Genomic DNA, 144,179 nt, shown 5'->3' with positions numbered 1-144,179 from the left:
GGGGAGCCAAAGAGGTCGTGGTGGATGGCAAAGAGACCAAAATGCAAACAGTAATGTTGAATGCTATTACTGTGGTAAAATGGGTCATATGGCTAAAGACTGCTATAAAAAGCAGAATGACATCATGAATGGAAAACTGCAACAAGGGAACTATGCATCTTCTAGTAGACAGGGTGATGACAGAAATGAGCATTTGTTTATGGTGCAGCACATGAACAATTATGTGACAAGTGCTGAAGAAAGCAATGATGTATGGTATGTTGACTCAGGTGCATCAAACCACATGACAGGTCATGCAAAATGGATGGAGGATGCAAGGAAAATGGAAAAACCAGGATTTGTGGAGACTGGTGATGATACTGCACATCCTATTGTGCAGATTGGAAAATTTCCTTTGTCTATGCAGGATGGGAAAAAGAAATACATGTCTGATGTATTTCATGTCCCGAATATCACCAAGAATCTGGTTTCAGTTGGTCAAATGGTTGAACAGGGCTTGCAGGTCAGATTTAATCCTCATGGATGCTTTGTTGAGGATATGAAAAATAAAGGTCGCTTGATAGCAAAAGGAAAGAAGAAGGGCAGAATGTTTACATTGGATGCAGACATGTCTGAATTGAGTGCAGCAATGTTTGCACATGGGACCGGTGTAGTTGCAGATATTGATATCTGGCATAAACGCATTGGTCATGTTAATGTACAGCGACTTAAATCAATGCAGGCACAAAATATTGTTGCAAGATTGCCAAAATTCAAGGTTGGAGAAATGCATAAGGTATGTGAAGCCTGTCAGTTTGGAAAACAGGCAAGGAAACCATTTCCTAGACATGTTCAAGAGAGTGACAAGCCATTGGAATTAATCCACTCTGATGTGTGGACTACTAAAGCTGCATCTCTTGGAGGCTGTCATTATTTTGTCACTTTTATTGATGACTATAGCAGAAAAGTTTGGGTGTATTTTATGAAAAAGAAAAGTGAAGTTTTTGGGCATTTCAAAACCCTTAAAGCTATGGCTGAAAAAGAAACAGGTCTACAAATAAAATGCCTAAGGTTAGATGGAGGGGGAGAGTACCTCTCAAATGAGTTTGCAAAGTTCTTGCAGGAGCATGGCATAAAGCAGCAATATTCATGCAGCTATACCCCACAACAAAATGGAATTGCAGAAAGGAAAAACAGGCATATTGGAGAGGTATCTCGTGCCATGTTCAATGAAAAAGACTTGCCAGATTTTTATTGGGCTGAAGCAGTTGCTACAGCAGTCTATATAATGAACAGGACTCCCACTGCAGCAATACATGGAATGACTCCAGAGGAGAGGTATACTGGTAGGAAACCAGATATTTCTCATTTGAAAATTTTTGGTTGCATTGCCTATGTACATGTGCCAGATGAGTTGAGATCCAAGTTGGATCCAAAAGCTGAGAAGTGCATCTTTATTGGTTACTCTCTGCAGCAAAAAGGGTATAGATGCTATAACCCTTCTACTCGGAAGTTTACAGTGAGCAGAGATGTTGTTTTTGATGAGATGAGTAGCTGGTATAAACCAGTAAATGTGATTGATGATGTAGATGCACAAAATGGTAATGCTGCACAGAATCCACAGCAGCAGTCACAAAATATTAGTGGACCTGGAGCGTCTCCTAGCAGTGGTTCACATTCTTCGCCATGGATAGGCAGATTGAGATCAGGAGAATCTTCTCAAGGCAGTGCAAATAGTGGTATGCAAGTGTCACGAAAAGGAAAAGAGAAGGTAGATCAGCCCATGTTTGATGTGAATGCAGGTCACTCTTATGTAGATGGTGAATCCAGTGGCTCAGAATAGAGCATTGATGATGAGTTGGGTATTCCTTCTATTGTTACACCTGGAGTAAGGAAGACCAGGGATGCTTTGAGAGCACCTGGGAGTGAACCTACTTTGCGCAGGTCTACGAGAGCTAGGTATCCTGTGGATAGGCTGAAATATGATGGATTTACAGCCATTTACTATGCATATATGGTTAAAGTGATACAGGAACCAGAACCCACTTCTTTTGAGGAAGCCATGGGAAAAGAAAAATGGGAGAAACCCATGGATGAAGAAATGGATGCCTTGGAAGCAAATGCTACATGGGAATTGGTACCCTTGCCGAAAGGTAAAAATGCAATTGGCTGTAAGTGGGTTTATAAGGTGAAGCACAATGCAGATGGTTCTGTGAATAGATACAAGGCAAGATTAGTAGTCAAGGGGTATGCACAAACATATGGCATTGACTATGAAGAAACATTCAATCCAGTTGCAAGGATGGCAACAGTAAGAGCAGTCATTGCTATGGCTGCATCAAAGGGATGGTCTTTACATCAGATGGATGTAAAGAATGCCTTCTTGCATGGTGATTTGCAAGAAGAGGTCTATATGGAGCAGCCACCAGGTTATGTGCATGCTGTTCATCCTGAGTTTGTTTGCAGGTTGAAGAAAGCCTTGTATGGCTTGAAGCAAGCACTTAGAGCATGGTCTGACAAGATAGGACAGTATCTTGTCACTATTGGCTTTCAGATTTCCAAGGCAGATTTCTCACTTTATGTGAGAAAAACAGAGAAAGGTATTATGCTACTTGTCATTTATGTTGATGATTTGATTATGACAGGTGACAGTGATGAAGATATCCTTCATGTGAAAATGCTATTGAAGCAGAAGTTTGAGATGAAGGATTTGGGAGAGCTGCGTTATTTCTTGGGCATTGAGGTGATTAGATCACCAAGTGGGATACAGCTCTTGGAGAGGCAGTATGGATTGGACATACTGTCCAAATATGGGATGACAAGCTGTAAGCCTATTTCAGTTCCTTTGGAGCAAAATGTGAAGCTGAGCACAGATGCAGGTGAGCTTCTAGAAGACCCTACTATGTACAGACGCATAGTAGGAAGTTTGATTTATATGACTATTACCAGGCCAGATTTGAGCTATGCTGTTGGATTGGTAAGTCAGTTTATGCAGGCTCCAAGGAAACCACATTTGGATGTGGCTAGACGCATACTTAGGTATGTGAAGTCCACATTGCAGTATGGACTATTTTATGAGACTGGGGTTCAGATACAGTTGCATGGATACACTGATGCTAATTGGGCTGGTAGCATTTCTGATAGACGATCTACCAGTGGATATGTGTTCTCTTTTGGGAGTGCTGCAGTCACTTGGAGCAGCAAGAAACAGCCTACAGTTGCCTTGTCGAGCACAGAGGCTGAGTACAGGGGTGCAGCAATGGCAGCATGTGAGGTAGCTTGGTTGCATAAGCTACTTTATGATATGCATCAGTCTACAGATGGGCCAGTTGTCATTTATTGTGACAACATGAGTAGTATACACTTGGCAAATAACCCAGTCTATCATGCTAGAACAAAGCACATTGAGGTGCACTATCACTATGTGCGAGAGAGGGTTTTACTAGGTCTTATTGATCTAGTTTATGTCAGCACAGAGGATCAGGTAGCTGACATATTCACGAAGGCATTGGGCGCAGAGAAGCTGCGCAAGTTCAGAGACCTGCTTGGTGTGTAGGAATTGGGATTGAGCTCGAGGGGGAGTGTTGAGATATCGAGCTCCACTCGTGATACGCCAGGGTGACCGTTGTGTATTTATGTCACCGACTTGTCAGTTGCAGATGCGGTTGGTACACCGTCCATGAATAATAGCTACATGATAGCTATCCTTATCTACTCTAGTTCGTGGCTCAGTTAGTATGCCACCTTAGTTAGTTGAGTTTGGTTTGAGACCCATATATAGGGTTCTTCTATTTCTTTGTAAGTGAGTTCTTTTGGCTTACACAACTAAGAAGAGGAAAACTGTTTTCAGCCTCCACCCTTGTGTGTATTCCCCCATTGTGCAAGTAAGAAAGCTTCAAGTGAGACTCCTTCCTTCTCTCCCACAATCTTGACATTGGTTGAGTGTGTAAGGTGGTTGGGTGAGTTTAGAGGGTCGTAAAGGATGCCGTCAATTGTGAGATGGGTTGTTCATATCTGGTCAACATCTTGAGGACCATCATTTCTTGAGTGATTGTGAGATTTTGGATGGGTGTTGCCATGAGCTTATTGTTCCAGTCAGTGCATGAGGTGGAGACCTACTATTTCTAATCCTCCTATTCCTCTTGTTCCAAGACTGATGCCGGCTCCTTCTGCTCCGAAATCATCCGCCCCTTTGGTTCCTTCCTCTCTTGATGACATAATCAAAGGCATAACGGATTTGACACTGGAGTCAATTAAAGCGGAATTGGTGGGGAAATTAAAAGAGCAGTTTGCCTCGACCGTGCCTACTATTTCTTCTAGTGCTCCTAGTGCTCCTAGTGCACCTAGAAGAGATCGAAGATGTATTTGGTGTGATAGTACGGACCATCAGCATTGCAAGGATTGCGAATCTTTTCAAGATGCAAGGAGGAAGAATTTGGTATTTTGGGGACAAGATGGCAAGATTTGGTTGACTGAAAAAGGAGCTCCGCTTGCTACCAATTTTGGGAAAGGCGGAATGAAGAAATTAGTAGATGACATGGCTGCGTGTACTTCTTACGTGGCAGCTAGAGGAGATGCCTGTGCATATGGAGTCCAGATAGAGAAAGGTTCAGACAGTCAGTTAGCATTATGGATCTATGCTATAGAGACGGCAAACAAGGGGAAAATCCAGTAGATTGTTTTGACTAGTGCACGTTCTAGCATCAGATCTGAGACAGGTTGGGATTCGCCTATTGACAGGTACACTATTTATGCCTACTTGGCTAAGTCTCAGGGAGCGGATGTACTTGTTGAGGAGAAGCATAAGAGTGATGAAGAGAATCCAAATGCAGCTAAAAAGACCAGAGGGGGTGAGTTTGTTACTCCACCTATTGCAGGGCCGTCTTCGAGACCAGGGCCAGAACGACAAATGGAGGATGCTTAAAAGAAAGAAAAGAGGCAGGAACCTAGACAGAGAAAGCATGCAGGATTTAGATTAATGTCCAATATTGAGACATCTACGGACATGAAGAAAATCTTTAATGACAAGATACTTGGGAGTGAGGTGACTTTTACTATTTCTGAGGTTTTGGGCATCTCGAAAAGAGAGTTTTAAGATCAGTTCCAAGAAGTCCTGAAGAGAAAAAGACATACATTGCCTACTACTGATACATAGGGAGTTTTGATTGGGGAGTTGGATGAAGGTGAGGATGAGGTTATGGTCGAGAATGCTTCTATTTTTTCGCAGACAAAGAAGAGATTTCAGCCTATGCATTATGCTGAAACTGATGAGCCTATCTTGGTACCACGCAGTCACTTTTCACGGAGTCATTGGGCTAGGGCAACTACAGAAACAATGGTAAAAATTGGAGAGAAACAGGTGCCTTATGTTGCTTTGGTGGATCATGGTTCAGAGATTAATCTCATAGTTCGTGGAGTTTATGAAAGTAATAGATGGCCTATAGATGCAGAGCATGGGTGGCGTATGAGAGCCGCCAACAACACTGTAGGTGATTTGTATGATGCCTATCCCAGTGTCAGGATTTCTATTGGAGATGTAGAGGAGAATTTCCATTTCTTTGTGCAGGATTCATGCTCTTATCCCATAATCCTAGGACAGCCATTCATCACAGAGATGTGCATGGAGACGAAAGTAATGGATGATGGATGTGCTTAAGCATGGATTCGCAGTAAAGATGGTATGAGAGCAGTTCAGTTTATGACTCTATGTGTAAATCATGTTAGAAACAGGGATACTCTTCAAGATGCATCTTTGCCCACTGTAAGGGATTTGGGTTTTCATTAGGTATCGTTGTTCCGCGAGACGACGGTGGTACAAAGTAGAGGAGATTGGAGTTCTCTCCTCCTAGTAGCAGTGTTTTCTCCTCCAATTTTGTTGGAATTTCAGCAAACAGTTCGATGAGTTATCAGAAGATTTCTAAGTTGCCTAGAGCTGCCAGGCAGTACATATGCAAGAAGGACAAATATTTGAAAAATGCAGGTATTTTAGAGGATGATGAGCATATAGATGGGATGTATGATAGTATGGTTTGTGCAGATATGATGACAGAGATGGAAAATGTGCTGAAAGCTGATATGCAAAGTTATCTCAGTAACGTATCAGTGCAGTCCCTAGACATGTTTCATGAAATTTCAGATTTTGTGTCACAGATAGAGTCAGAGGCTGAGGTGACTCAGCAAAAAGTGTTGAGAGCTGAAGAAATTCAGCAAACAGAGTTTTCGACTAATTATGATTAGTCTATAGAGACACAGAGGGCTGAAAACTTTCAGCCAACAGAGTTTACTACTGAAATATTTCAGCATCTAGAGTTTAGGGCTATTTCTATGCAGTCCATAAAGCAGAGAGCTGAGGATATTCAGCACACCAGAGGGCAGAATTGCTAATTTACAGCAAGATTTGAGTAGTGCAGAGGATCATAATGAAGCCAGGGTTGACATGAAATACAATAATGTGGATAAGAAGGTGAAGCTAGTAGCTGGACCGCTTCCACCTGACAGTGATCAGCAAATAGAGAGCAGATTGTTTATATCAGCTACTTCGAAAGGGGTAGAAAATTTATTGGGATGAGAGCCACACTAGAGCCATGTGGAAATTGAAGAAGTTATTGCAGATTGCTCCTACTCTCAGGAAAGCAGATTATAATTGTGGAAGGCCTATTGTATTGACAGTTGACACTAGTCCAATTCGCATAGGTTGGGCTGTGGGTCAAGATGATGCAAATGGAAACAGGTACGCTATTCGGTTTGGGGCGAAAGTCCTAAATGAGAGACAGAGGAGGTATCCACAAATCAAGAGGGAATTACTAGGAATTGTTACGGCTCTAAAATGTGATGAGGAGTATTTTATTAGAGTCCCAGTTGTGGTAGAGACAGATTGCTTTCCATTGATAGGTATGATTACGAGTTGCTCTACTCCGGATATAGCTATGCTCAGATGGATCGCATACATCAAGTCATTAAATCCAGAATTTAAACACATAGCAAGGAAGGATAATTCAGTGGTGGATATGCTGTCTAGGGCCAGATATGATGATGAGGAGACACTACTTGCAGAAGAGGATGATGCAGAAATTTCAACCGTTATGGTTGATCATGTTTGCCATGTCTATGATATTGTGGCTTTCATAGAAGAACTCTATGTTGGAGATTGGTTGCAGATTGGCAAGTACCTTAGTACACTAAGCAAAAGAGATGAATGGACAGATGAAGAGTTCAAGAAGATCAGAAGAAAAGCCTATGGTTATTTTCTCAAGGACGGATTTCTTTACAAGCACCCGAAGAAAAGAGGTGGATTACCCTTGCGGATTGTCTGCAATAAAGAGACCCAGTTATAGGTGATGAGAGAGTTTCATGAGAGTCCTTGGGCTGGTCATAGAGGAGTGTGGGCTACTTATGAGAAAATCAAGGAAAAATATTGGTAGAAAGGCATGTACACAGATGTTTTTTGCTTTTTAGAGACTTGCAGAGACTGTCAGATGTATTCCGTAGTGCGTCATCGAGACGAGCTTCACCCGACCTATCCGCTATGCATTCATTATAAGTGGGTAGTTGACTTGGTTACTATGCCGATGGGTCTATGGCAGATGAGATATATTGTATTGTCTAGAGAGGATCTTACCAATCATGTTGAGGGCAGACCTTTGAGAACGAAGACCACTAGTGTAGTGTGTAAGTTCTTATTGGAAGAAATTTTTTGTAGGTATGGCTATGTGGGTAAGATCACTGTAGATCACAGTGAATTAGATGCAGATGAAGCTAGGGAGTTTTTCTCTCAACTAGGAATTAAGTTGGCTCTAACCACAGCATACAATCCAGAGGGAAATGGAAAGAGTGAAAGAGGGCATTCGTCGATAGTGAAAGCATTAGACAAAGCATGCAGAGGACAGATTGGAGAATGGCCGAGACTTCTACCATTTGCTTTGTGGACTGATCATACAACTCACAGTGTTACCACATGATATATGCCCGTAGAGTTGATGTATGGTCAGAACCCGGTCATGCTGACTGAGACTTGTGCTTTGACTTGGTCAGTTTTACCTTGGCAGGAGGATTTGAAAAGAGAGGAGCTCTTAGCTCTTCGGATCCGACAGTTGGAGAGAAGACCAGAGGATATTCAGCTGGCTATTGACAGGTTGAAGGTTGCTAGACTTAGAAATAAGGACATGTTTGACAGCAAGCATCGCTTGCGGTCTAAAGCAATAGAAGAGGGAGACTGGGTATTAGTCTTTGATAGCAGTCTTGAAAATCAGTATACTGCACTTCGGAAGATGGTGAAAAGATGGTTTGGGCCATACATAGTCAGACATGTCTTTGACAATGCAACATATGAGCTGACAGAATTGGATAGGACTGTGCTTAGGGTGCCCATTACAGGAAAAAGAATCAAGATTTTCAAGAAAAGAGATGAGGATTATGCATTGGAAGAATTTGCAAGAGAAGAGCAACGAGAAGAATCTCCAGTAGAAGAGACAAATGATATGAGAGATAACCTTGCTGATATATCGGAAATAGTCAATGAAGAGATTGATCTGTTCGTGGATCTTGATGATAATGATAATGGGTAATTGGCCCATTCGGAGGATGCGCAGGATCAAAGGTGGATGTCGTGCTACTGCGCATCCGAGGTGTGGAATCCACCAAAAAGTTTGTGTGTGTGACATTTGTTACTTTGTGCGTACTTAGTCTTTGTGTTTGCATTTTGTTCTGTGTGTGGCTTACATGTTTGTGTGTATATGAACCCTAGTTTTTTCGTAAGTGTGTTTTCATTTATCGTCTCAAAGGGTATTTCTTAATATCCTTTGAACGCACATTATATAGATGATTTCTTATAGGTGGACCTCCCGCGACTACCACCTACTATCACTATCTCTAGTGTCCCAACATTTTAGAATAACTGAAAGAAAAATAATGAGTGCAAATGGGCAACTTAGACCCCTTAGTTGCTAGTATTTAAACTCACATATTCTCTTTAGATTACTAGTACACCTTATGGCATGTATACCTCTTTACATATTGTGCCAATTTTGATAAGTGTGGAGATGTTTATTAGATGGTAAATAACATTTGAAAGCTACTAAATTTCATAAGATTACTAGTACACCTTATGGTATGTATACCTCTTTACATATTGTGCCAATTTTGATAATTGTGGAGATGTTTATTAGATGGTAAATAAAATTTCAAAGCTATTAAATTTCATTAGAGACCTACATAATCAATACAAGGCATAAGGAAAATAATAATGTTGATTTCTGTTGCAGTTCTAAGAAAAATAAGAATGCAATACAAGCACCTATGGGTGTGCTCATATGCACTTGATGTATGTCTCAATATTTCTTCATGAAAATGCCAATGCACATTTGGATATGCATATTGATGCAACTTAAAATTTTTCCCATTAAAAACACGTTTTATGCATATTCTCACACTAGTTAAATTTACTTTTGGTTAAAAGATCCTTGTTCTCCTCATTTTTATGTTATCAAAACTTGAGATACATATTTAAACCCTACTATATTTTGTGTTTTTCCTATTTTCACTCCCATGGTTAATTTTAATAAGCTTAGAGTATGAACATTAAATCCAACTAGAAATTGGTAAAAATTGATTTAGTTTTTCAAAGCATTGGTTTGGATTAATAAAGAGAGAAAGAGAGGTGAGGGATTAGAGAGAGGAGGGAGAAGGGTAGAGGAAGAAAGGGAGAGGGAGAAAAGAGACAGAAAGGGAGTAGAGAGAGAGAGAGAGAGAGAGAGAGAGAGAGAGAGAGGATTATAAATGTAGGGAGAGGAGAGAAAATATAATAGAGAGGAGAAACTAGAGAGAAATTCGAGTAGAGAGGAGAGAGAAGAGGGTGCAGTAGAGACACTATCTCCTTTGGTGGACCGAAATGGCAAACAATTTGCTCTATAATGAAATAGGATGTATTCTTAGCATTATCATTCATCATTGCTTGAGCTTCATACCACTTTGTAAAGTAGTCCATTGCTACAATAATATATCGCTTTTGCGTAGATGATGAAGGATAGATTGGTCCCACAAAATCAATACCCTATTATTCCAAGGGTAATGTAGCTAAAACAGGGTTTAGAGGTCGCTTACAATTTTCCCTGGCATAATGTCTTTGATAGATATCGCAGCGCTTAACATAATTGAAAGCATATTGGAAAATCTATTGCTACCAATAGCTAGCACAAAGAGCTTTTTGGGCAATAAGCCGACTAGCAAAATGTCCCCCACGTACTGAATCATAGCACTCTTCAAGAATGAATGGTACCTCATCAAGTACTACATAATGGTGATAAATATCATCTACAACTCTCCAATACAAGACACCAACTATAATCGAAAAGAGTAATGCTTGTTGCTTGATCTTTCTCATTTTAGACTTCGATAAAGCAGCCCTAGATCCTCATGTATATAAATAATACATTATAGTTGCATACCAAGAAGGGATGGAAGTTGTATCAATCTTAAAATAAACCTTTAATGTCACTTCCTTCAACCAGAATTTCCTTTGGCTCCCCAAAATCCACAAGGCATTCCACAATACCTTGCATCTTCAGTGGTTTACTCCTAATCTTATAATCGAACTCAAATAACCACTTTACTAAATGGTCAAGGGGCTGCAGTTTTTTTAGCAATGGTCTAAGTGCTTTCGCCTTCGTGAAAAATACCACCTTCTCATCGAGAATATAATGCTAAAAATTTCTTCTTGGTGAAAACCATTACAAGGCACAATTTCTCCATGTACATACAGTTGACTTTAGATATTCCCAACTTTTTGCTAGCAAAGGCAATTTAATGATACCAATTATCTTTCCAAATTGGATTAAACAATAGCTGATACTATGCGTTGTTGCTATTGAAAATATATAGAAAACTTCACCTCTTCTAGGTGCTTTTAGGATTAGCACTTTCACTAATTCATGCTTCACATCCTCAAAGGATACTTGATAGGCTTCATTCCACCCACGTAAGTTACTCATGAATATATGTGTGCATTACGTGGATTCAAATAAGGTATTTTTAAAATACAATTTTTATACATTTTTTACATACAGAAGGGTGTAATATAAAGGAGTTATTTATAGATTGAATAGAAAAGGGTTATGTTTTATTCATGAAAATTCCACTCAAACAGATAGTTAAAGGATATGAGGTTCGTCAATGGCAACACTCTATCTGCCACTGCGTTGATAAATCTTCAGTAATATCCTAGTGATAATAGAAAGTTGTGCACCTCTTTTAGAGTACATGGTGGGCTCATAGCAACCATAACCTTTATCTTTTCAAGGTTAGTCGCAATACCAACAAAACTAACCACATGGCCTAGTAACAACCCATAGGGTACCCCAAAGGCGTACTTTCATGGGTTAAGGGCAATGCATAATTGTCTACAATGCTTAAAGCATTTCCTTAGAATGACGAGTTGTCTTTTCCTTGTGGTGGCTACCCCAAAATCATCAATAAATACTTTTAACTCCTCTAGGGAGGTATCACCAAAAGTCTTATCAATCGTTGTTCATTGCCAAGAACCAGGCGCATTGCATAGACCGAAGGCCACCACATGATATGTGAAAGTACTTAAGACAGTGATAAATGTTGTTTTCAACTTGTCTTTCTTATGGAATAGCCATTTGGGTGTATCCAACAAAGCAATCCATAAATTAATTACTCTCCCTACTAGCTACTAGTTGATCCAAAATCTGATCAATAAATGGTAATGGATAGTAATCCTTAACCATCTACTTATTGAGCTCTCTAAAATCTACGCAAAAGTGAATGTGATTGTTCTTCTTTTTTATTATAACAAGTGGTGAATACCATTTTGTGTGTTGAACAGAAAATATTAGGCCATCTTTTCATAGTTTATCAATTTCTCGAATAGCCCATCCCTTAATTCAAAAGGCATATGCCTTACTTTTTGATGCATAGGACATCCACCTTCCTTTAGAGGAATTGTATGAGCAACCACGTTGGGAGGAATATCTCTCAGCTCATCATAACTCCACACAAAGATATCGTGGAATTTTTGAATCAAGGATACATAGTCCTTTCTCTCCTCTAACCTAAGCATGGACCCCTAATTTTATTGGTCATAAATCATTCAACGTGGCAAGGTCTAACTCAATTACATCCGCAGCTCTAATCCTCTCTTGAGATTCTATTGGCCCATTCAAAGTTATTTGATAAATATCCTCCTTGATGGACCCCTTATTGGATTTATCACCTAATGATGACTCTCTAGAAAATGGATCATCTAATCTGTCTAACTTTGATGAGGATAAAGGAACTCTCTCACTTTGAAGAGATTCAGAATAGGCATATGCTACTAAAAATTTTGGCACCTCTGCCAAAGATGAAATGACCAGTGGGTATATCAACCTGATAGTCTACTTGTAACATCCATGGCCTACCTAGCAATACTTGATAGCTAGGTCACCCTACAAACCTAATGACTCTAAAGTCCAAAATGCATTCCACACTCGCAGCGATCACATGAACTTTAGTGATGCAACCTTCAGGTTGTCTTAAACTATCATCAGCCATTCGAAGAATTGTGGGGGCATCTTTCTTGATTTCTAATCCAAGCCTCTCCATCAATTCCAAACTCATAATGTTGATGGAGGATCCTATGTCCACAATAGTATAATCCACTATTATTCCATCAACCTATGGTGCTACCCTTGAAAAATGTTTTTCAGCATGTTCAAACCAATCATCTCCTACTCACGCTATTCCCAAGGGTTCAAGGATATACCATGTGAGAAGAATCTTCTTAAATTTTGTATGCACTCCTGCAGACAACTTAGTTAAATACATGAGGTTTACATTCGGCTTAACTTTGCAACAAGAACTCACTAGATCAAATTCATAATAGCTAGTAAGAGCCTTTTTTTCTCACCAGACCATTCTCTCCTTTGGTCTTTGAATCGGGTTTGGTGCCTATTTCCTATCTTTTGCCTTATTCTTTGGTAACTCCTTATCCTTGTTGGGGTCAGCTTTACCATCTACAGCTTTGACACGCCCACTGTCATATTGGGATTAAGGACTTGTGTCCCCTTATTGTCTTGCTTAGCGTTTCCCCCCTTGACAGGTGTTATATTGTCTTTGTCAACTTCATTTGACCTCTCATAATGACCCATAGGTTAGAAGCTTCAGTGCCATTGGTGCAATTAACTTCTATAAGGCTAACTCCACTGCCACTAGGCAGCTCCTCTACCACTACCCTCTCTGTAGTATTTGTTTCAGTCCCTCATCTTGCTAGAGATTATTTCCATCTGCTTGATGATTGATCAAGCCTGGCTATTTACTTTCTTGTTGGAGAGAACTAATCTTGCTCCCACAATAGGTACTAGCTAAGTGGCCACACTTCCCATATATGTCACATTTAAGATTTGGACAATTCTTAGGGAAATTTTAACCATCACACCACTTAACTATTTTTTGAGGGGGTATCCTTTTCAAGGCATTGAATCCCTATCAGATTCTACTGCTTTTTAAAAAAATTGGCATCAAGGACTATTTTTCTATATTATTCGATTATCATGTCAGTATAGTGCTTCATCATATCCTTAGCTTCACCAAGGACATTCGAGGAACTTGACTCATAACCATGATCGTGTACTTGTAGTTCCATTGGTCTAAGCAATTAATTAGGAATTGGATTTTGATTTCTTCTAACATTGGTAGGATTTATTGTTTGGCTTGGAACATTTGGTGGAGGCATTTGACTAGCCATATACATGATCACACTAGGAGGAGCTGGCAACATAGGCGCATTTTGGATCATGCTTCCTCTACCATTAGGAGGAATCATGGGTATCCCTTGACTGCTATTTGTCAACGCGAAAGTATTTCCAACACCTAGACTTGAATTCCAGTTTTCCCAAGAGGTATAAGATACTTGCAATTGTGATTCTATATCCTTTACTTTTGTAATAGTCGTATCAATGTCAATAAGAGCAACACTACTCAACTACACTTGAATGTTAAAGTATAGCCCATTCAAAAAGTATTGCAACTGAGTAGCAGGAGCTGGAATGGGAATATAGGTTTACAACTTACAAAATGCTTCCTTCAGTTTCTTGGCATATCAACGAATATTTATGTGAGGTTCTTGACATGTTACGTTGATAACATGTAGCCAATACTAACCTCCCCTTTCAAGGAAAAATTCTCTTCGAAGACCACAAAGAAAAAGTCAATTGTAGTTATGGTTTCAACCTTTAGGCTGCGATACCATACTATAGCTCGTCCTTTCAAAGACATCTTAAAGAACATCATCAAGCATCCTTCATCTTGAATTCCACAGTTAAACATTAACTTTTGGAATTAATTGATATGAAGTTCTGCATCTTCCTTTGCTACACCATTAAAAATGGGTAGAGGAAACCCTAAGACTGGCAAGTTCGGTATTCCTACTACAATTGCAATGGATTGCACCGTGGTTACATTTGGATTCGCTAAAGGAGTTTAAACTATAGAAACTATTACTCCACTTGAAGTAGACGAACTGACTAGAATGGAGGAAGTACTAGAACTATGTTCTCTTAACAAATTATGCGTCAAGCTAGGGTTACTAAGATCCCACCCCCTTGTAGAGATATTGAACCATACCTTTGCAGAGAATATCTTCAAATGATTTTGGCCTGCTGTCTAGCCCTTTGAGCTCTTTCTTATTTCTGAAGTTTGGCTTGATGATCTTTTGAATCTATCTCACTAGCTTTTGGAATACATTAACAAAATAGTCCCTATTGATTGAGATTCGAAAACCCCCACTTATTAGTGGCTCGTGAAAAATGCACCACCTCTCTAGACCTAAAATGGGCTAGACATTGGCTCTAAGACACTAGCTAGGCCTCTACTACTCATCTAAAACCATCCCACATGGCCTTACGGCTAGGAGCATCTTATAAAAGCTTTGTGTTTGTCCGATTTTGTAGTCCAACAAATAATTACCTTCCCACTCCTCATAGGGATTCCCTAAATATCTTGGTGTTATACACACCACGTAGCACACATAGAAAGCACCTCTTAGTAGATCACCGTGCTCTCCTACACCTCGGAGATTGGTCCCGAGATGGGTTGTGAATATAAAACACATTAGAAACAAAGTCCACTCTTTCAATTAAATGATCTAGGAGATGTTACATAAACCTCATCAAGTAACTCCCAAGGAAAGGAATATCTAGCCTTATGCATTGGGATATCTCACACTCTTAGCATCAAGTAATCACTCATATAAACAGGTGCTATGCATCCACGATATGATACCATGCGGTGTATCAATGCAAGTGCGTATATGATCATTGTGCTAAAAAAAATCTATTCTTTGAAAATCAACAACATGAAAGTGCGAAGATAATTATTTTCATGATTTTCTTTCACTACAATAGTGCTTCTTTGCTTAGGGCCAACACCAAGTGTAATGTGTCCCCTAGTATCATTCAGGACACGTCTTAGCAGTCCATCGGAAAGGATGTCTAGAAAGCTCCACCCGACACTCCCATGGAATGTTACGGGTTTTGCGATCTAGTTCTTCCCGCGTTTGCCACGTAGCGGAAGTATCCTGGCCGTTCCCACTTAGGATCGACCGGAATTTAGGGTTTTCCTAATGGGTCACTAGCTAACAGCAACTAGCGTCAGACCCGAGCAAACAACTTTACGCAGAAACGCCAGGTCCGAAGCGGATTCACGCTGCACTTGGTTCAAGGAGAATGGGAAACAAGAGGGATGCAAAGCTCAACCTCTCTGCCATAAGACATAGTCCCATTCCGTTCCCCTAAAACAACGTAAATCGGGTAAGACGTAACTCTAGGTCATTATTCTCATTATTCTTTTTGATGATGATGATTATTTCGCTGTTCCTCGAGATTTTTGAGAAAAGTTCCCGGCTAACCGGGACCAGCCAACCGTAGGACGGACCCATGGCCCATCCTCCGCACTTTCCTCGGTTTGTTTTAGTTATGTAATTATCTAACACATTAATTTGGCATATAACAATTAGCTTCTTTAATTAATCTTGTTTAAGCACTGGTTCCTTCACGTAATCTTATCACGTGACATATAAAAAACAATATCAAGCAAGCTCTTTTAACATCTCATCATTTTATTTTTGAATTACAAGAAGTTTCGCCCGTAGGCTTATCCATAATCTACCCGGAGGCTAACAAGTAATCTCCAGGGATCACTATTCCAAGCTTCCGCCCGTCAACTAGTATGCGCGCCTTGGGATCATGTCCTGAGTCACGTTAGCCTCTTGTGCAGGACCCGAAAGGCGAGGAATTTACGGCCAGAGCCCCCCCTGGCACCCAAGCGTCCTCCTGCTCCAAGTAGAACTCAACGGAGAGACCTCTCGCAGTGGGTTCGGTCCACGTTCCCGGCACGGTCAACAACCCCCTTGGTTAGGGTCAGGCAGGCAATCGGGGGTAACTGAAGCTGCCTCTTCCTTCAGGCCTTTAACCTGAAGTATAGGTACTTGTTTAATCTATAATTCATAATTCAAACAGAGCCCTAAAATCTCTAGCAAGCACAAACATTTCCATTAATCAACCCAGTTGTATGGCAAATTGCTAAGGAAGTGTTCTTTCCTTTTTGAGTGTATCAACAGTCGTTCTCAAGATGTCTTGTAAACTTGGCAAGATCCCTCATATTCGGGTGTAGGGTATACCCAACTTGGTTAACCCTAAGGTACCTTAGATATGCTAGTTCCTATTTTACAACTTTCCTTATTTAGAAGGATATCCAAAACTACGTCTTTTTGCAAGATAACTTGCGTAAGGATCTGTCGTCCTTGTAGAGGGTTTTTCCCTTTTCTCCTTGTGAATCAATCACAAAATGATTTCATACATGTTGCGCAAGTCCGACGATGGAATAATCTGTTTAGATTTCTTAAGCTGACGTATGTTAGGGCTAGGGTTTCATCATTTAAGAACCTTATGGACAAACCCTAGTTTCTTATCTTTATGAATTTATTGTCCCTATGGTAAGGAAAGTAATCAAGTGTTTAGGGTATGAATGTTTCTATGTTTAGATTGGTTCGGTTATCTTTTGGAAGGTAATCTCACTTGTCTTGTCATGGTTTTACTATCCTTGTGACAATTAACCTTCCTAATCAATACAATTTAATTTGGCATATAGCATAATGCCAAGATGATACAAAGATGACAATACTCCTTGGGACAAAAGGCCTAGCTGAGGAATTTGTGTATACACACTTTATTAGTTCCAAGTCCTCAAATAGCAGGGGAAAAGTGTTAATAGAGTGTCATCCATCAATTCCCCACTACATTTTCTTCCCAAATGAGTTCGTATATCTAATTTTTATACTTGTTAATTCCTAATATCTAACTTCCGTTTTTTTAAAGATGAACTCATGCCAAATAACAAGAGTTGCTAAGATGTGCAATTAGCAAAGATAACTCCCTAGTAATTTGAGCATCGAAAGAAGCCTTTCATGAATTTAACCATTTTACCATGATTCGTTGCGAAAGGAACAAGACTAATGGTGCAAGATATAATTTCTACACTTTAGGAATATATTACTATAGTAAATGGTTAATCTTGCCTATAATTTTATAATGCTTGATGCAATTTGAAGAAAGCTAATTTGTATACATTGTCATTCATAAGCTAACTCCTTCATTAAAAATAACTTGATCAAATATATATATTTCCTTAACAATTTTTTTCCTTGCATGATTGACTAAAACCCGAATTAACATCAAGAAGAAAACCTGGCTTTGAGGTGAGATATCCACATGGATACCGGGAGATGACCCTCCCGCAGCTACTCCTTGGACTTTCTTAGGAGGCATCGCAAGTGTGGTCCGTCGAACGTGGAAGCAGCTTTACAACTTCTCCTTTAACTCCACCGTCGCTCCTTGCACCGTTCGTCAAAAGTTGTTCTTGGAAGGTTTCCTCCTTGAATTTGGGAATTGAAAAGGGTATTTTAGAAACTTTTACAACTAAGACCCATTGAAGCCATGGGGAAGGCTTAATGGCCTTTGTAAGCTCGCACGAACAGAAATAACAAGGTGTGGAGAAGACACAAGGTGTAGGAGAGTTTTAAGGGAAAATAATAGTCGTAAAGGTTATAAGTAAGGGTCTAAAGACCCTTAGGTCAAACTTGGAGAAAAAGGGCTTATGGGGGCTTACACATGGGGGAGGGTGAAAGGTTTTTGATGCCAAGGTAAAGGCTTAAGGGGTGATCACGGGAGAAGAGGTTTTAAGAGGCCACAGGCAGGGGGTGATTCCAAAGCCAAGGGAATAGGCCTTTTAGGGATTATACACAGGTAAAGAAGTAATAAGACCCTTAAGGCCTTTGTGCTCATGGGGGGAAGTGACTCCAAGTGAAAGGAAAGGGGTTTTAGTATGAGGGTGAAAGGGGACTTAAGGGATTTTTAAAACCCGGCAGAGGGGGGGTCTAATACCCATGGAAAGGGGTTTTAGATATGGGGGTTAAAAGAGCTTCATACAGTACAAGGAGGGGGTGAAAGTTTTTGAAATCCAGGGGAAAGGGTTTTAGCACGGGGGAGGGAGGGATGAAAAGGGGCTTAAGGGATTTTAAACCTGGGGGGAAAAAAAACAAAGGGGGTAGTAGGGTATAGGAAGGGGGTTTAAAGAGGCCCCCCCTTTGGAAGCTTCCAAGCTTCCAGAAGCTTTGGGGGGGGGGGGTGGTTATGGCCGTCCGTCCTGATGGCGAATTGGAGGCGGCTCCTCCCTCCCTCGACGGCGACTCCTATCTGCTGCCCTGGCGGCCAATCAACAGCATCCCTTCCCCTCTCTCTCACAGCATTATGGTCTTCGGCAGCGGCATTCAATTCTTCTCACGCCACCCCCCCCAACCTTCTCTGTCTTACGGCCCCTCCCCTCCCCTCGTTTAAATAGTGGAGGGAGGGGGATCTTCTCCTCCTGCATGTCGACATGCATGCCCTCCCTCCCTCCACAAGCTCCACCAAGGAGCTTCGTAACTCCTTCTATTCCCCTCCCCCCTCCAGCTCGTCAGTCGGCTGGAGGGATAAAGGGGGGGAAATAAATAATAATAAAAATTTTTCAAAAGCCCAATCAATTATTTCCCATGTGTACTTTTACATTCTCTCCCCCTTGGAGGAATCGAGATGTCCTCATCTCGAGATAAACTGGGGATATTGATGGTTGAGAGTGCCTTCATTTACCCAAGTGGCATCCTCTTGGGGATAATCTTCCCATTCGACAAGGCATTCTTTCAAGGTTCTAGATCTTAACTGTCTTTCCCTAACATCTAAGATCCTTTCTAGCCTTAGTTCAAGGACTCCTTGGCTAGGCATTACAATTTGTTGGTCATTAAGTACATGATTAGGATTGGGTATATATTTTTTTAATAGGCTGATATGGAATACGTTATGAACCTTTAGGTTCTCAGGGAGTTGCAATTTATAAGCATTGGGTCCTAGGAATTTGAGGATTTTATACGGCCCACAATACCTTGGACTTAGCTTCTTGCATTCTCCTAGGGATAGAGAACTTTTTTTAGGGCGTACTCGAATGAAGACCATGTCTCCTTGTTTGAAGACTCTTTCTTGACGTTTCAAATCTGCATACGCCTTTTGTCTATCCTTGGCTGCTTGTATGTCTTGTCTTATTGACCTTATTTGATCATCCATGTCCTCCAACATTTGTCTTGAAGCTTCAACTCTTAGGGTTGGATCAGAAAAGTTTAGGGGACTTCGACAATCATGACCATACAATGCCTAGAAAGGGGTCATTTGAATGCTCTGTTGGTAAGAAGCATTGTAGGCAAATTCAACTAATGGCAAGTATTGAATCCACCTCTTCGGCTCTCGACAGCAGTATGCCCTAAGCATATCTTCAATGATTTGATTCACTCGCTCTGTTTGTCCATCCGTTTGGGGATGGTAGGCGGTGCTAAAACAGAGTTGAGTCCCAATAGCTTCAAAGATAGCTCTCCAGAAGTGTGAAGTGAAGAGAGAATCTCGATCACTAATGATTCTTTTAGGTAACCCATGTAGCTTGAATATTTCCTTGATAAACAATCTTGCAATGTCAAAGGCTTTATAGTTTGTCTTTACTGGAATCAGGTGTGCAACCTTGGTAAGCATGTCAACCACAACCATAATGGAATTGTATCCTCCTTGGACTTGGGGTAAGCCCACAACAAAATCCATACTGATGAATTCCCATTTCATTTGGGGAATGTCAAGCGGTTGCAGTTTCCCTGGCATCATGACATGTTCGGCCTTGATACATTGGCAAGACAAACATTCAGTGACATACTTGAGAACGTCACCTTTGAGCCTCTCCCAATGGTAGCTCTTCCTAACTGCATTAAGAGTTTTTGCATAGCCAGGATGTCCTGCGAAAGGGGAATCATGAGCTTTCCATAATATCTTCTGCTTAAGTGACTAGCTTGTTGGTATACACAGCCTTGTTCTGTAGTAGACAAGTCCATTATCAATGGAAAATTCCTGATACTTAGCTTGTAACTTCAGATTCTGCTCCTTGGTAGATATTTCTTTTATCATTGTTTGGTAGGTCAAATCATGGCATGCTTCCTCTCTAGCTAGTTCCAGTATAGGGTTGCTTGGCATAGATACCTTTGTAGCCAGAGATCTAGCCGTTGATGGATTCTGCAAGATTAGGGAATTTAGGAATGCCTTGCGACTGAGTGCATCGGCAACTACATTCTCTTTCCCTGGTCGGTACCTGATTTCAAAATCATACTCCTCCAATACTTCAATCCACCGACGTTGCCTCATGTTGAGCTCGTTCTAGGTAAAAATCCATTTGAGACTCTTATGATCGGTTACTAGAGTAAACTTGTTACCCAACAGGTAGTGTCTCCAAAGCTTTAGAGCATGGATGACAGCTAATAATTCCAAATCATGCGTGGCATAATTCTTTTCATGACTCTTCAATTTCCTTGAAGAGTATGCTACTGGATGACCTTCCTGTATAAGTACACACCCCAAGGCAAGAATGCTGGCATCAGTTAATACCTCGAACTCCTTATTGAGGTCAGGAAGTTTTAGAATAGGTGCTGATACCAAACTTTGCTTCAATTTGTCGAAGCTATTTTGTTCCGGAGTTGACCATGTAATAGAAGTCTGCTTCTTTAGTAAGTCTGTAAGAGGTGCTGCAATCAAAGCATAGTTTTTGATAAAGACCCTATATCATCTTGTCAAGCCAAGAAAGCTACGTATTTCTTTGACGGATACTGGTATTGGCCATTCAAGCACATCCCTGACTTTGGCTGGGTCTACTGATATTCCCTCTGATGATACTATGAATCCCAGATATTCAATCTGACGCTTGAAGAATTCACACTTCTTCATTTTTGCATACAGCTTATGAGACCTCATTGTCTCAAGGACAATCCGTAGTTGAGGTTCATGATCTTCTTCCTGTTTAGAATAGACTAAAGTGTCATCGAAGAAGACAAGCACGAAATCATCAAGATATGGTCTAAAAATATCCTGCATTAATCTATTAAAGGTGGCAGGTGCATTTGTAAGCCCGAATGACATAACCAAGAACTCAAAGTGCCCATATCTTGTATTGAAGGCCGTTTTTGGAATATCTTCTTCCTTGATCGTTATTTGATAGTAACCTGACCTGAGATCAATTTTGGAGAAGATCTTTGCACCTTGAAGGCGATCCAGAAGCTCATCTATTCTAGGAATAGGATACTTGTTCTTGATTGTTGATTGATTCAACCCTCGGTAATCAATGCATAGTCGAAGTGTCCCATCTTTCTTTTTTTGGAATAGTACTGGAGCTCCCCACAGTGAGTTGCTAGGCCGGATGTAACCCTGATCCAACAGTTGCTTGAGTTGTTCCTTCAACTCAATAGCTTCTGGTATGGACATTCTATAAGGTCTCTTTGCAATTGGCGCAGTTCCAGGCACTAGCCTAATTTCATGATCAACTTCTCTTGGAGGCGGAAGTTCAATCAATTCCTCAGGGAATACGTCAGCGTATTCCTTTAGCCAAGAAGGTCCTTCATGAGACTCTTGCTTTTGATCTAACTTGTTGAGTTTGATCAGGTAAACGGGTAATCCTTTTCTGACTCCTTTTATGATCCGCGATACTTTGGCTAACTGGATTCTTGGCACTCCTGCCTCACCTTGAGTTGTAACAAACTCCCTTTCAGAGTTTCGAAAGGAAACTTGACCCTTTCCACAGTGGATGTGGGCGTCATTAGGCTTAAGCCAATCCATCCCAAGTAGACACTCATGGATACCTAAATTCATGACTCTGAATTTGACTGAGGTTTTCTTTCCTCCCAAAAAGAATTCTTCCTTAGCAGTTTGCCTGGTACAAGTTACCTCACGACCGTTTGCCAATTCCACAAGTAGGGTAGGTGCTTCTACTGTGGCTATTCCTAATCTTTTTGCACATGCTGGTGAGATAAAGGAATGTGTACTGCCACAATCAATCAAGGTTTTGAAACCTTTACCTTGATAGTCCGACGGTGTTTGAATCACCGATAACTGGCAATTCGGCCCTTTCTTGTATAAAGCGGCATGGACTGTCGCTCTTTCGAATTCTGCTTCCATAGATGGATCTTCCTCTTCCTCTGCTTCGCATCTTTGCCTATTGGTAATGCAAGCAGTTCTTCCTCTTCCACGGGTGGTGGCTCCTTGACCACGGCCTGCACCTTGGAAAGGTGTTTGACGATGTCCCCCGCTGAGCTTGGGACATTGCCTCTTGAAGTGACCGGGTTCGTTGTAGTGGAAACATCGAAGGTTTCGGCCATTACTTTGAGTAGGAACAAAGTCGTTGACATTATTTGTCCTTGCTTTCTTCCTTTGTCCCTGATTGTGACCTTGAACTTTCTTCACTTGAGGTCTGAATGCTCCTCTATTCGGGTCACTATAGGACCAAGTTTTGTTACCCCTTGGTCTAGCTTGCACCTCCTGAATTATAGGCGCCGCTCGAATGAGTGCATCCTGAAGATCTGATGGACGCATAGATTCAAGATGGGTATTTACGGGTGGATTTAAGCCCGCACAAAATTTGGGCACCTGCTGCGTCATGTCCATTTGTGGAGCATACTTTAAAAGTGAGACAAATTTAGAGTAGTATGCGTCAAGGGTGAGTCCTAACTGTTTTAGCTCGTAGAACTCATTCATCTTCTGTGTACGATATGCAGGTGGCAAATATCTCCCTTGCACGGCTTTCTTTAACTTCTCCCAGGTAACGGACCCCTCTGAAGTCCCTTGATCCCTGCACCATTGTTTCCACCATAGTCTAGCTTCGCCGGTGAGTTTTAACTTGGTGAGCATGGCCTGATTGGTAGGTGCAGTACCAGCTGCTTCAAAGTAATCTTCCATAGATTCAATCCAAATTTCAGCATCAGACTGGACGAATCTGCCTCTCCCGTCAAACTCGGGTGGCTTTATCTGCTTGAGGAGGAACTTCTTCTCCTGGGTCACAGCAGTACTTGATGTAGGGGGCGAATTTGGAACCTGTACCTGGGGTTGTGCCTGGATAAAAGTTTTCTTAACGTGATTATATGATAATTGACGTTAGCTTATCTTTAGTTTAGCTATCTCGTAAATCATGAAGCTACTTAACTTTTTAACAACCCTGATGCACAGCCAGATATTGATAAAAGAAGTTCTTATTTATATTTACATGGGCGTAGCCTTATACAACGTCTCGTGTGATGATAATTTAATCATTACATTCAGTTTGGGGAGAACAACGTTGTATTGCATTTGTCTACAGGAACTGTGTAATAGTAAGGTTTTGGGTCATGGATCTTTAGGAATCGATAATTCATTGGAAGTTTGGGATACCCTTTTCGTTGGAATCCATACTTCTCATGGCGGCCCAACACTTTAATCCTGTCAGCTGGGATTACACGGGTTACTTCCTCATATACATATGAGTTCATTTCAACCCTCCGACCTTGAATATATAAAGTTGAATTTACGTGAGCTTCCACAAAAATGAACAACTTCACGACTTTCAAGTCTTCCAACCACTTGATCCTCTTTAGGTTGGTCTGTAGATAAGCGAACCGGTGGGCAGCTATGTAGTAGATTCCTGAAGACCCCATCCATCTTCGTTCTATGTATAAGGGTGATGGATTATAAATCTGCTCCAGGATGAGGATGTTCATCATCCCAATTCTTTGTCTATAAAGCGGAGAATGCATTGCAGTCATAAACGTGACCCGAAACACCAAAAACTTGTTCCACGCTTCATAGTTCTGCAAGACAGCATTGAAGATGACGAAATGTTTGGACAGCCACAATTTCTTTATTTCATTTTATTGAGATGTCATAAAAACAATTCCGTTGTTGGTCAGCTCTGATACCAACTGTAACGTGTCCCCTAGTATCATTCAGGACACGTCTTAGCAGTCCATCGGAAAGGATGTCTAGAAAGCTCCACCCGACACTCCCATGGAATGTTACGGGTTTTGGGATCTAGTTCTTCCCACGTGTGCCACGTAGCGGAAGTATCCTGGCCGTTCCCACTTAGGATCGACCGGAATTTAGGGTTTTCCTAATGGGTCACTAGCTAACAGCAACTAGCGTCAGACCCGAGCGAACTACTTTACGCAGAAATGCCAGGTCCGAAGCGAATTCACATTGCACTTGGTTCAAGGAGAATGGGAAACAAGAGGGATGCAAAGCTCAACCTCTCTGCCATAAGACATAGTCCCATTCCGTTCCCCTAAAACAACGTAAATCGGGTAAACGTAACTCTAGGTCATCATTCTCGTTATTCTTTTTGATGATGATGATTATTCCGCTATTCCTCGAGATTTTTGAGAAAAGTTCCCGGCTAACCGGGACCACCCAACCGTAGGGCGGACCCATGGCCCATCCTCCGCACTTTCCTCGGTTTGTTTTAGTTATGTAATTATCTAACACATTAATTTGACATATAACAATCAGCTTCTTTAATTAATCTTGTTTAAGCACTCGTTCCTTCACGTAATCTTATCACATGACATATAAAAAACAATATCAAGCAAGCTCTTTTAACATCTCATCATTTTATTTTTGAATTACAAGAAGTTCCGCCCGTAGGCTTATCCATAATCTGCCCGGAGGCTAACAAGTAATCTCCAGGGATCACTATTCCAAGCTTCCGCCCATCAACTAGTATGTGGGCCTCGGGATCCAGTCCCGAGTCACGTTAGCCTCTTGTGCAGGACCCGGAAGGCGAGGAATTTATGGCCAGAGCCCCCCCTGGCACCCAAGCGTCCTCCTGCTCCAAGTAGAACTCAACGGAGAGACCACTCGCAGCGGGTTCGGTCCACGTTCCCGGCGCGGTCAACAACCCCCTTGGTTAGGGTCAGGCAGGCAATCGGGGGTAACTGAGGCTGCCTCTCCCTTCAGGCCTTTAACCTGAAGTATAGGTACTTGTTTAATTTATAGTTCATAATTGAAACAGAGCCCTAAAATCTCTAGCAAGCACAAACATTTCCATTAATCAACCCAGTTGTATGGCAAATTGCTAAGGAAGTGTTATTTCCTTTTTGAGTGTATCAGTAGTCGTTCTCAAGATGTCTTGTAAACTTGGCAAGATCCCTTATATTCGGGTGTAGGGTATACCCAACTTGGTTAACCCTAAGGTACCTTAGATATGCTAGTTCCTATTTTACAACTTTCCTTATTTAGAAGGATATCCAAAACTACGTCTTTTTGCAAGATAACTTACGTAAGGATCTGTCGTCCTTGTAGAGGGTTTTTCCCTTTTCTCCTTGTGAATCAATCACAAAATGATTTCATACATGTTGCGCAAGTCCGACGATGGAATAATCTGTTTAGATTCCTTAAGCTGACGTATGTTAGGTCTAGGGTTTCATCATTTAAGAACCTTATGGACAAACCCTAGTTTCTTATCTTTATGAATTTATTGCCCCTATGGTAAGGAAAGTAATCAAGTGTTTAGGGTATGAATGTTTCTATGTTTAGATTGGTTCGGTTATCTTTTGGAAGGTAATCTCACTTGTCTTGTCATGGTTTTACTATCCTTGTGACAATTAACCTTCCTAATCAATACAATTTAATTTGGCATATAGCATAATGCCAAGATGATACAAAGATGACAATACTCCTTGGGACAAAAGGCCTAGCTGAGGAATTTGTGTATACACACTTTATTAGTTCCAAGTCCTCAAATAGCAGGGGAAAAGTGTTAATAGAGTGTCATCCAGCAATTCCCCACTACATTTTCTTTCCAAATGGGTTCGTATATCTAATTTTTATACTTGTTAATCCCTAATATCTAACTTCTGTTTTTTTAAAGATGAACTCATGCCAAATAACAACAGTTGCTAAGATGTGCAATTAGCAAAGATAACTCCCTAGTAATTTGAGCATCGAAAGAAGCCTTTCATGAATTTGACCATTTTACCATGATTCGTTGCGAAAGGAACAAGACTAATGGTGCAAGATATAATTTCTACACTTTAGGAATATATAACTATAGTAAATGGTTAATCTTGCCTATAATTTTATAATGCTTGATGCAATTTGAAGAAAGATAATTTGTATACATTATCATTCATAAGCTAACTCCTTCGTTAAAAATAACTTGATCAAATATATATATTTCCTTAACAATTGTTTTCTTTGCATGATTGACTAAAACCGGAATTAACATCAAGAAGAAAACCTGGCTTTGAGGTGAGATATCCACATGGATACCGGGAGATGACCCTCCCGCAGCTACGCCTTGGACTTTCTTAGGAGGCATCGCAAGTGTGGTCCATCGAACGTGGAAGCAGCTTTACAACTTCTCCTTTAACTCCACCGTCGCTCCTTGTACCGTTCGTCAAAAGTTGTTCTTGGAAGGTTTCCTCCTTGAATTTGGGAATTGAAAAGGTTATTTTAGAAACTTTTACAACTAAGACCCATTGAAGCCATGGGGAAGGCTTAATGGCCTTTGTAAGCTCGCACGAACAGAAATAACAAGGTGTGGAGAAGACACAAGGTGTAGGAGAGTTTTAAGGGAAAATAATAGTCGTAAAGGTTATAAGTAAGGGTCTAAAGACCCTTAGGTCAAACTTGGAGAAAAAGGGCTTATGGGGGCTTACACATGGGGGAGGGTGAAAGGTTTTTGATGCCAAGGTAAAGGCTTAAGGGGTAATCACGGGAGAAGAGGTTTTAAGAGGCCACAGGCTGGGGGTGATTCCAAAGCCAAGGGAATAGGCCTTTTAGGGATTATACACAGGTAAAGAAGTAATAAGACCCTTAAGGCCTTTGTGCTCATGGGGGGAAGTGACTCCAAGTGAAAGGAAAGGGGTTTTAGTATGAGGGTGAAAGGGGACTTAAGGGATTTTTAAAACCCGGCAGAGGGGGGGTCTAATACCCATGGAAAGGGGTTTTAGATATGGGGGTTAAAAGGGCTTCATACAGTACAAGGAGGGGGTGAAAGTTTTTGAAATCCAGGGGAAAGGGTTTTAGCACGGGGGAGGGGGGGATGAAAGGGGGCTTAAGGGATTTCAAACCCGGGGGAAAAAAAAACAAAGGGGGTAGTAGGGTATAGGAAGGGGGTTTAAAGAGGCCCCCCCTTTGGAAGCTTCCAAGCTTCCAGAAGCTTTGGGGGGGTGGTTATGGCCGTCCGTCCTGACGGCGAATTGGAGGCGGCTCCTCCCTCCCTCGACGGCGACTCCTATGTGCTGCCCTGGAAGCCAATCAACAACGTCCCTTCCCCTCTCTCTCACAGCGTTATGGTCTTCGGCAGCGGCGTTCGATTCTTCTCACGCCCCCCCCCCCCCCCCCCAGCCTTCTCTGTCTTACGGCCCCTCCCCTCGCCTCATTTAAATAGTGGAGGGAGGGGGATCTTCTCCTCCTGCGTGTCGACACGCATGCCCTCCCTCCCTCCACAAGCTCCACCAAGGAGCTTTGTAACTCCTTCTATTCCCCTCCCCCCCTCCAGCTCGTCAGTCGGCTAGAGGGATAAGGGGGGGAAAATAAATAATAATAAAAAATTTTCAAAAGCCCAATCAATTATTTCCCACGTTAACTTTTACACCAAGCTTCCTCATGCTACTTGTCCCCTTAAGTTTTAAACAACCACTAACTTTATATGAAATCCATCATGATACATTAGAATTTAATGCACGTTATCACTCAACCACTCCCTACTCCCTACCATGAAACTCACTTCTGAACCTCAAACACCTATCAAATCGTATGGGTGCTTTGAAAGGTAGGATATTGATGCAATTTGTTCTTTTCCATGTATTAATTCTTGAAGGAGTACAACATAGTGGGAGTGGGCTATATGACCCAATGGGAAAAATCTCTTGTCACAAATAGGATCATTGCCAAGGAAGTGGAAAAACTTGTTTTTGAATCCATTTGTTGTAGATTTGGAGCTCCATTAGAGATTATTCTAAATAGAAGGCCAAGATTTTGTAGAGACCTTGTAAAGGACCTTATGGGGAGACTCGGTATCAAAAATAGTCATTCTACTCCTTATTATCTTCAATGCAATGGGATGCTAGAGAAAGTTAATGAATGTTTTTGTAAAATCATCACTAAATTGGTTTACGATAAGCCTAGGACTTGGGATAAGCATTTGAATGTGGCCTTATTGGTCTATCACATCTCATTCAGGACATTCTTGGGATTCACTCCATTTTATCCACTCTAAAGCCAAGAGGCACTCCTGCTTATTGATATAGAGCTACCTAGCTTTCAACTGCTCGAAAGGAAAAATCTTTGACCTAAGACAAAGATCAAACAATGCATTCTATACCTTAAAAGATTGCAATGAGATACAAAAAATGCAATCCAACATTATGCTACCCAAGTAGAAAAAAAAAGAGAGAAGGTTAATAACAATGTCTTAAATAAGGATATTATGAAAGGGACTATTGTGCTTAGGTATGATAACTGGTCCAATAATAGGAATGATAGCAAGTTTCAAGTTAAATGGAAAGGGCCTTTTTTTGTACTAGAGAGGACTCCAATGGCAATTATCAATTACATGACAACTTGCGTAAGATGCACTACAAGATACATGCCTCATACTAATGTTCAAAGCGACAAAAATGTTCACAAAAAAAATTGGCCCCATTGTCAGTAAACATGTTGGTATTAGTGATGTCATAGAACCGTCGCTATCAGCATCACTATTTGTGATGCGAATAGCGATGGTTGGTGATGTAAACTGCGATGCTAATAGCAACACGTGGAGTAAATTTGTGACACTAATAGCGACGGTTATAAAGAAAAATAAAATTATGATAGGGTCGAAATGAAGGAAAAGTGTATTTGAATGCACAAGACTGATATATAAAATAAATACAAGATCACTTAATGAAAGCACTCATGGGATCTTTGCAAGATACAAAGGATGATAATAACAGAGTGTATAGAAAATTCCTACATAAATCAGAGGACCAAAAAAAAAGAGGATGTGCACTCGAGCGATCCAAGTGTGAGCTATAGATTCTCGCCATTCGAAAGCTTGTCTCGCCGCAAAGGAGCATGGAATGTTCTCTACAAAACAGAAACAACTATATATCAATCCACCATATAATAATACATTTTAATTAAAATTAGTAACTACTGATAAGAAAGATGAGTGACTTACTCGGCCGCCACGTGCATACAATCTATCAATCAATGCAGTGAGACAGTGTCTCCCTGCATATCGAGTCTCTAGGCTGATGGGATCGCGGTTTGTAATGGAGTGTTGCAAAGAAAATAAATTACAATTGTTAGAAACATGATTGTCAGTACAAGTGATATTGCAAAAAACTAAGCAAGAAGAACAAAATAAAAACTTGCAAAGTCCTCTAGATAAGTCTTGTAGCTACCACTCCCAAGATGATGGATCACTCGTGCCTCCAATCGTGCCCTCGCTGCCTCACGTTGTTGTCTCCAATGTCCTCTAGAACTTGTAGCCTCCTTCTTGAGTCAGTGCCAGTCATATGTGTCTAGCCACTCAGGCTTTTAAGGCCCCACTCTTAAGTGTCTTGCATGCGTCCGATCGTTTTTTTGAGATGTATGTACATATATACTCCATCATCCAGCCTGTGGAGAATCTATCTACTGCGCTGGGTACAAGAAACTCCTCATGCAAGGATGTTACTATATAGTCCTTACTACCCTTTGGTATATTCTTCCAATATTCCAAGATGTACCAAAAAGCTTGTTTGCACAACTCTCTTATATGAGTCATCACCCTCCTCCCCTCATCATTCATGATGATGCCTCCTGTCCTATCGTTTACAAGGTATCCATATCCCTCTAGGATATGTCTAAGATGTGACCTCTCCCACCTACAACCGTGCTCCTAGGAATATCTACGAGACCCCTGTACATCTGTTGTACCCATGGGGGTGGTATCTCTCGGAGTAGTATCCATAGGGGTGCCACCTACTACGAATGGCTAAGAAAAAGCAGGAGTGACTAGAGTAGATGTCCCCACAGGTGTGACAAATCTCATAGGTGACACAAATCTAGCAGAACAAGGAGACGGAGACACTGCATTGTTATCTCCACAACAACCACTTGAGCCACCCTCTCTCGAACCTACACAGGAGCGAGGAGTAGCACTTGTATCTCAAGTAGATGGTGGGCTCACCGCATCCACATCTCCTTTGCATCGACCAAAACCACTCTCTCCCATTGTCTCAAGTCTGGATCATCAACCTTGTTTGTTGGAAATCGAAGCATCAGAGCATACCAAAGTAGAGCTAACTGAACAACTGGATGGTGTCCAAGATAGCTCTTGGTCCACTATATCTCTAAATCAAGCCATCTGATTTGGAGAAATACATTTGAAGATCTCCTGTAGCTTCTCGTCACTCATCCCTCGACTCATCATAGTGTCCAAATATCCACAAAGATCACCTGCAAAGAAAAAAATTGATGTTAGTATAATCAATATAAAGACTCAAGAAAAGCACGGTAATATAACTCTTAAAAAAATGATATTGCTTAAAATGCATATTCTAGAGTACCCTTATAAGTGATTCATTAGTGAATTGAGTAGGTGGGTGCTCCAAGTATGACATAGCCTATAGTCCCATGTCAATCTCTTGACACAACTCCGCATACACTAGAAGGTTGATAGAAAGGTCACCATAAAATGATGAATCCAACTCGTTCTCAAAGAATTCTTGGCCTCTTGTCTTTCCATCATTGTTACTCAATTCTGCCTCCTCTACATGCTCCAAGCTTTGGGCTGACTCCACCCCTTGCAATATCAACCCCTCTATCTACATATTTTCCTCATCTATGCTAGGAACACCGCTTTCATCATATACTCTCGCACTTCAAAGAGCTGAAGATACAACATCCCACCATCAAGGTTATTAGGGATTTGGATACAAAATTAACTATTCAAAATCACATATAAGAGAGATTTAATATTTGTGACATATACCATGTCATAATAAAAGTTTAAAAAATATGAGTTCATGCACCTGTTCATAATGGCCTGACAATACAAACATTGTCCCAGCATGTAGGGTTGAAGGTCACCACAGGGGTTTGGTAAGAAAACCAGACAATATAGATTGAGATACATTTTCAAGAGATAAGTAGATTATAGTAAATGTTTAAAGGTTCAAGAGGTGCTTCATGGTCAATCACAAGGGCTTGAGAGAGAAGAATGTATGAGGGTTCAAGAGCTTAGGCTCCGGAGATGGTAGAGATAAAAGAAGGGTTGATGGCTTCAAGCCAAGTCCTTGCAGATGTTAATAGAGCTTTCAACTGCATGTTCTTAGCAAAGATCACAAGAGTATTACCTCATAAGTTCTAACTCAATTCAAGCTTGTTTTCTTGATTGTAAGAGCAATCACAAATTATGAAGTCAAGTACAATATGCTGTCATATATCATAAACAACTCTGCAACCCATAATTCATACATGATGCCTTAGCATGAATAAACTTTGCATGGTTACATTCAATGCAGACTATAAGTGGCAAAAGCTTGGTCTCAATGCATGTAACTGAGATGGGAAAAGTATAAAGGGTTGAGCTAACTAATGCATGTACAAGCATTCATGACATGACATGAGGGGACTCACTGATTGATTCCATCTCAATGTATGATTATTTGGTTAAATTGCAAATCAGATATACAGTTGTGGAGGATAAGAGAAAGAGGGATGAAGATACTATAAGGACTTCAAAAAGAGTGGCACATAGAAAAATTGAACAACCTAAGGCTTTAGTTTAGCCTACTCCTAAGCATATAATGGAGGATGTATCTTATGGCTAGGTTACAAGCTACAGTCCAACATTGAGACTACAATATGGATATTAAAAAGTTGCTTGAAGAGTGTATTCTCAATAACAAGGTAGAATTTACTGGGAGAGGTGCTTAGCGTTAAAAAACATGAAATTCATTGAGAAATTATTGTCATTATAAATAGGAAATTATAATTTTTCAATGATTCTATAGGTGTTGTAATACAGATTGAAGAAGAGTCTAGTTTGCAAGGCATACATGCTGACTATGGGTCAAATACATGTTTCTTTGAAAGGAGATGATGTTGTAAATGATTTGGATGGGGATAAAAATGCTGATGTATTGGCTAGAAAAGTAGCTATTTGTAGTAGTATGCATAGGGGAATAACATAGATGCAACATACGAATGATGAGGCTTCAACATTTATTCATAAAACCATAATACTCAAAAGCATTAAGCATGGGTAATAGCAAAAACTCTGGATAAGGTTGGGGAGCTTGAAACTCTATGCATTACATTGCTTAACCATGGATCAAAGATTAATGTAACTTCCAAGAGGTTATATGAAAGTTTTCAATGGCCAATTGATGTTGCTCATGGTTGTAGAATGTGGGTTGTGAAAAATTAATTTGGAGATCTTTCAGCAACATGTCCAAATGTTAAGATAATCGTGGTGATATACAAGTGGAGCATCATTTCTTTGTACATGATAGATCTTCTTCTGCACTAATTGTGGGACATCAATATATTACATGTATTCATATGGAGACAAACATATTCAATGATAGATTGGCCTATGATTGAGTTAGAAGTAAAGATGGGAAAAGGGATGCTCAATGCCTTGCCCTCTTTGTTCTCAATCACCAAAGAAATCAAGATATGTCAAGAGATTAGGCATTGCCTCCAAATGCAAAGGAATGCAAAGAACTAGGTTTCCAATAGGCACTATTGTAATGAGGGGCTACACTAGTATTTTTTGGAGAAAGCTCTTGCTTGATAATATGGGAAAAGATGAATTTTATGATGGTTTTATTGTCTTTACAACAAATAGTTCTAGATGTCTTACGAGGATAGATTCATGTGGAAAGCTCAAAGAGTCTGCATATGTAAAGTTAAAAGATAGCCGAAAAAGCATGGTTTATTAGCTACACATAAGGGCATTTTAGTCCTATACGAAGGCTTGATGTTGTAGACACTATGGCTAAAATTTTAGTAGTGATAAATTCTGAGATTATGACTGAAAAAAATGTACTACATGTTTGTTCTTTGGACATGTTCCAAGTCATAGAAGAATTTTTCTCAGTAGCAGGAAGGTTTATGGCTAAGCTCATTGATATACAAGTGCCACCTAAGTAGTGATGGAATATATGAGTCAGTGTTTAAACAACTAACTTTGAGAGATCCAAAGGGTACTGTGCATAAGTTTACTATTGAACCACTGAAAGAGTTGAAAATTAGATGTAATGACATTCTTTTACCTATAGAAAGGAAACATTTTGAGTGGAAGTTATCCAACCATTTTCATTTTAGATAGCTCGAATAGGCTGTGTGGGGATCCAAATGTAGTGGCTTTGATGGTGATATTAGCCATTTTGCATGTTTCATGGAGTTCCAAGCTAATTTATTGCACTCCAAGGATATAGGGGATGAATAGCGACAAGGCTATTTGTGTCGCAAATAGCGACGGTGCTTAGACAAAATAAACGGGCCGAAACTCGAGCACGGCATTTCGCCACAAAGAGTGAAAGAGAGAGGAAAATAGATCGTGCTTTTGGGAGGGAGAGAGAAAGAAAGAGAGAAAGAGAGAGAAGGAGAGCTTCTCACTGCCATCGATGCCAGTCACGAAGAAGAGGAGGAAGTGCATGAAGGGCGAAGAGGAGCTACCGTTGCGAAGAGGAGACAAAGAATCCATCCTCGGGCCTTTGTAGTGAGTGCATTACTCCCTCTTGGTTTGTTCTTGTTCTTTCTCCTTTTCTTTTGTTTGTTTTTGTTGAGAATGAGGTGCATTGAGGGTGTAATAAAGCATAAATCATCTTAGTCTAGACTAGGCTAGGGTTAAGTATAAAATGTGGGGATGTAACATGTGAGTGATCTTTTTGCCATTTTAAAGCAATACTTTGAGTTTCCTTCCTCCCACCAACTAAGAGGGTGCATGCTCTTATCCACCAAGATATATGGTGTATACCATGTCCCACCTTAACATGAGGTGAGTATTCATGTTGCAACTTACATCTATGATTCTTAGCCTTCCATGGCAAATACTATTTTATGCTTAGCAACCTTGGCTATGGCTTCCTTGAAAACATGGTGTATTTCTTGTATTTCTTTGCAAGTATGGTGTATTTCATAAATTTCTAGTCATATATCTTGCTGTGAGAACTAGTATATTACATTGGTATCAGAGTATGGACTTTGATCCATGGGAAGAGTCATTTTTATGGAGAATCTAGTCACAGCATGGTTACAAGGTGATTGGCAGCCAAAAATTTAGTCACAGGGGTCTACATAATTCAAACCATAACTAGTGGGAATCTTCTAGAACAACTCTAGACTAAATTGGTGGATCTTGAAGAAGGCAAGAGGGAGAAATGGTGGCTTCAAGGTCATTTTAGTAGCTCATGGTTTCTATCATCTATGCAACCTATATAGGACCAAAATAGGCATCCTAAGCTTGACATCAAACACCTATATGCCTGGATTTTGTGAACTATTCATCGTGATGCCAAAGAAGCAAGCTAGCAGTAGTTTGTGCTATTTTTACAACACTTGAAACTACTCTTTCATAAAATGTTGGGAGATTGGAGGCTACAAGCTCTTCTATAGGGTCATTTAGATCATAAAGATGATGTACATGGCATCAATGGCATTCTACCTTCTCTCCTCTTCAAGATTGAAGCTCTCTTCAAACCCTAGCCACGGCTGAAAATGTACAGAGAAATTCTTCAATTTCTTGAAGATTTTGCCTCTTCTTGACTTCTTTTAGCTTCCTAATCGCAAGGGCAAGCATCTACATCAAGCATTGGACCAACATTGAAGATTTCTTGCAAGATTGAAGCATTCTTTTCTCTTTAATAGGGGCAAAACAGGGCAGCCACTTGAATTTTCAAAAATTTTGGACTTTCAAGGATGGTATCATGGGGCTTTTGGTTCTTGATGCATCTTAAAGCTTTTATGCACGGGAGTATGTCAAGAATTCATGGTCTTACTTCAATATTGCAAGAATAGGGCTTCTTCTTGGCATTGCAAGTGTATGGGCATCATATGCAAGCTTATGTGCTACAATGGAAGAGTTCTCTATCAAGGATTGAAGTCTTCTACCCTTTTGGATGCTTATGATTGATTCCCTTTCAAATTTCCAGCCAGATTTGGGCTACAAGGATCACTTCTATCAAAGATTTTGGATATTGGAGCTTTCTTGAAGTAAAAATTGGAGTCTATGAGCTACATATTCATCATGGGGATTGCAATTTGAGGATATTCTTGGCTACATCAAGCGGGAGATCAAGAATTTCAAGTATTAATGGATAATTGGAGCTTCCATAATCATCTACTTCAACAATGAAAGAGGTATCTCTAAATTTCACTCTTAATCCATTTAATATCCAATTGCTTAAGCCATCCAATTGTTGAAATGGGAGAATTAAGAGTAATCCCATTTAAGAAATACCATTTGATTGCATTTAGACCCAACTTAGGGTTGAATGATGTTATGCTGAATTCTTTTCTTCATTCTCAATAAAAATTCAGAAGGCAATTATTAATAATCTCCTCCATTTGTTGGAAACTTTACACCTAATCCTAACCTTGATTGCTTGATGGATTGAATGCAATTTGATTGAGAGTAGAATAAAGTGGTAAGTGGAATAAAATTGTAAAGCAATGAGTCACTACTGTAAGTATTCCTTACCTATCCCCATTTCAATTCCATCCCTATTCCATTTCCATTCCTGCATATCATGAAATGGAGAAATTTTGATTAAGCCATGCATATCATGCATTGATTGTTAGGAAACTAGCTTTGCCATGTATATTTCGATCGAGAAAAAAGATGAAGCTAGACGAGATAGCAAGACAATAGAGAGGTGACCTTCCCTTGCTATTTAAGACTATGTAGGGATGCACAACTTGGCCCGAAAGGAACTTTGTACACCTTCTATAGTTTCAGAGCCCATTTAGGTGTCTATCCAGCCATTTTATCCCTCACCACAGGTGGTGGACCACAAAAGACCTCTTGGGAAAGAGTGGATGAAGATTTGAAAACTAATGGTACCAAACAGGGCAGTTTGTGACATCCTTGAACAGATATACAGGTCTTTTCAACAGGTACCTATCAATTGCAGGTGTTTCCTAGATACCTATAGGAGCCCTATAGCCCATCACTGATCTATAAGTTATTTTGGGGGTCTACAAGTACTACAAGACCCATTTCAGGCTGAAACAAGGTTTTCACAAGGTGTTTAGAGGTTGCAAGAATTCACAGGACAGGTTCACAGTTTCTATTACAAGAATTGCTATCATGATCTGATTTGGGAGATTCATAGCTTGATTTGAAGAGGGGATATCAAAATTCTATTTGAATTAGAAATTTCAGTAATCGGACACCAGGGGCAAAAGTTATAGCAATTTTTCTGACAGGGGGTCTAGTGGGATTGCACCTAGACACAGGTTCACAAGGGTGTACTGTTTGAGTTTATTTCACCCATATATCCTATTTTAAGCTGAGATCTTGCTAATATGGAGTACCCCTATTATATAATATTCCTTTGGATCAAGAAACCATTGGCATTGGTGGAATACTAAGAAAGTTATTGACAATTTTCTTCCCCACAGTCATCTTTGACGGCACCTATCCATAATGGCCAAATACAAAAGAAAAGATTTGATGCCAGGAGGCATATTCCACGGTGGATTCCGTGAGGTTTTACGGTGGATTCCGTAAACTTAGATGACCGGGGCTCATACGTAAAGAGGATTATTTGTGCGAGAAGTTGATGGGGACGCCTATCCTTTTCGGGTGTTTCATTAATTTAGTGTGTACATGGGTGATTCCATAGCGGGTGATTCCGCAAAAATGCATATTAAATTAATAAACATTTATGAGTTTAGAGTGCACACTCGTAATAAATTAAGGTTAGGATTTATTTCTAACCAGTTGATTTATTTATGTAGCTGAAGACTGCTAGGTATTCACTTTTGTCGGTTTAATTGTGTTATTTTACTAACGATTGTGAATGCTTCAGTTGATGTGTAGAGATAGCAGCAGTGGCGGAGGAAAGCATTGGAGTCTAGAGGGTTTTCGACCTTTGGATTAGATTTTGATAGGCGCCACGCCTATATTTTGTTATGTCTATAGAGACATCGATTATTTATTATTATTTTGTATGCGCTTATGCGCCTGGATATGTTATTTCTATTTGGATATTGAGATTGGGCGTGCCAGACACTATGGGCACCGTCCATTAGCTTTATTTTCTTATTTTTGGTAGAAAGCAAACTCAAAAGCTCAAAGCTTGTCATATTTTTGTAATTGGGCTATTTTTGAGCATAAAGATTGGAAATATACATTAAATACATGCTTTGTGAAGCGCTCACACAAGGCATGGGGGAGATTGAACCCAATTTGTCTCTTGTCTCATGTCGTGCTTGCTTTTACATGGGTTTTTGTGCTAAAAAGTAGAGTACTTTGTTCTTGGGGACCTTCCGGGATTCACCACGTGAGCTATCTGCGTCCGATCTGCGCACCAGTGGTATCGGAGCGGAGCAGAGATCAAGGGCTTCCAATCGCTACCAATCTCGGGCGAAGGCGGAGCTCCAGGAACAAATGGCCTCTACAGTTAACCTCGTCGCGAACCGTCGATACAGGCAGACTTCTGGCGATCAAGAACCCCTATTTCCACTATCAGATCGCGAAGGACCAGGCTCTGTCGGCGAAGGACCACTCATCCATTCTCTTCATCAAGTCGTTGCAAACAGAGATAAGATCTTTCATAATCAAGTTTGTTATTACCTTAAAGCTTAGTCTTAAGCTTAAGAAGCTTTATAAGCTTCAAATCTTCAAATCGACTGGCAAGAGGAGGTCCCGAAAAATCCGCGCGGGCAAAAAAACGGACCCCCCCCCTCACGATAAAAAACGGCGGCCTCTGTACTCCATCATTAAGCTCTCTAAGCTTAATCCTTAATACAAAGCTTAAATCATTAAGCTTTCTCTGCAAATCACACAGATCTGACAAGTCGATAAACTCCGGGTCTCGCACTCCAGAAGTCAAGTTCAGTAAGTCACTTGGAATCAAGTACTGCAAGTTCTGCAAGTCGGCCTAAGTCCAGCAAGTCCACAACCCTGCAAGTCTGTTAAGTCTGGAACTCTGCAAGTCAGACTAAATCAGAACTGACTAGTGCTTAAAACTCCTAGAAGACTTGTTCGTTTGCAAAAACTCAGAACTGGAAAGTTGTTCGCAGCAAGATGTTTTACCTATCTACAAGTTTGTTGAAGTACTTTCAGCAAACGGAGACAGAAATATTTCAGAATTTCTGAAAATTGAAGAAGAAAATACCCAAAAATACATAGCCTTGTAACCCCAAATTTGAGCTACGCTCATCCCGCTAACTGATTTTGAGTGAGAAAGGTTTGTTGAGTTTTACAGGATGACTACCCCACATATGGATGATCCTATGACTGAAGACGACCTACCCGAGCCTACCATGGAACAAAAGTTGGATCTTATCATGTTGCAATTGAAAGAAGAGCGAAGAGCTAGGCAAGCCTTGCAAGCGCAATTGACAAAGCTACAAGGAGCGTCCACTGATAAAGAAGAACCTCAAGCTGAAGATTTGATTCGCCGTACCATCGACGCCACTCTTGAAGCACAAACCATTCGCAAGGAATCCAAGATAACTAAACGAAGTTTCAAGTTTCGCACTTTCAATGGCATAAGGGAAGGAAAGACTGTTTTATCATTCATTAGCCAATTTGATGACTATTTCCATGAGGAAACTTATCCTGAGAAAGATAAAATCAAGTGTGTTACTAATCATCTGATAGATAGAGCATCACTTTGGTGGACTGTAGTCCGCAAGAGTATAGAATGTCCTACTACATGGGACGATTTCAAGAAGAAGTTCATGCAAAATTTCCTTCCACCGCAATTTCATGAGAAGGCTATCAAGCAATGGGATTTACTTCAACAGCGTGATCGTGAGCCTATTCCACAGTATACAGAGCGTTTTTGGAATGCACTCCTACAGCTACGCATGCTTGAAGACGTACCAGAGACGACACATAAGCGGAAGTACATGTCTGGACTTCTTGGACATTATTACGCTGAGGTGAATATGTTCAAGCCTGCTACCCTTGAAGATGCCATCTCCTTAGCTCACGACACTGAAGATAAGTTACGTGGAAGAGATCGACGACCACAGCCATTCCAAGCAAACGGTAATTATGGATCTAAACAATTCAATTCCAATTTCAGAAGGTTTAATCCAGGTCATTTTTCATCACCATCTTTCCGCAAGAATTGGCCTAAACCACCTGCATTACCATCCACTGTCAATCCAAATCCTAAACCTATTCCACAGGCAAATCCAAATATACCCAGACTCCCAGCCATTGCAAATAATGTGACCAAAGCTAAGCCCATCGTATGCTACAAGTGTCACCAGCCAGGGCATCTCGCAGCAAATTGTCATTCAAAGAAGCCACCATCACATATCAACTACCTTGGAGCTATGGACGAAGACGAGCATGAGGATATGCCGGATTTCACTGAAGAAGAAGATGATCCTACTACTACTTCCGACACTTTACCAGGTATGCCTACTTTACATTCATTGTTGACTATGAAATGTATGGTGCATGGAAAAGAAAGAATTATATTGCATGATGACGGTAGTACGCATGACTTTATTTCAGCAAAATTGGTAAAGGAATTGAAATTGCATACAGTACCTACGCACTATCGCATAAAAGCTGCATTTTTAGGCACTAGGTACAATGGCACACAAGAAGTTCAAGATTTAGAAATTCAAATTGGTCCATATATTGAAAGAAGAAATTTCTTAGTTGTTCCATTACAGTCTAGCTACATTATTCTAGGAATGCCATGGAGACACCAACATAATCCCAATATATATTATTCCACACACACAATGAATATAAATTTTCAAGGAAAATCTATTACATTATTTGGTATGCATGCATCTCATATTTTTCCACTGCTTTCGCATACTCAAGCAAAACGTGCACTACGCAAGAATACTAAATCATATCTCATTTGGGTGAATGAATTGCACGCAAAAGAAACTCATATGCACCCTAGGCATAAGGAATTTCTTGCATATTTTAAGGACTGTTTTGCAGAAGACCTACCACCAGGTTTACCTCCATCACGTCCAGAAGACCATAAGATTGACCTAATACCTGGCACACAACCACCTTGCAAAGCCCCATATAGGCACAATCAAATAGAAAAAAAAGAAATCCAGACTCAAGTAGAAGAATTACTAAATAGAGGTTTAATTCGACCTAGCAGTTCTCCATTCGGTGCACCTGTGCTCTTAGTCAAGAAAAAGAATAATACTTATCGGATGTGTATTGACTATCGAGCATTAAACAAGATCATTGTAAAGAATAGGTATCCTATACCTAGAGTTGATGACCTTATGGACAAACTGCAAGGATCTTCTATATTTAGTAAAATTGACCTTAAGTCTGGATATCATCAAATGAGGCTAGATAGATCCGACATATTTAAGACTGCATTCAGGACACAGTTTGGCCATTACGAATTTTTAGTTATGCCATTTGGATTAACTAATGCACCTGCCACTTTCAGTAGAATGATGAACCGTATTTTTCTAAAATATCAATATTGTGTGATTGTTTTCTTTGATGATATTTTAGTGTTCAGTCAAAGTGAAAAAGAGCATTACGAGCATTTATCATTAGTTTTTCAATTACTGAAAGAAAATCAATTGTTTGCAAATCCTGACAAGAGTGAATTCTTTAAGACAGAAATAGAATATCTAGGTCATATTGTATCAAAAGAAGGAATAAAAGTTGATCCTAAGAAAATTGATGCAATATTGCATTGGCCTATTCCTAAAAATGTACATGAATTACGCTCATTCCTTGGTCTTGCTAGTTTCTATAGGAAGTTTGTACGTAATTTCTCATTACTTGCAATACCATTGACCAAACTTCTTAAGAAAGGCATTGTTTATCAATGGACTGAAAACCAGCAGAAATCTTTTGACTTACTCAAACGTGCATTGACCAATGCCCCTGTTCTACAATTGCCTGACTTTAATAGACCATTCTTTTTAGTTGTGACCGATGCTAGCGGATCAGGAATAGGAGCCGTGCTAATGCAAGACAACCATCCAATAGCATATTCTAGTTCTAAACTGAAACCCTCTGAGCTTAAATATTTCACTTATGACAAGGAACTCTTAGCAGTTGTACAAGCATTAAAACAATGGAAGCATTATTTAATGGGTTCAGAATTCATGATAAAGACCGACCAGCAAAGCATTAGACATCTACTTAGCCAGCCCCAAATTTCTGACCATCATATCAAATGGGCTTCATTCATTCAAAGTTTCCATCCTATCATTCAATACCAACCTGGAAAAGAAAATGTAGTTGCTGATGCATTGAGTAGAAGACCTGCAATTCATAACATTTCTATCATATCTTTTGATTCTTTGATTACTATGAAAGACACATATCACCAGGATATTACTTTTCATTCTGATTGGCAAAAATTAGTTCAAAATAATTTCATTCCTGTTGATTCATTGTCATATAATGATGGATTCATGTTCTTTGAAAAGAGACTGTGTGTTACTATTCCATTCCGATCTTTTGTTTTGAATGAAATTCATTGTCCCCCATATCAAGGTCATAGAGGTATCATTTCTACATTACGCATGTTAACTGAAGATTTTTATTGGCCGCATATGGATGCAGATGTGTCTAATTTTGTCTCTGAATGTTTGATTTGTCAAAGAATTAAAAGACATCATGGTAAACAATATGGATTATTAATGCCTTTATCTATTCCATCTAAACCTTGGGAACATATATCTATGGATTTCATTACTGGCTTGCCAAATACTAAATCTAACCATGACATGATTTGGACAATTGTAGATGGATTTAGTAAGCAAGCATATTTCATTGCATGTAAGAAAACTTTAACAGCATCACAAGCAGCACAGTTATTTTTGAAAACTGTTTTTACTAACCATGGATTGCCGAAAGTGATTATTTCAGATAGAGATTCTAGATTTTGTAATAATTTTTGGATTACACTGTTTGCAAATCTAGGCACAAAGATTGATTTCTCATCTGCATTTCATCCAGAAACAAATGGACAAACAGAAGCCACAAATAGCACTATTCTAGATCTTTTACGTGCATACACTATCTCTAAACCTCAGACATGGGATACTCATTTACATTTATTACAGTTTGCATATAACAATACACCGCACACATCTACAAAGAAAGCACCTTTTGAAGTTATTTATGGACATAGATTATCTACACCTGTTGCATCTTTGTCTAATAGAATACAAAGTGCCGATGATATTGCTGTTATGCATAACACTATTTTTGATGAGGTCAAGGATATGATTGCTAAATCCCAACAATCATATACCAAACAAGCCAACAAGAAAAGACAAGCCATGAATTTCAAAGTTGATGATTATGTTTGGCTTAGAATAGAAAAGCGTAGACTACAAAGTGTAGATAGACATCCAGTTGTCAAATTAGCTCCTAGATTCTATGGACCATTTAGAATCATTCATAAGATTAATGACAATGCATTCAAGTTAGAACTGCCATCCCATTGGAAAATTCATAATACATTTCATATTAGTTTATTGAGACCATTTAGAGGACAATTACCTATCCACCCTGTCTATGAAAACCCACCTTTACTAGAAGAAGAGACTGAAATACTTGAACCAGAAGCCATTATAGACACTGACTACATGACCACTAGAACTGGCCAAAGGTATTCTAGATATCTAGTGAAATTTAAGAACCATCCTGTAGAGGAAGCACAATGGATGCACGCTAGAGACTTAAATGCTTTCCCCACTCTGTTATCTCTACATTGAGCTAATAGCAATTGAGGTCAATTGCTATCCCACCTCGGGGGTATGATGCCAGGAGGCATATTCCACGGTGGATTCCGTGAGGTTTTACGGTGGATTCCGTAAACTTAGATGACCGGGGCTCATACGCAAAGAGGATTCTTTGTGCGAGAAGTTGATGGGGACGCCTGTCCTTTTCGGGCGTTTCATTAATTTAGTGTGTACATGGGTGATTCCATAGCGGGTAATTCCGCAAAATGCATATTAAATTAATAAACGTTTATGAGTTTAGAGTGCGCACTCGTAATAAATTAAGGTTAGGATTTATTTCTAACCAGTTGATTTATTTATGTAGCTGAAGACTGCTAGGTATTCACTTTTGTCGGTTTAATTGTGTTATTTTACTAACGATTGTGAATGCTTCAGTTGATTTGTAGAGATAGCAGCAATGGCGGAGGAAAGCATTGGAGTCTAGAGGGTTTTCGACCTTTGGATTAGATTTTGATAGGCGCCACGCCTATATTTTGTTATGTCTATAGAGACATCGATTATTTATTATTATTTTGTATGCGCTTATGCGCCTGGATATGTTATTTCTATTTGGACATTGAGATTGGGCGTGCCAGACACTATGGGCACCGTCCATTAGCTTTATTTTCTTATTTTTTGTAGAAAGCAAACTCAAAAGCTAAAAGCTTGTCATATTTTTGTAATTGGGCTATTTTTGAGCATAAAGATTGGAAATATACATTAAATACATGCTTTGTGAAGCGCTCACACAAGGCATGGGGGAGATTGAACCCAATTTGTCTCTTGTCTCATGTCGTGCTTGCTTTTACATGGGTTTTTGTGCTAAAAAGTAGAGTACTTTGTTCTTGGGGACCTTCCGGGATTCACCACGTGAGCTATCTGCGTCCGATCTGCGCACCAAGATTAAGCCATGGAGGCCATTCAAGAAGACATCAAAGAATATATCAAGGATCAAAACAATACAAACAAAGCCCTCAATCATGACCAATAAGATGATGTTGTAAGCATTGGTAATGCTCATAGTGCACAAGTGGGTAATGATGGAAATCCCTTGTCTCACGAACCTTTTGAAGACTCTATGCTTTAAAGAGAGATGTGTATGATGAAAATTGGGATGCATGATCATTATTAGCAACTATACAAATCCTTGGAAAAGGTTGAGAGCACATCTAACAAAGTGGATGAAGGACTTGAGCAGCTCTTGGATGATGTTATCTATGTATGTAAGGGTTCTTTTCTTTTCTTTCTAGGTACCAACTCAAGGCATGAAGTCCTAGGGTTTAGTTAGGTATATTTGAGGGAGGTTTGAGTAGTTGTTTGAGGGAGGTTTAGTTAGGTATATTTGAAAATTGGGATGCATGATCATTATGAGCAACTATAAAAATCCTTAGAAAAGGTTGAGAGCACATCTAACAAAGTGGATGAAGGACTTGAGCAGCTCTTGGATGATGTTATTTGTGTATGTAAGGGTTCTTTTCTTTTTTTTCTAGGTACCAACTCAAGGCATGAAGTCCTAGGGTTTAGTTAGGTATATTTGAGGGAGGTTTGAGCAGCTATTGGATGATGTTATCAATGGGACTTATTCATACCTCAAGGTCCTGACTATAATGAAAGCTTGAAGTGAAGCTCTTCTTCTTGGGCCTAACAAATGATAAAAAAACTCCTTGAGTAATACTTTTCTGAATTGATTATATCTAGCTTTTGCAATCACAATCTCTTTTTCTTCTCTGGCCTCACTACAAGATATAGGCCTTATACCGACGTTTAAAGCGATGAAAATACAAACAACAAAATTTGCCCCCGTCATTGCAAAAAGCGTCGTTATTAATGACGCCATAGAAACGTCGGTATTGGCGTCGCTATTAGCATCGCTATTGGCGTCACTATCAGCGTCGCATTTGTGATGCTGATAATAATGCCAATAGCGATGCTAATACCGATGTTTTGTGATACGCATGGCGACGGCAATAGCGACGCGAGCACTAAAATTTGTGACGCTACAAAGCACTTGCAAACAAAAAGAATGTATACTAAAATCATAAAACTGATACATGAAATAAATACATAATCGCATAAAAAGCGATTGGTACAATCATGACAGGATATCACTAATACATAGAAAATGTCTACATAGATCAGGGGACTTAAAAATAAAGGTGTGTGAGCTCTAGGGATCCAAGGGCGAGCTACAAATCCTTGTCCCTCGAAAGCTCGTCCCGCCGCAAAGGAGCATTGAACGGACTTTGCAGAAAAAGAAACAACACATCAATCCACCATACAATAATGCATTCAAATATCTCATGGTAACTACGGACAAGAAAGATGAGTGACTTACAGGGCTGCCGCGTTTATACAATCGGTCGATCAATGCATTGAGATCGTGCCTGTCTGCATATCGAGTGTCAAGGCCGGTCAGATCACGATTTGTAATGGACTGCTGCAAAGAAAACAAAATGCTAACTATTAGAAATACGATTGTCAGTACAAAGAATATTTCAAAAAACAAATAAGAAAAACAAAAGAAAAACTTACAAAGTTCTCCAAATATGTCCTGTGGCCGCCACTCCCAAGATGATGGACCACTTTGGCCTCGAGTCGTGCCCTCGTCGCCTCGCGCTGCTGACTCCAACATCTTGGAGAATCTGTAGCCTCCTCCCTTAGTCGGCACTAGTTGTCTACATCTAACCACTCAAGCTTTGGAGTCCCACTCTTGATTGCCTTGCGTGCGTCGGATCGTCTATGTGACATGTATATACGCATGCAATCCATCATCCAGCCCGTAGAGAATCTATCTACTGCGGCTGGCACCGGAAACTCCTCATGCAAGGATGCTACTATGTAGTCCTTGCTCCCCTCCGGTATGTTCTTCCAATGATCCAAGACGTTGTGCCAAAAAACTTGTTGGCACAACTCTCTCATGCGAGCCACCACCCTCCTCCCCTCATCATTCATGTTGATGGCTCCTGACCTACTATTGACCAGATATCCATAACCCCTAGGAGTTTGCCTAAGATGGGTCCTCTCCCATCTGCGTGCATGCTCCTGGGCATATCCAGGAGACCCCTCTGCATCCGGTGTGCTGACGGGGGTAATCTCTCTCGGAGTGGCACCCAAAGGGGTGCCACCTGCTGACGGCTGCGCAAAAGCTGGAGTAATTGGAGTAGACTTCCCCATAGGTGTGACAAATCCTGGAGGTGACGTAGCTCCAGCTGAATGACGAGATAGAGACACCACATCCATGTCTCCACAGCAGCATCTCCCTGATCCCGATGCACTCTCTCCCTCTAGCCCAAGTCGTGAGCGTCGAGATCGTCTACTCGAAGTTGAAGCATCCAATCGCGTTGAAGCAGATCTAGCAGAGCGCCCTGACGAAGAATGAAACAACTCCTAGTCTATCATCTCTCTGAATCTCGCAAGCTGGTCTGGAGACATGCATGCGAAGATATCCTATAACTCCTCATCGCTCATCCCTTGACTCATCTTGAAAATGTCACATGCACAGACAAAAAATGATGTTAGAATAATCAATTTAAATCATACAAAGCACAGTAATATAAATCATTTTACAAAAATCTCACTTAAAATGCATATCTTATGTACCTTTATAAGAGATTGGTCAACGAATTGAGTAAATGGATGCTCCAAGTATGAAGTATCTTATGGTCCCATGTTAATCTCCTGACACAACTCTGCATACACTAGAAGGTCGATAGACATGTCACCACAAAAGAATGAGCCTGCCTCGTTCTCAAAAAATTCTTGGACTCCTGTATTTCCATCATTGTTAGCGGATGCTGGCTCCAAGCTTTTGACGGCCTCCACCCCTTGCAATATCGACCCCTCTATTTGCATATTATCTTCATCTATGCTCGGAACATCACTTTGATCATATACTCTCGCACTTCGGGGAGTTGAAGATATAACATGCCACCATCGATGTTGTCAGGGGTTTGGATAGAAGATTATCTATTCACAAATACGTACAAGAGAGTTCAAACCATTGTGACATAAACCATGTCGTAATACAATTAGCAAGTAAATGACTCTATGCACCTATTCACAATGGGCCGGCAACACAAAGGTGTCGCGCAAATCCATCCATTTTTTTTCAGAATCTATTTCAAGAAATCCAGATGGACCTCGTCGAACTGTTGCTCCAGCTCCTCCAAGTACCACTTTGAACCATTGCACATCGAATAGTATCATGGAGAAGCTACGGTAATCCACCGTAATAATACTTTGCAAGTTCCCAAAATACTCCATCTCATCCACAATCGTGTTTCGATCCATTGCTCGTCGCCGGCTCTCTTGCTCGAACCTTGCCATGACCCCACAGTCCATTGTGGAGCGCATTTTGTCAATACGCTCTACGCGAAAATCTGCGCGACCACGCTGCACTATATATTTTGTATTGTACATTGAAATACTCAAATTAGATGTCGCATATAAAATTTAGATACGACAGATTCTAAACCCCTCATCACCTTTGGACTACATCCCCTCGAGAATTCCCACTCCTCCATTGAGACCTATGTCTCTTTGCGAGATGCTGCAGTCAAGGCTCCATGCAACTATCACATTGACATAAACCGCGGCATCTCCTCCATGCCTTCGGGATATCGAATCGATCGATGATGCATACTATGTCGGAATTCAGCTTATGCTTCCTCTCGATCTTGCCTTGCAATCTGGTACTTGGCAAGCCACATCTCCATGGAGGCATGGTGCAACATACAAAAGCGATTCACCTTCTCTTCCATTGAGGCATCCATTCTTTTTTCTATCCCATTTCCAGCCACCACATCTCCAGTCAGTCTATCATCATCCTTCAGCGACCATAGCATTTCATTGTCTGGTTCCACTGTTGGTAGCCATTGTGAAATATGCACTAGCGCCTCAGACACCAACCAACCTTTGGCCATGCTATCTTTTGGCCGAGCTCATTGTCGCACAAAGCCTTTCAGGGTTTTCATGAAGCGCTCTATGAAGAACATCCATCGCGTATGGACAGGTCCAACAATCTCCACTTCGTCCACAAGATGTACAAGAAGGTGGATTTGTATCGTGAGCATGCTAGTGGGCAGATATTTCTCAAAGAGACAGACCATCTCCACTGCTCCTCGCCTCGCGGATTCAATAGAGGACATCTTAATCTCTTTCTGTGAGATCCATTGCACCAAAGTTGACAACTTGTAAATGGCCCCGCGAATTTCTGGAGTAAGGCATCGTGCGATCGCGATTGGTAGTACAAACTGCCACAAATGAGAAAGCATTATGAATAATGGCCACATTCCAAATAGCAAAATACCCACGCTAATTACAATCCATTCGTAGCACAAACCCGATATATCTTATGCCAATCATGGGATTTTAGCCCCGACAATTGGTCGTCTTTAGAAAATGCAGACCTGAGAGAACGCATCATACCCGTTGGAGTGCGGATAGACTTGATTACTTGCTTCACAATGCGCTCTTCTTTAGTGGACAAAACCCAAGGAGCGCGAGGAAGCTGCACGTGACCGTCAACACTCGACTGCTACCAAAGCGTCTCCATCTTACCTACCTCCTTCAAATCCATTCGTGCCCCTATAATGTCTCTCTTTCCTGTGATGTAGTCCCATAACAAGCTGCCCACATTCTTGAAAATATACATGGGATCCAACAAGTGGTTGACCTATAAGTGGGTCCAATATGGCAACTTGTAGAAAACTGAGAATCGTCGCATTCCATTTGGATGTGATTCCACATGGGGTATTTTCAGCTCGTACCAACTTGCGGCGTTCATACGTATTAGAGGTCGTCCAAGGAAACCTTCCCTGAGTTCATGATCCTCCGGCAAGAAAGCAGCGTGTCCTTGATATACCATCTTCTTCATGGTTCGTGACCTTCAGGAGTCTAACTATGGCCCACACAATGGACATGCATGATAACTTGAGGTAACCAGACATGTTCCAACACCACGACCTAGTGAATACTTGATTGAATGAGATAAAATATAGATATTACCACCGAGAACAGAGACCTACTCACCTGAGTACTCTCCCAATCCCGAAAAGTCATGCATCATCCACATGAGAATGGCTCGAATATTGGCTGACCGCCGACCATCGTGCCTGCTCATATCTTGCACAGTGACTCCCTCCTCCCACAAAATCTTAAGCTCATCGACTAATGGACGAAGATACACGTCCATATTTTTTACTTTGTAGCGGCCTAGGATGAGCAATCTAAGGATGAGATGTCCTTTCTTTGTAGAAAGCCATGGAGGGATGTTGTAGTTGACAAGGACTATAGGCCACACACTGTAAGAAGTTGAGCGTAGACCGAATGGGTTCATGCCATCCATTGCAAGACCGAGCCGAAGATTCCTTGGCTCTCGCGCAAAGCTAGGGAAGGTAGAGTCAATGTGGCTCCATGCACGCGAATCCGCTGATATTCGTTGAACTCCATCCGTGGACCTATTCTGCGCATGCCACGTTGTCAAGCTCGCCATGCTGGACGTACGAAACATGTGGTTTATGCGGGGGATGAGCAGAAAGTGTCTGAGAAATTTTTGAGGGATGGTTTGCCCTTGCAAGTCCTATCGATACCTGTGAGCACCACACTTTGGACATGTCTCCATAGTCTCATATTCTCCTCGAAACAGTATGCAATCGTTGATACTTGCATGGATGTTATTGTAGTCTACCAAGCTTTCGTAAAACATATCGTGCATCATCACGAGACTCAGGCATGGTATTTACAAGTGGTAATATATGATATTTCAATAACTTGAAAAAAATCATAAAACACCTTGAAAAAGCACAAATGTTTGTAATAATAGTGTCAAAAAAAAAATCAATGAAGCCTATGTGCAAGGTACCTGAACAACTCGGTCACACTCGTATCGCTCCACCTGTATTTTGCTTGCACACTTAAGATTGCAAGCACTGTCTTCAACTGAGATACTCGGTACCCATCATATAATGGTATGGATGCTTCCTCTCTAAGCGGATCAGAAGTCTCAACATCCACGGAAATCAATGCATCGATCATTGCCTCCATCTCAGGCTCCAAGATTGTAGGTAGGTCTAGAAGGTTGTCTGTCTCCTCTGGCATTGACGATATAGATTGGCCTTGCGAGTGGTGGATTGGCTCCTGCACTCCATCCATCGCACATCCACAAACTCTTATAATTGGCCGCAAAGGGTGCACTCCCCCTTGGGATGAGACATCACCTCCCTGGATAGAAAATTTGCCAGCAAGACCCAATCTTATTGTATATGGTATTCAATTAGCTTGCGAGTACAATGCATGATTGATATTAACTTCAAATTACCGTTTGCTGAAAATCCCTAATCGCCTGATCAATGATCTCAGATTGAAACTCGCCAAATTGTCGTACATGTTCTATAGACAATCGGCGTTTTCATCTGATTGCCAACTTGCATTGAGAGCAAGGACATGGGACCCGCTGATTAAGATATGCCTTGTGATCTTGAACAACAAGACCTTCTTCGTTTTCCATCTTGTCTATGTTACAAAAAATAATTTAATGACTTGTAATACAATTTGGGAAAACGAGGCTCAAATGGATAGCTTTATGGAGATGTATGTCAAGTTGCAAGTTGACCATAAGCTCTTACTTGAGAGGTTTTAGCCTCTGCAAGAGGTTGAGAAGCAAATTTTGAAAAACATTGAGGTTGATATTGATGCATCCATGGTGTTGAAATCTAAACTTCAAGATATAAGAAATGTTTTATTGATTGATGTAAAAAATGCATGGGACATAGTAGTTGAGAGATTTATTGATGTTATATCTCGGCCATATACCATCCTCAAGGATTTGTTTGCCCCGGTAGATAATTATTCATTATTGTAGAAAAAAAAGCATTGGTTCATAAGTTCATGAGTTGAAGACTAAATGTTTGGACTTGACTAAAAGATTGGATAATGCCTTAGATGCTAAAAGGAAAAGTGATGAATATGTTACTTCATCATTGCAACAAAAAAATTGGTGACAAGGATGCTATGATTAATGAAGTTCTTCACGAGGTGAATATAGAGTTGAAGGGGATGGAACATGATTCTTCTTTGGGATTTAGTGGTGATCAGTAAATTATTGAGGTGTCTTCTTGTATGGCCATTATACCTTATATACCTAGCTACGGTCTCTAGGTTATGTACTTTGAGTATCTTAGAGGGGCTCTACTAGGATTACTTATACAACTGCACTAGAGGGCTTTGAGTATAAGTAATCCTAGTCAACAAAATTTATGGGTATCATTGAGGATCTCTTAGTCTAATAATAAATCAGTCTCAACAAAAAGCATCTTAGTAATGTGGTTTTTTTGTCCTCAGTCCATGTATAAAAATTAATGCCATCTATGAAATTTATCAACTTTTATTATAATGATTGGAAGACATCAAACGCAACAATGTAATACAAGGTTACCATATCAAAGACAATATGAAATAGTAAAAATATTTGTGCGTGTGTGGGGGTGTGTGTGCGTGTACCATAGTTATAAAATTTGTTCCAATCAATTATACTCATAGTCATAACATTTGAAGAAAATATCCTATGCTCAATTTAAGGGATTCTTCCTCTATGGCAATACTTTTGGGTTCATTTTGATGAAGTACCATAATGACCATTAGCTAGGGGATCATTTTCTTTTAGTCCTTCTGTTGACTAGTTGGCATGATTACTAATTGTTATGCCTATAAAGTTAATACAAAAAACAAGGAATTAGATCCCCTACTTGGACATTATGAAGGATATGATCAATTTTAAGCCATCTTAAAGAGTCACCAATGTACGTGGCCCATGGTAAAGCACATTGCATACCATTATCGATAAGTCTATTATTGTGTATCTTAAATCTCCTAATTAGACTTTATAAAGTGTATAACTAATTTTTAGCCCTGTTAAGGAGTCGATGTAATGGTACCCATAAAAAAAGCAAAGTGCATACCATTACCATAATCATGGATATGTTATCGTTCCAATATATACACACACATGTGGATTACATCTTGAGTAGACAAAAGCTATCCATTTGAGTAGACATACATCTCCATAAAGCTATCCATTTGAGTATACATCTCTTTCTCTTTCTCTCCCTCTCTCATTTCCTTCCCCTCTCTCTCCCTCTCCCTCTCTTTCTCTCTCATTTCCTCTCCCTCTCACAATATATCCTAACACTCTCCAAAAGCAAAAGGGAGAGGGAGAGAGAGAATGCACTCTCCCTCCCTCTCCCTCTCCCTCTCCCTCTCTTTATCTTTCTCTCCCTCTCTCATTTCCTCCCCCTCCCTCTCCCTCTCCCTCTCTTTCTCTTTCTCTTTCTCTTTCTCCCTCTCTCGCTCTCTTTCTCTCCCTCCCTCTCCCTCTCCCTCTCTTTCTCTCTCATTTCCTCTCCCTCTCACAATATATCCTAACACTCTCCAAAAGCAAAAGGGAGAGTGAGAGAGAATGCACTCTCCCTCTCCCTCTCCCTCTCCCTCTCTTTCTCTCTCATTTCCTCTCCTAAACAAGCAAAAGAGAAAGTGATTTAGACCTTAAACAAGCAAAAGAAGGAGAGAGGGAGACTCACCGATGAGATATGGCAATTGTGGGGTGGGTCCTCTTCACGATGAAGGCTCCTCCTCTCCTTTGCGAACAACGGCAGCGGCGGCGGCGGCAAGTCTTCTTTCTCTTCTTCTCTCACGACGGTTGCTCTCTCCCTTGCTCTCGCTCTCAAAACACAAAATGCAAAAACGCGAAATAAAGCCGTGCTCGGTTTCAGCCTGTGTTTTTTCCCTGTGGAGCATCGCTATTTTCGTCGCAAAAGTGGCGCAAATAGAGCGACGAAAATAGTGACGCCGCTACCTGCATCGCTACCCACTGTTGCTATAAGCTTAAATCCTTGTAGTGCCTAAGCAAGTGATGAAAAAGCTCCTTGCAAAATACCTTTTCGAATTGACTATATCTAGCTTTTGCAATCAAAGGATTCAATTTTTTTTAAAAAAACCTGATACACAATTTTTAGACATTAGGTGTAGGTGACATTGGCAAATGAATTATGCAAGAATATTAATTAATGCAGCCCTTCCACCTAATTTTTTTCCCCTTTGTAATTGTCACTATTTGCATTGGAAATTTACTCTGCAACCGTCGCTATAAACATCGCTATTAGCATCGCTAACCCAATCATTGACGCTAATAGCTACGCAAAATCGATGCTTATAGTGACGCAGATAACGATGCAAATAGCGACGCAAATAACGACGAATGGATTGCATTACTAATAGCGACGCAAATAGCGATGACGGGGGTAATTTTTTCCATGAATAATTTTGTCGCTTTAAATATCGCTATTGGGTCTATATGTTGTAGTAATGGTGTGTAAAAGGGATTCTAATCCCTTAAAAATAGAAAAAAGAAAGAAAACTTGTGAAAAGCAGTTGATTATCGCCTTGTGGAGGCTTGGTAGGTTCTTGGAGATGAGTCAAGACCTGGAGCCAATGCCTTATCTTCCTAGCGATAGTAGCTAGCCAAAATAAAGTATAAGAAAGGTTGGGTGAAAATAAAAGTGAGTTGAAAAGAAAAGGAATAAGTGTTGCCTCGCGAGAACTTGGTAGGTTTTTGGGTTCCGAGTCAGGCCTTGAGGCCAATGCCCTGTTCTCTTTGGGCCACTCTACGCTTAGCTCCCTCCTTTTTGCATGCCTAAGTATGAAAATTTTGAAGGACAAATGTGTTTTTGAAAATTTTCTGATGTCCGGGCTATAGGAGTCCTCACCTAGTTGGAATTCCTAGTCCACTTATCCTAAGTTGAGTAGGTAATTCACACCACCATTAGGATGAATTCTTTACTGGTTCTTTTAGCTAGTCCATGTTGGAGTACTTGGTTAGCGACTTGCTCTGGTTTTCTGTCAGAGTATGCTAGGTGTATCCCTTGTGGATCTTCATGCCTTGATTTTGTCAAGGGGTAGGGTTAGAGATGTATTTGTGCTTTGCTACATATATTTTTAATGGCAAGTTTATGCTTTCTCTAGTTGTTGTTTGTGCAAGTCAATTTGTGGGATTTGACAAGCTGGGTTGCCCTATTTTGTGGTCGCGAATGAGAGTAGATTTTAAAGTCTATTTCTAAAGCCCGGAAGGTTGCCCGGAAGGTTGCAAAAGACCAAATTTATTTGCAAAATGAAATGGTTATGGATCCATGAGCTGGAGTTTTCCTAGATAGAGTTGGATGCCAGGAAGCCAAAAAAGTCTTGGTTCATAAATCCAAATAGAAAACTACCTCATGATGGTCAAGCTTAAAGATTTTGTGTCATGAAGTCAACTGTCTAGATGGATCTCAAATTCGAGCGCGTTTGCTCCCTCAAAATTGAAAAATCCACTTGGTGGAAAGTGTGAAACCAAAAACCTAAACCAGTTTATTTAAAGCCAAGCTTTAAGCTTCTTTTGGTTTGGTGGGAATAAAGAGGCACAAATCACAAAACGTGGCGGGGGGAGGGGGCATCGTTTTTTTTTTTGTGCCCCTTCCCCAATTTAAAATTTTAAATTTTGAGCTTGTAATGATCAAGGGAATCCTCCTGGCTGTGATATCCACCCATTTTTTGCTCTTCATCACCACAAAAATGAGTGGATTTGATGCATTAAACAAAGAGATTTGGTTTTAGTATGTCTCTCTCCTCTCTCCTCTTTCCTCTTATGGATTGTTTTTATGGATCAATGGATCAATGTAAAAGAGAGGGGGATGGGCTGAGATGGATGTTTTTCATCAAACAATAGCAAGAGTGGAGAGACACGTAATAGGAGTTGGATGGATTGTGACCGGCCATGGAAGAGTGTCAGTAGACCTCCAACGTGGAAAAATATACGTCATAAAAAGCTATTTTATGAGAAAAATGTAGATTTTATCGTTTTATAATGAATTCTTGTTTAAAATAGTTAATAGTTCTTTGATTTAATTGCTAATTCTCTATTTGATCAATCATGTTGAAAGAGTCATGAAAAAATGAGTTGTATAATGACTTTATATAAAACACGCAAAATCGGAGACTAGGAGATTTTAGAAAAAATATGCAGTTTTTTGGGTTTTTAGTATGCATTTGCCATTCCCATGGAATGAAATATGCTAAGAAAATAATTTGATATAAGAGTAATCAGTTTGCACCTAAAAAGCAGAAATTATCTACAATTTTCTTTAAATAAATAGATAAAATTAGAGAATAATAGAGAGAATTAGGATTTTCACGTCATAAAAACAAGAAAAAATAAGATTAATGTGTGTGATCATATAATGGAGCTGAAGTATGAGGTTTAGCCTTAGTTCAACCCTATTTCTTTGGTGGAGTGAGTTTTTATCATTTTCAATAAAGAAAAATAAATTTAAAAACCATGTCTACACCTATCAATGCATGCAAAATTTTAAAAAGTAGGGAATAGGGGTTGTTCATGGTTGAAGTACGTTAATTTTTTATGCTTGATATTGCATATCATATAGATTTTGAGTTGTTTAAATTTAAAGGGACTAGTAGCATGAGGAAGCTCAATGTTAGCTCTAAACAATGAAGCACTATCGTATAGAAAAGAAAAATCTTGAAAAGAATTGTGTTCATACTTTCATGTTGTTGATTTTCAATGAATATTTGTTTGAGCATGATAGTCATATTCACATTTGCATTAATGCACCTCATGGTATTGTATCATCCATGCATAGCCCCTATTTGTATGAGTGAAGACCTAATACTGAGAGTGTAAAGTATCCCAACCTGTAGGGCTAGATATTTAGTTCCTTGGGGTTTATTTGGTGAGGTTTATTTATTATCTCCTAGTTTATTTTATCAAAAGATCGGATTTTTTTTGGAATGTGTTTTATGTTCACAGCGCATATTGGGGCCAATCCTTGAGGTGTAGGAGAGTCGTAGTGGAGACGCACTGATCAATTGAGGGGGTGCTTCCTATGTGTGTGTGTGTGTGTTATGTGGTCTATAACACTAGCATGTTTAGGGACTCCTTTTGAGGAGTGGGGGAAAGAATTAGTCATTGGACTATGAAAAAGGTACAAATCCAAAGTCTTAAACGACACTCCTAGCCGCGAGGCCATCTGGCGTGGTTTTATGTCTCTTTTATGTGAGTGGTAGTGAGGCCTGACTAGTCCTTAGAGCCAATGTCACACCCGTTTTAGGTCCAACAACTAGTATCATTATGTGATTTAGAATATGAAATTTTGTCTCTTCACTATTGAAGCCCTGTTCTCTCATGTTTTCTTTACTTCTTAGAGTCCCCTAGGCTCTGATACTATGTAGAAATCACACGGGTGTAGTTGACAGAATCTAAGCAAGGAGTAGAGAACACACAACAAATAAGAGAAATAAAAAACTACTTTATATTCAAACAAAATAATATAAAAATGGCTCAGTCCACCCATGTACTTTCATTGTGAAGGTTAGATGGAAATCTAGAGAGATGATAGGCAAGGAGATTAAGGCTAGCTAGAACAACTCTTATTGCGTAAAAGATAGATTAACCATGGCTTTGGAGGGGTCTTCCTTTTATAGCTGGAGAATGTAGTCTCATCTGCTTATCCGACCATTTTATGAACCTTTCCTAGTCCACCAGGGAATTCTATCTTCTCTCTACCTTTCTTTGATTTCTTTCATCTCTCCTCTCTCCTCTCTCTCTTTCTTCCTCTTTCTTCTGCTATCTCTCTCTCTCCGCACACTACCCTCTCTTCTCTTTGTACCCTTCCTCTCTACTCTTTCTCTCTCTTCCATCTTCTTTCTTTCACCCTTCTATCTCTTCCATCTCTCCTCTCTCTCTTTTCCTTAAAAATCTTCCATTTCTCCTCTCTCTCTCTCTCTCTCTCTCTCTCTCTCTCTCTCTCTCTCTCTTTGTGCATCTACTACCCTCTCCTCTCCTTTCCTTCCTTCCTCTCTCTTCCATTTTCTTGTCTCTATTCTTCCTCTCCCTTCTCTCTCTACAGGCTCTCCCTCTGTTCTCTCTCTCTCTCTCTCTCTCTCTCTCTCTCTCTCTCTCTCTCTCTCTCTCTCTCTCTCTCTCTCTCTCTCTTTGTGCATCTACTACCCTCTCCTCTCCTTTCCTTCCTTCCTCTCTCTTCCATTTTCATGTCTCTATTCTTCCTCTCCCTTCTCTCTCTACACGCTCTCCCTCTGTTCTCTCTCTCTCTCTCTCTCTCTCTCTCTCTCTCTCTCTCTCTCTCTTTGTGCATCTACTACCCTCTCCTCTCCTTTCCTTCCTTCCTCTCTGATGGACCTAAAAACGGGCCGGCACTGGCTCATGCACTAGCCGGACCTCGTCACTATGTGCAAGACAACCCCCCCGGCCTCGCGGCCAGGAGCGTCTATCAAAATCTCTGCCTTCCTAAACATTGCGTTTGTAATACGTTGTAGTCCAACTGATCCTAACCCAATATTGCTCCTCAGAGGGAGTCCCTTTCACATAGCCAAAAGGCTCGAATCACATACACATGGGGTTCCTCCTACGGCTGAATGCCGTCAACCCTTTGCGACTCTCCTACACCTTGGGGATTGGCCCCTCGATGCGCCGCTCAACATTTAAACATTTCGCACAAACGTCGCTCAAGGTACCAAATAAACGTATCCAGGAATGTACCATTTCCTCACTTGCTGTCCCCTATAACCCTCGTCTATCCTACAGCATAGGAACCTCACGCTCTCAACGGTGGGTCACAGGCCTACTGAAAACAATTGCTATGCATATCCAGGAGCTGACTCTGATACTTTTAATTTCCTCTAAATGATCATGCAAAGAGGTGGATGCCTAGTGCTCAAACATTTGAAAAAAAACCAGCAGCGTGCAAGTGCAAAACATCTCTTTCATGCTTTTCTTTCTAACCGCTTTGTGCTTCGCTGCAACACCTAGCACCGAAGTGATCTTCGTGCTACTAGGGTTTAATTTTTTTATCATTATTATTCCGTCCTAGATGCAATACATATAAAATCAGCAAATTATTCCTCATGCTCAGCGACATTTAACCATTTTTTCCACAACTCTACCCTTCCCCGTTGATAGGGCATCATTGCATTCATTTCTTTTAGGGTTTCCTTGTCATTTTATGTGGAGAAAGGAAGGAAACACGCACTAAAACATATAAACAAGGCTGAACTGAAGCATAACTTCATGCCCCAGCCTTGCTATACATCAACAAACATAAATCCTATTTTTCTATATTTTTCGTAGCCCCAAATGTATTTTTCCCCTATTTTTCATGGTTTTTTTTATCATTTTCCCGCCATTTTCTTCATTTTCTTGTATTTTTTAAATTGCTGAAAATGAAAACCAGTTTATGGGCTGTGGCCCTTAGTTCATTTGCAACAAAATTGAAAGATTAGTTGATGTGTATCGACGGTTTTCCCCATTTATATGCCCAAAACCCTTGTTTTCCTTCATTTTTATGGTTTTTCGTGTCTCGGTTCCCTATTTTCTGCTATCCCACACATGTTTTCCAGATTTTTAAATGATGAACAGCTAGAAACCAACTCAAAGCACGACATACTCAAAACTCAATCCATATGAACACATTTTTATCAACCAAATTTGCATCAAAAGACCATTTTCTTTGTAAAAACAATTATTACCGTGTCTTGCGGGTTTTTTCATTAAATTTGGCACGTCCCACGATTGATTTCCAGCCATGAATTCTGCTTGGAATCAGTAATCTACAACGGTTTTGCATTGCTCTTTCATCCCGTCAAGAATCGGCATCCATCCGGCCGTCCATCTCCATCCTATTCCTTCAAGCACGAACGGGGACCAAGAGGAGAGAGAGAGAGGAGAGAGAAAGACTGATTTTCTCTCTCTTCAACCAGCCCACCATTGCGGGAGCGGAGACCGGCGATTTGATCGGCATGATGTCTTGATCCGGCCTGGAGGCTCGTAGCTATGGCTTATGTGTAAGCCCTACAATCGATTGGGGGGGGGGGGTCGCGTTTTTTTCGGCGGCTGTTTTCAGCCGCCGCCCCCCCTCCATATCCACGTTTTTTTTTGTGGGGGGGTGCCAAAGGTCACCCCCCCCCACTTGCACCTTTTGATATTTCAATTTTGGGCCCCCTCTTGGGCACCCCGGCCGGTTTCGGGCCAACTCTCGCGTGCGAACTCCGAACTGCGTTCTGAAAATTTCTGTGAGCTCGTCTCAACATTCCGGACAGGCCTGCAGCTTCACTGACTGGCATGGGCGCACGAAAAAATTATGAAAATTCTCGGAGTGTCGTACGGGCGCCCGTCAAGTACTTGACGCTTAAAATCGTGCTCGCTTGAGCTGCCGCCTTCGTGGTTGAGCATTTTCCCCCGCATTTCCATATTTTTCTCCTATTTTTAGGCATGTTCCGGGGCCTAAAATCCATCCTTCATTGGCGACCACGGGATAGGACGACTCAGTCCGTCGAACCCACGAACATATCTGCGCATAAACAACCAAAGAAGCATCAAACTGACACAAAACAATTATCATCATAAAACTCAGCACAATGCTCCCCCTACCCCTAGACAGAACCAAGGCATGACATCCACAAGGAGTAGGCCTAGCATCATTTAACAGAAGATCCGAAGTGAATCACTAACCAGCTGCTCCAACACAGCCAAACAAAAAAACTATCAAAGAGGTTGCCCTAAATGGTAATCTGAACTACTTACCAACTAAATACAACACCACTAGGAGCTCCTACAAGGCGAGGACTCCTATAGCCTCAGCAAAGGATATTTTCTTTCAGTCCATTTCTTCTTTTAGGATTTTTATGGGATGAACATACTTGGGCATGTAAAAAGGAGGGAGCTGAGCGTAGTGACCCAAGGAGAACAGGGCATCGGTCTCAGGACCTGTCTCGGGACCCAAGGACCTACCAAGCCCTCGCAAGGCGACACTTAATCCTTTTCAAACGCTCACTTTTATTTTCGCTCCAACCTTCCTTGTTTTGATATTATTTGTCCAGCAAGAAGCCACCCCTAGGAAGACAAGGTATCGGCCCCGGGTCTGACTCGTCCCTAGGAACCTACCAGGCCTTCGCAAGGCAATGAGCAACTGCTTATATATTTTCATTTCTTTTCTTTTCATTGATAGGGGTTAGAACCCCTTTTTACACACCTTCGCATTTATATTCATCTTTTGGGATATTCGGGATTTCTTGGCATCATTATTATTATGTTCTAGCAGGCTTCTCTAACTGCCTCACTACTAACAGGAACTCCTAGAACGGCTGCCTAGCAGGTCAGCAGAACAGAGCCACTAGGACTTCCTTCTAAAACAGATCTTTCAATGTCTAACAATGTCTTTACAGGAGGCAATGACTACTCCGACCTCCCTCAAACATACGTAGCCTAAACCTGGGACTTCATGCCTTGGTCGCCGGTCCCCAACAAAAAGTATCCCCTCAACAAGTACAAATACACATATAACAGGAAAGAAAGGTACTCGTAAAGGAGAAATATCACCTGGAGTGGCCACAAGAAGCTTCCATCGCAGCAAAGGCTCCTCCAGGCTCCACCAAATTCCATGCACCACGAAACCTGTCCAGCACAACACTAAACAAAAACCCAATTAAACGCACCCGCACTAGACAGGGAAATGGCCCTCTTGGCCTAATGAAATCAGACATGACTTTGCTACAAAACTAAATCGGCCCTCTTGGCCTAATGAAATCAAACAATACTAGGCAGAACATCCACCTGGAAACAACCATGATAGACATCAAAGCATACTATTCCCAGGGGAACAGGGCTTGTAGCCCTAAACTAGGTGCATTAGATTATGACCTATCCCTCCTGCGTATATCGCAAGAGGTGTTCTCATCACATGTCGTCGAATCAGTCTGTGGGTCCGAGATAATAAAGGTAGATGAGTCTCGCTTACCCTCTGCATCACCCAAATCAACCATCGTCTGCCAAAGAGGGCATGTTCAGAAAGCATACCCCACAAACGACCAGGTCCTGTCTCACCATCAATAGATATATCGGAACAAGGGCCACAATTAAAGAAGAGGTCCTCTTCATACGCAAGATTAGCCAAAGAATCGGCAAACTGATTCCAATTCCGTGGAATCAGCTGAAAAGACACTCTATCAAATTCGTCTAGCAGGGCTATGGCAGTGTGATGGTACATACAAAGGATGGGGTTTCGTACCATGTACGTCCCATTGAGTTGATTTAAAACCAACTGAGAGTCCCCTTTCACCAACAACTGGCGGATACCACCCTTCTTTGCAATATTCAAACCCATGATCAGGGCTTTGTATTCTGCCATATTATTGGTAAAATTCGCCCCGAGATAAGCAGCTAACTTCATGACAATGCATCGTCGGGGGTCGCGGATGACAACTCCTACACTTCCTTTTTTGCATGCACCCCTGGACGCCCCATCAAAGTACAAGGTGTACGTCCATAAAGGGTTTACATATTCTGCCATCCTGAACTCTACTCGTAATTATGGTAATCGAAATTCAGCATATTCAACGGGTGGACTGTAGGCTCCATCCCTCCATCATCATTGAATTCAACAGGGATGCTCGTCAAAAGTTGTAGGCAATGATGGCAGAAGACCTTGATTTCCCAAATAAATGTCCCGCCTTCTTGCTCAATCACCTTGTATCCTTTGCTCCACCAAATGAGCTTTCCCTGATGATATCTCTGTTCCAAATATGGGTGTTCTAAATAAGGGATCAGACGACCCATCAACCTCTATCACAATTTCCTTGCAGATGCTTGATCAATCATGCCTAGACCTGCAAGGCAGTCATAGCATTAGTGCAATCAGAAATAATAAGGTTTAATCTTATTAAGATTAACCTTATTTTTAAATTCTATCCCCTCAAGGTCAGCTAACAACACTGTAGATTTATTCTTTCCTATCCTAACGATCTTATAGGGCCCATCCCATTTGGGTTCTAGCTTGCCTGGGAATAATTCACGTCGTGCGTCATAATACAGAACAAGCTGTCCTTTCTTGAAGGTGTATTTCTTGGCTTTGAGGTCGTGTAGCTTCTTCATTCGGCGCTTCGCCACTTCTTGGTGCAATAAGCTCTGCAACTTAAGCTCATCTAAATGTGCCAGTGTCGTCAAGCGCTCAAAAAGAGCGTCTTCATCGCTCAAAGAATGATTGATGGCAAACCGAATAGTCGGCAGCTCAATTTCTAACGGCAAGACACACTCCTCCCCATATACTAACTTGAACGGGGTATGGCCAGTGGCTCGTTTGAAGGTCGTATTATAGGCCCACACTGCCACGTATAACTTTTTATCCCAATCCCGTTTCTTTTCCGACACAATTTTGGACAGGATGCCTACAAGCTGCTTGTTGGTGCTCTCAACTTGCCCATTGGCTTGCGGATTATATGGGGTTGTCTTGTTATGCTTGATGTTCCACAACTCTGTCAAACCTTTGATCACCTTATTCAGGAAATGGGTTCCGCGGTCCGACACTAATTCTTTCGGCGGACCAAACCGGCATATTATCTGCTCTAAAAGGAAACTAGCAGTTTCTTTAGCATCATCTTTCCTTGTTGCACGTGCTTCTGACCACTTTGTGAAGTAGTCAGTTGCTACAATGATGTACCTCTTTTGCGTAGTCGATGACGGAGTAATAGGACCCACAAAGTCTATTCCCCACTTCTCAAATGGAAGTATCGCCATAATAGGGGTGAGTGGTCGTTTCCTATTCTCTCGACTATCATGTCGTTGGCAAATATCGCATCGCTTAACATACGCAAACGCATCCTGGAAGATGGCAGGCCACCAATAACCTGCTCTTAAAGCCTTTTGTGCTGTAAGCCGTCCAGCAAAATGGCCACCGCAAGCAGAATCATGGCACTCTTCCAAAATGAATGGCACCTCGTCAGGCATCACACATCGGCGATAGATGTCATCAACCCCTTGCCGATATAATGTACCTGCGATCAAGGCAAACTTTAACGCTTGCTGCTTAATTTTCCTTTTCTCAGCCTTACATAACTCGGATCCCGCCTCTCCCGTTGATAAATAATGCGTTATTGCAGCATACTAGGAGGGAATAGATGCCTATCTATTTTAAATATCATCTCCATGTCACTACCTTCAGCCACAGATTCTTTCGGCTCCCCAAAGTCCACTAGACATTCCACGATGCCTTGCAACCTTGGTGGCTTACTCTTGATTTCATAATCAAATTCCTGCAAAGTGATCAACCACTTCGCCAGACGATCAGGCGGCTGTAGCTTATTCAGCAACAATCGAAGTCCCTCCGCCTTCGTATAAAGCACGACTTTCTCATAGAGAATATAATGCCTGAACTTCTTGGTCCCAAAGACCATCGCTAGACACAGCTTCTCCATGTAGGTGTAATTGATTTCGGATACCCCCAGCTTCCGACTAGCAAAAGCAATCGGGTGGTACCACTTCTCTTCCCAAATTTGGGCTAAACAGCAGCTGATACTATACATGGTGGCTGCTGAGAATATATAGAACACCTCACCTCTTTTAGGTGCTTTTAAAACGGGCGCTCTTGCTAGCTCTTGTTTCACATCCTCGAATGCTACCTTACAAGGGTCACCCCAATCAAACGAACAGCTAAAGGACAATAAATTTGTAAGCGGCAACGTTCTTTCTGCTAAGGCGTTAATGAATCTACGGTAGTAACCAACCGAAGACAGAAAGCTATGAACTTCTTTCGGAGTGCGTGGTGGACCCATGGCAACTATAACTTTCACCTTCTCGGGGTTTGTCGCAATTCCTACCGAACTGACCACATGGCCCAGCAATAGCCCATAAGGTACTCCAAAAGCACACTTCCGTGGGTTTAGGGCGATGCAAAATTGTCTACAGCGCTCAAAGCATTTTCTCAAAATGATCAACTGCCTTTCTCTCACGGTGGCGGCCCCTAAGTCATCAATAAACACCCTCAACTCGTCAGGGGATATGTCACCGAATGTCTTATCGGCTGTTCGTTGCCACGAACCAGGCGCATTGCATAAACCAAAGGCCATCACGTGGTAAGCAAAAGTGCCAAATACAGTGATAAAAGTTGTTTTCAACTTGTCCTCTTCTGCAATTGCCATTTGGTTGTATCCTGCAAAGCAATCCATAAACGAATATATCTCCCTACCCGCTAATTGATCCAAAATCTGGTCAATAAATGGTAATGGGTAGTAGTCCTTAACTGTCTGCTTATTCAGCTCCCTAAAGTCTACACATAAACGGATCTGATTATTCTTCTTCTTTCTAATCACAACTGGCGAACACCATTCCGTGTGTTGCACAGGAAAAATCAAACCCGCTTTTCGAAGCTTCTGTAACTCTTCAAACAGCCCGTCCCTCAATTCGAAAGGCATACGCCTTACTTTCTGCCGTACAGGACAACTGCCCTCTTTCAACGGAATTGTATGAACAGCAAGACTGGGAGGGATGCCTCTCAACTCATCATAACTCCAGGCAAAGATATCACGGAATTCTTGGATCAAGGCCACATAGTCCTCCCTTTCTGCTGTACTGAGCATAGACCCTAGTTTGATTGGCCGCGACTCATCAAGCGTACCAAGGTCTAGCTCGATAACATCTGCATCTCTTATACAATCTTGGGCCTCTATCGGCTCGTTCAAAGTGATCTGATAGATGTCCTCCGTGGTGGATCCCTCTTTGGACTCATCACTCGATGATGCCTCACTAACAGATGAATCTTCTAATGTCTCCAATTCTGTAGAAGATAGAGGAGCCCTCTCACTCTGCGGGGACTCAGGATAAGCATCAACCACCACACGCTGAGCACCTCTGCCGAATATTAATCGACCGGCGGGTATATCCACTTGGCAATCCGCTTGCAAGATCCAAGGTCGTCCAAGTAATACTTGGTAACTTGGCCGCCCTGCAAAACGAATCACCCTAAAGTCCAACAGGCATTCTACATTTGCAACAGTGACATGGACTTTAGTAATGCAGCCTTCCGGCTGTCTCAAACTGTCATCTGCCATTCTGAGAATTGTGGAAGTATCTTTCTGAATCGCAAGACCTAACCTTTCCATCAGTTCAGAACTCATAATGTTAACAGATGATCCTGTGTCGACAATGGCATAATCTACTAATATCCCATCGACATAGGCTGCAACCCTTGGGCAATGCTTCTCAGCATGCTCGAACCAGTCATCACCAACTCGCGCAATACCCAAAGGTTCTACGATATACCCGGTACGTAGGATCTTTCTAAATTCCTTACGTACTCCTGGGGAAAGCTTAATAAGCTGCAAAAGGTTCACATCCGGCTTGACTTCGCAAAGAGAGCCCGCCAAATCGAATTCATGATAGTTCGAAAGAGCTCGCTTTTCACGCCAAATCATCCGCTCTTTAGGTCGCTGAGCTGGCTTTATTGCCTCTTTCTTAACTTTCACCTTCTTCTTTGGTGCTTCCTTATCGGCTTTACTCTCTACGGGCTTCAAAGGTCCCCCTTCTAGGGCAGGATCCAAAACTTGTGTTCCTTTGTCGCCTTGTTTAGGGTTTCCGTCGACAGGCTTATCCTTGTCGGCCTCTCTACCCTTTTTACCTCTTGTAAGGACAGCTCGTAGATTAGAGGTTTCAGCATCATTAACGCGTACAGCCTCAATCAAACTAACCCCACTACCACTTGGTAGCTCTTCCACTGTGGTCTTTGGTCGTTGAAGTATTTGTTTAGGCCCATTTTCTGGCTGGGAATCATTTCCTTGAGCACGATGATTGACAGGCCCTGGTTGCCGACTTCCTCGCTGGAGGGAACTGATCTTACTCCAGCAAGTAGCTGCTAAATGGCCAGATTTTCCGCAAATGTCGCACTTAACATTTGGGCAATTTCTTGGATAGTGCTGCCCGCCACACCATTTGCAACTAAACCTCGATGGTGCACCCTCCTCTGGGTATCTACTTCCTATTAAATTTTGTTGTTTTTTAAGGAAGTTGACATCAACAGCTATTTGTCGATACTGCTCCGTAATCATGTCGGTATAATGCTTCATCATGTCCTTAACCTCGCCAAGAACATTGGAAGAACTCGACTCATAGCCTTGGTCATTTCCATGTCGTTCAATCGGCCTAACAATTCGATTAGGCACAGGCTGTTGAGCTGCAGGCATGGTGTTAGAATTGACCGCCTGGCCTCCACCATTTGGAGCCATTTGACTGCCCGTAGGCATCAACATGCTAGGGGGAGCTGGTAATAAAGGCACATTCTGCATCATGTTCCCTCTCCCATTAGGGTTAGCCATCGCTATCCCTTGGCCACTACTACCATTGGCTATTGCCATATTATTTCCCAATACTAGACCCATGTTCGAATTGCCTCTAGAAGCATAGGCTGCTTGTAGTCGGGATTCTACCTCTTGTGCTCGTGTAATGGCAGTATCTATATCCCCCAAGGGGACACTACTCAACTGCAATTGGATATTAAAGTCCAAACCATGTAGGAAATATTGCAATTGGGCAGCTGCGGGGATAGGGATAGAGGTGTCCAACTTACGGAAGACCTCTTTTATCTTATTCGCATAAGCACGAATATCCTCGTGTGGATCCTGGCGGGTCACGTTGAGTACACGCAACCAATATTGCCCACCCCTTTCAGGGGCAAACTCCCTTCGAAAAGCTCCATAAAATGCATCAATGTTCAATATGGTTCCGGCTTCTAAACCATGATACCATATAGCGGCTCTTCCTTTGAGAGTCATGTTGAAGAACATCATTAAATGTCCTTCTTCTTGAATGCGACAGTTAAACATCAACTTTTGAAACTCCCTAATGTGGAGTTCCGCATCTTCCTCAACTAGCCCATTAAAAATGGGTAGCGGGTAACCTAGAGCCGGCAAATCCGTCGTTCCTGCTGGAATTGCAATAGGCTGCGCCATGACGCGGATTGGATTTGTACTAGGAATAGGGGACGGTGGGGTTACACCTCCCGTACTTGACGTGGACGGACTTATAGAAGGAAGGGGAGCACTAGAGCTTCCACCTTCTCCTAACTTACTGCTTGTGGTCCTAAGACCACTAGATCCACTCCCTCGTAAGGGTTCAGCACCGCTACGCTTAGGGGAATATCTCCTAAAGATTTCAGCACGTCGCCTAGCTCTCTCGTCTCTTTCCTGCTTTTGGATTTCTGCTAGACGATGCTTATCAATAAATAACGGATCGATCTCAGTATCCTTTGGCATAAACTGCTAGTTGGTCCCTAGAAAACCAGGATTCGAGAACCGCCACTTTTAAGCAGCTCCCGGCAGACGCACCACTGATGGACCTAAAAACGGGCCGGCACTGGCTCATGCACTAGCCGGACCTCGTCACTATGCGCAAGACAACCCCCCCGGCCTCGCGGCCAGGAGCGTCTATCAAAATCTCTGCCTTCCTAAACATTGCGTTTGTAATACGTTGTAGTCCAACTGATCCTAACCCAATATTGCTCCTCAGAGGGAGTCCCTTTCACATAGCCAAAAGGCTCGAATCACATACACATGGGGTTCCTCCTACGGCTGAATGCCGTCAACCCTTTGCGACTCTCCTACACCTTGGGGATTGGCCCCTCGATGCGCTGCTCAACATTTAAACATTTCGCACAAACGTCGCTCAAGGTACCAAATAAACGTATCCAGGAATGTACCATTTCCTCACTTGCTGTCCCCTATAACCCTCGTCTATCTTACAGCATAGGAACCTCACGCTCTCAACGGTGGGTCACAGGCCTACTGAAAACAATTGCTATGCATATCCAGGAGCTGACTCTGATACTTTTAATTTCCTCTAAATGATCATGCAAAGAGGTGGATGCCTAGTGCTCAAACATTTGAAAAAAAACCAGCAACGTGCAAGTGCAAAACATCTCTTTCATGCTTTTCTTTCTAACCGCTTTGTGCTTCGCTGCAACACCTAGCACCGAAGTGATCTTCGTGCTACTAGGGTTTAATTTTTTTATCATTATTATTCCGTCCTAGATGCAATACATATAAAATCAGCAAATTATTCCTCATGCTCAGCGGCATTTAACCATTTTTTCCACAACTCTACCCTTCCCCGTTGATAGGGCATCATTGCATTCATTTCTTTTAGGGTTTCCTTGTCATTTTATGTGGAGAAAGGAAGGAAACACGCACTAAAACATATAAACAAGGCTGAACTGAAGCATAACTTCATGCCCCAGCCTTGCTATACATCAACAAACATAAATCCTATTTTTCTATATTTTTCGTAGCCCCAAATGTATTTTTTCCCTATTTTTCATGGTTTTTTTTATCATTTTCCCGCCATTTTCTTCATTTTCTTGTATTTTTTAAATTGCTAAAAATGAAAACCAGTTTATGGGCTGTGGCCCTTAGTTCATTTGCAACAAAATTGAAAGATTAGTTGATGTGTATCGACGGTTTTCCCCATTTATATGCCCAAAACCCTTGTTTTCCTTCATTTTTATGGTTTTTCGTGTCTCGGTTCCCTATTTTCTGCTATCCCACACATGTTTTCCAGATTTTTAAATGATGAACAGCTAGAAACCAACTCAAAGCACGACATACTCAAAACTCAATCCATATGAACACATTTTTATCAACCAAATTTGCATCAAAAGACCATTTTCTTTGTAAAAACAATTATTACCGTGTCTTGCGGGTTTTTTCATTAAATTTGGCACGTCCCACGATTGATTTCCAGCCATGAATTCTGCTTGGAATCAGCAATCTACAACGGTTTTGCATTGCTCTTTCATCCCGTCAAGAATCGGCATCCATCCGGCCGTCCATCTCCATCCTATTCCTTCAAGCACGAACGGGGGCCAAGAGGAGAGAGAGAGAGGAGAGAGAAAGACTGATTTTCTCTCTCTTCAACCAGCCCACCATTGCGGGAGCGGAGACCGGCGATTTGATCGGCATGATGTCTTGATCCGGCCTGGAGGCTCGTAGCTATGGCTTATGTGTAAGCCCTGCAATCGATTGGGGGGGGGGGGGTCGCGTTTTTTTCGGCGGCTGTTTTCAGCCGCCGCCCCCCCTCCATATCCATGTTTTTTTTTGTGGGGGGGTGCCAAAGGTCACCCCCCCCCACTTGCACCTTTTGATATTTCAATTTTGGGCCCCCTCTTGGGCACCCCGGCCGGTTTCGGGCCAACTCTCGCGTGCGAACTCCGAACTGCGTTCTGAAAATTTCTGTGAGCTCGTCTCAACATTCCGGACAGGCCTGCAGCTTCACTGACTGGCATGGGCGCACGAAAAAATTATGAAAATTCTCGGAGTGTCGTACGGGCGCCCGTCAAGTACTTGACGCTTAAAATCGTGCTCGCTCGAGCTGCCGCCTTCGTGGTTGAGCATTTTCCCCTGCATTTCCATATTTTTCTCCTATTTTTAGGCATGTTCCGGGGCCTAAAATCCATCCTTCACTCTCTCTTCCATTTTCCTGTCTCTATTCTTCCTCTCCCTTCTCTCTCTACACGCTTTTCCTCTATATTCTCTCTCTCTCTCTCTCTCTCTCTCTCTCTCTCTCTCTCTCTCTCTCTCTCTCTCTCTCTCTCTCTCTCTCTCTCTCTTTGATATTTCTCTCTATGTCTCGCTCTGTCTTCTATCTATCCTTTTTCCTTTTATCATGTTTATGACAATGTGTTTTTGGGGTTTTTTTTTCAAAATTTAGTAGTATCGGTATGTGCATCATAATTTTTCTATAAAAATGTGTTGAAATGGGCATGATAAATATTTTTAGAATGATGTCAAAATATGTGCTAGTATGTGCACTTGAAGCATTTTTTTAAATTATGATTGAATATGGACCAAAAATTTGATCAAGGATTACCAACCCATGTCGACAGAACTTTTTTCCTTGAAATATTGGAGTTTTTCATTGGTATATCATTCATCCCTTGTGAAATATGCTAATTTAAGGTTTTAGTAAGCCTTGAGAATAGGCACATTCATAATTAGAAATATACCTTGATGTAAACAAAATTCATAATTGGAAATATACCTTACAACTGCTTCACGTGTTATCATGTCGAAAAACCCCCTTGATGTCTTTATGCACCAAAATTTTTATCAAGAATTACCAATGAATATCAACTAAAATTTTTCCCTCAAAATGTTGGAGTTTTTCATCGGTATTCATTCATCCCTTGTGAATTATGCTAATTCGAGGAGCACTAGTGAAGCACTGAGAGAGCATTTTGCCACCTAGTTCTTAAGGCCGAAATCAAAGTTTGTGCGTAGATCTCCTGTTGGTGTAAAGAAACTAGAGGTAGCAATGCCTCAAATTTCTGCTAAAGAGTCTTTGATATCTAAAGCACTAAAGACAAATGATGCTCCACAGAAGAAAGGCTTAAAGATGGATGTAATTATATTCATTGGGGTTTTTTTATCAAGCTATATTGAAGGAATTAGCGAAAAGTATGGGGGAAAAAGAGGAGGACGATCGACTAATTTGGGGGATGCTGCTAGAAAAAGAGGAGAGTCGTGGAAGATGATGGTCGATCAAGGAAGAGGTAGGAAGGCTAAAAAATAGGCGCATTCAAAACTAGAAATAATCAATCTCCTTTATGATTAATTAGGCTTATAAGGCTTTTAAAATTCTCATTGTTAGCTATTCTACAACACCCATATATATGCCCACAAGGGATACCTTACAACTCCTTGAAGAGTTCTCATGTCAAAAAACCCCCTTGATATCTTGTCATTCCTAAAGTCACCAACCATTATCTACTATAATATCATTCCTTTGAGTATTTTGGAATCTTGGTTATATCAAAATTTCCTAGAAGGGGTTGGGTGCCCAACATAAACATTTCCTGAAGCTCATGTCACATTGAAATTAATGCCAGGATGAGTGCAATCCTAAGGTCACTATCAAATGTTTCAAAGTTGCTTGAATGACCTTAGCAATGCTTATCTTTGTGCTTTTTAACACTTGTTTAGCAAGAAAAAGAGCCCATCAATGACCTTCAGTCAAAATTTGGCATGTTTAGCTAAAATTGAGGATCAAAGATGGGAAACATTATTGTGTTAGAATATTTTAAAATTGAAATTAAGTTATCACCAACATTTTTCCACACATCCAAAGTAACTTAAGAACAAGTTAAGAACTAATTCTAAACACTATTTAGATACACGCTGTCATTATTGAAGGCATAAATCATATTTATTGAATTATAGAGAGTCAAAACCACATAACTATAGTAATTAACCCATACAACCAAAATGATATCCAAATGCCCCCAATCTATACAATCTCATTCTACACTATGATTTGAGCTTTTATAGGAAGATTTAGATCCTTGAAGTTCTAAGGAATGGGAGATTATATCCTAAGAGACTACTACAAAGGCAAGGAGAACAAAGAGAGGACCTTCCCACAACATTAGGCCATTGTCCAAGTAAGGATATGATGAGAAAAGGACTCCCCAAAGAGATAATATCTATGTAAGGAGTTGCATCTTCAATAACCTTTGAAGAATCCTATTCAAACTTCTGACATGAGATATTTTGAATAATCGCAAAGTGGACATGAAACACAATATTATTGGTACTTTTATCTATTTTCTTATGAATATTGTTTTATGTTCCTATGGATGTTGGCCATCTTTTACCTGAATTCTTAAAATGCAAGGTTATTAGTTTTTCCAGTAGCACGCTTGTGTTAATTAGAGCATATTATAGTTATGTTGAAGCTTTTGTTATACATTAAAGAGGAGAAATAGGAGCTAAAATAAGGTTGATAGAGAAAGTTTTATGAAAGAAGAGAATATGCAAATGTAAGGCAAGGAGGACAAAGTATGTAGGAGGGAAGTCTTTTAAACAATGTCTAACATAGAGAGAAGGAAGAGAAGAATAGATTGTTAGATTGATATAGAGGAAAATTGGCATAGTGACTATTTGGTACCAAAATACAAAAAAAAAAGTTCAAAATCTGAGAAAAGTGACACTCTACATAAGTGGTATGTATTTGTCATTCTTTGAGTTGCACCACATATTACCATGTCTCATACAAGAATGGTTAGCTTTGGATGTTCGACTCTCCTTAAACCTTAGTTAATTAGCAACTTATTAATTTTCTTAAAACACTCCCTTTTATTGACTTTTGTCCTTGATGTTTCATTGATAGTATTAGAGGGAGGTCAATATGAAGCCATGGTGTTTTTCTAAAATCCCTCTTGCATGCTTAAAACTAGTATGTAGAAAATAAATTAGTATGGTTACCAAGGCCTCCAAAACTAGTTTCCTAGCACCACAACCACTTAGAGTCCTATATCTTAGTTACTACAACCACCATGAGTACATGAGAGTTACCCAATCTATAAAAACAATCATAGGTTAAGTCACCAAAGTAAAGCATGCACCAAAAAACAAAGAAATGAGTTGTTTTTTGCTAAACAAGACACAAACACCACCCAAAAATAGTCATACTTGGTCCTTACCACTCCAATTGTATGGATAAGCAAAAAACCAATTATTTGAATCTAAAAGGGAAAGCAATCTAATTGTAAAACTCCAAGAAAGCTATCAAATGGATGCTTTCCACTCTATGTTGAAGACTGAATAACCATCAAATTTCTCTGATCCAACAAAGAATTTGAATGTGCCATCATTTTCAATTTCTACTACTACATCTAATACAAAATAGTGAGCTAGTTCTCTTATGCCAATGTTCATATACTACACAATGTTGTAACTTCTTATGTGATTTCTATGTCAACTAATGAACAACCCATTAGAATGGAAAAGGGAGAAAATACCAATCAATCAAGAGTAGTAAAGAGGTAATAGATGTAAATCTATTTGCGTCTAGCTCCACTAAGTCAAAACGTTCTATTGTCTTCAAACAAACTTACAAAAAAGACCACTTGCTTTATCTTAACTAACATAGGAGCCTTACAAGAAGACTAAACTAAACCAACAACTCATTGCCAATGACATAGCATGAATATAAAAACATTCCTTTGAGTATGAAGGAGATGTAGGAATCCTAGCAAAGTCCAAGATTATAATCTTGTTCTTTATGATTTGGGATTCCATCAGTGTATCACGGAATAAGTCAAAGGTTGTATTAGGCCAAATGGTGAACAATGTAGAACCATAAAGACTTCTAAATTCAATCCCACCAATGTGGCTCCCACATCCCTCAGTGTAAAGGTTACTGTACTATACATAAGCTTTCCCGGAACACATAAGCTTTCCCTGAACAACAAATGAAAATATCATCCTCTACACCCTAAAGTTCTAGTTGAAGAGAAAATACATGCTACCAATACGCTAAGAAGACAATACACAACATGGGATGCCATAATCTTATATCACATACCTAGCTGATAGGTCACAAGACAGATGATTATGCTATGGTTCAATATATCATGCACATTTGTGCATGGCTATTTAAATATAGTTTCATAAATGTAATTCTAGATTTCTATTTTACTGTTAGTGTGTTAAATTGTTGGTGCTACATAACCCTAATAGACCATTGAACAAGGGAATTTAAATGATGAGGAAAAGAAAAACCTTCTTCAATAAAGGATGGATGAGAGTTGTGCTCATCTAAAGAAACATGGTATTGTAAATTTCAACCTAACCTTTGTTCGGAAGGATGATAAAAATGGTTTCCCTTCAACAAAAGGCATAGTTGCTTTCGGATTTGAGGGCTATAACATTTGACAACATCCTCCTGTGTGGTAATAAGCGTGAGGTGAAAAAGAAATTCCTTCTTCAATAAAGAACTATGAAATTTTTACTCATCTAAAGAAGGGAAATATTGTAAAATTTAGCCTAACTTTTTAGAAGGACAAATCAAAAGGTTGCCCTTCAACAAAAGACATAGACATTAATAAGAGGAAGTTGTCGAGCCCTTTAGCCCTCAAATTTGAAAGGATCGTAGGCTAGCCGCTAAAGGGCTTTTGAAGCCTTGATGACTTTCTCCCTTGTGGTAATAAGCATTGTAGACTTTGACAAATGGTTCAGGCATTGGTGACTACTTCTGTGGAGGACTTATTTGACCTTCCCAAACTAAAGTCCTCCGAATGGCTTATGACATTAAAGAAAACCTAAAGGTTTCATTACTAAAGTCCATGTGATCATTTTTGATGTGGAATGTATTCTAGAATTTAGGGTCATTAGGTTTGCAGGGTGACCTAGCTATCAAGTATTGCTAGGTAGACCATGGATTTTACAAGCAGATTGTCAGGTTGATATTCATGCTACATGATTAATCTTTGGTAGAGGTGCCAGACATGTAGTTGTAGATGCCTATCGTAAATCTCCTCAAAGTGAGAGAGTTCATTTTTCCTCATTATAGTTAGATAGGCTAGATGCTCCATCTACTAGAGAGTCGTCACATCAAGTGACAAATCCAAGGACGGGTGCACTACAGAGGATATCTACCAAGTTACCTCAAATGAGCCAATAGAAGCTTAGGATAGGATAAGGTATGTGAATGTAATTGAGTTAGACCTTGGCACATTGAATGATTCATGGGCAATCAAATTAAGGAACATGCTCAGTTTAAAATGTCAAAGAGAGGATTATGTGTCCTTGATTCAGGAATTCTGCAATATCTTTGCTTGGAGTTATGATGAGGTGAGAGGTACTCCTCCCAGCCTAGCTATTCATACAATTCCTTTGAAGGAAGGTAGTCACCCTATTCGAAAAAAAGTAAGATGTATGTCTTTTGAATTAATGGAAGGGCTATTCGAAGAATTGACAAAGTTATCGAAAGCTAGCCTCATATTTTTTGTTCAACACATGAAATTGTATTCACCAATTGTTATCACAAAGAAGAAGAACAATTAGATTTAGCTTTGTGTACATTTTAGAGAGCTTAATAAGAAGATGGTTAAGGATTACTATCTGTTTCCATTCATTGATCAATTTTTGGATCACTTAGTGGGTAGGAAAATCTATTCGTTTATGGATTTCTTTGTTGGGTTCAATCAAATGGCTATTGTGGAGGAAGACAAGCTGCAAATGACGTTTATCACTCTCTTTATTACTTTTGTGTACCATGTGATGGCCTTTGGTTTATGCAATACACTGGAAGTCAAGAAAGTCTTGGTTTGTCAATTTGAGCCAAAAAGTGCCTCACTTTGGCCAAGTTTATAGATTTTGTGTCATGAAGTTAGTCGTCCAAGCGGATCTCAAATCCGAGTGTGTTTGCCCCTTCGAAAAAGAAAAATCCACTTGGTGGAAAGTGTAAAACTAAAAACTTGAATCAATTTTTTAAAAGCCAAGCTTTAAGATTGTTTTTTCTTGGTGGAAATGAAGAGGCACAAATCACAAAGTGTGGGGGGGGGGGGGGGGGTTTGGCACCCCTTCCATGATTTTAAAAATCCATTTTTGAGCTTGCAAAGATCAAGGGAATCCTCCTGGCTATGATCTCCATCATTTTTTCGCTCTCTATCACCATAAAAATGACTCGATTTGATGCATTAAACAAAGAGATCTAATTTTAGCCTTTCTCTTTCCTCTCTCCTCTCTCCTCTTGTGGATTGTTTTTATAGATCAATGTAAAAGAGAGGGAGATGGATTGAGATAGACGTTTTTTGTCAAACGATGATATGAAACTTGAGAGACACGTGAATCAAAGTTGGATGGATCGTCAAAGACCATGGAAGAGCGTCAACGAGCCTTAAACATAAAAAAACATGCATAATAAAGAACAATTTTATGAGAAGGTAGATTTTATGGTTTTATAATGAATTTTTGTTTAAAATGGTTAGTAATGCTTGGATTTGATTGCTAATTCTCTATTTGATTAGTCATGTTGATAGAATCATTAAAAAATCATTTGTATAATAATTGTATGCAAAACACGCAAAACCCTAGACTAGGCGATTTTAGGAAAAATATGTGATTTTTTGTTTATTTTTTTATGCATTTGCCATTCCCATAGAATGAAATATACTAAGAAATATTTTTTTATAAGAATAACCAATTCTCACATGAAAATTACTAATTATCTATAATTTAATATAAATAAATAAAGAAAATTAAAGAAAATTGGAGAAAATCAAAAATTTTACATCATAAAAATTAAAAAAAAAAGATTAATGCATGTGATTATATAATGGAGCAAAAGCATGAGGTTTAGCCTCAATTAAGCCCTATTTCGTTGTTAGAGTGAGTTTTTATTGCTTTCAATAAAGAAAAATCAATTAATTACCCATGCCTACACTTATCAACGCATACAAAATTTTAAGCGGTAGGAGGTAGGGGCTTGTTGAGGTTTGAAGTACATTAAATTCATATGTTTAATGTTGCATATCATATAGAGTTCATGGTTGTTTAAATTTGAAGAGACTAGTAGCACGAGAAAGCTCGGTGCTAGCCCTAAGCAACAAAGCACTATCATGTGTGTAAAAGAAAAATCATGAAAAGAATTTCTTCGCACTTTCATGCTCCTGATTTTCAATGAATATTTGTATGTTTCTAGTATATAACAACAAAAAAAAGAACTAGTCTAGTGGATAGTCACTTGCTAGTTAAGCGCACTTGGGTGACGGCACTTTTAGGATGGATGACCACTTGAGAAGATTTTTTTATAAGTTAGTGGGAGCTTCTCATGTGCAACCAACGGCGCCAATGAAGCCTTCGTAGCAAATTGGTCGTACGCCCTGGAGTGATGCCCTGACCATGCTGCCCTCGCCCATATGTTTGTCAATTTCTATCTTCGCATTGCAGAAATGGAGCCCCTCCGTGAAGTCATCAATGACATCGTCAAAAATGCTAAAAGAAAGTGCTCTCTCTTTTTCATTGATGATGTCATCCAAAAATACAAAAAAAGGCAAGCGTCCTCTCTGCTATTCCCCCCTTGCAAAACTATAAATTGAGGGCTTGGGGATGACCGGAAGAGCGACAACGAGCAATCTTGACGAGGACAATACGTTGATCGAGAACTAGGAGACTCTATTCCACGAGACAAAGATACATCATTCCATCCAACCAAAGGAAGGGGATATGTTGAAGGACTCTCATCCTCTTCTACCTTGTTCCAAGAAGAGAATACAGTGAAGAACTCTATCATATTCTATCATACCTCTATACTTGTCTCTATTATGTCATGGCCCCGAAGAAATAGAATTCAAAACCAGAAATCACAAATGACCCTACTAATGTGGAAGCAACAGTTGCATGGGAGTCACTAACGGAGTCATAGGCACAGATGACAATCCTTTACCAACCGCGATACCAAAGGTTTTTTTTTTTCTAAAAATTTTCTATCCAAATTCAATAGAAATAATATAAGTTTGTTGAGACATAGTGACTTAAGACCAAGAAACTTGGTTACAAGAACTTGGAAGTTACAGACCCCAAAATCTAGATACCCCTAGTTAAATTCCAAGGAGAAGATTTCATTACGTAAAACTCAAGTGTCGATTGCTACTAGAATTAATCATCACTTGAAAGTTGCATGATTGATTGAAGTCATAACTGCTTGAAGACATCAATCTTGTTTGTGATATTCTAGATTAGATCTTGATTGAATTAAGTGTTAAAACATATAAAAATTGAGGAGTCCTATACCTCCCCCAAGGATAGGTGCTGAATCCCCATACCAAGAGGGGATGTTTTTTTTCACTGCAGCAGAAGCATAGACTAGCTCCGATGGCGAGAGGTCTCCCAACAGGGATTGTATTAAGTAGGAGGTGGATAGGGTGCCATGGGGGGCTCTGGCTAGTAAATCCCTTTTTGCACCTAGAAACTACTTCATCCCTTGTATGGCCCGAGTTATACTTGGGACACCTATAAATGCTAGCTATAGATGGATTTGATCTTGGTGACGTGCAGATGCACTGAATGAGGCAGCATGCAAAATTGTAAAATTTTTTCTTTTCTCATGTATGGGCAAGAGAGCACACATTATGGAATATAATCAATGAACTTATTTTACTCTGATTGTATGTCGGTGAGTAAATTACATTAACAAACAACTGTGCATAAAGGGGTTTTAATTAATGAATCTATTTTTATATGTTTCAGGTAATGTGGTAGGTTATTAGATAACTAAGAACTTCCATAGAGGGAAGCGTGTGGATGGATTCCTAATGAATCGAGTCCTATGGCAGGGTGGTCTAGGTTAGCCAAGAGGTTTCCCAAAAAAAACTGCTAGGAAGAAACTCTAGGAAGGGCCAATTCGCTGACTTACCTAGGGTTTGGTCTTAGAACCCGAAGTGTGAATTATCTTAGGGGAAAGGTACAATGGTTGTGCCAAAGGATTGCGGGGAATTTCATAAATCTTTAGTCTGCTACTAGAAAAAAGTGTTGTACTCCATGAACCAAGGGTAATGGTAGTCGCTCCTTCCGGACAAGAAGTCTCTTGAAGGACACCTCTTGATGTGAACTAGTTATTGATAGATGGCCATAGATCAATTAGGAACCTTCAGGTTGGTCCTCCATGGGTAACGGTAGGGTGCTTCCACTGCGGGTTAGACCTAAGGTTAACCAACCAAACAAAATCGAATCATTCTAGTTAGAGTACGGATGGGGATGATTGGAAGGTAAAATCTGGGCGGTTACTAAAACTTTATCCGTCAAGAAATCAAGGCGGGTATGTCACAAGTGGTATTATGAGTTGTTTTTCCCTTCTCTTACTGACATGTGTTTTTCTCTTACCCTGAGAGATGAAGATTGGAAGTGATTCCTAGTCTTTCAAGTGATGTTTACATCAGCAATGCATTCTACGGATTATGGATAGAGAATGCAAGTGATGTGGATTCTAGATTGCATCTATGATCCTTCTCCACTATACCGAGAAAGACAATGGATGATAAGCAGTGGAATTTGTTATATCGATGCAAGCTATCTTACCTTCCTTCAAAACAATTTGAAGAGGATAAGATGGATGGAAAACCTTAAGGTTGTGAAGGTTTATTTATTCCATGAAGCTAGAGTGAATTCAACTTTATTCACTAGAGGTCGGGAGGTTAAGCAAAATCAATATATTTACAAGGAAGTGACAAACGTCATCCCAGTAGACCGAATTGTAGTTGTTGGTTGCTCTAAATGCCGAAATTACATCAAAGATGGACTTCTTGATCTTTCTTTAACATACCGATTTTCAGATATCCATTCTCCAAAGCCCGATTATTACCCAATGGATGTATCCAAATACCATGCCTAGATTGTATTAGGGAAATCTTCTCTCCCAAATAACCAGTCATCCCAAAAATAAACCATGTACTTATCTCCTACATCAAGAGAAATTATTTTGTCTACTCATTGAATATTAACCAAACTATACAAGGCTTTGGCAAGCAACTCGAGCTTGCAGCGGGACGCGCTAGCTAGGGTCTTTGAGGAGGCCATCCGAGTTGACGATCAACTGAAGCAGCGGAGCTCCAGAAGCGCGAACCTAGAGGAGACCAATTCGCGAAGCTCAGAGAGAGCGTCAGCCTCGAGTAAGCGATCAGCACCATCATCCCAAGATAAGGGCAAAACCACCGAAACGAATCAAGACTTGGCTGACGTTAGAATGGAACTAGCCAAATTGCAAGATATGTTGAGATGACCAACGCGCCCACACATCCAATGCGTGTACTGTGGTGGAAACTACTTGCTAGCCGAGTGTCAAGACCCTAGGTCACGACCTTGCACAAACTGCGGTAGGTTCGGTCATGACATCATGCATTGTAGACTGCCAAGGAAACTTCCATACTCACAACCATACGGCCAACCTTACCTAGTGAATAGGCCGTAGCCATTTTTCGGAAGGGGAGCCCCACTCGCCCTCCCCGCGCCCAACGACATTAAGCTGACTGTTCCTAGGATGGAAATAAATCCTACATGCATTCCTAGGCCACCTGGTCCTTACATAACCCACCCACCGAGTGACGCTCCTGTCCACTATGTGGAAGGACCAAATGAGGAGGAAGCTTACATATGCCCTTACGTTTCACATGATGACGTGGGCAATGCTGTCCTTATGGATTATCGCCCAGTCCCGGTGATGGCATTAGGAAGAGGACGAGGTAATGGCCTAGGAGGGCAGGCACAGGACCCAATCATCTGTTGGACCTGTGGCCACCCAGGTCATGTCTCATCGCACTGCCCTCAGAGGGAGTAGCAAAATAGAGATAAGGCTGACCAAAGGTGTGCCCAGTGCGGAATCACCCATCTTTTTGTTGACTGCGCAAGGCGAAAACCATCATCTAGCTTAGGCAACAAACCATCGGTCCCATTGGGGCTGTTCGGTGTCGAGAACCACGATGAGGAGGCCGCGCCTATCTCCTTGCGGGTCATGACCCATGCCCAAACGAAGCAGACTGTCATCTCTCTGCTAGGACCTAGCAATCTTAATGCAGCCTCGATCGGGAAGAAGAGCCGTAGATGACGGAAGAGGAAGTCGAAAGCTAAAATTGCACTAAAGACGGAGAATATTACAACTCTGCCCACTGGAAAGAAGGTCTCCGACGCAGAAGCAGAGACATCAGCCCCTAAGACGGCTGAAAAGGGAAGCGCTAAGATAGGGGAATACCCGCAACCGAAGCGACAATTAGAGGCCATAGAGAAGGTGAGAGAATGGGTGAAGAAAGCCCAAGAACACCTAAAGGACGCTGAGCCCATCATACAGGATGGGATCGATGACCTCTCCAGCATAAGTACGCCGACCTCACTCCCACAACCAAAGTAAAGAGAAGCAGCTGCATCACAAGCGATACCGCTAAGTCCAAGCCTCGGCACTGCTACAGGGCCGCGGTTCAATCATGGCCACTGGCCAGGACAATCCAGGTTAGAAGAGAGACAAAAACCCAACAATATCCTAACCACACTAGTGACTACCCCTGTAACACTCAGCCTGGGAGATCTGCTTAAGCAGCACCCCACCCTATGGCAAGACCTTAAGCAGTGGGTTGAAGGGACACAAGAGCAAGTCACGATAGACCCTCATGACCAGGAGGCAGAAATGCAAATACAAGTTTGACGCTGCATACTGCGCCTAAGTCCTTGCATGTCAATGCCTTTTGGGAAGGCTCCGAGATGCATGTAGTCTTACCGGTCTTAGCCCTAGGCAATACAATGAGGGAGGGAATCGTAGACACGGGGGCTGGGGTTAGAGTGCTTAGCCACACAGTGCTTTAGAATTGGGAAAACCCTCCTATTGAGACAACTAGGTTTAATGTCACACAAGCGAACGGTATGAGAATTAAGCCATTTGAGGTGCTTAAGAATTGGCCAGTGAAGATCGCAGATGTTCAGTTCTCCATTGACTTTATAGTCATGAAGGGAGTGGACTACGACATCCTACTAGGCTGGCCTTGGATGCGCAATGCGAGGGTCATCGAAGATTGGGGTAATGGCTTAATCTTCCTTGGCAATAGGACGAACGCCGTGAGAGCAGAGATGGACACCTGGAAGACCTCATCCATTGACTTAGATGCCATCTCTGCTATGCTCAAAGGTAATGCTCATGCAAATAAGTCCTACAGACCCTTGACCAAGTATATCCCATGCCCAGAGGACAAGCGGGATTGGATGCATGTCCTTGCTACAATCGACCTGTCGTTCTCTGATCATGAAGGATATGAGCAAGCCATCAAAACAATCGGCAAGGCTGACGACACACCCTCCGTGCCAGTCTGCATGATGGCAGGAAGCCTCCAAGGGAAGCCAAAGCCCGTCAACCCCCACGTCCCAACCAACAAAAGGGAACTCTAGGAGGTACTGGAATATCTATCGAGCAAGCTAGCTGGCAATTCAGCTGCAAATCTCAAACCACTCCAGGATCTCTTAGATGAATCCAAGTGTCAATGGACCAGAGTGCATGACTTAAACCTCATCTATAACTAGGCCTTGGTGCTCGACCAACGACTAGGGATAAACCAAGTCCTAGGAGATGACGAGCAGTCTAATGAAGAAAATTCGAACGACGAGTATGAAGATTGCCAGTCCTTTAGTGATGGAAGTGAGGGTGAGGTGGACACTATGGAATATGACACTGAAGGGCAAGAAATAGAGCAAATACGAGTAGACTCCAAGCCGCAGAGAAAGAGTATCTTCCGGAGGGAGTGAGGAGTCATGAGCGTGGAATGTGACTACGCTTGGTTGGAACACATAGGAGCCATAGACCTCGAGCAAGCAGGACTAGCCCAGCTAGGAATGACGTCGGTGTTTAGAACTGAATCACCATCTGAACTGCGCCCACCAGGAGAGACCACATCTTCTATTGAAGGAGGGGGATTCAACTCTGAGTTAGAGGTTAGCTCGGATAGTGATCCAGAAATCCCTAGGCCGCCCATAACCAAACGCACCAAGGGGGACCTACCGGTCCACCTGAGGCGCAGGCGATTGAGACAGGAAAAGGAAAAACAACCCAGGGATGCTCGAATGGAAGAACAACAAAAACCGCAGGATCTCCCTAAAGATTCACGAAATTCAAAAAGAGGGATAGGGTGGAAGTGCTGTTAGGTGCCAAATATCAAGCACAGACAAGCGAACCAATCGAGGGACCAGCTAGGGTCAAGGAGGTGGAATTAGCCCAAGAGGGTGAACCACCCGGACCAGTCTTCATTGCCGATGACTTGACTAATGAAGAAGAAATGAGTCTCGTCGCTCTCCTGCGAGAGTACATAGACATGTTTGCCTGGTCCTTAGGAGAGCTTAAGGGAGTAGACCCGAGTGTCGTGACCCACAACATACCCATGACACCGGACGCAATACCGGTCAAGCAGCGACCATACCCTATGAATCCAAAACATGCTCATGCTATCAAGGAGGAAATTGACAAGCTGATGAGAGCACGATTCATTTATGAAATTGAGCACACAGACTGGGTATTGCCCATAGTCATCGTGATGAAGAAGAATGGAAAAATCCAGGTGTGCGTCAATTACAAGAAGGTAAACGCTGCCACCAAGAGGGACAACTATCCGTTGCTGTACACCGAGCACATGCTTGAGAGAGTGGCAGACAAGGAAGCCTACACTTTCCTGGATGGCTTCTCACGGTACAACCATGTGCAAGTGCATCCTGCAGACATGCATAAGACTGCCTTCGCCACTGAGTGGGGTATCTTTTCTTACATAGTCATGCCCTTCGGGTTGACTAATGCCCCTGCCACTTTCCAATGCATCATGTGTACCATCTTTAAGGACATGCTTTGCAAGGAGTTAGAAGTGTTTGTCGACAACCTCTGTGTCCACTCGACGTGGGTCGAACACTTAGACAGACTCTGAGTAGTCTTTAAGCGGTGTCGGTTATACCGCCTCTCCTTGAACCCCTTAAAGTGCCAGTTTTGGGTGACACATGGATGCATTCTAGGGCACGTGGTGTCAAAGAACGGCATTTCCACTGACTTCTCAAAGGTCAGGGTCATTGTTGACCTTCCACCCCCAAGCAACTACAAAGGTATTCAATGCTTCCTAGGCCATATCGGTTACTATCGGCGGTTTGTACTCAATTATGCATTGATTGCCAGACCATTGTACAAGTTGCTTATAGTCTTCGAATTGTACAAGTTGTACTCACTGAGATGGAAATGAATTACTCAACAACGGAAAGAGAAGGATTAGCCATGGTGTTTGTAGTAAAGAAATTCCTGCATTACCTTTTGGCCACGCCCTTCACCTTCTTGTGGACCATCAAGCCTTTCTATATCTGGTAAACAAACCTTGTGCTACAGGACACATAGCTCGATGGCTTCTTCTGCTTTTAGAGTTCGACTTCTCTATAGTGGTAGGAAGGGAAAACAACATTACGTGGTTGATTCACATGTCACGCATTCCCACCGGAGAAGCTGCTGGACAAGGTGTTATAAATGAACTACCCGGCACCCATTTGCTTAACCTCTCTAGCGAGAGAGACCTATTTAAGGTTGATCTAACACCGTATTGGGCAGATGACATAGTCCAAGTGCTTGAGCACGGATTGCTTGACTGACCAATCAAAAAAGCCCGGCTTAGGCGATTAATCCTTAAAATACAGCCCTATCAGCTGATTGCAGGCCAACTCTATAGACTGGGGCAAGACGGATTGTTGCACAGATGCGTGTGCGAATATGAGGTGCACGATGTGCTCTCCGAAGCGCATGGTGGCATTGCCGTAGGGCACTTTAGCGGAGACACAACAACACGAAAAGTGTTGCAGTCTCAACTATGGTGGCCCATGCTTTTCCATGACGTAGCACAATTCGTCAAGCACTATGACGAATGCCAACAAATGAAGGTCCCAATTCGCAAAGATCGGATGGAATTAACCCCGGTAATTGCTCAACAACCCTTCGAAAAATGGGGAATTGATTTCATTGGGCCCATCAGTCCTACGGCACAATATTCGCAAGCTAAGTACATCATTGTGGCCACGGATTACCTCACTAAGTGGGCAGAAGTGCAAGCCACACAAAAAAACGACGCTAGAACGACGGCTAAGTTCTTATGGGAGCAAGTAATCTCACAATTCAGTTGCCCCATCGAACTAGTCAGTGACCAAGTGAGAGTGGAATTTTGGTGCTGAAAAGTGCTTAAAAATAGCTAAAAAATACGAATATCAAGGGAAAAATATTCACCGTCAAAGGCGGCGGCGATTTTAAGCATCAAAGTGCTTTGAAGGCGCCCGAGCGACACTTGTTGATTTTTCATAATTTTTCAGACAGTCGTGCGGGTTGACACGAGCTACTGGCAAATGCGTGATACCAAGCCGGACGCCCAGGATTTTTCAGAGCTCGATTCCGAGTCCGGATGGGAAAATGGCCAAGAATTGGTCAAGATTTGAAAGGGTGGCCACAACATGGACCAAAGGGGGGGTGCCCTTTGGGGGAATTTTGACCCCCAACCAAAAAGCATGAAAAATGAAGAATCGTGGGCATGAGAGAGATGAAAAAACGTGATCAATAGAAGGCGCCGAAAAATGCGCCATGGATGGAGAGAGGGCATCATGGCTGTTACAAACACCCTGCCTAATGGATTATGGGGCTTCATTCCCTTCTGTCTGTGGACTCTATCACCTGTCTTCGCTCCTCCATTGATGTCCTGAATGCTAAGATAGAAATCTAGTCTTTCTCTCTCCTCCCTTTCTCTCTTCTAAGGGGAAATTCATGTGGGAAGAAGAAGGAAGAAGAAAGAATGGTGGAGGCTTGTCCGGCATGGATCGGATTGCTTCCCGGGCTGGAAATGGTGATTTGTGATCATGCTGAACATGAAGTGCTGCTGATTTTCAGATTTGCAGCCATGGACATGAAACCCGAAACACGCAAATAAGCGATAATTCAATTTTTTCAAAGGAAATTTGAGATTTCATGGCTTTTGATTGATAAAATGTTGTTCATGTGGGCTAAAAATTGTTTATGTTGCTGTTTTCAATGAGTACTTGTTGATCATAATCAGAAAATCAGAAAAATATGCATCTTGTGACTCAAAATAATACACTAAAACACGTAAAATATGAAAAATCAAGGGAAAATGATGTTTTTGGGCATAAAAATGAAAAAATGAATAGGAACACTAACTAAATTTTCATTTTTGCTGCAAGAAGGAACTAAGGGCCACATCCCATAACCTATTTTGAATTTTTAGTAATTAAATAATGTAGAAAATAAGGAAAAATACAAGGAAAATAGAGAAAAATCGCTAAAAATAGGGAAAAAATGCATTTTGGGTGCGGAAAATTAATGAAAATTAAGAACAATGTTTGTGAATGTTTGTGAATGTTTGTGGGGACTGAAGCATGAGGATTTGCCTCAATTCATCCCCACCTTCTTGTTCTAGTGTGTTTCTCCCGCTTTGTACACATAAAATGATGGCAAAATGCCCTATAAACCCATACCACAAAGCAACATTTGATTGATGGGAGGGTAGAGTGGTTAGAATGTGTCTAAATGTGGAGTCAAATGATGAAAATATTACTGCCTTGTGTGCATGCCATATAGGTCGGTGAATAATTATAAAATAAGAGCCTAGTAGCATGAGGGTTTCCTCGGTGCTAGGTTTGTGCAATGCCGCATAAGAACGGTAGTTGAAAATCATTGAAAGGATGTTTCCCATATATGCACAATATTGATTTCATAACTATTTAAGCACTTGGCATCCACAATATGCATAAATCATGGAAATATTTAAAGGTATCAGAAATCCTGGATGCACAACAATTGTTTTCATTAGGACCTTGACCCACGTTGAGTGAGAGACAGGACACCCTAAGCCATAGGCTAGTCGTGGGGTCTGGGGAAAAGAGAAGTAAGGACAATGGTACATTCGTGTATATGATTAAATGGTACCTTGAGTGGATTTTGTGTGAAATGTTTATATGTTGAGCGACGCATCGAGGGGCCAATCCCCAAGGTGTAGGAGAGTCGCAGAGGGGTGGCGGCATTCAGCCGTTGGAGGACCCCCTATGTCTGTGCTTCATGCCATTAGGCAATGTGTAAGGGACTCCCTCTGAGGAGTAGTGGGTGAGACAAGAGTGGACTACAAACGACGTAATACAAACACAGGACATTGAGGAAGGCAATGCATGTGTCATCAACGCTCCTAGCCGCGAGGCCGTGGGGTTGTTGAGCGCGTGTGATAGAGGCCCGGCTAGTACACGAGCCAGTGCCAGCCCGTTCTAGGTTCCATTAGTGGTGCGTCTGCCGGGAGCCGCTTAAAAGTGGTGGTCCTCGAATCCTGGTTGTCTAGGGACCAACTAGTAGTTTATGCCAAAGGATACTAAGATTGATCCGTTATTTATCGATAAGCATCGTCTAGCAGAAATGCTGAAATTTTTAGGAGATACTCCCCTAAGCGTAGCAGTGCTGAACCCTTACGAGGCAGTGGATCTAGTGGTCTTGGTGCCACAAGCAGTAAGTTAGGAGAAGGTGGAAGCCTAGTGCTCCCCTTTCTTCCATAAGCCAATCTACATCTAGTGCGGAAGGTGTAACCCCACAGTCCCCTATTTCTAGTGCAAATCCAATCCTCGTCATGGCGCAGCCTATTGCAATTCCAGCAGGAACGATGGATTTGCCGGCTCTGGGTTACCCAGTACCCATTTTTAATGGGCTAGTTGAGGAAGATGTAAAACTCCACATTAGGGAGTTTCAAAAGCTGATGTTTAACTGTCGCATTCAAGAAGAAGGACATTTAATGATGTTCTTCAATATGACTCTCAAAGGAAGAGCCGCTATATGGTATCATGGTTTAGAAGCCAGAACCATATTGAATATTGATTCATTTTATGGAGCTTTTCGAAGGGAGTTTGCCCCTGAAAGGGGTGGGCAATATTGGTTGCGTGTACTCAACGTGACCTGCCAAGAACCACACGAGGATATTCATGCTTATGTGAAGAAAATAAAAGAGGTTTTCCGTAAGTTGGACACCTCTATTCCTATCCCCGCAGCTGTCCAATTGCAATATTTCCTACATGGTTTGGACTTTAATATCCAATTGCAGTTGAGTAGTGTCCCCTTGGGGGATATAGATACTGCCATTACACGAGCACAAGAGGTTGAATCCCGATTACAAGCAGCCTATGCTTCTCGAGGCAATTCGAATATGGGTTTAGTATTGGGAAACAATGTGGCAATGGCCAATGGCAGTAGTGGCCAAGGGATAGCGACGACTAATCCTAATGGGAGAGGGAACATGATGCAGAATGTGCCTTTATTACCAGCTCCCCCTAGCATGTCGATGCCTATGGGCAGTCAAATGGCTCCAAACGGTGGAGGCCAGGCGCTCAATTCTAATACCGTGCCTGTGGCTCAAACACTAGTGCCTAATCGAATTGTTAGGCTGATGGAATGACATGGTAATGACCAAGGCTATGAGTCGAGTGCTTCCAATGTTCTTGGCGAGGTTAAGGACATGATGAAGCATTATACCGACATGATTACGGACCAGTATCGGAAAATAGCCGTCGATGTCAACTTCCTTAAAAAATAACAAAATTTGATAGGAAGTAGATATCCAGAGGAGGGTGCACCTTCGAGGTTTAGTTGCAAATGGTGTGGTGGGTAGCACTATCCAAGAAATTGCCCAAATGTTAAGTGTGACATTTGTGGAAAATCCAGCCATTTAGCAGCTACTTGCTAGAGTAAGATCAGTTCCCTCGAGCGAGGAAGTCGACAACCAGGGCCTGTTAATCATCGTGTGTAAGGAAATGATTCCCAGCGAGAAGATGGGCCTAAACAAATACTTCAACGACCAAAGACTACAGTGGAGGAGCTACCTAGTGGTAGTGGGGTTAGTTTGATTGAGGTTGTACGCATTAATGATGCTGAAACCTCTAATCTGCGAGCTGTTCTTACAAGAGGTCAAAAGGGTAGAGAGACCGACAAGGATAAGCCTGTCGATGGAAACCCTAAACAAGGCGACAAAGGAACACAAGTTTTGGATCCTGCCATGGAAGGGGGACCTTTGAAGCCCGTGGAAAGTAAAGCCGATAAGGAACCACCAAAGAAGAAGGTAAAAGTTAAGAAAGAGGCAATAAAGCCAGTTCAGCGACCTAAAGAGCGGATGGTTTGGCATGAAAAGCGAGCTCTATCGAACTATCATGAATTGGATTTGGCGAGCTCTCTTTGCGAAGTCAAGCCGGATGTGAATCTTTTACAGCTTATTAAGCTTTCCCCAGGAGTACGCAAGGAATTTAGAAAGATCCTACGTATCGGGTATATCGTAGAACCTTTGGGTATTGCGCGAGTTGGTGATGATTGGTTCGAGCATGCTGAGAAGCATTGCCCAAGGGTTGCAGCCTATGTCGATGGGATATTAGTAGATTACGCCATTGTCGACACGGGATCATCTGTTAACATTATGAGTTCTGAACTGATGGAAAGGTTGGGTCTTGCGATCCAGAAAGAATGCACATGATAGCTTGAGACAGCCCGAAGGCTGCATTACTAAGGTCCATGTCACTGTTGCAAATGTAGAATGCCTGTTGGACTTTAGGGTGATTCGTTTTGCAGGCCGTCCAAGTTACCAAGTATTACTCGGACGACCTTGGATCTTGCAAGCGGACTGCCGAGTAGATATACCCACCGGTCGACTAATATTCGGCAGAGGTGCCTAGCGTGTGGTGGTTGATGCTTATCCTGAGTCCCCGTAGAGTGAGAAAGCTCCTCTATCTTCTACAGAATTGGAGACATTAGAAGATTTGTCTGCCAGTGAGACATCATCGAGTGATGAGTCCAAAGAGGGATCCACTACGGAAGACATCTATCAGATTACTTTGAACGAGCCGATAGAGGGCCAAGATCATATAAGAGATGCATATGTTATCGACCTAAACCTTGGTACGCCTGATGATTCACGGCCAATCAAATTAGATTCTATGCTCAGCACAGCAGAAAGGGAGGACTATGTGTCCTTGATTTAGGAATTCCGTGATATCTTTGCCTGGAGTTATGATGAACTGAGAGGCATTCCTCCTAGTCTTGCTGTTCATACAATTCTGTTGAAAGAGGGCGCTCACCCTGTATGACAGAAAGTAAGGCGTATGCCTTTCGAACTGAGGGACGGGCTGTTTGAAGAATTACAGAAGCTTCGGAAACCGGGTTTGATTTTTCCTGTGCAACACACGGAATGGTGTTCACCGGTTGTGATCAGAAAGAAGAAGAATAATCAAATCCGATTATGTGTAGACTTTAGGGAGCTGAATAAGGAGACAGTTAAGGACTACTACCCGTTGCCATTTATTGACCAGATTTTGGATCAATTAGCGGGTACGGAGATATATTCGTTTATGGATTGCTTTGCAGGATATAACCAGATGGCAATTGCAGAAGAGGACAAGTTAAAAATGACTTTTGTTACTGTATTTGGTACTTTTGCGTAGCATGTGATGGCCTTTGGTTTTTGCAATGCACTTGGTTCGTGGCAACGAACAGCAGATAAGACATTCGGTGACATATCCCCTGAAGAGTTGAAGGTGTTTATTGATGACTTAGGGGCCGCCACCGTGAGAGGAAGATAGTTGATAATTTTAAGAAAATGCTTTGAGCGTTGTAGACAATTCTGCATCGCCCTAAACCCATGGAAGTGTGTTTTTGGAGTACCTTATGGGCTATTGTTGGGTCATGTGGTCAGTTCGGTAGGAATTGCGACAGACCCCGAGAAGGTCAAAGTTATAGTTGCCATGGGTCCACTACGCACTCCGAAAGAAGTTCATAGCTTTTTGTCTTCGGTTGGTTACTACCGTAGATTCATAAATGCCTTGGCAGAAAGAACATTGCCGCTTACAAATTTATTGTCCTTTAGCTGTTCGTTTGTATGGGGTGACCCTTGTAAAGTAGCATTCGAGGATGTGAAACAAGAGCTAGCAAGAGCGCCCGTTTTAAAAGCACCTAAAAGAGGTGAGGTGTTCTATATATTCTCAACAGCCACCATGTATAGTATCAGTTGTTGTTTAGCCCAAATTTGGGAAGAGAAGTGGTATCACCCGATTGCTTTTGCTAGCCGGAAGCTGGGGGTATCCGAAATCAATTATACTTACATGGAGAAGTTGTTTCTAGCGATGGTCTTTGGGACCAAGAAATTCAGGCATTATATTCTCTATGAGAAAGTCGTGCTTTATACGAAGGCGGAGGGACTTCGACTATTGATGAATAAGCTACAGCTGCCTGACCGTCTAGCGAAGTGGTTAATCACTTTGCAGGAATTTGATTAGGAAATTCGTAGTAAGCCACCAAGGTTGCAAGGCATCGTGGAATGTCTTGTGGACTTTGGGGAGCTGAAGAATCTGTGGTTGAAGGTAGTGACATGGAGTTGTTATTTAAAATAGATACAACATCTATTCCCTCCTGGTACACTGCAATAACGCATTATTTATCGACGGGAGAGGTGGGATCCGAATTATCTAAAGCTGAGAGAAGGAAAATTAAGCAGCAAACGTTAAAGTTTGCCTTGATCGCAAGTACATTATATCAGCAAGGGGTTGATGACATCTATCGCCGATGTGTGATGCCTGACGAGGTGCCATTCATTTTGGAAGAGTGCCATGATTCTGCTTGCGGTGGCCATTTTGCTGGACGGCTTACAGCACAAAAGGCTTTAAGAGCAGGTTATTGGTGGCCTGGCATCTTCCAAGATGCGTTTGCGTATGTTAAGAGATGCGATATTTGTCAACGACATGATAGTCGAGAGAATAGGAAAAGACCACTCACCCCTATTATGGCGATACTTCCATTTGAGAAGTGGGGAATAGACTTTGTGGGTCCTATTACTCCGCCGTCGACTACGCAAAAGAGGTACATCATTGTAGCAACTGACTACTTCACAAAGTGGTCAGAAGCACGTGCAACAAGGAAAGATGATGTTAAAGAAACTGCTAGTTTCCTTTTAGAGCAGATAATATGCTGGTTTGGTCCGCCGAAAGAATTAGTGTCGGACCGCGGAACCCATTTCCTGAATAAGGTGATCAAAGGTTTGACAGAGATGTGGCAAATCAAGCATAACAAGACAACCCCATATAACCCGCACGCCAATGTGCAAGTTGAAAGCACCAACAAGCAGCTTGTGGGCATCCTGTCCAAAATTGTGTCGGAAAAGAAACGGGATTGGGATAAAAAGTTATACATGGCAGTGTGGGCCTATAATACGACTTTTAAACGAGCCACTGGCCATACCCCGTTCAAGTTAGTATATGGGGAGGAGTGTGTCTTGCCTTTAGAGATTGAGCTGCCGACTATTCGGTTTGCCATCAATCATTCTTTGAGTGATGAAGACGCACTTTTTGAGCGCTTGACGACACTGGCACATTTAGATGAGCTTAAACTACAGAGCTTATTGCACCAAGAAGTGGCAAAGCGTCGAATGAAGCAGTTATACGACTTCAAAGCCAAGAAATACACCTTCAAGAAAGTACAGCTTGTTCTGTATTATGACGCACGACATGAATTATCATCAGGGAAAGCTCATTTGGTGGAGCAAAGAATATAAGGTGACTGAGCAAGAAGGCGGGACATTTATTTGGGAAATCAAGGTCTTCTGCCATCACTGCCTACAAATTTTGACGAGCATCCCTGTTGAATTCAATGATGATGGAGGGATGGAGCCTACAGTCCACTCGTTGAATATGCTGAATTTCGATTACCATAATTATGAGTAGAGTTCAGGATGGCAGGATATGTAAACCCTTTATGAACGTACACCTTGTACTTTGATGGGGCGTCCAGGGGTGTATGAAAAAAAAGAAGTGTAGGATTTGTCATCCGAGACCCCCGACGACGGATTGTCATGAAGTTAGCTGCTTATCTCGGGGTGAATTTTACCAATAATATGGCAGAATACAAAGCCCTGATTATGGGTTTAAATATTGCAAAGAAGGGTGGTATCCGCCAGTTATTGGTGAAAGGGGACTCTCAGTTGGTTTTAAATCAACTCAATGGGACGTACATGGTACAAAACCCCATCCTTTGCATGTACCATCATACTGCCATAGCCCTGCTAGACGAATTTGATAGAGTGTCTTTTCAGCTGATTCCACGAAATTGGAATCAGTTTGCCCATTCATTGGCTAATTTTGCGTATGAAGAAGACCTCTTCTTTAATTGTGGTCCTTGTCCCGATATATCTATTGACGATGAGACAGGACCTGGTCGTTTGTGGGGTATGCTTTCTGAACATGCCCTCTTTGGCAGACGATGGTTGATCTGGGTGATGTAGAGGGTAGGCGAGACTCATCTGCCTTTACTATCTTGGACCCACAGACTGATTAGACGACATGTGATGCAAACACCTCTTGCGATATACACAGGAGGGATGGGTCATAATTTAATGCACCTAGTTTAGGGCTACGTGCCCTGTTCCCCTGGGAATGGTATGCTTTGATGTCTATCATAGTTATTTCCAGGAGGATGTTATGCGTAGTCATGTTTTATTTCATTAGGCCAAGAGGTCCATTTCCCTGTCTAGTGCGGGTGCGTTTAATTGGGTTTTTGTTTTAAGTGTTGTGCTAGACAGGTTTCGTGATTCGTGGAATTTTGTGGAGCCTGGAGGAGCCTTTGCCGCGATGGAAGCTTCTTGTGGTCAATCCAGGTGATATCTCTCCTTTACGAGTACATTTCTTTCCTGTTATATGTGTATTTGTACTTGTCGAGGGGATATATTTTTGTTGGGGACCGGCAACCAAGGCATGAAGTCCCAGGTTTAGGCTAAGTATGTTTGAGGGCGGTGGGGGTAGTCATTGCCTCCTGTAAAGACATTGTCAAGCATCGAAAGACCTGTTTTAGAAGGAGATCCTAGTGGCCCTGTTCTGTTAGCCTGCTAGGCAGCCGTTCTAGGAGTTCTTGTTAGTAGTGAGGCAGTTACAGAAGCCTGCTAGAAGATAATAATGATGATGCCAAGAAACCCTAAACATCCTAAAAGATGAATATAAATACGAAGGTGTGTAAAAAGGGGTTCTAACCCCTATCCCAAGAAAAGAAAAGAAATGAAAATATATAAGCAGTTGATCATTGCCTTGCGAAGGCCTGGTAGGTTCCTGGGGACGAGTTAGACCCAGGGCCGATACCTTGTCTTCCTAGGGGAGGCTTCTTGCTGAAAAAAAAATAAATGACAAAACAAGGAAGGTTGGAGCGAAAATAAAAGTGAGCGTTAGAAAAGGATTAAGTGTCGCCTTGCGAGGGCTTGGTAGGTTCTTGGGTGCCGAGACAGGTCCTGACGCCGATGCCCTGTTCTCCTTGGGTCACTATGCTCAGCTCCCTCCTTTTTACATGCCCGAGTATGTTGCTCAAATAAAAACCCTAAAAGAAGAACTGTACTGAAAGAAAATACTCCTTGATTAGGCTATAGGAGTCCTCGGCTAGTAGGAGTTCCTAGTTGTGTTATCTTTAGTTGGTACGTAGTTCAAACTACCATTTAGGGTAGCCTCTTTGATAGGGTTTTTAGTTTGGCTGTGTTGGAGTAGTTGGTTAGTGACTCACTTCGGATCTTCTATTAGATGATGCTAGGCTTACTCCTTGTGGATGTCATGCCTTGGTTCTGTCCAGGGGTAGGGGGAGCATTGTGCTGGGTTTTATTATATCTTTGTTTTGTATCAGTTTGATGCTTCTTTGGTTGTTTATGTGCAGATATGTTCGTGGATTCGATGGGCTGAGTCGCCCTATCCCGTGGTCGCCAATGAGAGCGGAATTTTGGTGCCGAAAAGTTCTTAAAAATAGCTTAAAAATATGAATATCAAGGGAAAAATATTCACCATCAAAGGCGGCGGCTCGATCTAGGACGATTTTAAGCATCAAAGTGCTTTGAAGGCACCCGAGCGACACTTGTTGATTTTTCATAATTTTTCAGATAGTCTTGCGGGTTGACACGAGCTACTGGCCAATGCATGATGCCTAGCCAGACGCCCAGGATTTTTCAGAGCTCGATTCCGAGTCCGGACAGGAAAATGGCCAAGAATTGGTCAAGATTTGAAAGGGTGGCCACAACATGGACCGAAGGGGGAGTGCCCTTTGGGGGAATTTTAACCCCCCAACCAAAAAGCATGCAAAATGAAGAATCGTGGGCATGAGAGAGATGAAAAAACGTGATCAACAGAAGGCGCCGAAAAATGCGCCATGGATGGAGAGAGGGCATCATGGCTGTTACAAACACCCTGCCTAATGGATTATGGGGCTTCATTCCCTTCTGTCTGTGGACTCTATTGCATGTCTTTGCTCCTCCATTGATGGCCTGAATGCTGAGATAGAAATCTAGTATTTCTCTCTCCTCCCTCTCTCTCTTCTAAGGGGGAATTCATGTGGGAAGAAGAAGGAAGAAGAAAGAATGGTGGAGGCTTGTCCGGCATGGATCGGATTGCTTCCGGGGCTGGAAAATGATTGTGCTGAACATGAAGTGCTGCTGATTTTCAGATTTGCAGCCATGGACATGAAACCCAAAACACGCAAATAAGCGGTAATTCAATTTTTTCAAAGGAAATTTGAGATTTCATGGCTTTTGATTGATAAAATGTTGTTCATGTGGGCTAAAAATTGTTTATGTTGCTGTTTTCCATGAGTCCTTGTTGATCATAATCAAAAAATCAGAAAAATATGCATCTTGTGACTCAAAATAATACACTAAAACACGTAAAATATAAGAAATCAAGGGAAAATGATGTTTTTGGGCATAAAAATGGGAAAATGAATAGAAACACCAACTAAATTTTCATTTTTGCTGCAAGAAGGAACTAAGGGCCATAGCCCATAACCTGTTTTGAATTTTTAGTAATTAAATAATGCATAAAATAAAGGAAAATACAAGGAAAATAGAGAAAAATCACTAAAAATAGGGGAAAAATGCATTTTGGATGCGGAAAATTAATGAAAATTAAGAACAATGTTTGTGAATTTTTGTGGGGATTGAAGCATGAGGATTTGCCTCAGTTCATCCCCACCTTCTTGTTCTAGTGTGTTTTTTCCGCTTTTTACACATAAAATAATGGCAAAATGCCCTATAAAGGCATACCACAAAGCAACATTTGATCGATGGGAAGGTAGAGTGGTTAGAATGTGTCTAAATGTGGAGTCAAATGATGAAAAGATTGCTGCCTTGTGTGCATGCCATATAGGTCGGTGAATAATTATAAAATAAGAGCCTTGTAGCACGAGGGTTTCCTCCGTGCTAGGTTTGTGCAACCCCGCATAAGAACGGTAGTTGAAAATCATTGAAAGGATGTTTTCCATATATGCACAATATTGATTTCATAACTGTTTGAGCACTTGGCATCCACAATATGCATAAATCATGGAAATATTTAAAGGTATCAGAAATCCTGGATGCACAACAATTATTTTTATTAGGACCTTGACCCACGTTGAGTGAGAGATAGGACACCCTAAGCCATAGGCTAGTCGTGGGGTCTGGGAAAAAGAGAAGTAAGGACAATGGTACATTCCTGTATACGATTAAATGGTACCTTGAGTGGATTTTGTGCGAAATGTTTATATGTTGAGCGACGCATCGAGGGGCCAATCCCCAAGGTGTAGGAGAGTCGCAGAGGGGTGGTGGCATTCAGCCGTTGGAGGACCCCCTATGTTTGTGCTTCGTGCCATTAGGCAATGTGTAAGGGACTCCCTCTGAGGAGTAGTGGGTGAGACAAGAGTGGACTACAAACGACGTAATACAAACACAAGACATTGAGGAAGGCAATGCATGTGTCATCAACGCTCCTAGCCGCGAGGCCGTGGGGTTATTGAGCGCGTGTGATAGAGGCCCGGCTAGTACACGAGCCAGTGCCAGCCCGTTCTAGGTTCCATCAGTGGTGCGTCTGTCAGGAGCCGCTTAAAAGTGGTGGTCCTCGAATCCTAGTTGTCTAGGGACCAACTAGCAGTTTATGCCAAAGGATACTGAGATTGATCCGTTATTTATCGATAAGCATCGTCTAGCAGAAATGCTGAAATTTTTAGGAGATATTCCCCTAAGCGTAGCAGTGCTGAACCCTTACGAGGCAGTGGATCTAGTGGTCTTGGTGCCACAAGCAGTAAGTTAGGAGAAGGTGGAAGCCTAGTGCTCCCCTTTCTTCCATAAGCCAATCTACATCAAGTGCGGGAGGTGTAACCCCACCGTCCCCTATTTCTAGCGCAAATCCAATCCTCGTCATGGCGCAGCCTATTGCAATTCCAGCAGGAACGATGGATTTGTCGGCTCTGGGTTACCCACTACCCATTTTTAATGGGCTAGTTGAGGAAGATGTAGAACTCCACATTAGGGAGTTTCAAAAGCTGATGTTTAACTGTCGCATTCAAGAAGAAGGACATTTAATGATGTTCTTCAATATGACTCTCAAAGGAAGAGCCGCTATATGGTATCATGGTTTAGAAGCTAGAACCATATTGAATATTGATTCATTTTATGGAGCTTTTTGAAGGGAGTTTGCCCGTGAAAGGGGTGGGCAATATTGGTTGCGTGTACTCAACGTGACCTGCCAAGAACCACACGAGGATATTCGTGCTTATGTGAAGAAAATAAAAGAGGTTTTCCGTAAGTTGGACACCTCTATTCCTATCCCTGCGGCTGCCCAATTGCAATATTTCCTACATGGTTTGGACTTTAATATCCAATTGCAGTTGAGTAGTGTCCCCTTGGGGGATATAGATACTGCCATTACACGAGCACAAGAGGTTGAATCCCGATTACAAGCAGCCTATGCTTCTCGAGGTAATTCGAATATGGGTTTAGTATTGGGAAACAATGTGGCAATGGCCAATGGCAGTAGTGGCCAAGGGATAGCGACGACTAATCCTAATGGGAGAGGGAACATGATGCAGACTGTGCCTTTATTACCAGCTCCCCCTAGCATGTCGATGCCTATGGGCAGTCAAATGGCTCCAAATGTTGGAGGCCAGGCGGTCAATTCTAATACCATGCGTGTGGCTCAAACACCAGTGCCTAATCGAATTATTAGGCCGATGGAACGACATGGTAATGACCAAGGCTATGAGTCGAGTGCTTCCAATGTTCTTGGCGAGGTTAAGGACATGATGAAGCATTATACCGACATGATTACGGAGCAGTATCGGAAAATAGCCGTCGATGTCAACTTCCTTAAAAAATAACAAAATTTGATAGGAAGTAGATATCCAGAGGAGGGTGCACCTTCGAGGTTTAGTTGCAAATGGTGTGGTGGGCAGCACTATCCAAGAAATTGCCCAAATGTTAAGTGTGACATTTGTGGAAAATCTGGCCATTTAGCAGCTACTTGCTGGAGTAAGATCAGTTCCCTCCAGCGAGGAAGTCAACAACCAGGGCCTGTTAATCATCGTGTGTAAGGAAATGATTCCCAGCGAGAAGATGGGCCTAAACAAATACTTCAACGACCAAAGACTACAGTGGAGGAGCTACCTAGTGGTAGTGGGGTTAGTTTGATTGAGGTTGTACGCATTAATGATGCTGAAACCTCTAATCTGCGAGCTGTTCTTACAAGAGGTCAAAAGGGTAGAGAGGCCGACAAGGATAAGCCTGTCGACGGAAACCCTAAACAAGGCGACAAAGGAACACAAGTTTTAGATCCTGCCATGGAAGGGGGACCTTTGAAGCCCGTGGAAAGTAAAGCCGATAAGGAACCACCAAAGAAGAAGGTAAAAGTTAAGAAAGAGGCAATAAAGCCAGTTCAGCGACCTAAAGAGGGGATGGTTTGGCATGAAAACCAAGCTCTATCGAACTATCATGAATTGGATTTGGCGAGCTCTCTTTGCGAAGTCAAGCCGGATGTGAATCTTTTACAACTTATTAGGCTTTCCCCAGGAGTACGCAAGGAGTTTAGAAAGATCCTACGTATCGGGTATATCGTGGAACCTTTGGGTATTGCGCGAGTTGGTGATGATTGGTTCGAGCATGCTGAGAAGCATTGCCCAAGGGTTGTAGCCTATGTCGATGGGATATTAGTAGGTTACGCCATTGTCGACACGGGATCATCTGTTAACATTATGAGTTCTGAACTGATGGAAAGGTTGGGTCTTGCGATCCAGAAAGAATGTAGATGATAGCTTGAGACAGCCCGAAGGCTGCATTACTAAGGTCCATGTCACTGTTGCAAATGTAGAATGCCTGTTGGACTTTAGGGTGATTCGTTTTGCAGGCCGTCCAAGTTACCAAGTATTACTCGGACGACCTTGGATCTTGCAAGCGGACTGCCGAGTAGATATACCCACCGGTCGACTAATATTCGGAAGAGGTGCCTAGCGTGTGGTGGCTGATGCTTATCCTGAGTCCCCGTAGAGTGAGAGAGCTCCTCTATCTTCTACAGAATTGGAGACATTAGAAGATTTGTCTGCCAGTGAGACATCATTGAGTGATGAGTCCAAAGAGGGATCCACCACGGAAGACATCTATCAGATTACTTTGAACGAGCCGATAGAGGGCCAAGATCGTATAAGAGATGCATATGCTATCGAGCTAAACCTTGGTACGCCTGATGATTCACGGCCAATCAAATTAGGTTCTATGCTCAGCACAGCAGAAAGGGAGGACTATGTGGCCTTGATTCAGGAATTCCATGATATCTTTGTCTGGAGTTATGATGAACTGAGAGGCATTCCTCCTAGTCTTGCTGTTCATACAATTCCCTTGAAAGAGGGCAGTCGTCCTGTACGACAGAAAGTAAGGCGTATGCCTTTCGAACTGAGGGACGGGCTGTTTGAAGAATTACAGAAGCTTCGGAAACCGGGTTTGATTTTTCCTGTGCAACACACGGAATTGTGTTCACCGGTTGTGATCAGAAAGAATAAGAATAATCAAATCCGATTATGTGTAGACTTTAGGGAGCTGAATAAGGAGACAGTTAAGGACTACTACCCGTTGCCATTTATTGACCAGATTTTGGATCAATTAGCGGGTACGGAGATATATTCGTTTATGGATTGCTTTGCAGGATATAACCAGATGGCAATTGCAGAAGAGGACAAGTTGAAAATGACTTTTGTTACTGTATTTGGTACTTTTGCGTAGCATGTGATGGCCTTTGGTTTATGCAATGCACTTGGTTCGCGGCAACGAACAGCAGATAAGACATTCGGTGACATATCCCCTGAAGAGTTGAAGGTGTTTATTGATGACTTAGGGGCCGCTACCGTGAGAGGAAGGCAGTTGATAATTTTAAGAAAATGCTTTGAGCGTTGTAGACAATTCTGCATCGCCCTAAACCCACGGAAGTGTGTTTTTGGAGTACCTTATGGGCTATTGTTGGGTCATGTGGTCAGTTCGGTAGGAATTGCGACAGACCCCGAGAAGGTCAAAGTTATAGTTGCCATGGGTCCACTACGCACTCCGAAAGAAGTTCATAGCTTTTTGTCTTCGGTTGGTTACTACCGTAGATTCATAAATGCCTTGGCAGAAAGACCATTGCCACTTACAAATTTATTGTCCTTTAGCTGTTCGTTTGTATGGGGTGACCCTTGTAAAGTAGAATTCGAGGATTTGAAACAAGAGCTAGCAAGAGCGCCCGTTTTAAAAGCACCTAAAAGAGGTGAGGTGTTCTATATATTCTCAGCAGCCACCATGTATAGTATCAGTTGTTGTTTAGCCCAAATTTGGGAAGAGAAGTGGTATCACCCGATTGCTTTTGCTAGCCGGAAGCTGGGGGTATCCGAAATCAATTATACTTACATGGAGAAGTTGTTTCTAGAGATGGTCTTTGGGACCAAGAAATTCAGGCATTATATTCTCTATGAGAAAGTCGTGCTTTATACGAAGGCGGAGGGACTTCGACTATTGATGAATAAGCTACAGCTGCCTGAGCGTCTAGCGAAGTGGTTAATCACTTTGCAGGAATTTGATTATGAAATCCGTAGTAAGCCACCAAGGTTGCAAGGCATCGTGGAATGTCTTGTGGACTTTTGGGAGCTGAAAGAATCTGTGGCTGAAGGTAGTGACATGGAGTTGTTATTTAAAATAGATACAACATCTATTCCCTCTTGGTATGCTGCAATAACGCATTATTTATCGACGGGAGAGGCGGGATCCGAATTATCTAGAGCTGAGAGAAGGAAAATTAAGCAGCAAGCGTTAAAGTTTGCCTTGATCGCAAGTACATTATATCGGCAAGGGGTTGATGACATCTATCGCCGATGTGTGATGCCTGACGAGGTGCCATTCATTTTGGAAGAGTGCCATGATTCTGCTTGCGGTGGCCATTTTGCTGGATGGCTTACAGCACAAAAGGCTTTAAGAGCAGGTTATTGGTGGCCTGGCATCTTCCAAGATGCGTTTGCGTATGTTAAGAGATGCAATATTTGTCAACGACATGATAGTCGAGAGAATAGGAAAAGACCACTCACCCCTATTATGGCGATACTTCCATTTGAGAAGTGGGGAATAGACTTTGTGGGTCCTATTACTCCGCCGTCGACTACGCAAAAGAGGTACATCATTGTAGCAACTGACTACTTCACAAAGTGGTCAGAAGCCCGTGCAACAAGGAAAGATGATGCTAAAGAAACTGCTAGTTTCCTTTTAGAGCAGATAATATGCTGGTTTGGTCCGCCGAAAGAATTAGTGTCGGACCGTGGAACCCATTTCCTGAATAAGGTGATCAAAGGTTTGACAGAGATGTGGCAAATCAAGCATAACAAGACAACCCCATATAACACGCAAGCCAATGGGCGAGTTGAAAGCACCAACAAGCAGCTTGTGGGCATCCTGTCCAAAATTGTGTCGGAAAAGAAACGGGATTGGGATAAAAAGTTATACGTGGCAATGTGGGCCTATAATACGACTTTTAAACGAGCCACTAGTCATACCCCGTTCAAGTTAGTATATGGAGAGGAGTGTGTCTTGCCTTTAGAGATTGAGCTGCCGACTGTTCGGTTTGCCATCAATCATTCTTTGAGTGATGAAGACGCACTTTTTGAGCGCTTGACGACACTGGCACATTTAGATGAGCTTAAACTACAGAGCTTATTGCACCAAGAAGTGGCAAAGCGTCGAATGAAGCAGTTATACGACTTCAAAGCCAAGAAATACACCTTCAAGAAAGGACAGCTTGTTCTGTATTATGATGCATGATGTGAATTATCATCAGGGAAAGCTCATTTGGTGGAGCAAAGGATATAAGGTGACTGAGCAAGAAGGCGGGACATTTATTTGGGAAATCAAGGTCTTCTGCCATCACTGCCTACAAATTTTGACGAGCATCCCTGTTGAATTCAATGATGATGGAGGGATGGAGCCTACAGTCCACTCGTTGAATATGCTGAATTTCGATTACCATAATTATGAGTAGAGTTCAGGATGGCAGGATATGTAAACCCTTTATGAACGTACACCTTGTACTTTGATGGGGCGTCCAGGGGTGTATGAAAAAAAAAAAGTGTAGGATTTGTCATCCGAGACCCCCGACGACGGATTGTCATGAAGTTAGCTGCTTATCTCGGGGTGAATTTTACCATTAATATGGCAGAATACAAAGCCCTGATTATGGGTTTAAATATTGCAAAGAAGGGTGGTATCCGCCAGTTATTGGTGAAAGGGGACTCTCAGTTGGTTTTAAATCAACTCAATGGGACGTACATGGTACGAAACCCCATCCTTTGCATGTACCATCATACTGCCATAGCCCTGCTAGACGAATTTGATAGAGTGTCTTTTCAGCTGATTCCACGAAATTGGAATCAGTTTGCCCATTCATTGGCTAATTTTGCGTATGAAGAAGACCTCTTCTTTAATTGTGGTCCTTGTCCCGATATATCTATTGACGATGAGACAGGACCTGGTCGTTTGTGGGGTATGCTTTCTGAACATGCCCTCTTTGGCAGACGATGGTTGATCTGGGTGATGTAGAGGGTAGGCGAGACTCATCTGCCTTTACTATCTTGGACCCACAGACTGATTAGACGACATGTGATGCAAACACCTCTTGCGATATACGCAGGAGGGATGGGTCATAATTTAATGCACCTAGTTTTGGGGCTACGTGCCCTGTTCCCCTGGGAATGGTATGCTTTGATGTCTATCATAGTTATTTCCAGGAGGATGTTATGCGTAGTCATGTTTTATTTCATTAGGCCAAGAGGTCTATTTCCTTGTCTAGTGCGGGTGCGTTTAATTGGGTTTTTGTTTTAAGTGTTGTGCTGGACAGGTTTCGTGATTCGTGGAATTTTGTGGAGCCTGGAGGAGCCTTTGCCGCGATGGAAGCTTCTTGTGGTCAATCCAAGTGATATCTCTCCTTTACGAGTACCTTTCTTTCCTATTATATGTGTATTTGTACTTGTCGAGGGGATATATTTTTGTTGGGGACCGGCAACCAAGGCATGAAGTCCCAGGTTTAGGCTAAGTATGTTTGAGGGCGGTCGGGGTAGTCATTGCCTCCTGTAAAGACATTGTCAAGCATCGAAAGACCTGTTTTAGAAGGAGATCCTAGTGGCCCTGTTCTGTTAGCCTGATAGGCAGCCGTTCTAGGAGTTCTTGTTAGTAGTGAGGCAGTTAGAGAAGCTTGCTAGAAGATAATAATGATGATGCCAAGAAACCCTAAACATCCTAAAAGATGAATATAAATACGAAGGTGTGTAAAAAGGGGTTCTAACCCCTATCCCAAGAAAAGAAAAGAAATGAAAATGTATAAGTAGTTGATCATTGCCTTGCAAAGGCCTGGTAGGTTCCTGGGGACGAGTTAGACCCAGGGCCGATACCTTGTCTTCCTAGGGGAGGCTTCTTGCTGAAAAAAAAATAAATGACAAAACAAGGAAGGTTGGAGCGAAAATAAAAGTGAGCGTTAGAAAAGGATTAAGTGTCGCCTTGCGAGGGCTTGGTAGGTTCTTGGGTGCCGAGACAGGTCGTAAGGCCGATGCCCTGTTCTCCTTGGGTCACTATGCTCAGCTCCCTTCTTTTTACATGCCCAAGTATGTTGCTCAAATAAAAACCCTAAAAGAAGAACTGTACTGAAAGAAAATACTCCTTGATCAGGCTATAGGAGTCCTCGGCTACTAGGAGTTCCTAATTGTGTTATCTTTAGTTGGTACGTAGTTCAGACTACCATTTAGGGCAGCCTCTTTGATAGGGTTTTTACTTTGGCTGTGTTGGAGCAGTTGGTTAGTGACTCGCTTCGGATCTTCTATTAGATCATGCTAGGCTTACTCCTTGTGGATGTCATGCCTTGGTTCTGTCCAGGGGTAGGGGGAGCATTGTGCTGGGTTTTATTATATCTTTGTTTTGTATCAGTTTGATGCTTCTTTAGTTGTTTATGTGTAGATATGTTCGTGGATTCGATGGGCTGAGTCGCCCTATCCCGTGGTCGCCAATGAGAGCGGAATTTTGGTGCCGGAAAGTTCTTAAAAATAGCTAAAAAATATGAATATCAAGGGAAAAATATTCACCGTCAAAGGCGGCGGCTCGATCTAGGACGATTTTAAGCATCAAAGTGCTTTGAAGACGCCCGAGCGACACTTGTTGATTTTTCATAATTTTTCAGATAGTCTTGCGGGTTGACACGAGCTACTGGCCAATGCATGATGCCTAGCCAGACGCCCAGGATTTTTCAGAGCTCGATTCCGAGTCCGGACGGGGAAATGGCCAAGAATTGGTCAAGATTTGAAAGGGTGGCCACAACATGGACCAAAGGGGGAGTGCACTTTGGGGGAATTTTAACCCCCCAACCAAAAAGCATGCAAAATGAAGAATCGTGGGCATGAGAGAGATGAAAAAACGTGATCAACAGAAGGCACCGAAAAATGCGCCATGGATGGAGAGAGGGCATCATGGCTGTTACAAACACCCTGCCTAATGGATTATGGGGCTTCATTCCCTTCTGTCTGTGGACTCTATTGCCTGTCTTTGCTCCTCCATTGATGGCCTGAATGCTGAGATAGAAATCTAGTATTTCTCTCTCCTCCCTCTCTCTCTTCTAAGGGGGAATTCATGTGGGAAGAAGAAGGAAGAAGAAAGAATGGTGGAGGCTTGTCCGGCATGGATCGGATTGCTTCCGGGGCTGGAAAATGATTGTGCTGAATATGAAGTGCTGCTGATTTTTAGATTTGCAGCCATGGACATGAAACCCGAAACACGCAAATAAGCGGTAATTCAATTTTTTCAAAGGAAATTTGAGATTTCATGGCTTTTGATTGATAAAATGTTGTTCATGTGGGCTAAAAATTGTTTATGTTGCTGTTTTCCATGAGTGCTTGTTGATCATAATCAAAAAATCAGAAAAATATACATCTTGTGACTCAAAATAATACACTAAAACACGTAAAATATGTAAAATCAAGGGAAAATGATGTTTTTGGGCATAAAAATGGAAAAATGAATAGGAACACCAACTAAATTTTCATTTTTGCTGCAAGAAGGAACTAAGGGCCACAGCCCATAACCTGTTTTGAATTTTTAGTAATTAAATAATGCATAAAATAAGGGAAAATATAAGGAAAATAGAGAAAAATCACTAAAAATAGGGAAAATTTGCATTTTGGATGCGGAAAATTAATGAAAATTAAGAACAATGTTTGTGAATGTTTGTGGGGACTGAAGCATGAGGATTTGCCTCAGTTCATCCCCACCTTCTTGTTCTAGTGTGTTTTTTCCGCTTTTTACACATAAAATGATGGCAAAATGCCCTATAAAGCCATACCACAAAGCAACATTTGATCGATGGGAGGGTAGAGTGGTTAGAATGTGTCTAAATGTGGAGTCAAATGATGAAAAGATTGCTGCCTTGTGTGCATGCCATATAGGTCGGTGAATAATTATAAAATAAGAGCCTAGTAGCACGAGGGTTTCCTCCGTGCTAGGTTTGTGCAACGCCGCATAAGAACGGTAGTTGAAAATCATTGAAAGGATGTTTTCCATATATGCACAATATTGATTTCATAACTGTTTGAGCACTTGGCATCCACAATATGCATAAATCATGGAAATATTTAAAGGTATCAGAAATCCTGGATGCACAACAATTGTTTTTATTAGGACCTTGACCCACGTTGAGTGAGAGACAGGACACCCTAAGCCATAGGCTAGTCGTGGGGTGTGGGAAAAAGAGAAGTAAGGACAATGGTACATTCCTGTATACGATTAAACGGTACCTTGAGTGGATTTTGTACGGAATGTTTATATGTTGAGCGACGCATCGAGGGGCCAATCCCCAATGTGTAGGAGAGTCGCAGAGGGGTGGCGGCATTCAGCCGTTGGAGGACCCCCTATGTTTGTGCTTCGTGCCATTAGGCAATGTGTAAGGGACTCCCTCTGAGGAGTAGTGGGTGAGACAAGAGTGGACTACAAACGACGTAATACAAACACAAGACATTGAGGAAGGCAATGCATGTGTCATCAACGCTCCTAGCCGCGAGGCCGTGGGGTTATTGAGCACGTGTGATAGAGGCCCGGCTAGTACACGAGCCAGTGCCAGCCCGTTCTAGGTTCCATCAGTGGTGCGTCTGCTGGGAGCCGCTTAAAAGTGTTGGTCCTCGAATGCTGGTTGTCTAGGGACCAACTAGCAGTTTATGCCAAAGGATACTGAGATTGATCCGTTATTTATCGATAAGCATCGTCTAGCAGAAATGCTGAAATTTTTAGGAGATATTCCCCTAAGCGTAGCAGTGCTGAACCCTTACGAGGCAGTGGATCTAGTGGTCTTGGTGCCACAAGCAGTAAGTTAGGAGAAGGTAGAAGCCTAGTGCTCCCCTTTCTTCCATAAGCCAGTCTACATCAAGTGCGGGAGGTGTAACCCCACCGTCCCCTATTTCTAGTGCAAATCCAATCCTCGTCATGGCGCAGCCTATTGCAATTCCAGCAGGAACGATGGATTTGCCGGCTCTGGGTTACCCAGTACCCATTTTTATTGGGCTAGTTGAGGAAGATGTAAAACTCCACATTAGGGAGTTTCAAAAGCTGATGTTTAACTGTCGCATTCAAGAAGAAGGACATTTAATGATGTTCTTCAATATGACTCTCAAAGGAAGAGCCGCTATATGGTATCATGGTTTAGAAGCCAGAACCATATTGAATATTGATTCATTTTATGGAGCTTTTTGAAGGGAGTTTGCCCCTGAAAGGGGTGGGCAATATTGGTTGCGTGTACTCAACGTGACCTGCCAAGAACCACACGAGGATATTCATGCTTATGTGAAGAAAATAAAAGAGGTTTTCCATAAGTTGGACACCTCTATTCCTATCCCCGCAGCTGCCCAATTGCAATATTTCCTACATGGTTTGGACTTTAATATCCAATTGCAGTTGAGTAGTGTCCCCTTGGGAGATATAGATACTGCCATTACACGAGCACAAGAGGTTGAATCCCGACTACAAGCAGCCTATGCTTCTCGAGGCAATTCGAATATGGGTTTAGTATTGGGAAACAATGTGGCAATGGCCAATGGCAGTAGTGGCCAAGGGATAGCAATGGCTAATCCTAATAGGAGAGGGAACATGATGCAGAATGTGCCTTTATTACCAGCTCCCCCTAGCATGTCGATGCCTATGGGCAGTCAAATGGCTCCAAAGGGTGGAGGCCAGGCGGTCAATTCTAATACCATGCCTGTGGCTCAAACACCAGTGCCTAATCGAATTGTTAGGCCGATGGAACGACATGGTAATGACCAAGGCTATGAGTCGAGTGCTTCCAATGTTCTTGGCGAGGTTAAGGACATGATGAAGCATTATACCGACATAATTACGGAGCAGTATCGGAAAATAGCCGTCGATGTCAACTTCCTTAAAAAATAACAAAATTTGATAGGAAGTAGATATCCAGAGGAGGGTGCACCTTCGAGGTTTAGTTGCAAATGGTGTGGTGGGCAGCACTATCCAAGAAATTGCCCAAATGTTAAGTGTGACATTTGTGGAAAATCCGGCCATTTAGCAGCTACTTGCTGGAGTAAGATCAGTTCCCTCCAGCGAGGAAGTCGACAACCAGGGCCTGTTAATCATCGTGTGTAAGGAAATGATTCCCAACGAGAAGATGGGCCTAAACAAATACTTCAACGACCAAAGACTACAGTGGAGGAGCTACCTAGTGGTAGTGGGGTTAGTTTGATTGAGGTTGTACGCATTAATGATGCTGAAACCTCTAATCTGCGAGCTGTTCTTACAAGAGGTCAAAAGGGTAGAGAGGCCGACAAGGATAAGCCTGTCGACGGAAACCCTAAACAAGGCGACAAAGGAACACAAGTTTTGAATCCTGCCATGGAAGGGGGACCTTTGAAGCCCGTGGAAAGTAAAGCCGATAAGGAACCACCAAAGAAGAAGGTAAAAGTTAATAAAGAGGTAATAAAGCCAGTTCAGCGACCTAAAGAGCGGATGGTTTGGCATGAAAAGGGAGCTCTATCGAACTATCATGAATTGGATTTGGCGAGCTCTCTTTGCGAAGTCAAGCCGGATGTGAATCTTGTACAGCTTATTAAGCTTTCCCCAGGAGTACGCAAGGAATTTAGAAAGATCCTACGTATCGGGTATATCGTAGAACCTTTGGGTATTGCGCGAGTTGGTGATGATTGGTTCGAGCATGCTGAGAAGCATTGCCCAAGGGTTGTAGCCTATGTCGATGGGATATTAGTAGATTACGCCATTGTCGACACGGGATCATCTGTTAACATTATGAGTTCTGAACTGATGGAAAGGTTGGGTCTTGCGATCCAGAAAGAATGCACATGATAGCTTGAGACAGCCCGAAGGCTGCATTACTAAGGTCCATGTCACTGTTGCAAATGTAGAATGCCTGTTGGACTTTAGGGTGATTCGTTTTGCAGGCCGTCCAAGTTACCAAGTATTACTCGGACGACCTTGGATCTTGCAAGCGGACTGCCAAGTAGATATACCCACCGGTCGACTAATATTCGGCAGAGGTGCCTAGCGTGTGGTGGTTGATGCTTATCTTGAGTCCCCATAGAGTGAGAGAGCTCCTCTATCTTCTACAGAATTGGAGACATTAGAAGATTTGTCTGCCAGTGAGACATCATCGAGTGATGAGTCCAAAGAGGGATCCACCACGGAAGACATCTATCAGATTACTTTGAACGAGCCGATAGAGGGCCAAGATCGTATAAGAGATGCATATGTTATCGAGCTAAACCTTGGTACGCCTAATGATTCATGGCCAATCAAATTAGGTTCTATGCTCAGCACAACAGAAAGGGAGGACTATGTGGCCTTGATTCAGGAATTCCGTGATATCTTTGCTTGGAGTTATGATGAACTGAGAGGCATTCCTCCTAGTCTTGCTGTTCATACAATTCCGTTGAAAGAGGGCAGTCGTCCTGTACGACAGAAAGTAAGGCGTATGCCTTTCGAACTGAGGGACGGGCTGTTTGAAGAATTACAGAAGCTTCGGAAACCGGGTTTGATTTTTCCTGTGAAACACACGGAATGGTGTTCACCGGTTGTGATCAGAAAGAAGAAGAATAATCAAATCCGATTATGTGTAGACTTTAGGGAGCTGAATAAGGAGACAGTTAAGGACTACTACCCGTTGCCATTTATTGACCAGATTTTGGATCAATTAGCGGGTACGGAGATATATTCGTTTATGGATTGCTTTGCAGGATATAACCAGACGGCAATTGCAGAAGAGGACAAGTTGAAAATGACTTTTGTTACTGTATTTGGTACTTTTGCGTAGCATGTGATGGCCTTTGGTTTTTGCAATGCACTTGGTTCGTGGCAACGAACAGCAGATAAGACATTCGGTGACATATCCCCTGAAGAGTTGAAGGTGTTTATTGATGACTTAGGGGCCGCCACCGTGAGAGGAAGGCAGTTGATAATTTTAAGAAAATGCTTTGAGCGTTGTAGACAATTCTGCATCGCCCTAAACCCATGGAAGTGTGTTTTTGGAGTACCTTATGGGCTATTGTTGGGTCATGTGGTCAGTTCGGTAGGAATTGCGACAGACCCCGAGAAGGTCAAAGTTATAGTTGCCATGGGTCCACTACGCACTCCGAAAGAAGTTCATAGCTTTTTGTCTTCGGTTGGTTACTACCGTAGATTCATAAATGCCTTGGCAAAAAGAACATTGCCGCTTACAAATTTGTTGTCCTTTAGCTGTTCGTTTGTATGGGGTGACCCTTGTAAAGTAGCATTCGAGGATGTGAAACAAGAGCTAGCAAGAGCGCCCGTTTTAAAAGCACCTAAAAGAGGTGAGGTGTTCTATATATTCTCAGCAGCCACCATGTATAGTATCAGTTGTTGTTTATCCCAAATTTGGGAAGAGAAGTGGTATTACCCGATTGCTTTTGCTAGCCGGAAGCTGGCGGTATCCGAAATCAATTATACTTACATGGAGAAGTTGTTTCTAGCGATGGTCTTTGGGACCAAGAAATTCAGGCATTATATTCTCTATGAGAAAGTCGTGCTTTATACGAAGGCGGAGGGACTTCGACTATTGATGAATAAGCTACAGCTGCCTAAGCGTCTAGCGAAGTGGTTAATCACTTTGCAGGAATTTGATTATGAAATCCGTAGTAAGCCACCAAGGTTGCAAGGCATTGTGGAATGTCTTGTGGACTTTGGGGAGCTGAAAGAATCTGTGGCTGAAGGTAGTGACATGGAGTTGTTATTTAAAATAGATACAACATCTATTCCCTCCTGGTACGCTGCAATAACGCATTATTTATCGACGGGAGAGGCGGGATCCGAATTATCTAAAGCTGAGAGAAGGAAAATTAAGCAGCAAGCGTTAAAGTTTGCCTTGATCGCAAGTACATTATATCAGCAAGGGGTTGATGACATCTATCGCCGATGTGTGATGCCTGACGAGGTGCCATTCATTTTGGAAGAGTGCCATGATTCTGCTTGCGGTGGCCATTTTGTTGGACGGCTTACAGCACAAAAGGCTTTAAGAGCAGGTTATTGGTGGCTTGGCATCTTCCAAGATGCGTTTGCGTATGTTAAGAGATGCGATATTTGTCAACGACATGATAGTCGAGAGAATAGGAAAAGACCACTCACCCCTATTATGGCGATACTTCCATTTGAGAAGTGGGGAATAGACTTTGTGGGTCCTATTACTCCGCCGTCGACTACGCAAAAGAGGTACATCATTGTAGCATGTGACTACTTCACAAAGTGGTCAGAAGCACGTGCAACAAGGAAAGATGATGTTAAAGAAACTGCTAGTTTCCTTTTAGAGCAGATAATATGCCGGTTTGGTCCACCGAAAGAATTAGTGTCGGACCGCGGAACCCATTTCCTGAATAAGGTGATCAAAGGTTTGACAGGGATGTGGCAAATCAAGCATAACAAGACAACCCCATATAACCCGCAAGCCAATGGGCAAGTTGAAAGCACCAACAAGCAGCTTGTGGGCATCCTGTCCAAAATTGTGTTGGAAAAGAAACAGGATTGGGATAAAAAGTTATACGTGGCAGTGTGGGCCTATAATACGACTTTTAAACGAGCCACTGGCCATACCCCGTTCAAGTTAGTATATGGGGAGGAGTGTGTCTTGCCTTTAGAGATTGAGCTGCCGACTATTCGGTTTGCCATCAATCATTCTTTGAGTGATGAAGACGCACTTTTTGAGCGCTTGACGACACTGGCACATTTAGATGAGCTTAAACTACAGAGCTTATTGCACCAAGAAGTGGCAAAGCATCGAATGAAGCAGTTATACGACTTCAAAGCCAAGAAATACACCTTCAAGAAAGGACAGCTTGTTCTGTATTATGACGCACGACGTGAATTATCATCAGGGAAAGCTCATTTGGTGGAGCAAAGGATATAAGGTGATTGAGCAAGAAGGCGGGACATTTATTTGGGAAATCAAGGTCTTTTGCCATCACTGTCTACAAATTTTGACGAGCATCCCTGTTGAATTCAATGATGATGGAGGTATGGAGCCTACAGTCCACTCGTTGAATATGTTGAATTTCGATTACCATAATTACGAGTAGAGTTCAGGATGGCAGGATATGTAAACCCTTTATGAACATACACCTTGTACTTTGATGGGGCGTCCAGGGGTGTATGAAAAAAAATAAGTGTAGGATTTGTCATCCGAGACCCCCGACGACGGATTGTCATGAAGTTAGCTGCTTATCTCGGGGTGAATTTTACCAATAATATGGCAGAATACAAAGCCCTGATTATGGGTTTAAATATTGCAAAGAAGGGTGGTATCCGCCAGTTATTGGTGAAAGGGGACTCTCGGTTGGTTTTAAATCAACTCAATGGAACGTACATGGTACGAAACCCCATCCTTTGCATGTACCATCATACTGCCATAGCCCTGCTAGACGAATTTGATAGAGTGTCTTTTCAGCTGATTCTACGAAATTGGAATCAGTTTGCCCATTCATTGGCTAATTTTGCGTATGAAGAAGACCTCTTCTTTAATTGTGGTCCTTGTCCCGATATATCTATTGACGATGAGACAGGACCTGGTCGTTTGTGGGGTATGCTTTCTGAACATGCCCTCTTTGGCAGACGATGGTTGATCTGGGTGATGCAGAGGGTAGGCGAGACTCATCTGCCTTTACTATCTTGGACCCACAGAGTGATTAGACGACATGTGATGCAAACACCTCTTGCGATATACGCAGGAGGGATGGGTCATAATTTAATGCACCTAGTTTAGGGCTACGTGCCCTGTTCCCCTGGGAATGGTATGCTTTGATGTCTATCATAGTTATTTCCAGGAGGATGTTATTGTCAGGATTGTGGGAGAGAAGAAAGGAGCCTCGCTTGAAGCTTTTTTGCTTGCACAATGGGGGAAGACACACAAGGGTGGAGGCTGAAAACAGTTTTTACTCTTCTTAGTTGTGTAAGCCAAAAGAACTCTAGTACAAAGAAATAGAAGAACCCTCTATATGGGTCTCAAACCAAACTCAACTAACTAAGGTGGCATACTAACTGAGCCACGAACTAGAGTAGATAAGGATAGCTATCATGTAGCTATTATTCATGGGCGGTGTACCAACCGCGTCTGCAACTGACAAGTCAGTGACATAAATACACAATGGTCACCCTGGCGTATCACGAGTGGAGCTCAATATCTCAACACTCCCCCTCGAGCTCAATCCCAATTCCTGCACACCAAGCAGGTCTCTGAACTTGCGCAGCTTCTCTACGCCCAATGCCTTCGTGAATATGTCAGCTACCTGATCCTCTGTGCTGACATAAACTAGATCAATAAGACCTAGTAAAACCCTCTCTCGCACATAGTAATAATGCACCTCAATGTGCTTTGTTCTAGCATGATAGACTGGGTTATTTGCCAAGTGTATACTACTCATGTTGTCACAATAAATGACAAATGGTCCATCTATAGACTGATGCATATCATAAAGTAGCTTATGCAACCAAGCTACCTCACATGCAGCCATTGCTGCACCCCTGTACTCAGCCTCTGTGCTCGACAAGGCAACTGTAGGCTGTTTCTTGCTGCTCCAAGTGACTGCAGCACTCCCAAAAGAGAACACATATCCACTGGTAGATCGTCTATCAGAAATACTACCAGCCCAATCAGCATCAGTGTATCCATGCAACTGTATCTGAACCCCAGTCTCATAAAATAGTCCATACTGCAATGTGGACTTCACATGCCTGAGTATGCGTCTAGCCGCATCCAAATGTGGTTTCCTTGGAGCCTGCATAAACTGACTTACCAATCCAACAGCATAGCTCAAATCTGGCCTGGTAATAGTCATATAAATCAAACTTCCTACTATGCGTCTGTACATAGTAGGGTCTTCTAGAAGCTCACCTGCATCTGTGCTCAGCTTCACATTCTGCTCCAAAGGAACTGAAATAGGCTTACAGCCTGTCATCCCATATTTGGACAGCATGTCCAATCCATACTGCCTCTGCAAGAGCTGTATCCCACTTGGTGATCTAATCACCTCAATGCCCAAGAAATAACGTAGCTCTCCCAAATCCTTCATCTCAAACTTCTGCTTCAATAGCATTTTCACATGAAGGATATCTTCATCACTGTCACCTGTCATAATCAAATCATCAACATAAATGACAAGTAGCATAATACCTTTCTCTGTTTTTCTCACATAAAGTGAGAAATCTGCCTTGGAAATCTGAAAGCCAATAGTGACAAGATATTGTCCTATCTTGTCAGACCATGCTCTAGGTGCTTGCTTCAAGCCATACAAGGCTTTCTTCAACCTGCAAACAAACTCAGGATGAACAGCATGCACATAACCTGGTGGCTGCTCCATATAGACCTCTTCTTGCAAATAACCATGCAAGAAGGCATTCTTTACATCCATCTGATGTAAAGACCATCCCTTTGATGCAGCCATAGCAATGACCGCTCTTACGATTGCCATCCTTGCAACCGGACTGAATGTTTCTTCATAGTCAATACCATATGTTTGTGCATACCCCTTGACTACTAATCTTGCCTTGTATCTGTTCACAGAACCATCTGCATTGTGCTTCACCTTATAAACCCACTTACAGCCAATTGCATTTTTACCTTTAGGCAAAGGTACCAATTCCCATGTAGCATTAGCTTCCAAGGCATCCATGGCTTTCTCCCATTTTTCTTTTCCCATGGCTTGCTTAAAAGATGTGGGTTCTGGTTCCTGTATCACTTTGACCATATATGCATAGTGAATGGCTGTAAATCCATCATATTTCAACCTATCCACAGGATACCTAGCTCTCGTAGACCTGCGCAAAGTAGGTTCACTCCCAGGTGCTCTCAAAACATCCCTGGTCTTCCTTACTTCAAGTGTAACAATAGAAGGAATGCCCAACTCATCATCAATGCTCTATTCTGAGCCACTGGATTCACCATCCACATAAGAGTGACCTGCATTCACATCAAACATGGGCTGATCAACCTTCTCTTTTCCTTTTCGTGATACCTGCATACCACTATCTGCATTGCTTTGAGAAGATTCTCCTTATCTCAATCTGCCTGTCCACGGCGAAGAATGTGAACCACTGCTAGAGGACGCTCCAGGTCCACTAATATTTTGTGACTGCTGCTGTAAATTCTGTGCAGCATTACCATTTTGTGCATCTACATCATCAATCACATTTACTGGTTTATACCAGCTACTCATCTCATCAAAAACAACATCTCTGCTCACTGTAAACTTACGAGTAGAAGGGTTATAGCATCTATACCCTTTTTGCTGCAGAGAGTAACCAATAAAGATGCACTTCTCAGCTTTTGGATCCAACTTGGATCTCAACTCATCTGGCACATGTACATAGGCAATGCAACCAAAAATTTTCAAATGAGAAATATCTGGTTTCCTACCAGTATACCTCTCCTCTGGAGTCATTCCATGTATTGCTGCAGTGGGAGTCCTGTTCATTATGTAGACTGCTGTAGCAACTGCATCAGCCCAATAAAAATCTGGCAAGTCTTTTTCATTGAGCATGGCACGAGATACCTCTCCAAAATGCATGTTTTTCCTTTCTGCAATTCCATTTTGTTGTGGGGTGTAACTGCATGAATATTGCTGCTTTATGCCATGCTCCTGCAAGAACTTTGCAAACTCATTTGAGAGGTACTCTCCCCCTCCATCTGACCTTAGGCATTTTATCTGCAGGCCTGTTTCTTTTTCAACCATGGCTTTAAGAGTTTTAAAATACCCAAAAACTTCACTTTTCTTTTTCATAAAATACACCCAAACTTTTCTGCTATAGTCATCAATAAAACTGACAAAATAATGACAGCCTCCAAGAGATGCAGCTTTAGTTGTCCACACATCAGAGTGGATTAATTCCAATGGCTTCTTACTCTCTTGAACATGTCTAGGAAATGGTTTCCTTGCCTGTTTTCCAAATTGACAGGCTTCACATACCTTATGCATTTCTGCAACCTTGAATTTTGGCAAACCTGCAACAATATTTTGGGCCTGCATTGATTTAAGTCGCTATACATTAACATGACCAATGCGTTTATGCCAGATATCAATATCTGCAACAACACCGGTCCCATGTGCAAACATTGCTGCACTCAATTCAGACATGTCTGCATCCAATGTAAACATTCTGCCCTTCTTCTTTCCTTTTGCTATCAAGCGACCTTTATTTTTCATATCCTCAACAAAGCATCCATGAGGATTAAATCTGACCTGCAAGCCCTGTTCAACCATTTGACCAACAGAAACCAGATTCTTGGTGATATTCGGGACATGAAATACATCGGACAGGTATTTCTTTTTCCCATCCTGCATAGACAAGGGAATTTTTCCAATCTGCACAATAGGATGTGCAGTATCATCACCAGTCTCCACAAATCCTGGTTTTTCCATTTTCCTTGCATCCTCCATCCATTCTGCATGACCTGTCATGTGGTTTGATGCACCTGAGTCAACATACTATACATCATTGCTTTCTTCTGCACTTGTCACAGAATTGTTCATGTGCTGCACCATAAACAAGTGCTCATTTCTGTCATCACCCTATCTACTAGAAGATGCATAATTCCCTTGTTGCAGTTTTCCATTCATGATGTCATTCTGCTTTTTATAGCAGTCTTTAGCCATATGACCCATTTTACCACAGTAGTAGCATTCAACATTACTGTTTGCATTTTTGCCTCTTTGCCATCCACCACGACCTCTTTGGCTCCCCCTGCCTCTAGAGTTACCACGTCCTCCTCCATAGGACTGGTTTTCTTGAGTTTGCTGTATATTCTGATTTCTGCCACGGCCTCCAAATCGGCCTCCTCTACCTCTGCCTCTACCTCTTCCAGCATTTGAGTAGAAGACAGCTTCTTTTGAAGTTCCTCCTGAAGAAGATGCACCACCATTTCTTTGCTCCTCAGAAATTAGAAGAGCAATCAGCTCCTCAAAAATCAGGAAATCTTTCACGGACGGAAATGGATGTTCGGAACTGTGCATAATCCTTTCCTAGACCATTCAAGGTCACGGAAACTAAATCATCATCTTCCACTGGTGACCCAATGGAAGCAAGTGCATCTCCAATCTTCTTCACCTTCATGTGGTAGTCGTTGATGCTCATATTTTCTCTTTGCACATTGTGCAACTCTTGCTTGAGCTGCATTTTCCTGGCTTGCGTATTTGTGCTATACATTTTTTATAAAGTATCCCATGCCTCCTTTGGCGTACTTGCATCCTGAATATGCACAATTATAGAGTCTGAAATGCTGATAGACAGCCAATACATAACTTTCCTGGCTCTCTCATGCCATGTTTTGAATGCCTGCATTTGCTGTTGATTGGGAACATCAGGAAGAACTGGTTCTTCTTCATTTCCTGCAACAAATTCCCAATATCCTTTTCCCATAAGGAAATTTGTCATTCTAAACTTCCATGCTTGGAAGTTGTTCTTGTCAAGCTTTTCAGTGACAATCTGTGAAAGAGAATCAGATGCCATTACAGAAGACTGGAAAAATTTCTGTCACTGCAAAAACCACAGCTTCACCCTCACACGGGAAAATCTGCAAAACTGGCGAAAGTGGTATTTGACCACACAGTCACTTTCTAGTGACGATTTTGCATCAACAGGCAACAGGGATGATTCTGTAACTCCCAATGTCTCTGCGCACAAGCATACAATGCAATTTTTACAGTAACTTTTCACCGACCTGTAGAACAGTGGCTGCCCTGCATAAAACTGGGCCTTTTCCTGAGTGCGTGCAGAAAACTTCCGCCTCCACAACAGGCCCCGAAATGGCCTCAAATCAAAAAAACTGGGTCGCCAAGGGCTAAAGCCCTTCCCGCAACATATACCGACCTCTTGCTTCACTGCGAAGGGCGTCTCAACCTGAGACAATGCACTCCTGCACTTTCCGGCTGTGCTACCTGCAGAGATCTGCTCCCAAAACAGAAAATGAAAGCAACACTGCTCCTCTTACCAGAACACCACGAGCTTCGCTTGCTTTCTTGAGCTCCTTACCATGAACAAGGCTCTGATACCATGTCAGGATTGTGGGAGAGAAGGAAGGAGTCTCGCTTGAAGCTTTTTTGCTTGCACAATGGGGGAAGACACACAAGGGTGGAGGCTGAAAACAGTTTTCACTCTTCTTAGTTGTGTAAGCCAAAAGAACTCTAGTACAAAGAAATAGAAGAACCCTCTATATGGGTCTCAAACCAAACTCAACTAACTAAGGTGGCATACTAACTGAGCCACGAACTAGAGTAGATAAGGATAGCTATCATGTAGCTATTATTCATGGGCGGTGTACCAACCGCGTCTGCAACTGACAAGTCGGTGACATAAATACACAACGGTCACCCTGGCGTATCACGAGTGGAGCTCGATATCTCAACAGTTATGCGTAGTCATGTTTTATTTCATTAGGCCAAGAGGTCCATTTCCCTGTCTAGTGCGGGTGCGTTTAATTGGGTTTTTGTTTTAAGTGTTGTGCTGGACAGGTTTCGTGATTCGTGGAATTTTGTGGAGCCTGGAGGAGCCTTTGCCACGACGGAAGCTTCTTGTGGTCAATCCAGGTGATATCTCTCCTTTACGAGTACCTTTCTTTCCTGTTATATGTGTATTTGTACTTGTCGAGGGGATATATTTTTGTTGGGGACCGGCAACCAAGGCATGAAGTCCCAGGTTTAGGCTAAGTATGTTTGAGGGCGGTTGGGGTAGTCATTGCCTCCTGTAAAGACATTGTCAAGCATCGAAAGACCTGTTTTAGAAGGAGATCCTAGTGGCCCTGTTCTGTTAGCCTGCTAGGCAGCCGTTCTAGGAGTTCTTGTTAGTAGTGAGGCAGTTAGAGAAGCCTGCTAGAAGATAATAATGATGATGCCAAGAAACCCTAAACATCCTAAAAGATAAATATAAATACAAAGGTGTGTAAAAAGGGGTTCTAACCCCTATCCCAATAAAAGAAAAGAAATGAAAATGTATAAGCAGTTGATCATTGCCTTGCGAAGGCCTGGTAGGTTCCTGGGGACGAGTTAGACCCAGGGCCGATACCTTGTCTTCCTAGGGGAGGCTTCTTGCTGAAAAAAAAATAAATGACAAAACAAGGAAGGTTGGAGCGAAAATAAAAGTGAGCGTTAGAAAAGGATTAAGTGTCGCCTTGCGAGGGCTTGGTAGGTTCTTGGGTGCCGAGACAGGTCCTGAGGCCGATGCCCTGTTCTCCTTGGGTCACTATGCTCAGCTCCCTCCTTTTTACATGCCCAAGTATGTTGCTCAAATAAAAACCCTAAAAGAAGAACTGTACTGAAAGAAAATACTCCTTGATCAGGCTATAGGAGTCCTCGGCTAGTAGGAGTTCCTAGTTGTGTTATCTTTAGTTGGTACGTAGTTCAGACTACCATTTAGGGCAGCCTCTTTGATAGGGTTTTTAGTTTGGCTGTGTTGGAGCAGTTGGTTAGTGACTCGCTTCGGATCTTCTATTAGATGATGCTAGGCTTACTCCTTGTGGATGTCATGCCTTGGTTCTGTCCAGGGGTAGGAGGAGCATTGTGCTGGGTTTTATTATATCTTTGTTTTGTATCAGTTTGATGCTTCTTTGGTTGTTTATGTGCAGATATGTTCGTGGATTCGATGGGCTGAGTCGCCCTATCCCGTGGTCGCCAATGAGAGCGGAATTTTGGTGCCGAAAAGTTCTTAAAAATAGCTAAAAAATATGAATATCAAGGGAAAAATATTCACCGTCAAAGGCGGCGGCTCGATCTAGGACGATTTTAAGCATCAAAGTGCTTTGAAGGCGCCCGAGCGACACTTGTTGATTTTTCATAATTTTTCAGATAGTCTTGCGGGTTGACACGAGCTACTGGCCAATGCATGATGCCTAGCCAGACGCCCAGGATTTTTCAGAGCTCGATTCCGAGTCCGGACGGGAAAATGGCCAAGAATTGGTCAAGATTTGAAAGGGTGGCCACAACATGGACCAAAGGGGGAGTGCCCTTTGGGGGAATTTTAACCCCCCAACCAAAAAGCATGCAAAATGAAGAATCGTGGGCATGAGAGAGATGAAAAAACGTGATCAACAAAAGGCGCCGAAAAATGCGCCATGGATGGAGAGAGGGCATCATGGCTGTTACAAACACCCTGCCTAATGGATTATGGGGCTTCATTCCCTTCTGTCTGTGGACTCTATTGCCTCTCTTTGCTCCTCCATTGATGGCCTGAATGCTGAGATAGAAATCTAGTATTTCTCTCTCCTCCCTCTCTCTCTTCTAAGGGGGAATTCATGTGGGAAGAAGAAGGAAGAAGAAAGAATGGTGGAGGCTTGTCCGGCATGGATCGGATTGCTTCCGGGGCTGGAAAATGATTGTGCTGAACATGAAGTGCTGCTGATTTTCAGATTTGCAGCCATGGACATGAAACCCGAAACACGCAAATAAGCGGTAATTCAAATTTTTCAAAGGAAATTTGAGATTTCATGGCTTTTGATTGATAAAATGTTGTTCATGTGGGCTAAAAATTGTTTATGTTGCTGTTTTCCATGAGTACTTGTTGATCATAATCAAAAAATCAGAAAAATATGCATCTTGTGACTCAAAATAATACACTAAAACACGTAAAATATGAAAAATCAAGGGAAAATGATGTTTTTGGGCATAAAAATGGGAAAATGAATAGGAACACGAACTAAATTTTCATTTTTGCTGCAAGAACGAACTAAGGGCCACAGCCCATAACCTGTTTTGAATTTTTAGTAATTAAATAATGCATAAAATAAGGGAAAATACAAGGAAAATAGAGAAAAATCACTAAAAATAGGGGAAAAATGCATTTTGGATGCGGAAAATTAATGAAAATTAAGAACAATGTTTGTGAATGTTTGTGGGGACTGAAGCATGAGGATTTGCCTCAGTTCATCCCCACCTTCTTGTTCTAGTGTGTTTTTTCCGCTTTTTACACATAAAATGATGGCAAAATGCCCTATAAAGCCATACCACAAAGCAACATTTGATCGATGGGAGGGTAGAGTGGTTAGAATGTGTCTAAATGTGGAGTCAAATGATGAAAAGATTGCTGCCTTGTGTGCATGCCATATAGGTCGGTGAATAATTATAAAATAAGAGCCTAGTAGCACGAGGGTTTCCTCCGTGCTAGGTTTGTGCAACGCCGCATAAGAACGGTAGTTGAAAATCATTGAAAGGATGTTTTCCATATATGCACAATATTGATTTCATAACTGTTTGAGCACTTGGCATCCACAATATGCATAAATCATGGAAATATTTAAAGGTATCAGAAATCCTGGATGCACAACAATTGTTTTTATTAGGACCTTGACCCACGTTGAGTAAGAGACAGGACACCCTAAGCCATAGGCTAGTCGTGGGGTCTGGGAAAAAGAGAAGTAATGACAATGGTACATTCCTATATACGATTAAATGGTACCTTGAGTGGATTTTGTGCGAAATGTTTATATGTTGAGCGACGCATCGAGGGGCCAATCCCCAAGGTGTAGGAGAGTCGCAGAGGGGTGGCGGCATTCAGCCGTTGGAGGACCCCCTATGTCTGTGCTTCGTGCCATTAGGCAATGTGTAAGGGACTCCCTCTGAGGAGTAGTGGGTGAGACAAGAGTGGACTACAAACGACGTAATACAAACGCAAGACATTGAGGAAGGCAATGCATGTGTCATCAATGCTCCTGACCGCGAGGCCGTGGGGTTGTTGAGCGCGTGTGATAGAGGCCCGGCTAGTACATGAGCCAGTGCCGGCCCGTTCTAGGTTCCATCACCAAGGCATGAACTTCATCAATGAAGTGATCGCGCATCTCCTATCCAACTTCCTCATCATCCATCGCAAATCCTTGCCATACTACCCTCAAGAAAACGGCCAGGCTGAATCAAAAAATAAGATTCTTGTCAATGTCCTAGCCAAGGTCGTCTCTGATTCGTGCAGTGATTGGGAAAACAAGTTGATGGCAGCTCTGTGGGCCTACCGAACTGCTTATAAAACGGCTGTCGGTCAAACCCCCTTTAGGCTGATGTATGGAACTGAAGAGATTCTACCATTAGAGTTCTTTGTTCCTAGCCTGAGAATTGCGCTTCAAGAGCAATGGGAAGGGAGGGAGGCATGGATGCAACGACTAGTTGAGTTCGAACATCTCTCGGAGACTCATCTTCTTGCCACCCATGCACTGATCTGTGAGAAAGCCCGACGCAAGAGCTTGTTTGACAAGCACGTCAAGCAGTGCGAGTTCGAACAAGGAGACTTAGTGCTCCTCTACTCAGTCAAAGGGCATAAGCAAAAGATGAAATTTAGAGGTCTTGGACCATTCAAGGTTCGTGCAATCAGCCAAACAGGCAACGTGGAACTCGAAACCCTAAACGGTGAAGGAATAGGCTTCTTCAATGGCAGCAGTGTCAAGAAGTACTATCCCCCTATGCAACCTTTGCACGAACCACCGATGTTAGAACCGCCTGTCAAGGTCCGAGTAGCCACAATCACTGAAATCGACAACGTGGACGAGGAAGTTGTGAAACCCGCATACCTTCGTATCACGGTCACCGCCAAACAAACATGTGCTTTCACCGCCTTGATCGACGAGGGAGCAGACTTCAACGTCCTGACCTAGGATCATTGGACTCAACTTGGCCAGCCGCAAATTCAACCCACCACTGCAAAATTAAGCCCACCTTCGTATCACGGTCATGGCCAAACAAACATGTGCTTTCACTGCCTTGATCGACGAGGGATCTGACTTCAACGTCTTGACCTACGATCATTGGACTCAACTTGACCAGCCACAACTTCAACCCACCACTGCAAAATTAAGCCCATATGGGGCTCATTCGTATGCACTACTTGGCAAGTGCAAGGCAGCCATTTCTATTGAGTCTGAGACTATTCCAATGCTTTTCTACGTGCTGCCAAATGCTAAAAACGCAGGCACGGAGTCACTGCTGGGACACACCTTCAAAAAGCAGACCCACTGCAATGTCGACTACGCGTCGCAGCGCATCCACCTAGCAATAGGCAACATTCTCATTGTTACAGCTTTCAGCAACAAGGGCTGCGCAACCTCATTCCGAGCCACCGAGCCACCGATAGAAACACGTGTAGGCAATTCTAAGGAGGGGGGTAGTGTGCGGCTACCACTCCCCGAGTCTCATCGCCCGCAACCCATACCAGCCAAAGCTAAGGCCCCACAACCTCGCCTCCAATGGGTGCCTAAACAACCGCAACAACTGCCTAGGAGTTGACGCTTCTACCCTTAGAAGACCAGAAACTCTAAACCTAGGAGGCCCAAAGGCAATCACAGGAATAGACGTATAATTAGTCAAAGATGGGTCCCCAATGCTCTCTTGCACACGCAAGGCTACTATGAGGGCAATGCTTGGCTATGGATACTTAAGTCCCACGCGGCCAGAGGCACCACGCGTATGCCAAACTCAAGCTTGATCATCCCAAAAACTGTAGGACCTTGAAACCACAAGCCGCAGAGCTTTCCCGACCTGCAACCATCAAGTCCATCCATGCGCGAATCTACGTGAATCGCCTAAGCCTGTCCGACCAATCAACAGCTGCCAGCTCGAGCATCATCACAAGCAGGAAATGACCCGACTTTCCAAATCCATCCTGGAAGCAATACACCATCACTTGAGGCCGTTGCTAACCTGGCCTCCATCCCAATGACCCAATCGCAAGCTTCTGAAGTCCCACCACAGCAACTCTCCGTCGTCAAAGGCTCCAGTCCTACCAAACCCAACCACCCGCAAGCCTTAGGCCCTCTTATGAGAGGAAGTCCTTTCTCTCACTAGCAGCTGATTTAGCTGAGGAAATAGGGGATGACATGGTGGATTGCATTAAGCGGCTGGATGCTACTTTTGTGTCACTAGCCCTGAGCCTATTGGATGAATCCTTCGCAGCCAAAGTTCAAACGATGCCTTGTTCTTGGGAAACGTTTGAATTTGCATTTGCAAAAGCCCCTACCTCTGCTGCTAAGTTGCTCAGCGATGGTGAGATCTCAAAAGAGCAAGCCATCAAACAACGCCTCATCGCGTCGTATGATCAGCGGACCACCTTTGCCATCACTGACCAAGAAGTGGTAGAGTTGTCAAAACTTGCCAAGATGAAATCCCAGTTCTTAAGGCATTGGTATGATCTTAGACTGCAGTAGAAAGTTGAGGGATGCCGAGTAATGACCAATGCTGAGTAGCAATGCGCTATCAAAACGGCAGAGTACGGCCCCACATACGTCGCGCTGACATCATATCGAGTGTTAACCACGCTGCGGGGCCGTCCTATAGAAGACCACATCCAGGGCCACCCCTACCTCGACCATCTGTTGACCGAAGAGGAGTTGCACATTGCTAGCCGAGTCAACTCGGGCGACTTCCTGAATGATGTTCTCACATACATCACCCAAGTGGGGATTAAACCCTCCAACCTAGACTGTGAAGCCCATTTGGAATACAACCCCAATTTCTACACTTGCCTCCTTCACAAGTAGCCGTCCATGCCGAAAGACCTACACCTTCTAGCCCTCATCCTAGGAAGGATTCTTCTCAAACTGAAAGGGGAGGGGGTAAGGGGAATTAGATCAGAAGCAATAACGGAAATCAAAGTCAGTGAATTACATAGACATACATTGTGAAAAACGGATGGGGTAGAAAAGAGGGCACAAAAACTTTGAATTAAAAGGCAAAAAGTCAAAGTTTGAAAAGCAAACCTGCACTAGACTTTAATGAATTCATTCAAAAGCATAATTTTTTTTCTGTTTTAGCGATTGCTATGTCGTAAGTACTAACAAAAATTACGGTTATGACAGGAACGAAAAATGTCGCAGTAGGACCGAGCCCACCGACTTCCCTTCACAGAGGAAGAGAGAACGCGGTACAACATCAACCTGGAGAGCCGCACCTATAATCAGTTGAAATTTTGAACTATCCACAATTTGGAAGAATTAGTGGCCAAGGAAGAGGCGGCCAGGCGTATCATGGAAAGCTACAACCTCAAGAAGTACCTCGAAAGGTTCGCACGAGAACCTGAGCACACAAGCTGTGTGGAATTCCTCAGGACCTACAATCCCAACAGCGAGTGTGGCACTGTCACAGTGGGGAGAGGACAAAATGCTAAGCAATGCTGGTTCATCTAACCCCGGCCTTGGTGGAGAAGGCACTGAGGCTGGAATCGAGGGTGGAAAAGAAGCAAAAGAGGGACGTGTATGCCATGCTGGGGATGAGAAAGGAGGATGTGCTGATGAACGATGGCATCGGTATCCAGGACATCCCCAGTGCAGAGACCAGGCTACAGGCGAGGTTCATACATGCGCTCTTCTCTAGCCAGCGCTATAACGCACTGATGCATCAGATCAACGTACCAATCCTGGAAAATGTAGCGGCCCAAACCTTGCACGAAGTCGACTGGAACGGCTATGTGCGCAAGACTATCGACCAGGCAGCCCGAGCGCTAGCCTTAGGAAGCCTACCAATAGGAGGAGAATCACCGATGTCGAAGGCCGCAGAAAGAAAAAGGGCTTCCTCCAAAACCTCATTCATCGCATATAGGGGCATTTTAAAGGCGCTTATCCAGGAGGCCATAAAGGAAGTAGAAGAGGGGGAGGGAGAAACACCCGACCGATCACCACCCCATCAACACCAAGACAGGTCTAGTGATAGGACGGAGACAGAGGAAGAAGGGGAAGAGCAGAAGAGCAAAAAGCAGGTTAAGAAGACTAAGAAAAAAGTAGTGTAGAATAAGAAGAAATAGGATAAGGCCATAGAAAGGAGAGTGAGGACTTAGCGAAAGCGAAATGATAATCCCTCAAGGAGGCAGAGGAGAGAGAAAGGAAGAGGAAGCAAGAAGAAGAGGAGACAACGGAACAAGTCAGGCAGGCTAAAAAGGGTCCAAGCAAGAAGCCTAAAGCAGAAGAAAAGAAGAGTAGGAGGAAAAAGAAAAACGAGAGGAAGAATGCAAAAAGGCAGAGGAGGAAAGGAAAAGAAGAGTCACGGAGGAGGATGAGGAGTTAAGAAGACAAGAGAAGGAGGACTTGGCCGAAGCTACACGCCAGTCCGTCGAGCAGTAGTGTAGGGCAGATGACCCAGAAGCTTGGAATCAGCCCAGGGAAGAGACGCCTAGCTCCAACATGCAGGCCCGAGAACTGGCGCCCCCTGTAGTTCCAGAAGAAAAAGGCAAAGCACCTTTGCATTCCATCCCAACCCTCATGGCACCCCCCACTGAACCCACTATGCCCACCCCTAGCATCCCCACTAGCTTGGAAGTGTCCAACCTGGTGGCCTGGATGCAATACTTCATCAGCAAGGAAATGGCCCAAGGGAAAAGCACGGAAACTATGACCATGGGACCAAAAAGGCCAGCTGCAGATGCTGAATCAAGGCAGGATCAAAAGCGCCCACGCATGGAGGCCTCAACCACCCCCACCCACACAACAATGATGCCATCTACTAGTTACGATGAATACGTGGCTGAGCTGCTCTCCCAACTAGAGAGAGCGAAGGTTGAGAAAAGGTTGGCTGTGTGGCTGAGTTGATGATAGAAAAAGAGTCAGTGGCAACTTTCCAATTGGAAAAAACCTGCATCATCGCCATGTAGCAATGCCAAATATTCAAACTCAAGCAAGAGCTAAAAGCCAAAGAGGATAAGGAAAAAAGTTACAAGCAGTGGCCGGAGGATGAGAATCAGGAACTCGTGCAGATGCTGAGGGAGTGCAAGCTCCTCCTGATGCAATATAAGGAACTGGAGTCAAAGTATAAGGAACTGGAGTCAAAGACTACCAACATTGGGCAGATGATGGAGGAGCTGAACGCCAAGGAAGAGGAAAGAAGCCAAGAGAGGGAGCAACAACGAAAGAAGGTCGAGTCTATGACCCGATCAGCTACGGCTCCGGAAGGAAGAACAAGATAACATGAGCAAAGAACTCAAGGCCCAGGAGCAGAAGCTCGTAACCCTAGCTCAAAAGCAAGGGGAGAGCATGGAAGGAATGAACAAAAGGGACGAGGAATGGGCTACGCAGAATGAGGCATGGGGTTATATTCAGGAGATCCCTCTACATCCGGTGTACCGACGGGGGTAATCTCTCTCAGAGTGGCACCCAAAGGGGTGGCACCTGCTGACGGCTGCGCAAAAGCCGGAGTAATTGGAGTAGATGTCCCCACAGGTGTGACAAATCTTGGAGGTGACGCAGCTCCAGTTGAACGACGAGACGGAGACACCACATCCGTGTCTCCACAGCAACATCCCCCTGATCCCGATGCACTCCCTCCCTCTGGCCCAAGTCGTGAGCATCGAGATCGTCTACTCAAAGCTGAAGCATTTGATCGCGCTGAAGCAGATGTATCAGAGCGCCCTAACGAAGAACAAGACAACTCCTGGTCTGCCATCTCTCTGAATCTTGCAAGCTGGTCTGGAGACATGAGTGCGAAGATGTCTTGCAACTTCTCATCGCTCATCCCTCGACTCATCCTGAAAATGTCACCTGCACAGATAAAAAATGATGTTAAAATAATCAATTTAAATCATACAAAGCACAGTAATATAAATCATTTTTAAAAAATCTCACTTAAAATGCATATCTTATGTACCTTTATAAGAGATTGGTCAACGAATTGAGTAAGTGGATGCTCAAAGTATACTACAACAGAAACGAGGCATAGACGCGCAAAGTCGGGCGCCTCTATCACAGCGTCTATAAGTGCGTGTAAACGTGCGTGTAAATAGACACGAATTTTGCGTCTATATATCCGCGCAAATAGACGCTAATATAGGCGCGCCAGCAGACACACAATTATTTAACCACCTAAAATTAGCAATTCACATAATTAAAAAGCCAAAGTTAATAATTATTTAACCACCTGAAACTGATTCTTAAGCCACTATAACAAAAAGGCCTCATAGACGCACATTTAGGCGCGATTTTTGAATATAGAGAAATTCTTATGGGCGCGTCTATCCTCCCGTCTATTTGTGCATCTACCATTTTGCGTCTATAATCGCATGTATCAACGAATTTACATTCACAAATAGACGTGCAATAGATACACATATACACATGCATATAGACATGCTGGTAGACGCGCTTTTATAAGCACTCATAGACGCGAACGGAAAACAAAAAATATCCTTGTTTTTAAAGATATTTAATTTATTTTTTTAATTTGAATTATGAAGCGCGTGTATAAGTGCGTGTAGTCTGCATTATAGACGCGTGAATAAATGTGAATTATTTGCAATTTAGACGCGCTGATAGACGCGCAAAACAGAACTGGAAAAAAAAACCACAGAGCATGCATGCTCTCTGGTTTTTTTTTTCCCCTCCCATACATCAAATTGTGTTTTTGGGAAAAAGACAATGTATCTTACAGGCACGAGAATTGAAAATAAAATTCCATGTATTCATTATATATCAAAGCATTTACAAGGGAAATATAAGTGCTTGCGACCTAAAGCGTGGCCGCAAGCAGTAGGCTCAAAGAGATATCATATATCTACAAGAAAAGAAGGCCTCATGAGGAGGTATGGTGCTCCTCTACGAATCTGAAGAGGAAACATCTTCGCTAGTACCACCATGGCTACTAGCGTCGCTATCCCCCTCCTCGCTATGCTCCACATCCGGGTTCGCCTACACACACAAAAGATCAGGGTTGCTTACATAGACAAGGTGGTGAAAAAGTTATAATTAGTTATACTTTTAATAGGAAAGTAAGAAAAACATACCTCCTCTGGCTGTCGAATCCTCATGGGCCAGTTGTATTGGTCCTCAATGATGAGACCCTCCTCATAAAAGTGAAGCCATGTCGCTGCGTGGTTATGGCCTCGATGGTAACCTACCTCTCTAGGAGTAGGTGTCCTACCAACGATGGTAGTTTGCAAAACATTTAGAGATATACAAACAATTATAAGTCACAATATATTAGACTAAAATATATAAAGAATTAAAAGAATTATAAATTTAAAAAAACTAGAAATCAAAATATACTTACAAACTCTGCCTCCCATGACTCTCTTCCGCCCGATCCGTAATGCGATGATCCCATTGTTTCCATTTGGATCCGTCGCGCCTATATGTGCTGGTGACTCTTCACTTTCTCAGCTGCTTTCTTCTTGGTTTTCTTCCACTCTATGCGGTGGCACATAAGTGGTTGGCTATAGGCTCCATGCCCCTCCTCCAGCCTCCGCAGTGAGTCCCTGGCCCGTGTCATGAGGTGGGATCTTTTGTTGTGAAGCATATCCCTCACTTTTGTACGTCCCCAATCATCCAAGAATCGCTGACCCTCAGGATTTGGGTACCTCCTATGGACTGCCCTCAACATCTCCTGCCACAAGCCACTTTTTTGATTTTTGAAGGCAATGAAACAATCTTTATACGTCGCATGCACGATGCTCCTCATGTACACCATTACATCCCTTCCCTCATCATCATGAAAGATTCCACTAGCATCTGTAACTCTATAGTACTGGCGCTCCTCTACGTGATCTACCAGTGAGGGTGATCACTCACCACCTCCTAGGCAACCCCCACACAAGCCTCGTCCTCCCCCTCGACTCTCCCTCCTCCCTCTCTATCGACTACCCTCTGCCTCGCTAGACGCATGAGCTTCTGCAGATGCAGGTGCTTCTGTAGATGCTTGTGCTTCAGCCGATGCACGTGGAGCACGTGGAGTACCTGCAAATGGAGTACATGCATATGGAGTACCTACATGTGGAGTCTGGGAAGTAGTGCCAGGCAAAGATGCCAGAGGCGTCCCAGAGATGACACTCAACACCTCGTTCGCTATGGGAGAGCGGCCAAGGTGTCTGGTCATCTCTCCCATAAAGTCTTCCCTACTAGGAAAACCTCCAAAAAATGCATTGACCCCCTGCCAAAGGAGGCCAATGTATCATTCATGCGATCCACATCTGGGTCATTGCTAGATGAACCAGGACACGACATCTGCAAAAAAAACACAGGAAAAAGACAAATTTATTTACATACAAAAAATCATATATTATCTACATTTTCAAAGAGCTTTCTTTAGACATTGAGCATAACACTTAAGTGCTAATGCTTCTCTTAAACAAGAAAACTGATAAACACAAACATGGGATTTGTCACATTCATCATTGCAAAAATATATTGTTTACTATCAGAACTGGGAGACCTGGCACGTGTATCCCCGCGTCTAAATTGCAGGTAAGATGCACCCTCAGACGCACTCTAGATTGAACCTTCTGTCCAGTGCCTCTATCTGTGCATCTAAGATGCAGCACAGACGCGCTGTCAGACGCACATCCCAGGTCAATGTGCGTCTATAATCGCGTGTAGACTGCAGGTCAACCTTCTGTGTAGCGCGTGTATCATCGCGTGTACACTGCAGAGCACACGCGCTCTAAGACGCGCCCTCAGACGCTCTAAGAGGAAACATTTTTCGCGTCTATATTTGCGTCTACAAAGAGATGTAGACGCGCTCCATCGGCCGATTTTAGGGCGACGACTGCCATTGATGATTTACAAAATGCAATACATAATGGAATCACAAATCCTAAATAAACAGACAGAGCAGAGAGAGGAAGAGAGAAACAAAGAGAGAGAGAGAGAGAGAGAGAGAGAGAGAGAGACTCACCTTGGGTGTTTGGTGTGGCGGGTGGTGGCGCTTCTTCCTTCTCCTTCTTCCTCTCCTTGGTAAGTTACCCTCCCTTGATGCTTGCTTGCTTGCTTGCTACTTCTTATTGTTCTCCTCTTTCTTGTTCTCTCTTGCTTCCTCTCCTTGGCTTTCCTTTTTCCCTTCTTGTGTGTTTGAAATGAAAGAAGAGGTGAGTCATGAGGAGGCGAGGCATGAAGAGACTGCATGTCGGCTAAACTCAAGCTTTAGAACCACAAAAAACGCAGGAAAGGAAAGGTGCAGTTTGAAAAGAAATGATTTAAGTATAGTTTGAATTTTGATGTGTGCGTCTATTTTCGCGTGTATATGTGTGTCTATTATTTAGATAGACGCGAGTATAGACGCGAATATAGACGCGTAGTTAGACGCAGATATAGACACGCATTTGGGATTTACCATAATTTTTTGTTTTTAAGATAAGTTTTGATAGTGAATTCTTGTTAAGTTTTGATAAGTTAAGATAAGTTTTAAGATGATGACTTTTGTGTATTTAAAATTAAGATCTTATGTAAACATATGAATGACAAATATTTTGATGTTGTCATGAATTTGGTTTAATCATGTCGACATCCTCATCACCTAGTGCGGGGCAAGCTGGTGAGTCAATGAGCACATCCTCAAGTGAGGATGAAACATTGTGTCTTCATAATCGAGATGCATGGCTACGACGAAAAATTAAATGCATGTGTGATCGTTGTCAAGGGTGTATTTTTCAAGCACGTCGAATTGCAATGTCACACCTCAGCTTATATGGAGAATGGGACCGAGAAAAATTACCGGTATTCATTGTTTTTTTAACCACTAAGATTGCATGTCTATGTTACGGGAATTATATATCAACGTACATGAAACTCCCTTTTGTGGTTGAGCAGGATGTGTTGCCACATCCTCAGATGCTCCCTCCCGGACGTCGAGAGGTTGCAAAACGTCGACGCGAGGAGGCAGAGTCTTCAAGAAGAGTAGAGACTGACGACCATGATAGTAGCCCTCATGAAATGCCCCATCAAGTCGTAGAGGATGAGATTTTGGACAACATGATACACCATCTATTTTCGCAACCGGTTCAGGGAGAAGGTCACTCTATGAAGCCAGATGATCCACTATATGTAGCATCATCTACTCCGTTGTATGAAGGTTGTATGTACTCTGTTCTTCGTGCGTCCCTCGAGATAATTAACTTGCAAACAATTTATGGATGGAGTAATGTCAGTTTGGATGCGTTATTGAAGTAGGTATCAATTCAATTTGGCTTATGAATCATAATATTAATTGTTAATTCTATTTTGAAATCAGATAGAAATATATGTTGGTGGTTTTTTAACTCACTTTTAAAAATATATGTAGGTTATTATCACAAATGCTTCCAAAAGGAAACAAATTGCCAACTAAGAGAGAGCAAGCAAGACATTACTTGACATCTCTGGGAGGCCTCGATTATGTCAAGATCCATGCATGTGTCAATGATTGTGTCTTATTTCATGGGATTCATGAGTTCGCACGAGAGTGTCTTGTTTGTGGCGAATCAAGATACGAAGTGGAGATGAAGTCAATGGATGTGCCTCGTAAGGTTTTGCGACATTTTCTGATTGTTCCACGTATTAAACTTATGTTCAAGTGTAAGTCTATTGGAAAGCTCATGTCATGGCATGCTAGTCATCGTTCAAGTGATGGAAAATGGAGGATCCCTGCAGACACACCCGCATGGCAACATATAGATAATTTGTGTCCCATTTTCAAAGAAGAGCCAAGAAATTTGAGATTTGGTTTAGGTACGAAGTGGAGTAACTATGTGTAAACTTTGGGGTATGATGACTTTTTCCTCAACTAATCATTTGATCTATGAATATTGTTTATATTCAGTTCGTACTTCCTACTAGCATATCCCATTGTGCCTCCAAAGATGTACGTGATATCATTTACAAGATGGGAGAGCTTGTGAGGTGTGTATACATTGTATTTTTTCATTATATATCTTTGAATTTCTACACAAAAATAAAAAATTCTCAAATACATCTTGAGAGATACGTGAGCTCGAAGGAAATTGATCCAAACACATTGCAAGATGCTTGAGTATTATCTGTTGAGGTGGTTTGTTTGGTGGAGGAAATTTTTCCTCGATCCATTTTGACTACTAAATTACATTTACTCCTACATTTGATTGATGAGATCGCACTTTGTGGGGTGGATGTTTTTTCTTGAGTGCTTCATGAAAACCTTGAAAGATTTTGTGAGGCAAAAGCACGGCCTGAGGGAAGCATGGGTGAGGGTTGGTTAGTGCAATCATCCCTTGTTTATATCTCTGAATATCTTGCTGAAGTGGATCCCTCTCAACCACGACTATGTTCAAAACTCCCCCCCTTTCCGGATTTCCCTCCAATCATTTTTGGTACCTTTTTCCATAATCAATCCTAAAAAAGACCGCCTTTGTTTTTAGCATACTCTATATAGAGAGTATTCACCGCAGCATACTCTATACAAAGAGTTTTAACCAAGTTCAGTTTTTACTACAATACTCTGCATGTGGTGTATTGCACACAAATGAAAAGGAGTAGGCTTAATGTTGTTCCCACTTGCCAAGCCAAAATCCTAGTAAGTCCACCATAGTGCCATATACCCTCGTCATGGACGCAAATAGCTGAATTCCCTTGACAACATAGCCAAGGATAAGGAAACTCCAAAAAATACTCATTACATTGTGGTATGCAGTCAAACATGTGCTGAACATCAAGCAAGCTCCCACATTTGGCATATTTATCCTCCAATGTACTTCGATTTGCATCTCTTGGAAATAGTTTAGTACTTCCTCACAAAACCCATAATCGGCATATCTTAAAATATCAAAAAATCCATGTTCTTCTCTGTCTTCAGCATAGAATGAAAGAGCAAACATAACAACCAAGTATGTATAAAGTATCAAATCACACGCACAACTTTTGGGTGGTTTTCACACCTCGAATGCGCAGCAATACGACACCGTGAACATAAAATAAATTCAAAACAAAGTCCACCATTTTGATAAAATGATCTAGGATACAATACATAAATCTCATCAAATAAACCCTAAGGAATTGAACATCTAGCCCTATGGGTTGGGATACTTCACACTCTCAGCATCGGGTCTTCACTTATACAAATAGGTGCTATGCATCCATGATACAATACCATGAGTTTCATCAATACAAATGTGAATATGACCACCATGCTCAAACAAATATTCATTGAAAATCAATAGAGTTAAAGTGCGAAGAAATTCTTTTCATGATTTTTCTTTTACACACAATAGTGCTTCATTGATTAGGGCTAGCACAGAGCTTCCTCATGCTACTAGTCTCTTTAAATTTAAAAAACCATGAATTATATATGATATGCAACATTCAACATCAAAATTTAACGTATTTCAACCCTCAACAATCCCTTACCTCCTACTGTTTAAACTTTTGTATGAGTTGATTAGTATAGGCATGGTTTTTTTCTTTATTTATCTATATTGAAAGTGATAAAAACTCACTCTAACAAAGAAATAGGTCTTAAGTGAGGCTAAATCTTATGCTTTAGCTCCATTATATGATCACATGCATTAATCTTATTTTTCTTTATTTTTATGATATAAAAATTTTGATTTTTTCCATTTTCTTAAATCCGGGAGTGCTTCAATATCCCTATAAGAGCATGAGCCTAGTAAACCTAGCTCGACACATAGTAGGAGGAGGAAGTTTGAGTACTTCCCATTGCCTTTGTAATCTTGGTAGTTCACTAGGCTGTTGACATACACCCTTTGCCTGATGCCCTGGTTGCTTTGGGTTGGGACACCTTGGGGTAAAGTTTGGGCTTGAGCTAACTTGATAGCACCTTCCTAGTTCCAATTTTGGGCTTGAGAGGGGAAGTGAACTAAAAAATGCATTATAAACTAATTAGCTCTTTATTACACCCCCAAAAAACATCATGAGATGTCCCTCATCTTGGATGCGATAATTGAACATCAATCTTTGAAATTCACAAATGTGAAATTATGCATCCTCTTCTGCTAACCCATTAAAAATGGGCAAGGGAACTCCTAAAGCTGGTAAATCCGGCGTCCCTACAGGGATTGCAATGGGTTGTGCCATGGCGACAATAGGATTAGCTATAGGAGCTTGAACTGATGGAATCACACCCCCACTTGAAGTGGGTAGACTTGGTGGAAAAGAGGAAGAACTTACACTTCCTCCTGCACCTAACGGACTATGTAGAGCAGTTGGGTGACTAAGACCACTCCCTCTTATACGTACCAGGCTACTCCTTTGGGAACAATAATGACTTACAATCTCTAACTGCCGTCTAGCCCTCTCAGCACGCTCTGCTTTTTGGATTTCGGCTTGACAGTCCTTCAGAGGACATAAACCAACTTCCTTTTGGTCCTTAGAAACCTTAGATTCGAAAACCACCACTTATAGGCAGCTCCCGGTAGATGCACCACTGATGGGATCTGAAATGGGCTGGCACTGGCTATGGCACTAGCCAGAACTCATGCTCATGACACACAAACACCATCACGGCCTTGCGGACTAGGAGCATCAATCTAATGCTAAAGGACAAACTGCTCTAAAGCTTAATTCATGCATTTATAGTTTATAGTCCAACGTTTCCCTAAAACTCCTCAAAGGGAGAACCCAAAGTACATAGGCATAAGGCCTCGTCACACACACATAGGAGACACTCCACCGACTAATAGTCGGAGCCCCACTGCAGCTCTCCTACATCGCAGGGATTGGCCCTTTGATGCGCTGCTAAACATATAACACAAATGAGCACAAACTCCTCTCTTTTATATTTCTCGTATTTCCAAGAGATATACCATGCTTCCTCACTACACAGTCCCCTTAGGAAACTGACCCTCTACCCTACGGCAAAGGATAACTCCACACTCTCAATCGTGGGTCAAAGTCCTAAGAAAACAATTGCTATGCAGTCCAGGAGATTTTTCTGATACCTTTTAATTATTATGCTTAATGCAAATCGCGTATGGCTATGTACTCAGACAAAAGAAAGATCAACATCGTGCATGGTGCATAAAGCATTCTTTCCATGAATTTTACTAGCGCGTGCTGCGTTGAAAGGAGGCATTGAGCCATATGCCCATGCTACCATCCTCTTTATTCAAACCACTTCCTATATGCCAAGTGCAATGCATAAATCAAATCTTTTCTTTATCTTTCAGTGTTTCAGTCCCTCTTCATCCGACTCTTAGCATTTTGCATCATTAATCAGTTAAATAGGGTTTCTATACATTTCTCCCTTTTAAAAGAACGATAAATACACCCTTGTATTGCATATCTTGTGTGACTTTTTTCAAGTACACTGGTCAATGAAATCGGAGGGATGAGTGTCATTCTACTCTCCTTGGAATCATCAGCAACAAGCATTGAAATCATAGACCATCCTTCTCCAATACAAGGTTCATCCACTGAGCCATACCACAAGGAGGAGCCCGAAGTCCACCAGCCTAGGTTCACATCATTGAAGCCTAAAAAGACCATTAAACCTTGAAAAAATATTGCACATAAGAAAGGACCACCAAAGTCATATTTTCAAATATTACATATGTATGATTTTCAGACTTTCTCCTCATTACAACTTTGATATCAATTTTTTGATTTGCTTCCGCATTTAGTGGCAAGGTTGTAAGGGACTAGACACTGCCCTTGTTCTAACAAGTGGTAAGACCTTCCCAATGGCCACAACATATGCTGATGTCCGTCCTCAAATTTGAAAATTTAATGAAAAAGATTTCCATCCTTGGCAAGTTTTGATCAAATATATAATGATGGAAAGAGGATATTGGCCCTTCATAAAAGTGACCAAAGTAATTGACCCATCTAATCCCCTTGATGTAGAAGATGATGAAGGAGCTTAGGCCATCATCATGCTTCATTTAGATGGATCCTTAATTCATCACATTGACCAGCTCTCAATTGCAAAATAAAAGTGGGATAAGCTTGAAATGCTCTACGGTGCTACATGGAAGAACTCCAAGATATTGTTAGATATGCTCAATGCCCCACCCTCATAAGGTGCCACCAATGATCCATGGTGCTCAAAGTTGTAAGGCCCCCATTATGATGAGAAGCCAAATATGAGCCCGGATATTGGTTGAGTCCTGGCTTGTATATCAGATGAGGTTTATGTGACCGAATGGCAAAAAGGTGACCATTGTGGGTCTAATCTTTGGTTTGGATTGAGTAGTTAAGCTGGTAGCAACTCGAGGCACATTGCATCGAGTTGCGGGGTAAGGGAGTTAAAAGGGGCCCCTATTTTGGGGTCCAAGGGCCATAGAAGCGGCCCCTAGCTGGGGGTTCCCAAGGGGGCCAGTGGTCCCCCTAGTGAGGGTCTGGAGGTAGCACCCCCAACCTGACAGGAAAGGGAATATTCCCTAGCCGATTAGTGGAGACTCATATGGTAGGTTGGTCAAGCCAAACTAACCACCATCGCGGGCTATAAAAGCTAAACCCCTTCACAGTCATCGATCATCTATCTTTCACCTAGTCAGAGTTGTTCCAGCTAGCCTTAAGCTCTTCACCTATCTTCTGTCTAGATCACCATCTAAGCTTCACAGTGGAAGCGGATAGGTGGACAGAGCCATATTTGTATCGGTTGTTTGAAGCTAAAGAAATTTTCTAATTCTCCTCTTATTTGTTGTGTACTCTCTATCTCTATCTCTTTCTCAGATTCTATTTGCTGCGCCGTGTAATTTTTTAAAAATATTTCTCAAGATTGAGTTTTTTAGCTTGGAATACAAATAGGGAGAATATCTAAGCAAGTTCATTTCACATATGAAGGGGCTTATGGCACAGCTTGCCTCCCTTCAAGCACCTACCCATGATGAAGATGCCATCGCCATCCTACTAAAGTTTGTGAAGAAGGTCTTTCCAACCCTTGTGACTACCCTAACTAATATCCCAAACCCAACTCTAGCAAGTACCATTCAATCATGCCTGGGTGAAGAGAAGAGAAACCATACTGAAGGGTCTTCAGCATTTACTTCTCGTGAGCAAATGTTAGTCCATACAAATTTTGCTAAGTGCCCCTTCTATCATAAAAAGGGGCATATTACGAGCAACTTCTGCTGGAAGAAACATCTTGACAAAATGAAGTGCAATAAATGCAAAAAGACCGAGCATACTACTAGTACCTAAGGAATTGGAGGTCAACTTTGTCTCCCAATCCATAGGTGACCAACTCTTTTGAGTCTTGTAACACTCTCTACCTATAACATTTTCTTGTAGCCTGATTTATAAAGGCATCTCATTGAGAATTAAGGGGAGGCATCCTATTAGGTTTTTATCCAATGCCACTTGGCATTGAGGGGGGTGTTGAAAGACAAGCATGGGAACTCTCCTTACACTAGAGAGGATAAGGGTAGCTAGGTGTAAAAGGATGGAGGATAGGGGAAACCCTAACCCTAACTCCTCCAATGGCTATATAAACAGCCTAAAGTACACATTCAATCAGAGGAGAGTATACTTGTTGTATTTTGAGCAATTGACTAAACAAGATCTTGTTCTTGTACTTGAGCTCTCTCTCTCCCTCTTGTGCACACTCTCTCAAGCCTTCAACTCTAATTTTCAACAATACCCATGAGAGAAGCCACTAAACAAGGCATAATAGACAACTTACTAGATGCAAATCTCTTCAACCTGTCTGGTGAAAATGACCTATTTAGAGAGCTGACTTGATGGCATACTAGGTGGATGACATAGTCCAAGAACTAGAGTATGGAGTACCTAAAAGACCTATCGAGAAGGCCTAGCTTAGGCAACTTATCCTCAAGATACAACCCTATCAATTGATAGCTGGTTAACTCTATAGATTAGGAAAATATGTCTTATTATGACAATGTGTGTGCAAACATGAGATGCATGATGTACTCACACAGGCACACAGCAAAATCTCAGAAGGACACTTCAATGGAGATACGATAGCACCCAACGTGTTGCAGTCTCAACTGTGGTGGCCCACACTTTTCCATCATGTAGTACCATTCCTGAAGCACTGTGATGAATGCCAAACAGACCAAAGTTCCAATTTTCAAGGATAAGATGGAGCTCACCCCAATCATCGCAAGATAGCCATTCAAAAAATGGGGGATTAACTTCATTGGGACGATTACTCTCGCAACACAATACTCGCAAGTAAAATACATCATAGTCACCACATAGACTACCTCACAAAGTGGGCAGAAGAAAGAGCCACGAGGAAAAATTATGCTCACACCATGGCTATGTTCTTGTGGGAGTAAGTAATCTCATGATTTGATTGCCCCATTGAACTAGTCAATGATCAAGGCATGCACTTCATCAATGAAGTGATTACCCACCTCTTGTCTACCTTCCTAATCATCCATAGGACATCTTCACCCTACTACCCTAAAGCTAATGGCCAAGTTGATTCCACAAATAAGATCTTAGGGAATGTTCTAACCAAGTTAGTCTCTGCTTCTCGCAATGACTGGGACAACAAGCTGATGGCAGCTTTATGGGCCTATCAAACAGCCTATAAAATGGATGTGGAGAAAACTCCCTTTAAGCTAACATATGGAATTGAAGCCATTCTACCAGTAGAATTCTTTATCCCTAGCTTGAGAGTTGCCATCCAGGAGAGATGGGATGGAAAGGAGTCATGGACAGAATGCCTAGTTAAGCTAGAACACCTGCTAGAGACTTCTAGCAACCCATGTGCTGATTTGCAAAAAAGCATGATGTAGCAAGAGCTCGTTTGACAAGCACATCAAACAGGGAGACTTTAACCAGGGTGACCTAGTGTTGTTATACTCAATGAAAGGCCATAAATAGAAGATGAAGTTTAGGGGATTGGGGCCTTTTAGAGTTCACATCATCAATCAAACAATTGGCAATGTTGAGTTCGAAACCCTAGATGGCAAGGGCATAGGCTTCTTCAATGGTAACTGCATAAAGAAGTATTACCTTCCTACACATCCATCACATGAGCCTCCCCGATACTAGAGCCCCTTGTGAATGTATAGATTGCCATGATCACATAGATTGAGGACGAAGATGAGGAAGAAGTAGCTTATGCTTACCTATGCATAATAGTCACCGCCCCACAAACGCATACCTTCAATGCCTTGATCAACGAGGGAGTTGATTTTAATATCTTATCTCACTATCATTGGACTCGATTTGGTCAACCGCAACTACAACCCACAAATGCTAAACTCATCCCATTTGGGGGTCAATTATATGTGCTTTCGAGAAAGAGCAAAGTCGTAGTCTCTATCAAGTCTGCCAGTATACCCATGGTCTTTTATGTGTTTCCAAACACAAAGGATGTCAGCAAGAAATCAATGTTAGGACATGCATTTAAGAAGCAAACGCATTGCAATGTTGATTACACGTCACAACACATTCACCTTGCCATTGGCAATGTGCGCATAGTGACAGCTTTCAGCAAGGGTAGCGCAGCCACGCCACAGCCCGTAAGGCCATTGATAGAGAAACCCACAACCATGTCTAAGAAGGGGGGTCATGAATTGTCAGATCCCACCAAGCCTCAACGCCAGCATGTGATTGAGAGTGGAATCAAAGTCAATGAGCCCAAATTCAAATGGGTACCTAAACACCGAGGACCGCTACCTAGCCATAAGCAGACATGATCTCGCAATGCTAAAGACTCATACTTATGGATAGAAGGCAAAAAAGGCACTATAGGCATCAACGCATGATCAAGTCACAATGGGTTCCCAAAACCCTATTGTAAGCACAAGGCTATTATTAGGGAAATACTTGAATATGGGTACCTAACGCCAAGACTGCCAAGTGCACTGCTCAAGCACAACCCTCGAACTTGTCTAAACAAGACAACACAATAGTTAAGGAGTTGAAGCCACAAAAGACTCAAGTCTCGCAAAGCCCAGAAAGCCCAAACCCACTATGCCCACATAGCCTCAATAAGTCTATCAACTAACCGTGCAACTTGCTGCCTCCAAACCACCTCAATCTAGCATTGCTAGCATTTGAAGAGCCTCACAAGCATTTAGCAGCACAACGGCAAAATTGTATACCATGTATATTGCACAAGAGTCTAAATTGACCCGTCCAATTCCACAGTAGCGGCAGCCATCAGCTGCTGATCTATCTAGCCCAATCAAACCCTACAAGCCTCAAATCCTCTTATGAGAGGTGATCTATCCTTATCTTGGCCTCTAACTTAGCTAAGAATACGGGGGATTACCAGGTCATCGGCATTCAATGCTTAGATACACACAACGGTTCTCTACTCATCTTCCTACAAGGAATCATTTAAGAAAACTAATGTGGTGTTGTGACAGGGGCACACAACAATGGCAAGTCGAGAGAAAAGTAGTAAACTTTCATTCTCAAAAGAGGAACAAGCTAAGTATTATCTATCAGTGGAGAGAAGGGCCTTCAACCAGTTTAGGTTCAGGCATGTCTTGAACTTGGAAGATGTAGCCATGGAAGAACAGGCCGTAAAATACATAGTCAAGCAATGCAATCTGTAAAAGTACCTGGAGAAATTCGAGCAAGCCCTGGATTATGAAAAGTGCATGGAATTCCTCTGAACCTTCAAAAGGAATTGCCGCACCATAACTGTGCAACAACAAGAGAAAACCCACCAGATGGAGGTCAAAGTGAGTCCTAAGTTGGTGGAGAGAGCATTAGGCCTGGCCAACAAGGTCAAGAGACGGCCTAAGAGAAATGTATATAATATGCTAGGAATGGATAAGGTTCTACTCCACATGAACGATGGCATTAGCCTTGCCAACATCCTAGATTCAAAAGTCTAGCTGCAAGCGAAGATGATGCATGCCATGTTCTCTAGTCATAGGTACAATGCACTAGTGAGGTGGATCAACGTACCTATGTTGGAAAGCATTGGAGCCAAGTCTCTGGACGAAGTGAACCTGAATGGCTTCATGCGAAAGATGATAGAAACTTTAGTAAAAGCACTAGCTACACAGGTGGAAGACCAGTGGTTGGAAGGATAGTCTCCGACCTCCAAGGTAAGGAAGAAGTCATCCTCCAAGGCCTCAACCGTAGGATTTGGTGGGTTGTTGATGGCCATAATCTAGGAGGCAGAAAGAGAGGTGCGAGAAGTGAAGAACAAGTCATCAGGGAGACACTCAATAGGTCACCTTTCCACAAGCAAGCACAATCCAATGAGAGAATGGTGAGTGAGGAAGGAGAGAACCAAGCACACTCCAGTCAAGGAGGGGCTAAGAAGAAGAAGGAGACAACTCCTGAAAAGAAGGAAAAAGAAGAGATAAGGAAGAAAGAAAATTCGACTTCCTCAAGACACAAAAGGAGTCCAAGAAGGCCGAAGAGGAGAGAAAGAGAAAGGCAGATGAAGAGGGTGAGGAGCTTAGAAGGAGAGAAGAAGAGGACATAGCTAGGGCCATCCTTATGTTAGTTGAGCAACCCTCCAAGGAGGAGGAGTTGGCTACCATGATCCCTCTTAGAGAAGAATTCCTAGGAACTAGTACCCAAGCGCTAGACAATGTACCACCCTCGATGGTAGAAGGCAAGGGCAAGGGCTAACTTCACCCAATCTCCCCCACGTTTGTGCCAGCTACCCCAGCCACCACAACCACCCAAAGCACTACGCCCAAGGTGGATGCCAGCAATCTCATGGCTTGGGTGTAGTTCCTGGTGGATAGGGCATAGGAGACAACCCCAGATGTAAGTGCAAGAACCTCAGTGGCTGGAACCAAGAGGCTGGCAGTTGTGGATGCCAAGTTGAGACAATACCCCAAGAGGCAAAAGATAGAGGCCTCCATCACTTCCATCCCCATCGTTGTGCCACCTTCTATAGGTTATGACGAATACCTTAAAGAGATTCTCTCGCAAAGGAGGATAAGAAGATAGCAATAGCTGAGTTGGAGGCCGAGAAGGAGACACTAGTAGCCTACGAACTCAAGAAAACACGCCAAGTGGCAAGCTACCAGAAAGAAATAAGTGAGGTAAAATTAGAGCTCAAGGCTAAAGAATGAGAGAAAGATATGTGGTGGAAGGGGCTTGAAGAGGAGCATCAGGAGGTTATCGGCCTCCTGCAAAGGCAATACAAACTCCTTATAGTGTAGAATGAAGAACTGACATGGCAAATGGACAAGATTCAAGAATCCATGGATCGGCTCGCAGCAGAAGAAGCATCGAAATCTCTAGAAGGAGAGGATTATAAAAAACAAATGGATGAAGTGATAGGTAGGCTGATGATGGAAATGGAAGAGCAAGGGAGATCAAAGAGAGAGATCAAATACTAGAAGAAGGAGAAGGAGACAATAATAGAAAAGTGAAAAGAGCAAGAACCGACCATAGTAGCCCTAGTGCAAATATAGAATCAAAGCCTAGAGGAGATGAAACAGAAAGCGGACGAATGGGTGATGAAGAATGCAAGATGAGTGAAAGACCTCACAAGCCACTTGACCCTCATAGAGGGGAATAGAATGTTATATAGAGAGTAGGGCAGAGGTCACTAGACAAGACTAGAAGCCCAATAATGTGCCGTCCTTAGCACTATATTGGATGTCACATAGTCACAGGAGGAGAAGGCCATTAAATCCCTAAAGAAAAAATTGGAGCTCACCCATGGAGCCCTAAGGCATGGGTTGTGCACTCAACCACAAGGAGAAGGGACTAGCCTTATCTGACAAGATCAAAGAGATTATTTTCCAAGGGCAAGGCTAACAGTCAAAGAGGTGGGCCTACTAGGCTTCAAGGAAGGAGAACCAAAAGAGTCCAGGAGCAAAGCTGAAATGTAGAGTCAACTTCTAGAAGCAAGGTGGGAATTTGAAATGGGACAGCCAAATGATAAACTAGTACTACAACCTCCCTCTCCACGACCAGAAAAATGCAGCAAAGAGGTGGACACCATTGTCGAGAGAAAAGCAGAACTCAAGAAGAAAAGGGTGAGGATGTTGGAGTAGCCAAGAAGAAGATTAAAAGCCCAACCAATAATAGCCCCGGAAGCACCCATTCCACCACGAACAAATTAATTCCCAGTGGATTGGAATGCAGAGCTCATAGTGTGGGAGCAAAAAGAAAATGACTACTAACCCTTTGACTTCACCTTCAAATTTCCCTCCACCCTATGCAGAGTGCTATCGACCAAAGTAGTGGAGGAGGTGATAAGCGTGGGAGGAAGGCTCAGCAATAGATGGAAATAGGAGAGGGAGAAAAATCTGATATGATGGGGAATGGAAGCACCCGAATATTGGGAAAACAAAGTCATCGAGGTGCCTAGGACAATGCAAGTCTACGAGTCCCAACCAAGGTGGAGAAGGAGAATCCGGGACGACAACATGGACCCCTGGATGTCATTTTGCAGCACACTACCCTTTCAGATAAATGACCCCATATGTATTCCATATCCAAGAAGGGTAGGGTGGACTTTTACCCTAACATCCAAGACAGATATTATTTTCCAAATATATACAATGTAAATGCCACAAAGCTTTTACCTTCTTTGAAAGAAACCTATGGGACTCAATTGTCCATTTTCTCAATAAGTTTACTTTTTTCCCGGTAGATCCTGCCTTTATCACTACTTGTAATTATCTTAGATTACTTAGGGTACTACTTAGACAGGATCCTATACCACAAGAGTACCACCTCCCGCCCCTACTTTTTGATCTCAATGCTGGGATAGATAGATGTGTCATGGCCATGTTGATGATGTGAGTTTCTCTCTTACCATCTTTTTGCATGGCCCTCTTACGGAACATAAATGACAATCACTTCATAGGTGAAATCACCCATTTTTATCAACAAATCCTCTTCAAGTTAGAATGAACTTGAAGGGATATATGCAAGGAAAAGCATTCCTTAATAAGTCCCTTAGGCCCCCAACTTCTTCTCATGACCATGATGACGAAGACTAGTCTTCGTTCCTTCCAAAAAAAAAGGGGAAAGAAAAGAGTAAGAAAACAAAGAATAAAATCACAAAAGAAAGCACAAGACTCACTACATGAGCACCATTGTCACTGCACCTAGGGGTCCTCAAGATAGGTGCACTTGATGGCCTCGATCGGTCGGCTCTGTCCCTAACCCCCTAGCTCCTTTTTTGATCCCCCACTTCACGCTTAGGGAACATCAAGGGCACGGACATACCTAGGGAGGTCACACTTGCCTATGGTTCAGACCTGTCTCCCTAAGCTTTACCCATAGAACCACCCTTATGCATGGACT

This window comes from Lygodium microphyllum, chromosome 5, assembly GCF_053477565.2.
Source record: "Lygodium microphyllum isolate KBCC chromosome 5, Lygodium_microphyllum_v1.1.10, whole genome shotgun sequence".
NCBI lineage: Eukaryota > Viridiplantae > Streptophyta > Polypodiopsida > Schizaeales > Lygodiaceae > Lygodium > Lygodium microphyllum.
Note: the sequence above shows the minus strand (reverse complement) of the source record.